Below are 144179 nucleotides of genomic sequence, written 5' to 3'. Positions count from 1 at the left end.
GGCTGCCTGAGTGACCTGAGTGCTTGATCGGCTAATCTGAGATCATAAGTGCTAGTGATGGGCAAATGAAGCCTCATGAAGCAATGAAGCTTTCCAACCCTTTGCTTTGGAAAAAAGTTCATTACTCGATGCTTCATTCATCACTCACTAGTGACATTTGCTGGTGAAACTGTAACAGCCTTGTCACTCAGTTGGATAACACTTCCAAAAATTAGTCAATGCAATATTGTCACAAAGTTTTCATCAAACTCATGTTTAGTAACAGGAGAGTCAATGACATCATATTTAATTGTCATATGTTTTAATTATTAAAATGATTTGTAGCCAGTCTAATCCTGGTATATGTTGAAAGTCAGTGGTTGTGTTGGGTTTTCTTTTATGTCATATACTGATTGACAATAAAGACATTTGATGTTTTAGTGTCTTAGTGCAGTGCTTGTTGGGGAATTCGCTTTTTCTTGGATTTTTAATTGGCTCTGATCCCTTATATTTGGCTACATGCAGAATTTTAGTCTTGCAACAGCATTAAATCTGTTTCTGCTGTGCAAGACTGATATATCTTTGCTGATCAGACTACAAATAATAGTGGAAATTCCCAGAAGGTGAGAAATTGGGAGGCTGAGGGGTTAATTATTTTTATTTAAGAAGAATTTTATTGTGAAAGTATTCCTAGATGTCAAAGATTTTCCTATTGCTGGCTCCATTTCAAACAATCAATCGAGTTTATTTGTATGGCTAATGTCAGCAACAATGTAGTTCAAGGAGCTTTACATCATAAAATGGCAAAAATATAGTCATTAAAAAACACCATAATCGACAATTGAGAAAACCTGTAACAAACATTACATTTTGATGAATGCCATCATCGATACACATCCAATATGTTGGTCAATGTTCCTTGTAATTTGGCCTCTGAAGACAAATATTCTCCTCTGATGCGCGACCAAATGACCTACAACAACTCACGGCTTATCATGCTTTTATTTTGAAAACCGACACGCAACATGAAGGAGTCACGTGTCCCAGGTAATGCGAGGCATCATTTGTTGCCAGTCACGTGGTTTTCAGCAAGGCGACATAAGCATCGAAGCGGGGCTTCATTGACACGCCCCCTTCCTACTCGAAGCCTGGCTTCAGATGGCCCATCACTAGGAAGTGCCATTTGTACCATCTGTGGCTGGGATTTGGTTGGGTTTTGGTTGCTGTTTCTGCAGCGTTGCTCCGCTGGCCTTAGTGGCTGCAGCTGGAGGTTGTTGTGGCGTGGGCTTCCATCTAGTCCTCGCCTGCTGATCCGAAATTGGACAACGACAATTTGTTCCATTGCTTGAAGTGTTTTTCTTTTACAGTTTATATTTGTGTATTGAAATTACTAATGTGTTTGCTTTCTTTTGTTTTGATTTACTAATTTGCTTTCTTTTGCATTGCATGTTTTACTTATTTTTTGGAATAATTGAAACTGTCCTTACTTGACATGATCCCTTTTCTTTCCAGGGACCAAGTAGTAGGCCTGAAGCCATGTTTTTAAAAGAGAAATGTTTTAAGGAAATTGTTTAATAAAATATTGTGTACTATTCAGTCTGTGTTCCGGTGCATCTTGTAAATAACTTTTAAAAAAGATCTCCCCCTGCTGGTCACATTCAGATTCTCACTTCTGATGGCACTTAGAATTATTAAGTGACAAAGGGTCAATACTTGGGTATCCCCTTTGTCATAAATGCTGTCTTAACCAAAATAATGTATGGTAATATATTATCTGGAAGTAATCTGGGTAATGGCTCAAGATTTAGCGCTGACGTCTAAGCGTCAAGTAAACACAAATCGGTCTGAATAAAATAACAATACTAATGCGCGTGTGTTCATAACTATAGAGAAAAAAGATCTGTCTTAGCATCTTCACTAAAATGCTTAGCTCCCCCTTAGCACATGCAGAAAAAAAATTCTGGAGCCGTCACTGCCCATCACTAAGTTTTACATCAAACCATAGACCTAGGTACCTTGTGATATTTTTAGGTCTGGACTTGGACTGGGCCATTCTAACACATGAATATATATTATTTTAAACCATTCCATTGTAGCCCTGGCTTTGTGTTTAGGGTTGTTGTCCTGCTGGAAGGTGAACCTCCACCCTAGTCTCCAACAGGTTGTCTTCTAAGATTGTCCTGTATTTGGCTCCATCTATCTTCTCATCAACTCTGACCATCTTCCCTGTCCATGCTGAAGAGAAGCACCCCCAGAGCATGATTCTGTCACCCCTATATTCGATCAAATATCTGACCAAAGCATATTGTTCCACATTTGATGTGGCTTTTGACAAACTGCAAACAGGACTTTTGGTTTTCTTTTAACAATGGCCACTCTTCCATAAAGACCACATTTGTGAAGTACATGACTAATAATTGTCCTATGGACAGAATCCCCCACCTGAGCTGTGGATCTCTGCAATTCGTCCATGGGCCCCTAGGCTACAGCTCTGATCAGTGCTCTCCTTTTTCAACCTGTATGTTTAGGTAGATTGATTTGGCTTGATGTTTACAATAGTGTCATACTCTTCCATTTCCTAATGATGAATTGAACAGTGCTTGTGAGATGTTCAAAGTTTGGGAAATCTTTTTATAGCTTAAGCCTGCTTTAAAATGCACAACTTAATTCTAGACCTGTCTGATGTGTTCCTTTGACTTCATGATGCTGTTTGTGCCTCATTTTTCAATTAGCCAACTTCTAAAGCAGGGGTCTCAAACTCCAGTCCTCGAGGGCCGCAGTCCTGCAACTTTTAGATGTGCCTCTGCTGCACCACACCTGAATAGAATAATTAGGTCATTAGCAAGGCTGGGAGAACTGATCTACACAAGCAGGAGGTAATTAAGCCATTTCATTCCAGCGTTTTGTACCTGTGGCACATCTAAAAACTGCAGGACTGCAGCCCCCGAGGACTGGAGTTTGAGACCCCTGGTCTAAAGCCATCACAGAGCAGCTGTGTTTGTACTGTGATTAAACTACACACAAGTGAGCAGTCATCAGGCAACTTCTGAAGGCAATTAGTTGCATTCAGAGAAAGGGGGGTGAATACTTTTATACAGCACACTGTTCAGTTTTTTATTTGTCAAAAAATGTTCTGAATCATATATAATTTTCTTTCTACTTCACAGTTGTATACCACTTTGTGTTGGTCTTTCACATTAAATTCCAATGAAATGTATACAAGTGTATGGTTGTATTGTGACAAAAATAGAAAAGTTCAATAGATATGAATCTGTATCTTACAATTTATATAAAATGTCTCAAATGGTTGGCAGAAAGCAACTTATTGTACAACTGTAATTATGTTTTTTTTGTTTGTTTTTTTCTTTTACAGTTGTAATCTGGAGTCTAGTGAAAGAAACCAACATGCAAGGGTGTGGTTATCTACAAACATGGCTTTTGATGGCCTTTTGTGTGGTCATATTCATGTTCAGACAGGCCATTTAAAAAGAAAAAGTAAAGCCAATTACCCTTTCAGTCAGTTTGTCATAAGCACTTTCTCTTCCTCATTATATAAATATGTTGTTTTAGTTCCATGTTTCTTTTCTTAGTAATGTAGTGGTATTGAACTGTATCTATTTCCTCCCACAGAGAAGATAAGATTTCAGGCTGAAAGTGAGCTACAAGAAGTTGCTGAAGCACAAAGTAACACAGTTTATCACTACATTTTCATGCTGGAGGACACACATAGTTGTTTTGCATACAGTTAGAGCTCTGAAAGACCAAGGATGCAGAGTCGAGTCAACGTTCTCTTGGAGACATTGTAGGAAATGCTAACAATAAAAAGCAACTCCTGTAACTGGACAATCCCAAATTTATTATTAAAACATTTTGAGTAGTACACATGTTATCATATTTATATTTATCATGAAATATTTCTATTCTTCCAACATTTAATTCACAAAAAATATAAGACTGGGTAACAATGGGTATTTCTTATACAGTAATAGATGTTATTTTTATTTTTCTAACTTCTTATTCTCTAATAGACTTTATTTTGGTTTACATTTACTGTACTTTATGTAATATTTACAGTATTTCAGCTTTCAGCCACAGTTTGAAATACCATGGAATAATTAGAATTTGCATCAAAGCATTTCTGATTCTGGATCTATTTTTTTGCAATGAAGAAAATCTGACACATCCTATGTAGAAAGATCACAAATGACACTGGCATGAAAGCAATACAAAAGGGGCAATGTCAAGCTAAGCTGTATTTTGTTGTCCATTATTTATTGGACAACAAAATACTATGTAATGATTGGAAGAGCTCATACACTTGGTTACAAATTGTTTTCTTTGAAGGCGATATTTACTTTAGTTTCATATTTGAAATGTTTCGGGTTTACAGTCTTTTGGAAACAAAATGTGTCACTTTGAATGTCACTGTATAGGCCGGTCTGTTAACCGTTTTGAAAATGTGGAGTTGCAGCTGACTACAATCAAGAAAAAACATAACAAATGTACATTTTATTTAACTAGCGCTTTTCTTAACACTCAAAGATGCTTTGCAGAAACAAAGTTGGTGACTTTACAATGTCACCATTGTAAAGTCCCATTTCAGAAAGCAGTGCTAACAAGCCCTGAGTAAACTTACCCAGATCTGTGATACTCAGGATTTTCAGTTTCTGAACAGGACATATCAATTTGGTCACTGAATCACCAGTTGTAACAGCTGTAACTGTGTCGTGTCTCTTTAAGACAGCCTAAGTTATTGCTGTCACACATATGTGCCACTACTCCCCTGTTAACAATTCGGGAGACTCGTGCTGCCGATGGATGGATGGACTGAGATGGACCTTTATACTCCCTAACTCTTAGTAACATTATGGGTTATTTGGACTCTGCTTTTTTGATATTTGATTATGAGCAGCCTTAATTATCTTTGGACTTATAGAGGAACAACCTAGAGTCAGCAAACAGCTTAAGTAATTACAGCTAGGAACTAGGAAAAGGAAAAGTCTTACAATCTAAAAAAAAACGTTCTCCTTCCACATGTCGATGTTCTCCTGGCAAGACACTGAAGCCCCAAGTTGGCCATCGACCTGAGTCTCACTGTACGAATGTGTGTGCTTGTGAGTTGACTATGTGAATGTGGCTCTAGCCTAAAGCTCTTTGAGTGGTAAACTCAGTCCATTTAGAATTCTCATATGAATATGAAGAGTATTTCCATGAAGTCATTCATTCCTGGATATGTATTCTTGTTAATAGAAATTGATTGTTCACAATCAATCTGTGCACCTGTTTTAGTTGAACAGGTGCACAGCATCTGACAGTAATCTAAATTACTGTCAGGCCCTTTCTTGAGTCTCCTCAAGTGATCAAATGATAATTGTAAAAAAGGTCCACCTCCTCTCCCTGTTAGCCACTTATAATACATATTGTGGAGGAATATCCACTAGACAATTACCATGAGAAAAATCTGATTTACCTGTCAGTTAAGATTGTGGCTTCACTGTATTTGCTCCTGTTACTTAGACCATGCCCTTCCTCTGAGACCAGGGCTTAGTCCAGAACTTCAATTTGCATGTCAAAAGCTACTTGAATGAGAAGCTCCCCGGATACTCAGTACCTGACATGCAAATCCATTGGGGGACCGGTTAAAATGGCGGATATGCACAGTCATCACAGGTGTATGACTTTCTACACAGAAAGTCTCCTGCAACAGCCTCCCACACCCACCACTGCCATTCTCTCTCCACCATTCTGTCCGGAGAGAATGCAAATTTTTCCTGTGATTTTACTGGGATGTTTCACTTGCAGATTGTCTAGGAATAAAACTGTAGTTGTGAAGGGGGATATATATGTTAGTGAGTAACAGATCTCATCAGCTATTTCAATTTTCAACATCAGAGTGTACATTTTAAGAACAAACAAAAGAAAGAAATGCCAAGATCTTTTCTTGTGAAGAAAAAGCGCAGTGCCTGCGGTGCATGGCAATGGAAAGAACCAGAACAGCATCAATGGAAAGAGGACAATACTATACGTAAGATGCATATATTTTTGTTCTGATTTTATTGCAGTATGGATTTAACCTGGCTCAGCTGTTAAATTCTAAACAAATGTTTTCTTAAATCTTATTTTTCAGTGACAGAAAATACTATGGACAAGATAATATTCAATCATGACATCCAACAGCCCCGCACAGGGAATCACTTAGAACAGATTGCAGGAAGTGGGACAACAGTGGAAATTAGAGTCCCAGTATCTTCCACAGAATCAGGGGACCAAGGATCAGAAATCAGAAGCTGGTCAAAAATGGGGCCTTTCGGTTTTCCAGCCACATTAGCTTCCATCAGCAGAGCAAAGGTATTGTCAGTTTTATTGTTTAAACCAACTTTTCTTTTTACCTTCACTTTGTTAAGAATGTTGTCCTAATTAGCAACAAATTGAATAAAAACTTTTTGTTATTGGAAAACATGAATGCACATTAAGAGAGAAAGAAATTTGAATATATCAAAAAAGTTTTTTGACATCCAAGTCAAATTTAAATGTGACAAAGGAACCAATCCCCAATTTAGCACTCTTGTAGGTAAGGACAAACTACAACATTTATCAAGTTGTTATCAAGATTCAACTGAAATGTGTCAGATTCAGATTCATTTACAAGCTCAGTTACATCAACTAAATCACCAGTTCAATGTGATGCTTTATACAAAAAAAACTAACTTTATTTTAGCACATTAACTGATCAAACCTCGGTTCATGTAAATTAAAAAGCCTGTGCTGTTATTTACATATAAGATGGTCAGAGGAAAACAGGCTCATGCCAGCAAGCTGGAGAATTCTCATTTACATGCAAAACCAGCAGAGTAAGGTTTTGGCTTTGAGCGTTAGGAGTTCCGTTTTTTATTCTTACAAAACTTGAAAGTGTGTAAGAAAGAGATCCAATTCATTATGACAGTGTATAACTTTTAACACTATGTAGCAGCCAGCAGCACTACAACACTTTTTAGATTTAATTCAGTGCAACTAGGAAGAAGAAAACACTCAAAACCAACATGCTGCATCTACTAAGTGCTTTTAATTTACAGCACAAAATTGACATGGTCAGAAAAAGTTGATGATACAGTGACTTGACTAGTAATTAAGTTGTCAGTAAATCTGGAAACCACTGGCATTTACATACCGAGCTCATACTTACTTAGAAGCTTAATGACTCTCCCAGAGAATGTACCATGCAGATAAATAAAGTGTTAAATAAACTCCACAGCTGTTTAACATCATGCTAAACAGAGACAAATACAAGGTAATGCTAAGAGAAGGTTGGGAGAGACTGCAAAAGACCTAAGACTGTGGCAGAATTTTATAACTCAGTAGAACTGCCACCTTTTGCCATGCAGCCAGCACTACAGGGGAGATCAAAGAATTCTCTGTTCATGTTGTATAATGAACAACATTATACAAAGTCCAGACATACAGTACATCCAAGTGAGAATCTTTGGAAAGACTTGAAACATTACTGGTGGTCACAGTTGCTCTCTCACAAATATGGATGTGAACATGTATGGCTTTTTTTCCTACTTAACAATGTATTGGCCTATCACAAAATTAGCATAGATACAACCTGTAATCTGACTAAATTCAAATTTGTCAGGTTACTAAAACATTGCAGGGTTTCCCCCAGAAAACTTGCTAAGCCCAGTGGTCGGGGCATGGAGGCGGTCCACCGTGGTTTTGTATTTAAAAGATGTTATGTTGACAGGAAATGTAAAAATATTACTCGGTAATTATATGTTACGGGAAAACATCGCCAGTGAAATGCTATTTAAACCCACAACTATAGAGTCTTGAAAACAACAAATAAAAAAAATACAATTAAAATGAATATCAATTATTTGCACTTCTGTTTAATCCAAATTAGGTCAGCAACTCCATGAGGCCCCCAGGGCTTCAGGGGCCCATAAATGCTAATATTTTAACACAGATCACAGATATATAAATGTAACATTTGTTTATTGAGATTATCAATGCTGCTAAATTTGATATGAACATAAACTAAAAGATTTTAAATCGTTTAACATTTAAATGCAAGATTTTAAGGAGCTTGCAAGTTTACTTTGTAAAAGTTCATAGAACAATATTCATAGTTAGATTATTTTGTTATGACAGCTACAATCTGATGCTATGAGTTTAATCTTTGAGTTTGAGGTCTGTTTGTTCACAAATACAAATTAGTAAACTGCAATTATAACTTATTGCTTTTTAGGTTGGCCAATTAAACTACTGCCCCTCTCATAGATTTCACTAAATCTAACAAAGAAGCTGTTAGAGATGTTGATGTTTTTAGAAGCAAGAAGGGCCCCTAAGTTAAATTTTGCTCAAGATCTCAAACAGCCTTGGACAGGTGTTCTTTCTAAATACATCAACTATAAACCTATCTTCTATAAATCCATCTTTAATGAATAAATCTGCTCCGCCAGTGAAACGCTCAGAGAACAGAGACCCTTGCAATCACTGTACAGTAAAGCTCAATGGAATATAGTTCCAATTCTTCATAATAACAGGAAACGAATCCTGTAAAATTCTGTAATCAACTTTCTTAAATTAGTGTTTCTCTTGCAGGCCCGCCCTCGCAGTACGCCTGTTTCGGGTGATTTTGGGTGCTCACTGTGCCACAAAATCTTTCCCCTGCAGCGCATGTTGACACGCCATCTCAAATGCCACAGTCTTGTAAAGAGACACCCCTGTCGATTCTGTGGCAAAGGATTCAATGACACCTTTGACCTCAAGAGGCACATGCGAACTCACACAGGTTAGAGATGTCAATTGCTTATATAAAAATAATTTATATTCTCTTCACACAGAATGAGAAAATATGTAGGAAAGTAATAGAACATATGGTTCATTGTCTGGAGTTCACAGCTTCAAATAACGATGGAACAGAAGACCAATTAAAGAAAAATGTTATATTAAAACATCCAGATTTTGTAACATTTGTTGTATTGGTCAATTTTCCTTTTTGTGATGAAGTGAAAGGGATGAAGCTTGAACAAATGCTGATAATTTAATCCTTGCTCAATGCAGTTTTAGTTTTTTAACTTCAGCCTTTGCTCACCTCTCCTCATCAAAGGGAGGAGTTTGTGTGTAACATAAAATTCTTGGGCATGCACATCACCTCTGACCTGTCTTGGTCACACAACATGTCTTTTCTGGAGAAGAAGGACCAACAAAGACTCTTCTTCTTCAGGAAAGTGCTGAACTCTACCCCCAGCTGCTTAGAAACTTTTACAGAGTTGTAATTGAGAACACCCTCACAAAAAAATCCCATGAAAATCACATGTGAAAATGTGATGTGAAAATCACATGAAAACCACACATGTGGTTCATTCAAATTTTTACATGTGAATGGTGTGAATCACATGTGATTCACACATTTCCACATGTGATTCACATGTGAGCACATGTGATTTAAAAAAAATCACAAATGTTTATACATGTGATTCTCATTATTTCAATGCATCTTTCACATGAAGTCATTTCATTTTGTTTACAAAACAATTACAAAAAACTTGCTATGAATAAAGACATGTGAGACAAATATATTTGACCAAAAAAAAAATTTAATTTATTTATTCCTCTTTAAAGCTATTCACAATCAGAATGTTGCGTATCTAAATGAGCAACATTCTGTGGAAGATCAAAGAATAAAGAAAAGCAAACAATTTCAACACACAAATTGCAGCAATGTGATCAGCCAGCCACAGGATGACTTGACTATTGGTTTACAGTACATCGTTTTGCCCTGGCTGCCTGTGTAAAGACAAATTCAAAGATTACTTGAGCAGAAGGTATCAAATAATCTAATTACATTACATTTAACTTAATGTAATGTCACCTCTCAGCGCGTCTCCTGGTGTCCTTCAATTTTTGTGCCATGCAAACTTTGATGTCAAGAGACATCAACATCCTTGAACACTTTCTTGATTTGGTCTGTATAAATCAATGCAAAAAAGTATTTATCAGTTGATCAATATGTATTTGTGGATTTCACATGAATTTACTGCAAACTGAAAAATGCACATGTGGTTCACACAAATTTTCACATATGAAGGGTTTTTAAAAAAGCACATGCAAAATATGTGTGATTTGAGAATGTTGTGTGTTGAAATCCTATGTGATTCCCTTGTGATGACATGTGTATTACATGTTCATCACTAGTAATTCACATATTTTCTACACGTGTGATTCACATCTGTAACCACAAAATCACCCACATACATGTGCTTTTATCATTTAATTTACATGAGATTCACATAATGGTGAAATTTATTGTGTTTCACACCCCAGGAAAACTACATAATTTAAAAATGCAGGCGTAACTTTTTGGCTGAAGACATAACTCAAATGCTTGTGTTGATATATGAGGCTTTCTAGAATGAGGGATAGAGGGTTGTGGTGGTTAGTAATCAAGTTACTTTTTAGGTATACTCACCAATGACAAGGTTTACTTTATCCTGGTCAAAGCTTCTCTTTCTATTTCCAAGAATTCCTTTCTTTCCAGTCACTGAACATGTTGACATTTCTTCAAGAGTGAAGATGGAGTCCATCACGTTTCTAGTCATTTTTTTGAAACCGCTGTACCGCTGAGTGTAGTCAAGTCCCATAGAGTTTGCTGTATGATTTTTCAAAGACACTCTGCAAAAATAAAAAAATAATTTTATATAAACTCCAAAATATATCATGTCTTTTATCTGAAACTATTCACATGACTTCTAACACCAGCTCATAGACATACCTCTCCTTCTTTAATTGGTTGGAAGAACTGGATGACTGCTGGACAGCCTTGACTGCTTCCTTGACACTTTTATATATTGTGTCTGACAGTCCTGAATCACAATATAAGACATCAGACATAAGAAGTTATTTGGCAACCATTTTGTAAGAGATTTGTGAACTTACCGTCTTGTAGTAGTAAATTTGCCTTTCGAAGTCTCTTTATTTCCTTATCCTTCTTTCCAATTATTTCCTCTAACTTTTTAATGTGATCCTCCAACTCTGTAATCTGAGATTTGTCGTCTGTCTGATGTTGTGAACAAAAACTATTAGTATGACTCAACTATCAAACAAGGGGAACAATTTATATATATATAAAGCTCCTTATTTGTATATGTGTATGCGTGCACTATGTATAATATATATGGCATATACAAAAAAGAATGTATGTGTGTTGCGTATGTGTGTTGCCTGCATCTTACATGATCCGAAGGATCACAGGTTGTCTCTGCGTCGTCGTCTTCTTCTGAATTATTGGAGGCCTGAGGCTGATTAGCCTGATTAGAAAACAGAAAAAACGTAAGGTTTACCTTTAAAAGTAATTAAAAAATATTAATAATAATTTCCACAGAACCAAAATGTTTTTCTTAGTGAACTGAGTGAACCAATCCCGCAAGTGAACCGTTGACACACACACACACACAAACACACAAGCAGCTCAGAAGTGCGCGGTGCTTGGTTTATTTCATTTGTGAAATCAGGCAGATTTCAACTTCGATCGAAGAGTAAGGATGGGTGGGGCTCCCCCCCTGCCCCCCCGCTCCCTTTAGAGAAAAAAAACCGAGCTCGCGCTGTTGCTGAGTTAACGGTCGCTCAACAGCAGCGCGAGCACCTGTTTCAGCTAAGCTAGCGTTAAGTCGTCTCTACTAAGAGCTGAGGGAACTAACCAGTCAGTCTGTTAACAATGATCTTCGAACATAAAACACACACACACACACACACACACATATATATATATATATATATATATATATATATATATATATATATATATATATATATACCTTTGAATTTTGTGGACGGATTTTTTTGTTTTCTATCCAGCGTTTCTCAGCGTCCCGAATGACCTGGGGACTTTCTGTTATATGTATACATAAAAGCAAAAGAACAGTACAAGTATTGAATAAGAATCAAGAAAAGTGATATATTTCATTCATTTGTGTTTAGTGAGAAAAAGGACACATTACTAAAAATATGTTCTTACCATTTACTTTGAGAATCTGAGCCGGAAAGGCTTTCCAACCATCCTTCGGTGGTTTCTTCCCAATGACCCCATGATCCACCCAGACGATCCTCTTCAGGTCGAAAAGCATTTTTTTGTTTTTCACAAATGTGTCACTGCCCACACTGACCTTATTTTCTTTAACCCACCTAATTAAAACATAAATATTTTCTTTTTAGTTCTGCTACCACAAAAAAGCTGCAGCCTCAGGTACGATTTCTTTTCTACGTAAACTTGCGCGAGATTTACGTAATGAGGAATTTGAGACGTCAGTAAAATGATTAATTGTATGCACATAAGTATAAGCTAAATACCATTGGAAGCGGTACTGACCATATTACATTGGTTAACAGCAAAACTCACAACAAACACATTTTCACTTGATTTATTTAAAAAATAATAATTGAATTGCATTACAGATGGGTGTGAGTGTTAACGTATCAGATTTATTCCATTGTTGACATATAACATTTAAAAATATTAAATGTGAATATATATGTTGTACATTCATTAAATATATCTTAAATGTATAACTATAATACATTCAAGTACTTAAAAATATTGAGAAATGTGGGTATGACAGGCAATTAAATGATATTGACATGTTAAAAAAATTATGTGATCACAAGATACAAGGAACATTGAAAACATGAACAAAATACTTGACCACATGTGGAAAATATGACCCACATGTGGGAAATGGGAATCACATGTGATTTTTTTTTGTGGATTATGTGATCACATGAAAATCACATGTGATCACATGTGATTTTCATGGAATTTTTTTGTAAGGGCTCTGCCTCAGTATGACTTTGTGATATTGCAGCTTGCAATATGGAGCTGACGCTGCGGAGTCTGCTACATTCGGTAAATGTTAGCAGACTGCAAAGGAAGGCCAGTCATATTGGTGCTGATTCCACACTAGACACAAAATCTTTATACAGCTGCCATCTAGGAAATGAAGAAGGCATATAAAGACCACAACCAGCCAGCTGAGGGAGAGGTTTTGAGCGAATTCAGGTGTGCTGGACAGGGGATGGAGGAAAAGTTGCAAGCCTGGAACTCGTTAAATCTGGACACTGTTCTAAGTTAACTAAGATGTAACTTTTTTTCCCCTGTGGTTGACAAGATAAAATCACATTATTGGAATTCTATATTCTATATTAATATGTCTATCTGACCTTTTGGGGGACAAATTCACAAGTTAATTTTGTGAAAAGGTTATGCACAAACTACATTTGAATATCAAGGTCAAGAAAGTACTTTTTCAAATTATTACAGCCTTTTTTTCTGGATTATATGCTGTAGTCCTCTATGATATGGAATCTGTTCATTGATGGTTATGTTTCTAGGAATCATTGTACTATCTTCTATAGTCCACAGTGTTCACTGATAAACCTCAGATTCAGGAGAAATATTTTATGACCTAATGTAACACTCACAATGTATTTACAGTTAATAGAACAGACAATAAGACCAGTGCTAGGTTCGGCTACGGGAGTAGAGAAATGTATAGGTGTATTAATGACCACAGACTAGAAAATAAGTTTAAACTGCCGGCTTATTATTGGTTGAAAAAGAAAGGAAACAACAATATTACAAACAGTTGACATACATTTAAAACAAAATTCATTCAAAAATAGTTTCAATGTTTCTTAAAGAATATTTGATTTAATCCCTGTTTGAAATTAAACCTAATGTTAGGTATTATAGGATACTATTTATTTAAACCTAGGTTATAGTTTTATTTAAGTTCAAGTTGATACTATTAATCTTTTTAATTTGAAGTTTGTTTGTTTTTAATCTTTTAAAATCTAATTTAGTTATTTAGTGTTCTTTTTAAGAAGTTAAGGTTTTTGAATTTCCTGTTTTAACCAATTCTTGTTTCTATTATAACCCAACAGACAATTTTACATTCCACACACTAACAATGGATAATGAATGTGGTTCGAGAAAAGAAAAACAATAAAATACAACAGAAAACAATCCAGCAAAAGACCGAATAACTTGTGCTTCAAATCAATGTCTTTTCTCTCTGATGATCCTGAAGCGTTAATCCCGTTTCTCTGACTCCACTCTTCAGCTGCAAACATGGGCAGGTCATACCAGTTTGGATGATACACAATGTCCAGCAGAGGGAGTAGCTCCTGCTAGACAGCGGTTAAAGGCGCCTTGGGTTACGGCTCGCCATCTTGTTTCTCACTCAGAGAATCCAAGTCAGCAATTGACTCGGAATTTCCCGGTTCAATTTTCCAGCAGAACCTTAAAGGCCTGGTTTAGTAACCAACAAAGCATAAGAATAAAGTAATATGCTCGCCGATTTGGCGGCTGAACATCGTGTGTGTGTGTGTGTGCGTGTGTGTGTGTGTGTGTGTGTGTGCGCGCTTCACCCACACCAGCTCATCCGTTACTTCCACGGTTTTTAACATAAAACAACATAAATGCGCTACTTTAGCTTTCTGTTTCAATGAAATAAAATTATCTTACAAATAACATCCTTCACAGAAAATAAAATACACTTTTTAATTCACCAAGTGTGTGAACGCAGTCAGTTTAAAAAATGCGGAAAGCTCCTCCTCCAAAAATGGAAAAAGGTTTCCAGACAGCAGGTAGACTTTTTAATCGTCGATTTTCTCTTATCTCTCTCTCTTTCACAGCACAACTCTTCTAGCTTCTTCGCTCTCTCTGCTTCTTCTTCAAGCGCCAGAGAACGTAGCAACCCGGTTGGCTGGAGCTAGTCACATGGGCTACACATCAATGTGATCCTTCAGAATAAGAGATTTTTCTCACACTTTTAGCTGCAGAACGGAAAATAAATCTCTGTTTTATACGGTTTTAAATAAAATATAATAACATAAAATACAGCATTTATGTCTGTAATTATTATTAAAAAAATATTTGTAACTATTTTAAGACCTATTTATTTATTTACTATTTATGCATTTTTAAACTATTTTTATGAAAGGTCTTATATTTATTGAGGGCTATGTTAACCTGGGTTACACTAACTTACTGCCAAAATGTAACTGGTTGAGAAAAGATTAAAGAACAACCACAGGTGATAGTACTACTACTTTTTATTCTTTATTCTCCTCCCTTCTGCAGGTATCCGTCCCTACAAATGTGAGCTGTGTGAGAAAGCTTTCACACAACGTTGCTCTCTGGAGTCCCATATGAGAAAGATTCACGGTGTTCACCAGCACTATGCCTACCGGCAAAGACGCTCTAAGATCTTTGTATGTGAGGACTGTGGCTATACCTCAAGTCGGCCTGATGAGTACTTCCTTCATGTGAGGCAACATCATCCAACCAGTCCTGCGCTCCGTCGCTACTATCGCCGACACGCCCATGAAAACAGCTCACTTTCATCAGCAAATTCTAAACTCAACCCTTATCTCTTGTACTCAGCCCAAGCATACTATATGTAGAGTTCATTGTATTTCTTGACTTATGTGAAAACCAATACTTAAGCTGTATTTATTACAAGGTATTTCACTGCCATTCATTAAGAAATACTGGATTGGATTGAATGTTTCACTGTGCAGCATTTAGAAAATCTATTTCCTCTAATATTGAACAATCTTTGGTGTTAACAATCATGCTATGCTTTGAGTCGATATTTTCTGTAAAGAATTTTTAAAAAAAGATGTCCTACAAATACCAATTATTTTACTCAGTTATATTTCTTTTCTTTCTTCAACAAATAGTTTTAAGGTATTTGAGGATAAACTGAACCTTATCTTCCCCTGCTGATAATCTAAACACTAAAGTAAAAAATCACGAGCAAAGTCAATTAAGTACTAGATAACTATTGATATACACAGGTAAGGTATAGATTAGTGGTGTGTAGTAACACATGTGTTTTATGTACTTAAATTGGTAACAAATATGGTAAATACATTTTGTAACAACATTGTACTAATTGTCCTTTATTGCTGTTCTGATGTTCTGCAAATAATTTACTGTTATTAAATTTATGGACAAGTTATTTTACTTATAGTGCTAAAATTTATTGTTTTCAATACTAATTGTTAAAACGTAAGTTTTACACAGTTCATATTATTGATGAAGTATAACTTAAAGATCTCAGAAATTTATGTTAAATATCACCTGAAGTGATATTAGTAATTTGATATTAGTAGGGTTCTATCACTGAGAACCCTCATTTGGGATCCCAGTGATAGAGCTGGCCATATTGAAAGGCTATCAATTCTCAAAGCAGCTTCCTGAGTTCAGCTCCCGGCTCTGGGTCATGGACCTTACCAAGCTCCGCCCACAACCGACCCATGTCACCGCAAGTCTCACAAACAAAACCTCGCTGCGCGTTGTTTCTATGTAAACATGACTCGATTAGTGCATCATTTCTACCGGATTTTCACAACATATCAGCTACTACAATGGACAGAGGAACTAACAAGTTCATGTCATCATCTGGGAGGAGGTTACTGGTTTCTTAGTCACAAGCTGGTTGCAAACCTGAGGCCAGCAGGTGTCAGTCAGTTATGGATCTGAACTTTGGTTTGATGACCTCAATATGAGAAGCTACAGACTGACAGGAGGAACCAAAGAGCTCTGTAAAGGTAAAGGCAAATCTTCTGAAGTTGGATATAATTAATTTAATTTCACATAATTACCACGGTAGAAGCCATTTGTTTGTTAAAATTTTATGAAATATATTTGTTCTATTTGATTTTTGTTGTGAATGATGTATACTCACAAACAAACGAGGAAATTAGTCCAACGTTTAGAAACTACAGCGGCTGTAACGCGCCACAGCAAAGGAAAACAAAGGTAAAATATAGTGATGGGATTTTCGGCTCCTTTTCGAGATGCGGCTCTAATGGCTCTTCTTACTGTGGAGAGCCGGCTCTTTCGGCTCCCAAACGGCTCCCCATATATATATTTGACATTATTAATTAATTAATAGCTTAAATCTAATTTTATAATATTTTGTTTCATTATTGACATTGTTAAGCACTTATGATGAGTAAAAATGCCGCATAACAATGCTATAGCAATACCGATGCGTGTGATGTCCACATGTGCAGGTTGTTTGTCGAGCCTGCACGATAGGAAATGCTGACTTTGCACAGTCTGCACTCTGCCCTGGAGCTTGATGTAGCATTAAAATGAGTCCAAAACTTGCTCCGTTTTCTGTCACTCATTTATTTTCACCTACTCAGTTCTCACACTGACTCCCCTTCTTTCTGTGCTTCTTGACCGCTGAGTGAGTGTCTGTACATAAACACCTGCCGACGAACGCTATACAGCTTGGCCAATTGCCTGCCGTTTCCACAAAAAAGTGGAGATAAACTTTTTTTTCAGTGTTTTCCCGCCACATTATTAATTTAAACTATGTGTGCTTGGTCAGATGTGTGGAGCACACGCTTGACATGAGGGCAGTGGACCGACCGAGGGAAAAAAACTCTCAGCTCTAGCAGAAGAGCAAAACGCGCAAGGAGAGGGAGAAGGGGGGGAGACCGCGAGGCACCGCAGGACAAAAAAAAAAACGATGTGGGGAAAAACTATCGGCTCTGGCACTTGCAGAGCACAAGCACAACGACAGGGAGGCGGAGAGACAGCGATATACTGTAGAAAAAAACCCGGCTCCCATTGTGGAGCCGGTTCCAATCGTTCACTTCAAAGAGCCGGCTCTTAGAGCCGGATCGTTAGCGACCGACACATCACTAGTTTCCCCTACTACATGTCGGCTGCCCAAGTGGCTGGTGTGCTTGATCCGCTCATCTGAATCGTAAGTGCCGTTTAGATTCTAATTTACTTTACCTGAATCCACGGTTTTCTAATGAGTTTTTTTGGTTTAGGATTGTTTTGGAGTTGCAGCGCTTGGACGCTCTGCTGTCTTGTCTCGCCGGTGTTTGTTTGGGCCGCTCTCAACGAAACCTGTTGCTGATTGGACCGGCTGAGCGAGCGGGACCGACTCCTCTGGCCCCATTCGAAAGGCATTGAAATTGGACAACGACAATTTGTTCCACCGTTTGAAGTGCTTGTGTTTTTTTCCTTTTACAGTTTGTTTGCTTATTATTGAATTTACTAATTAGTTTGCTTTCTTTTGTTTTGATTTACTAATTTGTTTTCTCTACATTGCATGTTTTGTTTGTTCATTTATTTTTTTGGAATAATTCAAATTGTCTTTTTTTTCCACATGATCCCTTTTCCGTTCCAGGGACAGAGTAGAGGCCTGAAGCCATGTTTTTAAGAAGAGAAATGTTTTAATTAAATTGTTTAATAAAATATTGTGGACTGTTCTGGTGCATCTTGTTTAAAAAGACCCCCCTGTGGGTCACATGATGTTAGTAGAGTGAGGAGAAGATGGCATGGTCGGGTTTTTTCTACTTCCTTTAGCTCACACTCGAGGGGCGTAATCACACTAATCCACAGCTCGGTGCCATTCCAGCTCATCAATGTAACTGAGGATCGATATGGCAGATATCGATCCTCTGTCACAATTGTGTGACAATCACACAATTGTACAATGTGTGATTCTGTCTGTGAAACTAAATTTGGTCAATATTTACGGGGCAAACAATGATAACCCTGCTTTTTTAGACACCTGTTTCTGTCTGTAGCGTCGCTTCCTGGAGGGTACATCATAGGAGGTGATTTTAACTGTACGCTCATTCCAACGTTAGATAGATCTACAGGCAAAGACATCTCTCATGCTCAAACAAGGAAAGAATTACTTCATGAAAGATCTAAATTTGGTTGACATATGGAGAAATATGCATTCTAATCAGTCTTTCTCATGCTCTTCTAGTACTTGCTAAACATTACTATTTAATCTCAGCTGATCTAGTCCCACACATTACAAATAGTTAACCGTATAGTAATATCTGATCACACTCCAGTGTCATTCTACCTTAAGGTTGCTAATCTTTCCTTTTCATCAAAGTAGCATCTGCAATCTATTTGCCTTAGGGACCCAGAATTCATACAATTTATTGGAACAAAAATAGATATGTATTTTGAATTAAACACTCACCAAACCTTTGCAACTGTGAGATAGGAGGCCTTTAAGGCATTTTTAAGAGGCCAAATGATCAGTTTTACCAGCTTCAAGCATAAAATTAATAAAGAATTGGAACAACTTGAAAAATCTATTAAAAAGAAACACAACTATTTCATAATTCTTCAACCTAACTAAACACAGAACTTCTTAGGTTAAGAGCTAAATACAGCATGCTGTCTACAAATAAAGCAATTAAAAGTTTAATGAGACTGAAACAATCATATTTTGAACAAGGTGAGAAGGCTAGTAAGTTGTTGGCTTGGCGTATCAAACAGGAACAAACAGATAAAGCAATAAACTCAATTCAAACAGCTGAAGGGGTGTCAACATCTGACCCAAAAGAAATTAACACGTTTAATTTTTTTTTTACTACAAATTGTATAGCTCAGACTACTCAGACCTTGCTCCCCAGGCACAAACTGATTTCTTGGATTAATTAGAATTTACTCCCCTAGATAACGAATCCCTAAAATCACTTGATTTTGAGCTCAATGCACAATTATTATCTGAGGCTTTATCCAGTATGAAAGGTGGTAAGAGCCCGGGGCCTGATGAAATTCCTATTGAAATATATTAAATATTTCAATCCAAACTGATACCCCTAATACTTGACATGTATCAAGAACCCTTTAAAAAATGGTCTCTCCCTCCCTCACTTAATACTATAATTTCCCTACTCCTGAAGCCAGGTAAACCTGCAACTCAATGTGGCTCACATAGGCCAATTTCTATTATTAATGATGTTAAAATTTTGTGTAAAGTGTTAGCTAGGAAGTTAGAGCCACTTTTACCCATGATAGTCCGCCCTGATCAAAATGGTTTGTACAGGGAAGATAGGGTTTTCACAACATTAGAAGGGTGTTTAATGTAATTTTTGAGAAATATGAAGTCCCAGACAATGCTATCCTGTCACTGGACACACAAAAGGCATTTGACAGGATAGAATGGCAGTATATGTTTGCTGTTATTGAAAGCTTTGGTATAGGAGGGAATTTTTTTAGCAGGGTAAAGCTAATTTACTCAATCCCACAAGCTGAAATCTTAATCAATGATCTAACTTCACCTCCCTACAAACTGAAACGTGGAACAAGGCAGGGCTGCCCCCTTTCTCCTCTGTTGTTCACATTGGCCATCGAACCTTTAGCTCTGGCAATTCTCAAACACGATAATATAACCGGTATAAGAATAGGGAGCTTGGAATATTGTGTAGCCCTGTATGCAGACGACATAATCCTGTTTTGCTCTAATTTGGGGAACAAGATACCCACAATAACTGATTTAATTAAGTCTTTTGGAGTTTATTCAGGATATGAGATAAATAATGCTAAATCTGAAATAATGTACTTATCAGAAAAAGAACATCTCAATCCCAAAGTTTCAACTCCATATGTAGCATCAAAATAAGGATTTACCTTTCTAGATGTTGTTAAGAAAAATGATTATTTTTTTGGTGCTTAATACAGTTAATCGACGACATGTGTAACAGTTATATACAATACTTTTATTTGGAACAGGTTTCGTCTGAGATGCGGTAAGCAGACAAAGCAGGGCCCTTTTGCCTCCCCCACACACAAAGCAATAAAATTTACATTCCAATGGGAGAGGGGACTTCGGAGGTGTCTGTGAAATCTCATCTTAGGACGTTTGGCGTCAGGGATCTGCCCGTACCAGACGGAGATGACCACGGAGGGGTCCGCCCTTTTACTTAGATAAAAACCAGACACCTTTGCCATAAATGAGGGGAGTTTCCAGTTGGTCAAAGAACGGAACGCCTTCTTTGCATATATTAAATAGGGAAACACCTCTTTCATTTAAAAGTACAGGTCAGCAAACGGAAGAAGAGTTTTTTCCATCTTTTCTCCACGTGGGCGCCTTTGTCTGTCTTATGTGTTTCGTGTGTGTCTGTTTCCCCTTGTGTGTGTTTTTTATTTTTATGAGAAAATGCATATCTCTGTTCCTCTGCAGCTTTGTTGTCGATTGCTTTGTCTGAGATTAAACTCTGTGATCTGTGACGTCAACACGCTTTGTTGTTGTTTCGTTTTAGCAGCACGCCGTCGCTGCACGTCGCCCACGGAGAACGTCACTCGCCGATCCCGGGCAAAATTAAAAGAGGAAGAAGGAGCCAAACGTTTTGTCCAAAGCTAGCATTAAATGATCCTCTTTTTTAATAATGTCAAAATCACTCCTACAATAAACGACATCATTCGTTTATTGTACTTACTGATTCTGTAAGTTATGCAATTAATAGAAAAATGGTCCACGCTATCCATTTCCTTAATTGGTCGCGTCAATATTATGAAAATGACAACATTGCAAAAACATTTATACGTTTTCCAATCAGTTCCACTTCCCCCATCTCCATCCTTCTTTAAGGAGATAAATAAAACTTTTTCCAACTTCATTTGGAACGGTAAGAGTCCTAGAATAAATTTTCTTCTTCTTGTATCTACCTTATGACAGAGGAGATTTACAATTGCCAAATCTATTCTGGTATTTCTGGGCAGCCCGGATCAGGGCAGCTATGTTTTATTTTATTACCAGACAGCCCCCAGTGTGGGTTACAATTGAGTCCCGGCTGATTTCTATTCCTATAAACTTGTACTTGGATTCATCAGACAGTAAAAAACTTAACAAACACAAAACCCTTTTCTGAAAAATACAATGCTTGTCTGGCAAAAAGCACTTGATTATTTGGGAGAAAAGCAACAGCTATCCCAGTTCTCACCCATTTTTGGAAACAGTGATTTTGGTCCAGGTAGAGCAGACCCAGAATTTAAGCTCTGGTCTACTAAGGGAATAGCTAAGATGTCTGATCTTTTTACAGGGAGGGTATTTATGTCATTTGAAGAACTTATAAACAAACATCATATTCCTACAAAATATTTCTATAAATATCTTCAAGTTCAGAGTTTCATTTTATCCAAGCAACAAAATAATCTTGATCTGCCCTCTTTGTCTTCATTAGAAGACATTATTGTAAGTTACCTATATGATAGAGGACAGGTGTCTCTTCTTTATTCCTTGTTTGTTGACAAAAGTAAAGAATCTTCAGCCAACATTCTACAAACATGGGAAATGGATCTGGGAGAAAGTGTGTCGAGTGAGGAATGGTCAGAAGCCTGCACTTTGATTCAAACACTATCTGCCAAAACAAATTCCAAATTACTATATCACTCCAGTTAAATTGCATCACTTTAACCCTAATATTCCTGACACTTGCATTAAATGTACTTCCCAAAAAGATTCTTTATTTCATTGTATGTGGGCGAGTCCTTGAGTGTTAGCTTTTTGGAAAGATGTATTGATTGTGATTAGTCAGATGATTGGTAAAACAGTTCCTTTAAATCCTAAAATGTGCATCTTGAATATTTATCCTGAAGTCTTTATCCCAAACAACTTGAGATCCTTTAATTAATGTCTCCTTTTAGGAAGTTAAACGCTGTATTGCATCCTCATGGAAGAAAGAGACATTATGTAGAATTTCACAATGGACCACACAAATGACTTTTTACTTTGCATTTGAGAAAATCAGCTATTTTACTAAGAACAAGCATGATAAATTTAGGGAAATCTGGTCTGTCTTTTACACTTGGTTGGGGCAAAAATAATATCCAACTTGATGGGTGGATAAAGGGCTTGTTTTAAGATCATGTCATGAATTACGGTGCGGTGTTGGTGAGGCAGACGGCCCAGGTATGATGAATAATGAAATTTAATGAAGAAAATCACAGTCCAAAACAACTGGCAGCACGCACATGGACACATTGACAACGAATTGACGAGGGCCCAACGAGGAACAAGGAACACAGGTGGATTTAAATACACAGCGGGTAATCACAGAACGAGACACACCTGGGAACAATCAAGGGGAGGACAGGACAACGAAGAGACTCAAGGACACAGAAAACTCGAAATTAACACCCAGAAAACACAGAACACGACAGATCATATCATAAGGCAAACTGATGTTTACGCTAGTTGGTCTATTGAAGGTCTTCTGCACACTTATTTATTTTATTTTTTGAATTTATTAATTTTTTTCTCCTCCCCTGTGTGTATGTCCTTTTGGTTTTTGTCTTGTCTGGGTTTATAAAATATAAACCTTTATTTCTGGTTTACATATACTCATACATATGAGTATATGTATGAGTATATGTATGTATAAACATACATATACTCATACATATGAGTATATGTATGTTTCTTGTACTCTTGTTCAAATCAATAAATATATGTTAAAAAAATACTCCTAAAAGTAAAGTTTTTCAAAGAAGTTACTCAAGTAAATGTAACTGGCTGATGTAAAATTAGTTGATATTTTTGGGCCTGAAATAAAAGTTTAAATGTTTAAACCCCCCCCCACACACACACACACTGTGATAGTCAAACAGAATACTAGGAAGTGTTTTGCTTGAGCAAACAAAAGAGAAACTCCTCTAATACACCAAACCGCTTTATGTGAGCCTTCACTGGTTAACGTGAGGATGTCAGTTATGTTAACCACAGAAATAGACAAAGATGTAAGAGCAGATTTATTTTGCACTCAAACTACCTATACTTTCAACTAAACACAAATCATACTCAATATAAACTGATAAAACAAAACAAAACCATGTTCTGAAAATAAAGAGCAGAACAGCATGCACCCATTGCCAGGTAAAAAAGTTAAAGGGGAAATGAGGGTTTAGAAGAAGTTCAAACAAGAACAGGAAGAGAGCCGAAAAAAATAGCCGAAGAAATGAGAATACAAAGGCAGAAGTGCAGTTAGTTGGTTTCAGTGTCAGGGGAGAATGCAACAGCGCTTCTCAGACACAAATGACAAACAGTTTTTCAGCTGACAATTAAAAGGGATTGAGATTTTTGAAAAGAAGCAATATTTTGTAAAGCAAGTCAATCACTGGATTTTCATTGCAGCTTTAAAATGAGGTAAGTTATGTTCTAATAAATGTGATATTAAAGTTCTACAAAACTCTACAAAATTGAAGTATAGACTAATTAGCTTCTGAACAGTAAAAAAACAACTTTATTATATGACTCCTTTTAGCCATGTAAATATCATAAAAGACAACTCGTTTTATTTTTTTTTATAACTTTAAAGAAAAGGAAACTAAACATTTCTTGTGTGCTGTCTACATTTCCTGCCTTCTATTGCATCTCAACCTCATGTCAGGTATTTTACTTTCACAATTAGAGAGAATGAAATGTAGCAGAGCAATAAAACGAAACTGGCTTATTTTTCTTACATCTCATAGCAGCAAACCTTGAACAGAAAAACATCCAGTCTTCCATAAAAGGAAATGGACTGATCACAGGAAGTGGTCGAAGATAAAAACCTGTGCTTTGACAGGAAGTTAAGATTTCACACAGACTTAAGTTGAGACAAAATGATGCATGTATGTGTGTGTCTATATACATATATAAACATGTTGTGATACACTAGGTCAAATAAAATAATATTGAAGCAGATAACTGGAAGTAGCACATGGCAACGTTTATTTTCGAACGGGGAACTTCTTCTTTACAGGGCCAGCTCACATATCTTGTGCACAGCAAGAGCGCCACCAATGGCGAATTGTTATATGTCCTTTTTCTTCAGATTTACAACCAAACAGCGTCCAACACATAGGAGCATAATCAGACCAAAAGTGTCTAACAATCTTAAATCTAGAGGTTCAATTATTTCTGTGTCTGGAACACCAAAGCTCCTCCCCTGTAAAATTAATACTTAATCAGTTAAACAGTTTTCAGTATTTTTTTATGAATATAAACTGAAATCTAGAAACACTTTCTTTTCTTTTTTCAAAACCATCATTTAGAGTTGCAATTTCAAGTTCAGTCTATCAGGAGGTCGCCGGTTCCTCACTGGACAAATGTTCCTTTCAACGGTAGATGATGGCAAGTCTATTGGTTGATTCCCAACAGTTTTTTCTTCCATCTGTTGATCCACACCTTTGGTTGTATTGAGATCATCGTCATTCCAAAAGTTTCCAGCACAAGAGTCTGTTTGTGTAAAATGAGCTGAATTTCCATTTACACCCAGAATCTGATTTACATGTTTTTTTAACACACTTCCCATTCACTTCCACACTGTAAGTTACAGGACCCAAGATTCCTTGTACAACTCCATTCAACCACTTCTCCCCTCCCCTGTAATTTTTAACCAATACAGGTTGACCTACTGTGAAAACTCTCACACGTGGAAGAGTTGGTTCTGTTTTGTTTTGCATTCTCTGAGAGAACTGGAGTCTGATCAGTGACAGTCTTGTTCGAACCTGTCTTTTTAGAAATAACTCAGCAGGAGTTTTTCCTGTAGTTGTATGGTGTGTGTTTCGGTACCCTAAAAGAAAATTTGCAACACAGTGCTCAAGTGTCATACCCCCTACGGCTCGATTCTTTGCTAGCGACTTTTTAAGATTTTGGACTAAGAGCTTTGCTAATCCATTGTTGGCAGGTGACTTGATGTGCTGCACTCCATTTCTTTTTAGAAATAACTCAAAACTCTTGTGAAACAAACTCAGGACCGTTATCTGTTACAACTCCTTTCGGTAACCCGTAAGCAGCATATAAATTTGTCAGTGTTTCAATGGTTTTAACTGAAGTAGTAGTATGCATAAGAATAATCTCTGGCCATGTAGCATTGGCATCCATAACTACCAGAAACATCTGCTTGTGGTCCTCTGCAAAGTCCAGATGGATTCTCTCCCAGGGGCTGGCAGCCCATTTCCATTTGTGCACTGATGCAGTACAAGGCATACTACGCTGCTTTTGACAAATGGTACATTCACTGACTTCCTGTTCAATACACTCATCTACTGCTGACCACCAGAATAAACTTCTGGTGAGGGATTTCATCTTTACTATTCCCCAGTGATGCAGTTCAGAAATCAACTGATCCCTTAATTTCTTAGGAACCACCACTCGTAACCCCCACAGCAGACAATCATCTTCAACAGTCAGCTCAAAAGTCTCTGAAAATATTGCTTCAGCACCTCATCCTGTACATGTTTAGGCCAGCCAGTTAACACCAAGTGCTTCACCACCTTTTACACTGGATCTTTGTCTGTTTCTTTTGCTATCTCCCTTGCAGTGATAGGTAACTCATCAAGGTAAATAGGGTTTGACACCACATTGGTTTCATCGGTAACCTTGATAAAGCATCTGCGTTACTGTGTTGCTCAGATCTTTTGTACTGAATCTCGTACTTGTATGCAGCTAGGATTAGAGCCTACCATTGCAATCTAGCAGCAGCTAGCGTAGGCACACCTGTTTTTGGTCCCAAGATTTTTAGCAATGGTTTGTGGTGCGTCACCAAAATGAATTTCCTTCAATAAATATAGTCATGAAACTTCATAACACCAAACAATAAACCAAGTGCTTCTTTTTCAATCTGTGAGTAGTTTTGTTCCGTCTTAGTTAGCATTCGGGATGCAAATGCAATCGGTATTTCACTTCCATCTTTCATTTGGTGACTGATTACAGCACTAACTGTAATCAGTCCTACCGATTTTAAGTGGAATGTCCATTTATTGCATTTTTCTTAAATGCCCGTAAAAATTATTTCTATTCCCATGGCTTTTTTGTTCTCTGGGAAATTATTTTTTATGATAAATACAGAAACAACCATAAAAATCAAAACATCAACAATAGTGATAGTAATATTAATAATACAATACTATTCAGTGCAAAGTAGCCTACACATTTTTTGATGGGGGTAGTGAGGGACCTGGAAAATGGACAGGGGGGGCGCTGACCCAAAAAAGGTTGAGAAACACTGTTCTAGACACTTCAAACCTGGACTAAATTATTCTCAACTAATAGCATAATATTTAGAACCATGTTTGTGATGTGTGAAACCTTTTTCTGATTTGTGAAACTTCAATAAAGGTTGATTTCACCACTTTTTTGGATCTGGATCACACTAGAACTGCTCCAGCTCCAAGACTACAATACCTAGAGACTTCAAACTTGAACTGGATTATTCTCTACTAATATCAGAATATTTAAAAGTATGTTTGGGATTCGTGAAACCTTTTTCTGATTTGTGAAACTTCACTTCACTTAAACAGACTGCTGCAGAAGATCTTTCCTGCCAACAGCCATCACCATCTATAATTACTTTTTGAAGAGTTACAGCAAATTTCATTTCCCATTGGGATTAATAAAGTGGTTTTGAATTAGAATTGAATTTGAAAAAAAAAACTGCATGGAACAAGTGTGAATAGCAATCTAAATTTTAGTGAAGTTTCACAAATCCCAAACATGGTTCTAAATATTCTGCTATTAGTTGAGAATAATTTAGTCCAAGTTTGAAGAGTCTGAGTTGTATTTTAGGAACTGGAGCAGTTCTAGTGTGATCCAGATGCAAAAAAGTGGTAAAATCAACCTTTATATAGGTTTCACAAATCAGAAAAAGATTGCACGAATCCCAAACATGGTTTTAACCCTCCTGTTATGTTCGTTTCTAGGGTACAGCAAAAATGTTTGTGGGTCAATTTGACCCGGGGAGTGTTTAATCATGCTATAGTGTCAGAAACCAAGAAATTCCCCCAAAACATTTTTGTATCTGATTATTAACTCCAATACTAATCATTTCAATCAATATTTGTGCAATGATGTTTTTGTATTTCTCAGAAATTAAGGATCAATGACGACAACCTACTCATTTACTCATTTGGGCATAAAAAATTGAATTTACATTTTTTATGTCCACTGAAAAAAACCTAGACACAAAAAAACTATAATTTCCTTAAAATTGATCTTTGGTAATTTTTTTTATATTACACTTTTTTTTTGGTTAAATATACTGCTATTAGTTGAGAATAATTTAGTGTAGGTTTGAAAAGTCAAGGTGTTGTAGTTTTGGAATTGCAGCAGTTATACTAAGATAGAGATCCAAAAAAAGTGGTGTAATCAATCTTTATTGAAGTTTCACAAATCAGATAAAAGTTTCATAAATCCCAAACATGGTTTTAAATATTCCACTCTTAGAGCAGAATAATCCAGTCCAGGTTTGAAGAGTCTAGGTCAGGGGTGCCCAATGTCGGTCCTAGAGGGCCGACATCCTGCAGGGAGTGTCTTTCCCTGGTTTAACTCACCTGGATCAAATGATGGCTCATTAGAAGGCCTAAGAAGAACATTGACATGCTGAAAAGATTGTTGGTACCACCAGGGAGAAAACTAAAACGTGCAGGATGCCGGCCCTCGAGGATTGACTTTGGGCACCCCTGGTCTAGGTGTTGTAGTTTTTAAACTAGAGTCGATTAAAGATACAGAAGGTAGTGAAAAATTAGGTGGAATTGCCCTTTAGCCATTTCCCGAATCGGAAGCTGGAATTGGAAACCAACTTCAGCTTCGTACAGACTGGCGACATGTCCAGGATGACCCCGCATCTCACCCAGAATGTTAGCTGGAGATAGGCACCAGCACCCCTCCTGACCCCTCTAAGGGACAAGGGTGTTAGAAAATGGATGGATATATACATCTATATCTAGATATAGATATATTAATATCTATATCTCCATTTATATATAAAAAAAAAATTCCCTTCTCACCCACCGCGGGTGGTTCTTATCCTCTGAGCTCGGGTCCTCTACCAGAGGCCTGGGAGCTTGAGGGTTCTGCGCAGTATCTTGGCTGTGCCAAGGACGGCACATTTCTGGACTGAGATGTCTGATGTTGTTCCTGGGATCTGTTGTAGCCATTGGTCCAGTTTGGGGGTGACTGCCCCGAGGGCCCCGATGACCACAGGCACCACTGTGGTCTTCACCTTCCAGGTCCTCTCCAGTTCCTCCCTGAGGCCCTGGTATTTCTCTAGTTTCTCGTGCTCCTTTTTCCTGATGTTGCAGTCGCTTGGTATTGCTACATCTATCACAACGGCTTTCCTCTGTTGTTTATCCACTACGACAATGTCTGGTTGGTTCGCCATTACCATTTTGTCTGTCTGGATCTGGAAGTCCCACAGGATCTTAGCTCTGGCGTTCTCCGCCACCTTTGGGGGTGTTTCCCACTTTGATCTCGGGGTTTCCAGTCCATATTCTGCACAGATGTTTCTGTACACTATGCCTGCAACTTGGTTATGTCGTTCCATGTACGCTTTCCCTGCCAGTATCTTGCACCCTGCTGTTATGTGCTGGACTGTCTCAGGGGCCTCCTTGCACAACCTACACCTTGGGTCTTGTCTGGTGTGGTATATCTGGGCCTCTATTGCTCTGGTGTTTAGGGCCTGTTCCTGGGCGGCCAGGATGAGGGCCTCTGTGCTGTCCTTGAGTCCAGCTTTTTCCAGCCATTGGTAGGATTTACTGATATCAGCCACTTGGGTTATTTGCTGGTGGTACATCCCATGTAGGGGCTTGTCCTGCCATGATGGTATCTCTGGCACCTCAACCTCCGTTCCCTGTTGTCTGAGATATTCACTGAGCACATTGTCTGTTGAGGCTTTGTCCCTGATGTATTTATGGATCTTAGTTGTTTCGTCCTGGACTGTGGTTCTCACACTCACTAGTCCTCTGCCTCCTTCCTTGCGGCTCGTGTACAGTCTCAGGGTGCTGGATTTGGGATGGAATCCTCCATGCATTGTTAGTAGTTTTCTAGTCTTAATATCAGTGGCTTTTATCTCCTCCTTTGGCCAGCTAATTATTCCAGCAGGGTATCTGATTACTGGCAGGGCATAGCTGTTTATTGCGCGGATTTTGTTCTTGCCATTGAGCTGGCTTCTCAGGACTTGCCTTATTCGTTGGAGGTATTTAGCTGTGGCTCCTTTCCTTGTGACCTCATCGAGGTTGCCATTTGCTTGTGGTATACCTAGGTACTTGTAACTGTCCTCTATGTCTGCTATTGTTCCTTCTGGGAGTGAGACCCCTTCTGTGCGGATGACCTTCCCCCTCTTTGTGATCAGCCGACCACACTTCTCTAGTCCGAATGACATCCCAATGTCCGTGCTGTAGATCCTGGTGGTGTGGATCAGTGAGTCGATGGCTGGCTGGATAGCTCAATATATATATATATATATATATATATATATATATATATATATATATATATATATATATATATATACATATATATATATATGAGGACAGTTACAAGTACCTAGGTATACCACAAGCAAATGGCAACCTCGATGAGGTCACAAGGAAAGGAGCCACAGCTAAATACCTCCAACGAATAAGGCAAGTCCTGAGAAGCCAGCTCAATGGCAAGAACAAAATCCGCGCAATAAACAGCTATGCCCTGCCAGTAATCAGATACCCTGCTGGAATAATTAGCTGGCCAAAGGAGGAGATAAAAGCCACTGATATTAAGACTAGAAAACTACTAACAATGCATGGAGGATTCCATCCCAAATCCAGCACCCTGAGACTGTACACGAGCCGCAAGGAAGGAGGCAGAGGACTAGTGAGTGTGAGAACCACAGTCCAGGACGAAACAACTAAGATCCATAAATACATCAGGGACAAAGCCTCAACAGACAATGTGCTCAGTGAATATCTCAGACAACAGGGAACGGAGGTTGAGGTGCCAGAGATACCATCATGGCAGGACAAGCCCCTACATGGGATGTACCACCAGCAAATAACCCAAGTGGCTGATATCAGTAAATCCTACCAATGGCTGGAAAAAGCTGGACTCAAGGACAGCACAGAGGCCCTCATCCTGGCCGCCCAGGAACAGGCCCTAAACACCAGAGCAATAGAGGCCCAGATATACCACACCAGACAAGACCCAAGGTGTAGGTTGTGCAAGGAGGCCCCTGAGACAGTCCAGCACATAACAGCAGGGTGCAAGATACTGGCAGGGAAAGCGTACATGGAACGACATAACCAAGTTGCAGGCATAGTGTACAGAAACATCTGTGCAGAATATGGACTGGAAACCCCGAGATCAAAGTGGGAAACACCCCCAAAGGTGGCGGAGAACGCCAGAGCTAAGATCCTGTGGGACTTCCAGATCCAGACAGACAAAATGGTAATGGCGAACCAACCAGACATTGTCGTAGTGGATAAACAACAGAGGAAAGCCGTTGTGATAGATGTAGCAATACCAAGCGACTGCAACATCAGGAAAAAGGAGCACGAGAAACTAGAGAAATACCAGGGCCTCAGGGAGGAACTGGAGAGGACCTGGAAGGTGAAGACCACAGTGGTGCCTGTGGTCATCGGGGCCCTCGGGGCAGTCACCCCCAAACTGGACCAATGGCTACAACAGATCCCAGGAACAACATCAGACATCTCAGTCCAGAAATGTGCCGTCCTTGGCACAGCCAAGATACTGCGCAGAACCCTCAAGCTCCCAGGCCTCTGGTAGAGGACCCGAGCTCAGAGGATAAGAACCACCCGCGGTGGGTGAGAAGGGAATTTTTTATATATATATACTGCTCAAAAAAATAAAGGGAACACTTTAAGTGTTAAACACCTGTTTAAGTGTTCCCTTTATTTTTTTGAGCAGTGTATATAGATATATATACTGTATATATATATTCTTTTTACTCCTTGTTTTTCCCATCTGCTTCTCTCTTCTGTAGTGAGTCCAGCTTGTGTGCTGTAAGAGCGACAGTCTTGCTTTACGATGACAGCAGTAAGCGCTGGGTACCGGCAGGGTCAGATGCGACCCATGTCAGCCGTGTCCAGATCTATCACAACGCTACAACAAACACCTTCAGAGTGGTGGGCCGCAAACTGCAGGCTGACCAGCAGGTATGGGACAAGAAAACACACGTCCTCCAATATAATATGCAATTTCTCAGTTGTTTTGAAAAACGCTGAACTAAAAGATATTCACTTTAGAGAACACAGAATGTTATTTTAATATTTAAATGCAACTTTAGTCATAAGACATAATGCACTTTCCTCCATGCTCCATTAATATCATGACCATCTCAGTACAACTGAAATTTCTCTTTGACACTGTTATGTTTTTGTCATTTATTTTCTGACATAAATCTTACCAATTCTCTCTTCTTTTACTTTTTTGTTGTTTGTTGGACTTAAGGATTTCCTTAATTTGTTTATCCTCCTACAAATTAATCAACATAATTTTTAACTTATTTTCTTTTAACACCGCAGTACGGAAGCTCTTGTCAGATTTTGACAATGATAGTACCTTTGAAAAAGGAGGATGAACTCCAATTAATATGAATCTGTGCATGTAATCACGGTCAATCTGTACTGTTTAGTCATACTTGATGTGAAAAAAATTAAGAAAATGTAAACAATAACTTGAAATATTCATAATTCATTTAAACTAAAACAAAATGAAGTAATACTGTATTAACTACCAGGAAGAAAAAAACCTGAGCTTGAAAATTCAAACCCTTTGTCGAGTTTATGGAAATCATGTTGGATTGTATAGATTTGCTGTAAGATTCTGGAAGAGACAAACAAAACCATATCAACCCCTAATTTGTCAAGTTCTATTCTTGCATCCTTGCTATAACCTATGTACCTGTTAAGCTAATGTGTTGAATTCAGGCCAACATTTCATTGCCAGCTTGTGTCAATAAGATACTGCCTTGAGTCTTCGGTCCGTGTTATTCAATCATTTTGCAACACAAAAAGATAAAAATTCTCAACATTTGTCATGAGCTTTCATACTGCAGAATTATATGAGCATATAAACCAACTCAACATGACGAATTTACAGCTTTTAACATTTGGGCTCTGGCTCTAGCATGAATGACAGAAATAATAAAACAAACTAACTAAAATGGAAATAATGATAATAATAATAATGATAATAATAACAACAACAGCAATAATAATGATGTAAGAAATGTAATACTTCATCTGTGGTTCTTTTATGTCAGGTAGTGCTCAACTGCCCCATTGTCAAAGGGATGAAGTATAATCAAGCAACAGCAACCTTTCATCAGTGGCGAGATCCTAAACAGGTGTGGGGATTAAACTTTGGCAATAAAGAGGATGCAGCTCTGTTTGCCAACTCCATGACTCACGCATTAGAGGTTCTCAGTGGATCTGGAAGTGCAGGTACCCAAAGCTGAGCAAGGCACATATATATATCTGACTTTGAGTCAAATGAGACAGATGAGTGGGTCTACATATGTATGTATATGTTGAGTTGATGTAATAACTGTCTCACAGGTTCTGCTAACAATGGACCATCTCCACAGCAACTTGAAGAGCAGAAAAGGTACAACTGTCCAGAAGAGTCATGTGTTTGATTTTTTTCATTAAACTTTGTGATTATAGAGCAAAATTTAAGCTTTTGTTTTTGTTCAGACTTGAGCGACAAAAGCAGGAGCAGCTAGAGAGAGAGCAGAAGCGGCCAGATACCCCCGCCTCTTCTCCAGCTGCTCCTCCAGCTCCACCACCGCCTCCTCCAGCTCCAACCCCACCAGCACCTCCACCCCCTCCCTGTGGTGGTGCAGTTCCACCTGCACCACCTCCACCCCCTGAAGGAGGAAGTGGAAAAGTTGGAGGACAAGGGGGCGGTAGTGATCTTGCATCTGCCCTTGCAGGAGCTAAATTACGGAAAACAGTAAAGGTAAAGGCATCATGCAGGATGTATAAAGTCTGTGTAAAAAAAAAGTCAGAGTTTTCTGACTCGGATGGAGGAATCCATAAAAAAGTGCAATCTCCTTTATTTTTGGTACATTTTTCTACGTATTATCCACTTTATTTCCACAACAGATCCATGACAGATTGAACAAACCCTGACGCATGCAAACCAAACACACCCAAGCAGCTGCAAACAGATTGCAGCTGTTTGGAAGCCACATTGGAGCTGTGCTGTGTTGACTCACAAACACAGTGCAGTGCTCCTTTGACCACACAATATCACATCGTTGAGCTTGTAGGCACCACCAGAGGGGCCACAGAGGCTTTTCTTAACTAGCTAACTGTTGGTCATGTGATCAAAGGAGCCTAAAATTCACGCAGCTAATTGAGCAGGATAAGAATTCAGCGTTATAAATTCAATGTATAAAAAATGTCGGATTCTACTGGGATAATTTCCTCCATAAGTATCTTACGTATTTGCAAATTTAATCAAGGAGTAATTGTTAAATGACATCCATTAAACTTTGTGAATAAGATTTAGTGGTTGTGATCCCTTACCATTTTTTCTCACCATAAACATGAAGCTATTTTGGCATCGGAAGACAAAAAAAACAAAAAACTAATTAGAGTGCTTTGATTTCTGAAGGATGAGGGCGCGGCATCAGCCCCAGCTCCCAAAGCATCATCCTCATCATCATCTGGTGGGGGCGGAGGAGGTGGCCTAATGGGAGAAATGAGTGCAATTTTGGCAAGGAGGTGAGTTAAAACCCTAACAGTTTGTTTTTCTCAGCATTTCTGATCCACCAAAGCAAATGAACAGAATGAAGTATGACTATAAGTTCAACCTCCAGAACATTTAATGCATCATAGAAGTAGTTTCTCATTCCTCCCAACAAACTTACCTACTAATGCTTAATAGTCAAAAACAAAAACTAACAATTCTCATTTCAGTGCTTGAGTTTTTAAAACACAAAAATGTTTAATTAGTTCTCAATTTCTGTAGAAGACGTAACAGACTTTTGCAGGCTATCAACTAAGTTTTTTGTTTTTTTACTATTTTTTGGAGAAATGCATTGATCTGAGAAATGTACCAAACTGTAATTTCTGTCAGCAAAATAAAATAACCACTCTAACTTCACAAGAGACTTGAACTTAATTTTGATTCATATTTTCATTGATATTTTTGTATATAGAACAAAGGTGTTTATATATTCCAGAGTGCAAAAGTGTTGACCTTAAACAAATTGTTTACACCACTGACTGTTAAGATGCATGTTTGCAGAAACAAAGAACACATGCAGAACACCTCCAAAAGTAAAACACAGTGAAAGAAAATCAATAGTGAAAAAACACATACACATGTACATATGCATACATACACTTACACACATACACATTCACAACCATATGCATACATATACTGTATGTACACATACCAAAATAAAGTGAGGCTAGAGGGTGTTTACATTGAAGCAACAAACTCAATAAATGGTTGCCATTTAGTGTTTTGTATCTAATTTTCTCCACTTTCAAAAAGGACATGACCTCATTTATCCACTTTGTACTGGATGGAGCAATAGTTGATTTCCAGTTACAGAGAAGGTGGTGCCTAGCGATCACAGAGGTAAAAACTATTACTTCCAACTCTGAGCTAAAGTGTCAATAGTTCTTGAGAGTATAACAGACATGGTGTGAAAGTAAATTTGCCAGAAATTTATGAGGGCAGAGAAGGCGAAAAACATATGTGAAAGATTTCAGGGTGAGCTTCCACATCTGTCACAAACATCTACTATATTTGGGAAGAGCTGTGCCAGCCTAGTTTTTGAGTAATGACATCTGAATACCATTTTGAACTGTATCAAGCTCAGATGGGCACATATAGAAGTTTTGTGAATGGCTTTCAGTGCTGATTCCCACTGATGTTCATCAAAACCAGCCCCAGTTTACACTCCCAAGGTTTCTTAGTGTTTGTAGTTAAGAAGACATCATATGACTGAATCGAGTTATAAATCTTTGAAATTAAAGATCTTTGAAGGGGGTTAAGTTGTACAAGTTCATCCCATAGCTGCTCAGGTGGAAGGTAAGGGAGTTGGGAAATAAAAATTTTGCACAGGAAATATCTAAACAAATGAGAGTGGAAGATTGTTAGGTCTAAATTACCTAAACACAGACACAAAGAAGAGACAAGAATCAGAACTTAGTTTTTTACCTGCAAGGAGAACACAGCTGAAACCCAGTTACAGATTTCGGCCTATGCTCTGAAGCTTCAACTGAGTCTTACCCTGCTTTTATTAGAATTGGGAATACCCTAGTTACATTCAGTGTGCAGCTCTGAAAGAAGGGGAAGCAGAAACAGCTGCACACTCACATGAATACAACTCATTCATACAATCTTCAAAAGCATATTTCATAAGATAAGACTATAGGTTTGCAGTTCCTCTGGACAATCAACGCTGTTCATGGTATCCTCCATTTTCACTCCTCAGCAGGCCGCTTCCAGAGTTTCTGCAAACACTTCAAAACACTCAAAGCACTTCAAGACACTCAAAGCACATTATTAAAATGTAAATGCAAAGGTATTTACATTTTAATACCTTAAAAATAATAATAATAAATGGATGATATTATAAAATAAAGGTAAAGCAAATAAATGATAATTAACTATAAAATCCTTCCAACAAAGATTGAGTTCAGAAGCCAGATCTAGGAAAGAGCAAAACAAACCTTCTCTTGAAAAATCCTTGAAACATTTTAGTCCATAAGGAAAGTGGGATTCAGTAAGAGTGGGTGTAAATACCATTTTTTGTTTTTTTTTTAAAGTGGGGTTAAGACCATGAGACCTGTAAATTTAAACTGTTTCCTAAACTGGAACCATATTCTGAGAGTATTAGTATTAAACATTACTCAACCACTATGAGGTTGTTAGTTAGGCCAGGGGGATTTACAGAGGTTGAACTTGTTAGTAAAGCCAAAAGTGAGGTTGAGGGACATGAATGTGCTTCTAGTTGACACCAGGGTATCAACTGCAATAGACCAGAAAACAATTTTAGTTATGTTAGCTGCCCAGTAATAAAATTGAAAATTGGGTAGGCAGAGGCCACCATAGAGTCCACCGTATGTTTTGTTTTAGTCTGGGTGTTTTGCCACTCCTCAAAATATGACAAATAGCTGAATCTAATGATTTCAAAACTTCTTGGTAAAAATACAGGTAGACATTTAAACAGAAACAGAAATTTGGCAAGATGTTCATCTCAATGGTACTTATTCTCTCAGTCAAAGAAAGTGAGAGAGGTTTTCAAAAAAATACTCAAAGGCTCTAACATCATTTTCGTCAAGATGGCAGCTGGCTGCTTGCAGACGCAGCTCCCGTCGTGTGTGTTAATCTGTGTATATTTGCTGTAACCGATTAAGGACCCTTGCTTAAAGAACCCATAGATCATTAGTTAAGCTTTCCACAATGGCTGGATGTGGTTCTGTCGCTGTTCTCCACGTTCTTCTGCTACTTTTTATACTCTTTGTTACGGAGAACCTCGCCGAACAGAGTAGCGGCATTGTTTACGCACGTGAACAGCTGATTGCGCTGTGTAATCCTCTGCTGCTGCCCGGAGACAGGCCTGTGGTCCCAGAGGAGTTACGGAGGAGACACCGGGGCTGCAGGTCTGGAGTTAAACAGAGGAGAGGAGATGGCGCAGGCCAGCGGTACCGGCGATTATTGTGGGGAACGTGAGGTCTTTGGGGAATAAGGCGGACGAACTCACGGCGCTGGTGAGGACCCAGAAGGAGTACATGGAGTGCAGTATCTTCTGCTTCACGGAAACCTGGCTGCACTCGCTTATTCCGGACTACAGCGTGGAGGTCCCTGGATTTTCCTTGGTGCGGGGGGACAGGGACTTTTCCAAGAGTCGGAAGAAGAAGGGCGGCGGGATTGCACTTTATGTGAGTGAGAGGTGGTGTAATCCCGGCCATGTTAACGTGAAGGAACAGATTTGTAGCCCGGACATTGAACTTCTGGCTGTGGGAATCCGCCATTTTGATCGCTGTTTACATTCCCCCATCAGCTGATGCAGTGGTGGCCTGTGATGTCATCAGCTCGGACACAGACAAACTCCAGACTCAGCACCCGGACGTTGTTATTGTGTCTTGTCTCTTGTCTTGTCTTGTCTTTTCGCTATGCTGTAACTGCGAAGTAATTTCCCTGCTGGGATGAATAAAGTACTTCTATTCTATTCTATTCTATTGCAAGTGCAAACAAGAGTGGCGACAGAGGGCAGCCCTGCCTACAACCTGTACTTAAAAAGAAATATTTGGATCGGTTGTTATTGGTAATAATACTGGCAAAGCACAGTGTATTTAGAAGGCATATCCATGATAGTTTTTTTACCAAATCCAAATTTAGTTAAAACAGCAAACAGGTAACTCCATTCAACCCGATCAAACGTCTTTTCACTGTCTGTTGATATGACAGCCTCAGGTGCAACTGTAGTCTCCCTCGAATAAACAATATTTAACAAGGTGCAAACATTGTAATAAAGTTGACGCCCCTTTATGAAGCCAGTCTGCTCCTCTGAGATAATTGTTAGGAGAACCCTGATCAAGTTTCTGGGCCAGTATTAGAGATAGATGTCAGGATCATTGTCCTTCTTTAAGAGAACACTAATAGAGGTCGACTTGAACTTAATTTTGACCAACATCATTGCTTTTTATGCTTTATCAAAACAATTACCTTACTTTATACACAAGGATAAGCTAATTAAGTTGAACTTAAATAATAATAATAATAATAATAATAATAGCCCAGTAACATGAAAATAACTAAAGTAAAAGATTACACATAGATATTTAGGTAGCTAGGAAGATATTTTAAAATATGCATATGAATGGCTCAGTATGTATTTTTTACATTTATTTCTGTCTCTCTTATCAGGAAGAAAGCTGCTGATAAGCCTGTGGAAAAAGTGAAAGAACCTTGTGATGTAAATGTTCCTCTTGTCATGATTTTATTATTTGTTGAGTGCACAGGTGACTATCTTGCTTGACACTACATGTGGTTTATTTGTGTGCCACCATAGGAAGAATGTGCTCCTGCAAATGCAAAGTCCTCTGGATCAGGAGGTGAGTAAATTCCTCCATTGTTGTATAACACAACAAAAGGCTCACTTCTTCCCACATAATAGGCCTTCCCTCTTCCAACTTTATAGAAACATACATTTATGTGTTTATGAATAAAATTTCACATATCTAAATAACAATAACATCACATTGTAAAAATAAATTTCAGCAGAAATCAACGAGCCGAAATATAAATCTGCTTCAACACCAAGGTAAGAGAAGGGTTCAGTACATAGGGTACTGAAAGCTGGCGTTATATAATGTGCATTAAAACACTTTCATTCCTCTGTAAATGTTCAGCAAGCCTTTGTTAAACAAATACTGTTTTGTAACAGGCCAAAAACTGCCACCCAGAAAGACATCAGCTGCAGCACATCTGCCCAGAGTCCTGGGTCCAGGTACAGCTGGTCGTTTCTCATTTTGTATGTGTACTTACTGTATGTGGTGCCTACAGTCTTAAGCAACACTATAGCAAAATGACATTTTTGAGCTATATACAGTATATATTTAGCAGCTACATTTCATAAACCATTTGGGTGACACAAATCTTTTCTATTTTTACAGCTTAAAATGTTAGCTTTCAGAGGCAAGTTTAAATGTTAGTGAAAATGTTTTAATACGTGTAGATTATTTTCTTTTGTTCTGGAAAAAATGACATACTTGAGCATATGCACACCACTTAGGTAGATTTAAAGAAGAGTCCTTGTCAAACATGTTCGATCCGACATAGTGACAGAAAACAGAGAAATCAGTTGAAATAAAAATATTATTTTTATTTAAAGTATTTTTTCCCCCCACCTGTTCCTCTAAAATGGATTTAAGCACATTGACAGACTGTGTGAGAATTCCAGTTCATATACAATTATATGGAATCCTATTTGATAGATTCAATAAATCAAATTCAATCCAATCATAGTTGAAACAAGATTCAATTATATGCACATTTCGATTTAGTCAGGATTGAAATATAACATGGTCAAAGTGAGTAAATCATAAAATGCCAATTGGTTAAAGGTTACAAGAGTATTCAAAGGAATACTTGGTCATTGCATTCGGTAATTGACTTTGCTGAATCCCTCATCCTGGGAATCACATGTGGAAGAGAACCACTCCTCATTAACAGGAAACAAACTTTAACAGAACCAAGCATAACATGAAGGATCATCTAATTTGACCAGCTTGGGTTTGAGACACAGACAAAAGGGAATCCCTGGTTCAGAAGTACTTTTTATTGGAAACAAGAGCAGACAGCTTTAACTGAACTAGACAAGCCTACAGTGAGCATGCAACCTTCATGACTTTTATTGGCTGCAGATAGTACATAAATGGCAAGAAGCCAGAAACAGAAATAGTTGGAATGTGTGGGTGATGTTTTTGTGTACCCTATAAACATCTACTTTCTGGGTTCACATGAGCTTTTTCTGTTTGTCTTTCCTCTACGAGACAAAATGAGTAATTTTTGGAACTGTCTAAAACGAGCTCTGCTACGTCTATTTTTGGGCATTTGCTTTAAAATAAGCTTCATCTGAAAGTAAATGTGTTCTTTTGCCTCAACAGGCTGAAAGTGGTAAAGAAAAAGTCAGATGGTGAAGAAGGAGACGATGATATGGAGCGTGTCAAACAGGTTAGATCCTCAGTTTGTTACAGCAATCACAGCAAGAGAACAATGTTTGCTTTTCTTTTTTGCAATAATTTAGAAATCAAGTTAATTTGTTTCAAAACACAGAATAATGCTTTTGCAAAAACTACACAGATCTTACTATGCCATTTTATGTCTTAAGGAGATTATAGAAGAGGTGAAAAAAGAGCTTAACAAGATGAAGGACGAGATTATCAAAGGTAAGGTTTTAAACTATTTTGGTTGAGAAGTTGTTTTCAAATTGTCTTCAAGAAACATAAAAAATCCAGTTGCTATTTAAAGTCATGTCCAACATTAGGTTGTAATTGTGTGCTGTGCATTTACTACAAAATACTAGAAATGTTATGACTGACGTTGATTTTTGTCTCTTCAAGCTTTGATCGAGGAACTCCAAAGATAAATGATGGACGTTACAGACAGCAGAAAGGCCTAACAATATGATGAAGAGATGGGATTTTTCCTCATGCAAATCGCTGGCAAAATACTTACTGCAATGTTGACTGAATTAAATGTCTAAACATCATTGATCTCTTTTTCAATGCCATTTAGATTTTAATGCTAATATAAACTATTATAAATAAACTGATGCAAATCTATATTTACTTTTTTCGGTGGCTTTATGAGATGAGCAGCAACTGCTTTTTTTGCAGTTGTCACAAACTTCTTATTACACAATCTAATGTTTTAAGTGGATTTTTTAAAATGTCATCTTAAGTTTTATGCTAGCAGGAAAGCATTAGTTACCATCTTGATATAATCATTCAGATACACCAGGTAAATACTTAGACATCATCACACATCCAAATGACAACATTAAGCACCATAACAATTAGGAGAATGTCACAATGCGAGGTTTCTAGGACTCTAAGGCAAGCAACAACTACGGACACCCAAACAGTTTTAACAGATTTATTTAGCAATAGAATGTGCTGGAGAGCGTGTGGAGGGGCGTCGATCTGCGACAGCAGGGAGGAACTGCAAAGGGCGAGAGGTTAAAGAGGGAAGTAATGAAGGGAATGACAGAGTAACCTGATGGTGACTTACGGTCTGCGGGTACAGGTATGCAGAGGAGAGTACATGGGGGTCCAACAGTTGGTGTGATGTGATGGTTTTCCAGATGGGGAAGTTCCAGCAGGTGATTGAGGGCAGACAGGCAGCAGCTGAGTGCGTGACGCACCCAGGTGCAAGGCCCAACGGAGCAGCTAGGATCAGATACTTCAGGTGAGTCCTGGTTCAGAGAGTGTTCAGCTCGGGTTTACTGTAGAGGAAGGAACAGATGAAAAGGAGTCAGAACAAGGAGGACACTGGGAATACAGCACTGACAGCTAGAGAGTACCACTGTAGAAGCGGAACCATCTGGCATCTGGGACGCCGCTCCTCTTTAAGGACCTTGCAGATTGGTGGTGATGAATAACAGCTGGATCCCATCAGCCTGCCACCCTGTGAAGGAGAAGAAAACCACTCCCCTGCAAAGCCCAACAGAGAATGTGCCAAGAGGTTGCAAATTAACGTACCAATAGCAGAATAGATTTATTTGACTCCAATTAAACCTACATACAGTTTCCTGTGTTTTTAATACACTGTTTATGAGGAAATGCACTCTCAATTTTGAGCTGAAGCTTTGTGTCATGGAATGACATGTTTCTTAATGTTTATTTCAGAATATAAATACTAATAAATACCAATGCTCTAAATACACAATATCATTTATTATCATATTGCAATGATACATTATGATCCAGGATTATTGTATTATATTATTATGGTGACTTACATTTCATCAAATGATTTGAAATACATACATTAGGCCAACCTTTCCCAATTCTGGTCCTCAAGACGCACTGCCCTGGATGTTTTAGATGTTTCTTTGCTTTAATACTCGTGGTCCAAACCTGTTAATCAGACATCAACTGAAATCAGCTTGGTTGAAGCAAAGAAAAACCTAAAATATGCAGAGCAGTGTGCCTAGACCACCAGGGTTGGGAAACATTGAATTAGACAGGAACATTTCAGAACAAATGAGTGCAGTGACTTGGTGGAAGAACTTTGTTGGACAACTTTAAAGCACATTTATTAAACATAGACATGTACTGTATGTCTCCCATGATCCAACACCGACATTGCATTAAAAACAATCCAGAGCAAACAATAATTTGTCTAAGACAATTCAAGCACCAGCCCCCATGACCCTGTTAAGGAGTCATGGGGGTACATATTTTGTTACTGGATAATTTCAGAGGCTTGGAATTGTCAGGACTAACATTAATTTGAATTTAGCCTTTTTTTACTGATGTGCTATAACTTATTATGATTCTGGTATCTACTTTGAGGACATTTTTTTCTGTAATTTCAGACAAGCAGTATAAGTGTCATGATTTGTGATTTTGGTGGTGAGGTAAACACAGTTAAACCCAGGAGGAGGTGCAATAATGATGGTTTACTGACAAAGGGTACAAAATCCAGGCAGCAGAGGTGAGCAAAAGGCTAGGAGCTCAATCTCTGGTAGCAACTGCTAACGAAGCAAATACAATGCAATATGACTGCAAGAAATCGGACAAGGACAGGGAAACACAGACACAGGTGGGTATAAATACACAGGGAAGGTAATGAGGGGAAACAGGACACAGCTGGGATCAATGAAGGGGTGGACAAGATGACACAGGAACTAAACACACAGAAAACGCAAATCCTCACAATAAGGCTGATATTTCAGTCTTACTGTCTCTGCAAACTGTGCTGCATTGACTGTTTAAAATGGAACAAAGCAACATTTACCTAAATTACATATTATATTGGTTACTCTTCACACTGTTACTTTTACTTAAATAAAATGTCACCATAGTACCATATTTACCTTATTACATTATGCTTGTGCCTTTTCCACACATGGTTAAAACTTACCTTCCTCACCAGCTGTGGCTCAAACCCCAAAGTCAGAGATCAAGAAGCTATTCAAGCATTTTATCCAGAAGGGAAGAAAAGGACTGAGATGCAGTTATCCTCCCATTCAAGAGCTCGGGTATGTGTGGACAACAAAGGCAGAAGGAAAAATTGAACAAAGGATACAGAGTAATATCTCACCACTTTTATGACTATTATGGAGGTATACATCACAGAATGCAATAGCTCTTATCATACACCGTGTTCCAAATTATTATGCAAGTGATATTTTCTCAGATTTTCCTAAATGATCAATGCAAATGATGGTCAATATAATTTTCAAGTCATGAACTATTACAGTATAAATCAAATTTTACTGAACAAAGCTCCCCATGAGAACAGTATTTTATTCAAAAATCAAAATCAAAATGCACTGTTCCAAATTATTATGCACAGCAGATTTTCTAAACATTTTATGGATTATAAAGAACTGCAAAAGGTCATTTTTTGAATGTGCAGCATTAAGTGGTCACATGTACTAAAATCAAAAGCTATTTCAATCAAAAACATCTTACAGACCGAGTTCCATGTTAACATAGGACCTTCTTTGATATCACAGCACAATTCTTGATCCATTGAACTTGTGAGTTTGTGGAAAGTTTCTGCTGAATTTCTTTACAGGATGTCAGAAAACCTTCCCAGAGCTGCTGGTTTGATACGAACTGCGTTCCACCCTCAGATCTTCTGCTTGAGGAAACTCCAAAGGTTCTCAATAGTGTTGAGGTCAGAGGAGGATGATGACCACACCATGAGTTTCTCCCCTTTTATGCCCATAGTAGCCAATGACACAGGGGTATTCCTTGCAGCATGAGATGGTGCATTGTCATGATGAAGATGATTTTGCTACTGAAGGTCTGACTCTTTTTTTTAAACATGAAAGAAAGTGATCAGTCAGAAAGTCCATATACTTTGCTGAGGTCATTTTCAGACCTTCATGTTAATGGAGACTGAGAATCCATTTTATTTTGGTTTTTGGTTGTTTTGTTTATTTTGTTTATCAGCTCCAGTGTTAAGTGTTCTTTTGAAAATAAAGTGTATCTATCTTTGGCAGGAAATTGCATGCATTATTACGTCATTTCCATTAAATCAAGGTAAAAAGGTCTTCAAAACAATATTATCGTTTATCGCAATAATTTTTGAGACAATTAATTGTTCAGCAAAATTTGATATCGTGACAGGCCTAGCCACTACACTATCTGATGATTTTCGTCAGCAGAGATTCTTTCTCTTTCCCATATTGCTTGAAACCTGTGGCTTGCTTAATAATGTGGAACATCCTTCTTAAGTAGATTTCCTTTAATTGAGCTCATCAGACAAACTAATCAACCAGCTCTCTGAAATTAATTATAGTGATTCAAAGAGCCCTGACACACAATACCATCTATAAATTTCATAGCACAACAAAAAATGAATCTTTATGACACTTAAATCCAAATTGCATAATAATTTGGAACATGGTGTATATTGTGACTATATAACTCATAGAAAAACATTAGAAATTGGCATTGTACCTTACAATATCTTATATTTCTGACATATACTGTATTTACAATCCCCTTATCAACATGGATTCATTAAAAACTCACTAAATACTTAAGTATTTAATGTTTTATACAATATCTTATATTTCTGCCAAACCTGAGGCCTCAACCAGGCTTATGTAATGCATCTGTTGTGGCAGAGAATGTATTGAGATAAATGCTCATATAAATACCAGGGCTTAACCTTGAGTGCTCAAACTCTTGACTTCTGTTTGGAATTATACAAAAGAGAGATGCATCTGAAGCCTCAACATCTTTTCTGCAGCAGGGTAAAATGCAGATTTTTGTCACTGAGAATGAATACAGTAACTTTGTTCTATGGACCAAGAAGGACTTTGCTGTTGTACGTTTTGCTCCAGACCTGGCAGCTATCTTTGAGAAGGCAAAACAATTTGTTGGATGTGTGAGTCTCCCTAAGCTGCAATTTCACAAAGATACAGGCCTGCACGAAATGGGATTCCGCTTTCTGCCTATAACGACAGAACATCCCCAAAAATCTGACGCGGTAACTCCAGAAAAAGCATAAGCAAAATACAGTGTCCTGAGAGCAGAATTGACATAGTTGCCTATGACAGTGAAAACTGTAAAATTGTTTGGTTTCATTTAAGTTCTGTGGGTCTGCAGCTTAGGTTTGTTAATCATGCACCAGTAAAATGTGATGTACATATTTGTTGTAATAAAGGTGGCTTTAACCAATTAATAACTTTTGTTTGGTCTGATTTGTTTCTCTATGCAACAAATATTGAATATAAGCCATGTTTTCTTAAACCTGGGTCTATTGTCAATACCAGTTTATAGTGAAAGACCAACAAAAACTAAATGAAATTTAGATGTGTTTATTTAAGTGTGACACAACTGTTCAACCATTTGTTCAACCATTTGCCTGACTGTTGAACACACTCAGGCAAAGCTCTGTAAAATAGCAACATATTGTAACTGCTTTATTTGAAAGGGTAACATCCTCACCCTCACATGGCAGTGTCAGAGAAATTGGCATTGTACCTTACAATATCTTATATTTCTGACATATACTGTATTTACAATCCCCTTATCAACATGGATTCATTAAAAACTCACTATTTCAATTCAAATGTGCATATTGTAAAGAAGCTTAAACTTTATTAGACCTTAAGCTGGGTGTTGTATTTCTTATTTTAGTTTTCCGAGCCTAAGTTAGGTCAGTGAATGCAACGCAGCTCGAGAGAAAAGGCTAGCATCACGAGATCCGTTGTTAATGTTGTTGATGGTTATGGTTTTCACAGCTCACTGCCCGGACATAGCTAAGCGCTGTCTGTGCCAGAGCTAGAGGCCAGAAACCACACAGTTCTTATGTGAGAACAACTTAGTTATTGTTGTAACTCATCTGTGCTGGAAGAAGTAAAGTTCATGCAAGAGACCCCTCTTTCTTGTCGTGTATCTTCACCTACCCACATGCCTCTATCACACCGGAAACCAAAAGCACAACAATATAATCTTTCCTTAAATATGAAAATCAAATAATTAAGCAATTTTTTTGGTTATTGCAAGTTATGAATGATTAACTTCAAAGTTTATTTCTAATATATAGGAACCAAATGACAAACAAACTGCTGCATGAAGCCATGAAGATTAACTAGGCTAAACTTGTTCTGTGTAAATATTCTCCATCATACATTAAATGTATTAAGTGTTAAAAATTAGATTCAAAACAAACAGCAAACAGACTTTACTGACAGAAGAATTTGGTACACTATCATTTCTTTAATGAAAAGAATATATAGGAAACTCAACAATGACATTGCACTACATTTCTAGCCTTAAAGCACAATGCATACTGTTATTGTGCAATAGCCACCCCCGCCCTAAACCTCACAACTCCCAAGGACTGACTACTGATCAACTCTCCATCTAACAGGTCCGGAAAATCTCTAAACCTTCGAGTCTTACCCTGAAGCAGGTCTAGGAGAGATAATCAGTCTAAGCTGGCATTGAGAGAGATTCATCTAGCCTTTAACTACCTACAGTCCAGGAAGCTATGACCCTTTTCAGTTAAGAAGCAATCAGTTGAGTAGCCCTCACAACTGCATAACTTCAATAACCACTCTTGTTAATGGTAGCTCTCCCTCTATCAACAGTGTGCACTTGTTACAGGCTAGGTAGTTTTTAGTGGCTCAACATAAGCCCCAAGGTCATTATTTTACCAACACTAAAGGAATTTCTGAAGCCACCACACTTCTAGAATCATATTCATAGATTTTACACTACTTAGGAGAACCAAAAATAATAGATGACTCAATTAATTTCACTGTCCACAAATCTTATTAGAATTTTAATGCATCTTTATTAAGCAAGCGTTTAGCAAGGATAAGTGACAGACAGATTAATTATCAATGATTACAGATTAAGAATAAACCTATTTCTCTAAACTGTGTCCCTAATTTACTGAGCGAGGCTTTGGGGTACAGTTCAACTCATACCCAGATGATGAATGATCTCGGCAACAGGAAACTTCAAATGTCCTTGGTCAGAGTCTTTGGTTTTGTATGGCAAAATCCTCTTCAGAATAGAAGCAAAGCAGAACTGGTTGTTGTCTTCCGAACACTCAAATCTTCATCACTCAGTGACCTTTGTCTTTTCTCCAAGTCTGTTGCAGTAGCCTTGAGATCTTTCAGGAACCAGGGCTGAGGGTTGATGGATCTTGTCCCTTCTAGCAGCGCGGAGTCTTCACTTCCCTGTGGTTCCAGGGTGTGGTCCTCTGCTAATCTTCTGTCTGCATCCTCTTGTTGGCTTGACTTCAGCACTGCAGTCTAAGAACACTTTGATCCTCTTTTCATGGATTTTGATATTCTTTCATCCCATGGTTATGTATGGGGTGATGGCCTACGTGACTTCTCGAACGTTAGATGGTTCTGTAGAAAGCACCAACCCTTCTTACAGCAGCCAACGCCTGGCTTACGCACAGCAGTCAACGCCTTGCTTACTTCCTTTTTTCTGCTGCCTGTCCACCGACTAAAATACTTCCCCATTTTAGTTTTGAAGAAAACATCTTACTTCCTCTTTGGAACTCCCCTGCCTCCCCGCTCAGCTCAGTTTTGACATCTACTTTAGTTGCAACACAGTCTGAGAAAAACATGTCATTTCGCTTCACAATGTGTCATTACTTCAGTTACAATTCTGTAGATTATCATAAATCATTAAACATAATCAACTTTCTGTTTTAATTCAAACATAACTTTTTATAATAATCATCTGAGATTAATTCTATTCATCATTCTTTCATTGTGTTATTTATTTCTTGATCTACTTTTTTATATCAACTCTTTGTATAGTCATCAGTAAATCAAAGTACAAAAATCCTCATTGTTATAATCATTAACAAATCAAAATACAAGAATACATTTCTTATAATCAATCAGTAATAAAATGCAGGAATACTGTATATATATTATTTAATCATCATTAAATCAAAATGCAAGATCACTTATGTCCCTCAGGCCTTAATGCTCTGTTTTCTGCATTAACCTGAAAGATCCCCTCTATACCAGTTTTCACCAGACAATACTTAAACTCAAGATTTTCAAAACAAAATTGACACTATGATGTAGTTCAGGGGTGCTCAAAGTCGGTCCTCGAGTGCCGGCATCCTGCACGTTTTAGTTCTCTTCCTAGTGGTAGTATTAAGGAAGAAACATTTAAAATGAACTTTGGACAAAACGTTTGGCTCTCTCTTTCTTAATCTTCCAGGTCCTCAGCGGGCGGCGTGCAGCCAGAGTAAAAACAACAACACTGCGCGTTGACGTCACAGAATCACAGAGTTTAATCCCATACAAAGCAACGCATGAATCAACAACAAAGCTGCAGAGGAACAGAGATATGCATTCTTTACCTTATACAGACAAAGACAGACAAGACAAAGACAAACAAAAAACAAAACAAAGACGCGTCTTTGGGGAGAGCGATGCAAAAAAGCAAAAATAGTGGCAGCTCTCTGAATTTGTTACTCCTGACACGAAGTCTTATACTAAAGGTGTGTCTTTGTTTTTTAATATATGCACTTAAGGCGTTCCTCTAGTTGACCAACTGGAAGTTACCTTGGACAATCAGAAAAACTTAGGAACTCCCCCTAATTTACGGCAAAGATCAAAGACCATTTGCTCTCTTGGTAAAACAAAAGAGCGAACAGCTGCGCGCCGACCCCCCGCGGCTCCACGGCCCTCCCGGGCGCCGAGAAGCATGAGACAAGATTTCACACCATCCCAGATGTTGGTTTCTGGAAGACTTTTTTGATCTTGTGTGAACAAAACAGGCTTCTCTCCCCCAAGCTCAATTTATTGCCCTGCAGGAAATGCTAATTTTATGGCTTCGTGTGCTCTGGCCGCACAGCGGGAGGCCCCATTGAGAGATCTGCATTTGGCCCCTGTTTGTCTGAATGCCTGCTCATCTGGCCCAATCCCGAATGCTCAACACAAACCTGTTCAGAATAAAGAAATTTGTTCAAAATAAGAGTGTTGAATATACCTTTTACACATGCCGTAAAATTAACTGTATTAAGCACTAAAAATAATCATTTTTCCTCAACAGTAGTAACAACCTTTTCAGCATGTCAGTGTTCTTCTTTGGCCTTCTAACAAGCCATCATTTGATCCAGGTGCGTTAAACCAGGGAGAAAACTAAAACATGCAGGATGCGGGCCCTCAAGGACCCACTTTGGGCACCCCTGATGAAGCTCTTACAACATTCTGAAGATGTCTTGCTAATGACAATTTTATTTAACATTTTCATTTACTAAGAGTAAAATTACCAGCAGAAATACTTGGCTTACACACACACGCGCACCCCCACATACAGACACATGCACACATTTATATACTTTAGGCATTCATGATTCCATTTTTCTTTGGGCACACATGCTTTCGACAGGTACAACAATGACAGCAGCAGCGACAGCAGTAATGTTGCAGCAAACAGAAGAGTCTGCTTGACGTCACTGCTTCATTTTCTCTCCCTCTTGCTTCGTCCTGCTCTTGCATTTCTTGCACTTTTGCTGGGATTATTTCCTTCTGAAAAGTTTGATTATCTTTTTCATAAGAAACAAGTGACTCACTTGTGTTCTCTTTCAGTTGAAGTTTTTCAATCTGACTCAGCATGTGAAACTTAAGTTGTTGAAGCTCAACATATTTTATATTGGCAGATTTGGTAGAACTGTCAAAGTTACCCTGAGTTGATGTGTGTGTTCCGTTTCCTGGTAATGAATTGTCCATAAGTGTTTCTTTTAGTGTTATTTTACCAAAATGAATTATTTCTTTTAGCCTTTTATCCAAATTATTTCTAATCTCCTGATCTCTGTGCTTCATCAGATTAATCTCCTTAAATTCCATTCTGGTGTCCTTCCAGGACCTTTGTAAGGAATTACTTATCCGATGTTTAGTATAGTCCTCTGTCCTAGTTGAAACCCTGGGAGAAGTCCGAATCTCCTTTCTGTTCTCTACATCACTATTATCTTTGAGTGCTGGTTCTGGCCATTCCCTGTCAAAAGTTATATATTTACTCAGAGATTTCAAATCATCATCCTCCTTAGAAATAAGGTAGTACTCAGTTCCAACAGGTTTAAGATTCTGAAACTTCATTTCAGGTGTACCTATTTTAAATGGACTCACATTCTGTTTATATGTCTTCAATCTCTGATGACTCAGACTCACAGTTTGTGTTGATTTATCACATACGGTTTGGTTCAAGTGTTGTCTTTGTAGTTTTATCCAGTTTAAATGACGACGAATCCTGTCTCTAATCAAATGAACATCTCTAATGGTTTTCAATGAAGAAAAAAAGTGGGTGAGATCCTGACATTTTCCTTCCAAACAGTCTATACTGTTTTGGAAGAGCTCAACTGTCATAAGATTAAGATGTCCTAATCTTTCTAAGAAGGCAGAAAAAATCTGAATCTTCATCGGTGCTTCTTCTGCCTTCTGGTCTAGTTCAGCCTCTGTGATGTTTATTCTCTCTCTTTCTTCTTGAATATCTTGTTTTTCTTGTTGCAGTATTGCGCGCTCCGTCTGGATGTTGGACATCATCACTTCCAAGGCCTCTTTTTCTTTGTCAACTTTGTCAGCCACTCTTTGCAGATTCTGTGTTTCCCGTTTCAGTTCTTCCTTCTTTTTGTTTAGATCTTTTTTATCCATGTCCACCATTTGCTTCCATTGATGTTCCATCGCTTCTTTCTGATTCCTCATGGAAGACATGATGGCTGTTAGATTGATCTTTTCTCTTTCAACTACCTCTTTGTAAGGAGTTAGTGTTTTCATCTGGTCACCAATAGTTGAAACATTCTTCTCCAGTGAAATACATAATAACTGTGCATCTTTATGACCTTTGTGTAATCTTCTCATTTTAACATTGGTCAAGTCACACACTTTGTCTTTTACTCCTTGTAGTGTTAGTCTTAGGTTTGCTGTTGACTTCATTACATCCAAGAGTTCCTCTTGTCTCATTTTGCACTCTGACAATTCTCTTTCCAGGCGCTTCTTCTCACTTGACAGTTTCTCTCTGTCTTTTCCAATGTTCTTCTTCATGGAGATCATTTGTTCTATGTCTTTATGGACACTGCTCATGGAATCTTTAACCTTTTCCTTCATGCTGTTAGCATTCTTCATCAAAACCTCCAGCTCTTGTCTTTTCTCCTGTATTTTTTTCCTACAGAGATCCAGATTTTGTGTTTGTGTGAGAATTCCTGGGCCTTTTCCTTCTTGTTCTTGTGGTTTTGAACTGATTGCGTTCATGAGAACCTTCAGTTGATCGCCTTGTGTTTTCAGACAAAGGTTAAGATCTTTGAGTTTAGATTTCTCTTTTTTGATTCCATCAAAGAGATTCTTGGTTTCTTCTGTCTTCTTGTGCAGTTCCACCATTGTGCTTTCCAACTCTTGCTCATGTTGTTGAATGTCTTGTTGTAATATTTCACTTTGTTTCTGGATGCCATTCCTAATCAGCTCCAAGACCAGCTCATCTTTCGACATCTTTTGTTTCTCTAGTTCCAGGTCCTGCTTTTCTTTTTTCAGGGTTGCTTCAAGAGAAGTAACTTTTTCTTTTTCCCGATTCATTGTTTGCTTCCAACGGTTTTCCATATCTTCTCTTAGTTTTAGTGTATCACAAAGGAGACTATTCGGAATTCTCTTTTCTCTTTCAAATACCTCTTTATAACCAGCCACATTTTCCTTCTGTTCCACAAGACAAAGAAGCTTCTGTCCCAAACCAACAGAGAGGTTTTCTACACCTGCAATCCTTTGTTGTAGCTGGACCATTTTCACTTTGATGTTTTCCCTTAGTTTCTCTTTGATGTATTGGATCTGTCCTTGCTGACGTTCTGTTATTTGACTTTCATCCAAGCCACTGTCCTCTCTTGGTGTCAACCCAGACCTCTCTCTCTCAAGTTCTAGATTCTGGATTGAAAGCATTTCTTCTTCTGGCTTGTGCATCCTCCAATAATCCACTTGTTGCTTTTCCTTTTGGGTGGTGATCATCGCAGCTTTAGTCCACTCTCTCATCTTACTAACAGTTGTCATCAAAAGCTGCATCTCTTCCCTTTCTTTCTGTAGTTGATGCCTTTTAGATTGTAGTTCCTGTGTTTGTGTTTGGAACAGATGATCTTTCCTCTCTCTGCCTTGTTGTTTTATGGCAATCGTGTACATGATGTCTTGAAGTCTTTCATGATTTCTTTGGACTGAAACTGACAAATGTTTTAGTTTGATTTTCTCTTTGTTGATCTCTGCCAAGCAACTGCTGGCTTCTTCTGCCTTCTGGTCTAGTTCAGCCTCTGTGATGTTTATTCTCTCTCTTTCTTCTTGAATATCTTGTTTTTCTTGTTGCAGTATTGCGCGCTCCGTCTGGATGTTGGACATCATCACTTCCAAGGCCTCTTTTTCTTTGTCAACTTTGTCAGCCACTCTTTGCAGATTCTGTGTTTCCCGTTTCAGTTCTTCCTTCTTTTTGTTTAGATCTTTTTTATCCATGTCCACCATTTGCTTCCATTGATGTTCCATCGCTTCTTTCTGATTCCTCATGGAAGACATGATGGCTGTTAGATTGATCTTTTCTCTTTCAACTACCTCTTTGTAAGGAGTTAGTGTTTTCATCTGGTCACCAATAGTTGAAACATTCTTCTCCAGTGAAATACATAATAACTGTGCATCTTTATGACCTTTGTGTAATCTTCTCATTTTAACATTGGTCAAGTCACACACTTTGTCTTTTACTCCTTGTAGTGTTAGTCTTAGGTTTGCTGTTGACTTCATTACATCCAAGAGTTCCTCTTGTCTCATTTTGCACTCTGACAATTCTCTTTCCAGGCGCTTCTTCTCACTTGACAGTTTCTCTCTGTCTTTTCCAATGTTCTTCTTCATGGAGATCATTTGTTCTATGTCTTTATGGACACTGCTCATGGAATCTTTAACCTTTTCCTTCATGCTGTTAGCATTCTTCATCAAAACCTCCAGCTCTTGTCTTTTCTCCTGTATTTTTTTCCTACAGAGATCCAGATTTTGTGTTTGTGTGAGAATTCCTGGGCCTTTTCCTTCTTGTTCTTGTGGTTTTGAACTGATTGCGTTCATGAGAACCTTCAGTTGATCGCCTTGTGTTTTCAGACAAAGGTTAAGATCTTTGAGTTTAGATTTCTCTTTTTTGATTCCATCAAAGAGATTCTTGGTTTCTTCTGTCTTCTTGTGCAGTTCCACCATTGTGCTTTCCAACTCTTGCTCATGTTGTTGACTGTCTTGTTGTAATATTTCACTTTGTTTCTGGATGCCATTCCTAATCAGCTCCAAGACCAGCTCATCTTTCGACATCTTTTGTTTCTCTAGTTCCAGGTCCTGCTTTTCTTTTTTCAGGGTTGCTTCAAGAGAAGTAACTTTTTCTTTTTCCCGATTCATTGTTTGCTTCCAACGGTTTTCCATATCTTCTCTTAGTTTTAGTGTATCACAAAGGAGACTATTCAGAATTCTCTTTTCTCTTTCAAATACCTCTTTATAACCAGCCACATTTTCCTTCTGTTCCACAAGACAAAGAAGCTTCTGTCCCAAACCAACAGAGAGGTTTTCTACACCTGCAATCCTTTGTTGTAGCTGGACCATTTTCACTTTGATGTTTTCCCTTAGTTTCTCTTTGATGTATTGGATCTGTCCTTGCTGACGTTCTGTTATTTGACTTTCATCCAAGCCACTGTCCTCTCTTGGTGTCAACCCAGACCTCTCTCTCTCAAGTTCTAGATTCTGGATTGAAAGCATTTCTTCTTCTGGCTTGTGCATCCTCCAATAATCCACTTGTTGCTTTTCCTTTTGGGTGGTGATCATCGCAGCTTTAGTCCACTCTCTCATCTTACTAACAGTTGTCATCAAAAGCTGCATCTCTTCCCTTTCTTTCTGTAGTTGATGCCTTTTAGATTGTAGTTCCTGTGTTTGTGTTTGGAACAGATGATCTTTCCTCTCTCTGCCTTGTTGTTTTATGGCAATCGTGTACATGATGTCTTGAAGTCTTTCATGATTTCTTTGGACTGAAACTGACAAATGTTTTAGTTTGATTTTCTCTTTGTTGATCTCTGCCAAGCAACTGCTGGCTTCTTCTGCCTTCTGGTCTAGTTCAGCCTCTGTGATGTTTATTCTCTCTCTTTCTTCTTGAATATCTTGTTTTTCTTGTTGCAGTATTGCGCGCTCCGTCTGGATGTTGGACATCATCACTTCCAAGGCCTCTTTTTCTTTGTCAACTTTGTCAGCCACTCTTTGCAGATTCTGTGTTTCCCGTTTCAGTTCTTCCTTCTTTTTGTTTAGATCTTTTTTATCCATGTCCACCATTTGCTTCCATTGATGTTCCATCGCTTCTTTCTGATTCCTCATGGAAGACATGATGGCTGTTAGATTGATCTTTTCTCTTTCAACTACCTCTTTGTAAGGAGTTAGTGTTTTCATCTGGTCACCAATAGTTGAAACATTCTTCTCCAGTGAAATACATAATAACTGTGCATCTTTATGACCTTTGTGTAATCTTCTCATTTTAACATTGGTCAAGTCACACACTTTGTCTTTTACTCCTTGTAGTGTTAGTCTTAGGTTTGCTGTTGACTTCATTACATCCAAGAGTTCCTCTTGTCTCATTTTGCACTCTGACAATTCTCTTTCCAGGCGCTTCTTCTCACTTGACAGTTTCTCTCTGTCTTTTCCAATGTTCTTCTTCATGGAGATCATTTGTTCTATGTCTTTATGGACACTGCTCATGGAATCTTTAACCTTTTCCTTCATGCTGTTAGCATTCTTCATCAAAACCTCCAGCTCTTGTCTTTTCTCCTGTATTTTTTTCCTACAGAGATCCAGATTTTGTGTTTGTGTGAGAATTCCTGGGCCTTTTCCTTCTTGTTCTTGTGGTTTTGAACTGATTGCGTTCATGAGAACCTTCAGTTGATCGCCTTGTGTTTTCAGACAAAGGTTAAGATCTTTGAGTTTAGATTTCTCTTTTTTGATTCCATCAAAGAGATTCTTGGTTTCTTCTGTCTTCTTGTGCAGTTCCACCATTGTGCTTTCCAACTCTTGCTCATGTTGTTGAATGTCTTGTTGTAATATTTCACTTTGTTTCTGGATGCCATTCCTAATCAGCTCCAAGACCAGCTCATCTTTCGACATCTTTTGTTTCTCTAGTTCCAGGTCCTGCTTTTCTTTTTTCAGGGTTGCTTCAAGAGAAGTAACTTTTTCTTTTTCCCGATTCATTGTTTGCTTCCAACGGTTTTCCATATCTTCTCTTAGTTTTAGTGTATCACAAAGGAGACTATTCAGAATTCTCTTTTCTCTTTCAAATACCTCTTTATAACCAGCCACATTTTCCTTCTGTTCCACAAGACAAAGAAGCTTCTGTCCCAAACCAACAGAGAGGTTTTCTACACCTGCAATCCTTTGTTGTAGCTGGACCATTTTCACTTTGATGTTTTCCCTTAGTTTCTCTTTGATGTATTGGATCTGTCCTTGCTGACGTTCTGTTATTTGACTTTCATCCAAGCCACTGTCCTCTCTTGGTGTCAACCCAGACCTCTCTCTCTCAAGTTCTAGATTCTGGATTGAAAGCATTTCTTCTTCTGGCTTGTGCATCCTCCAATAATCCACTTGTTGCTTTTCCTTTTGGGTGGTGATCATCGCAGCTTTAGTCCACTCTCTCATCTTACTAACAGTTGTCATCAAAAGCTGCATCTCTTCCCTTTCTTTCTGTAGTTGATGCCTTTTAGATTGTAGTTCCTGTGTTTGTGTTTGGAACAGATGATCTTTCCTCTCTCTGCCTTGTTGTTTTATGGCAATCGTGTACATGATGTCTTGAAGTCTTTCATGATTTCTTTGGACTGAAACTGACAAATGTTTTAGTTTGATTTTCTCTTTGTTGATCTCTGCCAAGCAACTGCTGGCTTCTTCTGCCTTCTGGTCTAGTTCAGCCTCTGTGATGTTTATTCTCTCTCTTTCTTCTTGAATATCTTGTTTTTCTTGTTGCAGTATTGCGCGCTCCGTCTGGATGTTGGACATCATCACTTCCAAGGCCTCTTTTTCTTTGTCAACTTTGTCAGCCACTCTTTGCAGATTCTGTGTTTCCCGTTTCAGTTCTTCCTTCTTTTTGTTTAGATCTTTTTTATCCATGTCCACCATTTGCTTCCATTGATGTTCCATCGCTTCTTTCTGATTCCTCATGGAAGACATGATGGCTGTTAGATTGATCTTTTCTCTTTCAACTACCTCTTTGTAAGGAGTTAGTGTTTTCATCTGGTCACCAATAGTTGAAACATTCTTCTCCAGTGAAATACATAATAACTGTGCATCTTTATGACCTTTGTGTAATCTTCTCATTTTAACATTGGTCAAGTCACACACTTTGTCTTTTACTCCTTGTAGTGTTAGTCTTAGGTTTGCTGTTGACTTCATTACATCCAAGAGTTCCTCTTGTCTCATTTTGCACTCTGACAATTCTCTTTCCAGGCGCTTCTTCTCACTTGACAGTTTCTCTCTGTCTTTTCCAATGTTCTTCTTCATGGAGATCATTTGTTCTATGTCTTTATGGACACTGCTCATGGAATCTTTAACCTTTTCCTTCATGCTGTTAGCATTCTTCATCAAAACCTCCAGCTCTTGTCTTTTCTCCTGTATTTTTTTCCTACAGAGATCCAGATTTTGTGTTTGTGTGAGAATTCCTGGGCCTTTTCCTTCTTGTTCTTGTGGTTTTGAACTGATTGCGTTCATGAGAACCTTCAGTTGATCGCCTTGTGTTTTCAGACAAAGGTTAAGATCTTTGAGTTTAGATTTCTCTTTTTTGATTCCATCAAAGAGATTCTTGGTTTCTTCTGTCTTCTTGTGCAGTTCCACCATTGTGCTTTCCAACTCTTGCTCATGTTGTTGAATGTCTTGTTGTAATATTTCACTTTGTTTCTGGATGCCATTCCTAATCAGCTCCAAGACCAGCTCATCTTTCGACATCTTTTGTTTCTCTAGTTCCAGGTCCTGCTTTTCTTTTTTCAGGGTTGCTTCAAGAGAAGTAACTTTTTCTTTTTCCCGATTCATTGTTTGCTTCCAACGGTTTTCCATATCTTCTCTTAGTTTTAGTGTATCACAAAGGAGACTATTCAGAATTCTCTTTTCTCTTTCAAATACCTCTTTATAACCAGCCACATTTTCCTTCTGTTCCACAAGACAAAGAAGCTTCTGTCCCAAACCAACAGAGAGGTTTTCTACACCTGCAATCCTTTGTTGTAGCTGGACCATTTTCACTTTGATGTTTTCCCTTAGTTTCTCTTTGATGTATTGGATCTGTCCTTGCTGACGTTCTGTTATTTGACTTTCATCCAAGCCACTGTCCTCTCTTGGTGTCAACCCAGACCTCTCTCTCTCAAGTTCTAGATTCTGGATTGAAAGCATTTCTTCTTCTGGCTTGTGCATCCTCCAATAATCCACTTGTTGCTTTTCCTTTTGGGTGGTGATCATCGCAGCTTTAGTCCACTCTCTCATCTTACTAACAGTTGTCATCAAAAGCTGCATCTCTTCCCTTTCTTTCTGTAGTTGATGCCTTTTAGATTGTAGTTCCTGTGTTTGTGTTTGGAACAGATGATCTTTCCTCTCTCTGCCTTGTTGTTTTATGGCAATCGTGTACATGATGTCTTGAAGTCTTTCATGATTTCTTTGGACTGAAACTGACAAATGTTTTAGTTTGATTTTCTCTTTGTTGATCTCTGCCAAGCAACTGCTGGCTTCTTCTGCCTTCTGGTCTAGTTCAGCCTCTGTGATGTTTATTCTCTCTCTTTCTTCTTGAATATCTTGTTTTTCTTGTTGCAGTATTGCGCGCTCCGTCTGGATGTTGGACATCATCACTTCCAAGGCCTCTTTTTCTTTGTCAACTTTGTCAGCCACTCTTTGCAGATTCTGTGTTTCCCGTTTCAGTTCTTCCTTCTTTTTGTTTAGATCTTTTTTATCCATGTCCACCATTTGCTTCCATTGATGTTCCATCGCTTCTTTCTGATTCCTCATGGAAGACATGATGGCTGTTAGATTGATCTTTTCTCTTTCAACTACCTCTTTGTAAGGAGTTAGTGTTTTCATCTGGTCACCAATAGTTGAAACATTCTTCTCCAGTGAAATACATAATAACTGTGCATCTTTATGACCTTTGTGTAATCTTCTCATTTTAACATTGGTCAAGTCACACACTTTGTCTTTTACTCCTTGTAGTGTTAGTCTTAGGTTTGCTGTTGACTTCATTACATCCAAGAGTTCCTCTTGTCTCATTTTGCACTCTGACAATTCTCTTTCCAGGCGCTTCTTCTCACTTGACAGTTTCTCTCTGTCTTTTCCAATGTTCTTCTTCATGGAGATCATTTGTTCTATGTCTTTATGGACACTGCTCATGGAATCTTTAACCTTTTCCTTCATGCTGTTAGCATTCTTCATCAAAACCTCCAGCTCTTGTCTTTTCTCCTGTATTTTTTTCCTACAGAGATCCAGATTTTGTGTTTGTGTGAGAATTCCTGGGCCTTTTCCTTCTTGTTCTTGTGGTTTTGAACTGATTGCGTTCATGAGAACCTTCAGTTGATCGCCTTGTGTTTTCAGACAAAGGTTAAGATCTTTGAGTTTAGATTTCTCTTTTTTGATTCCATCAAAGAGATTCTTGGTTTCTTCTGTCTTCTTGTGCAGTTCCACCATTGTGCTTTCCAACTCTTGCTCATGTTGTTGAATGTCTTGTTGTAATATTTCACTTTGTTTCTGGATGCCATTCCTAATCAGCTCCAAGACCAGCTCATCTTTCGACATCTTTTGTTTCTCTAGTTCCAGGTCCTGCTTTTCTTTTTTCAGGGTTGCTTCAAGAGAAGTAACTTTTTCTTTTTCCCGATTCATTGTTTGCTTCCAACGGTTTTCCATATCTTCTCTTAGTTTTAGTGTATCACAAAGGAGACTATTCAGAATTCTCTTTTCTCTTTCAAATACCTCTTTATAACCAGCCACATTTTCCTTCTGTTCCACAAGACAAAGAAGCTTCTGTCCCAAACCAACAGAGAGGTTTTCTACACCTGCAATCCTTTGTTGTAGCTGGACCATTTTCACTTTGATGTTTTCCCTTAGTTTCTCTTTGATGTATTGGATCTGTCCTTGCTGACGTTCTGTTATTTGACTTTCATCCAAGCCACTGTCCTCTCTTGGTGTCAACCCAGACCTCTCTCTCTCAAGTTCTAGATTCTGGATTGAAAGCATTTCTTCTTCTGGCTTGTGCATCCTCCAATAATCCACTTGTTGCTTTTCCTTTTGGGTGGTGATCATCGCAGCTTTAGTCCACTCTCTCATCTTACTAACAGTTGTCATCAAAAGCTGCATCTCTTCCCTTTCTTTCTGTAGTTGATGCCTTTTAGATTGTAGTTCCTGTGTTTGTGTTTGGAACAGATGATCTTTCCTCTCTCTGCCTTGTTGTTTTATGGCAATCGTGTACATGATGTCTTGAAGTCTTTCATGATTTCTTTGGACTGAAACTGACAAATGTTTTAGTTTGATTTTCTCTTTGTTGATCTCTGCCAAGCAACTGCTGGCTTCTTCTGCCTTCTGGTCTAGTTCAGCCTCTGTGATGTTTATTCTCTCTCTTTCTTCTTGAATATCTTGTTTTTCTTGTTGCAGTATTGCGCGCTCCGTCTGGATGTTGGACATCATCACTTCCAAGGCCTCTTTTTCTTTGTCAACTTTGTCAGCCACTCTTTGCAGATTCTGTGTTTCCCGTTTCAGTTCTTCCTTCTTTTTGTTTAGATCTTTTTTATCCATGTCCACCATTTGCTTCCATTGATGTTCCATCGCTTCTTTCTGATTCCTCATGGAAGACATGATGGCTGTTAGATTGATCTTTTCTCTTTCAACTACCTCTTTGTAAGGAGTTAGTGTTTTCATCTGGTCACCAATAGTTGAAACATTCTTCTCCAGTGAAATACATAATAACTGTGCATCTTTATGACCTTTGTGTAATCTTCTCATTTTAACATTGGTCAAGTCACACACTTTGTCTTTTACTCCTTGTAGTGTTAGTCTTAGGTTTGCTGTTGACTTCATTACATCCAAGAGTTCCTCTTGTCTCATTTTGCACTCTGACAATTCTCTTTCCAGGCGCTTCTTCTCACTTGACAGTTTCTCTCTGTCTTTTCCAATGTTCTTCTTCATGGAGATCATTTGTTCTATGTCTTTATGGACACTGCTCATGGAATCTTTAACCTTTTCCTTCATGCTGTTAGCATTCTTCATCAAAACCTCCAGCTCTTGTCTTTTCTCCTGTATTTTTTTCCTACAGAGATCCAGATTTTGTGTTTGTGTGAGAATTCCTGGGCCTTTTCCTTCTTGTTCTTGTGGTTTTGAACTGATTGCGTTCATGAGAACCTTCAGTTGATCGCCTTGTGTTTTCAGACAAAGGTTAAGATCTTTGAGTTTAGATTTCTCTTTTTTGATTCCATCAAAGAGATTCTTGGTTTCTTCTGTCTTCTTGTGCAGTTCCACCATTGTGCTTTCCAACTCTTGCTCATGTTGTTGAATGTCTTGTTGTAATATTTCACTTTGTTTCTGGATGCCATTCCTAATCAGCTCCAAGACCAGCTCATCTTTCGACATCTTTTGTTTCTCTAGTTCCAGGTCCTGCTTTTCTTTTTTCAGGGTTGCTTCAAGAGAAGTAACTTTTTCTTTTTCCCGATTCATTGTTTGCTTCCAACGGTTTTCCATATCTTCTCTTAGTTTTAGTGTATCACAAAGGAGACTATTCAGAATTCTCTTTTCTCTTTCAAATACCTCTTTATAACCAGCCACATTTTCCTTCTGTTCCACAAGACAAAGAAGCTTCTGTCCCAAACCAACAGAGAGGTTTTCTACACCTGCAATCCTTTGTTGTAGCTGGACCATTTTCACTTTGATGTTTTCCCTTAGTTTCTCTTTGATGTATTGGATCTGTCCTTGCTGGCGTTCTGTTATTTGACTTTCATCCAAGCCACTGTCCTCTCTTGGTGTCAACCCAGACCTCTCTCTCTCAAGTTCTAGATTCTGGATTGAAAGCATTTCTTCTTCTGGCTTGTGCATCCTCCAATAATCCACTTGTTGCTTTTCCTTTTGGGTGGTGATCATCGCAGCTTTAGTCCACTCTCTCATCTTACTAACAGTTGTCATCAAAAGCTGCATCTCTTCCCTTTCTTTCTGTAGTTGATGCCTTTTAGATTGTAGTTCCTGTGTTTGTGTTTGGAACAGATGATCTTTCCTCTCTCTGCCTTGTTGTTTTATGGCAATCGTGTACATGATGTCTTGAAGTCTTTCATGATTTCTTTGGACTGAAACTGACAAATGTTTTAGTTTGATTTTCTCTTTGTTGATCTCTGCCAAGCAACTGCTGGCTTCTTCTGCCTTCTGGTCTAGTTCAGCCTCTGTGATGTTTATTCTCTCTCTTTCTTCTTGAATATCTTGTTTTTCTTGTTGCAGTATTGCGCGCTCCGTCTGGATGTTGGACATCATCACTTCCAAGGCCTCTTTTTCTTTGTCAACTTTGTCAGCCACTCTTTGCAGATTCTGTGTTTCCCGTTTCAGTTCTTCCTTCTTTTTGTTTAGATCTTTTTTATCCATGTCCACCATTTGCTTCCATTGATGTTCCATCGCTTCTTTCTGATTCCTCATGGAAGACATGATGGCTGTTAGATTGATCTTTTCTCTTTCAACTACCTCTTTGTAAGGAGTTAGTGTTTTCATCTGGTCACCAATAGTTGAAACATTCTTCTCCAGTGAAATACATAATAACTGTGCATCTTTATGACCTTTGTGTAATCTTCTCATTTTAACATTGGTCAAGTCACACACTTTGTCTTTTACTCCTTGTAGTGTTAGTCTTAGGTTTGCTGTTGACTTCATTACATCCAAGAGTTCCTCTTGTCTCATTTTGCACTCTGACAATTCTCTTTCCAGGCGCTTCTTCTCACTTGACAGTTTCTCTCTGTCTTTTCCAATGTTCTTCTTCATGGAGATCATTTGTTCTATGTCTTTATGGACACTGCTCATGGAATCTTTAACCTTTTCCTTCATGCTGTTAGCATTCTTCATCAAAACCTCCAGCTCTTGTCTTTTCTCCTGTATTTTTTTCCTACAGAGATCCAGATTTTGTGTTTGTGTGAGAATTCCTGGGCCTTTTCCTTCTTGTTCTTGTGGTTTTGAACTGATTGCGTTCATGAGAACCTTCAGTTGATCGCCTTGTGTTTTCAGACAAAGGTTAAGATCTTTGAGTTTAGATTTCTCTTTTTTGATTCCATCAAAGAGATTCTTGGTTTCTTCTGTCTTCTTGTGCAGTTCCACCATTGTGCTTTCCAACTCTTGCTCATGTTGTTGAATGTCTTGTTGTAATATTTCACTTTGTTTCTGGATGCCATTCCTAATCAGCTCCAAGACCAGCTCATCTTTCGACATCTTTTGTTTCTCTAGTTCCAGGTCCTGCTTTTCTTTTTTCAGGGTTGCTTCAAGAGAAGTAACTTTTTCTTTTTCCCGATTCATTGTTTGCTTCCAACGGTTTTCCATATCTTCTCTTAGTTTTAGTGTATCACAAAGGAGACTATTCAGAATTCTCTTTTCTCTTTCAAATACCTCTTTATAACCAGCCACATTTTCCTTCTGTTCCACAAGACAAAGAAGCTTCTGTCCCAAACCAACAGAGAGGTTTTCTACACCTGCAAACCTTTGTTGTAGCTGGACCATTTTCACTTTGATGTTTTCCCTTAGTTTCTCTTTGATGTATTGGATCTGTCCTTGCTGACGTTCTGTTATTTGACTTTCATCCAAGCCACTGTCCTCTCTTGGTGTCAACCCAGACCTCTCTCTCTCAAGTTCTAGATTCTGGATTGAAAGCATTTCTTCTTCTGGCTTGTGCATCCTCCAATAATCCACTTGTTGCTTTTCCTTTTGGGTGGTGATCATCGCAGCTTTAGTCCACTCTCTCATCTTACTAACAGTTGTCATCAAAAGCTGCATCTCTTCCCTTTCTTTCTGTAGTTGATGCCTTTTAGATTGTAGTTCCTGTGTTTGTGTTTGGAACAGATGATCTTTCCTCTCTCTGCCTTGTTGTTTTATGGCAATCGTGTACATGATGTCTTGAAGTCTTTCATGATTTCTTTGGACTGAAACTGACAAATGTTTTAGTTTGATTTTCTCTTTGTTGATCTCTGCCAAGCAACTGCTGGCTTCTTCTGCCTTCTGGTCTAGTTCAGCCTCTGTGATGTTTATTCTCTCTCTTTCTTCTTGAATATCTTGTTTTTCTTGTTGCAGTATTGCGCGCTCCGTCTGGATGTTGGACATCATCACTTCCAAGGCCTCTTTTTCTTTGTCAACTTTGTCAGCCACTCTTTGCAGATTCTGTGTTTCCCGTTTCAGTTCTTCCTTCTTTTTGTTTAGATCTTTTTTATCCATGTCCACCATTTGCTTCCATTGATGTTCCATCGCTTCTTTCTGATTCCTCATGGAAGACATGATGGCTGTTAGATTGATCTTTTCTCTTTCAACTACCTCTTTGTAAGGAGTTAGTGTTTTCATCTGGTCACCAATAGTTGAAACATTCTTCTCCAGTGAAATACATAATAACTGTGCATCTTTATGACCTTTGTGTAATCTTCTCATTTTAACATTGGTCAAGTCACACACTTTGTCTTTTACTCCTTGTAGTGTTAGTCTTAGGTTTGCTGTTGACTTCATTACATCCAAGAGTTCCTCTTGTCTCATTTTGCACTCTGACAATTCTCTTTCCAGGCGCTTCTTCTCACTTGACAGTTTCTCTCTGTCTTTTCCAATGTTCTTCTTCATGGAGATCATTTGTTCTATGTCTTTATGGACACTGCTCATGGAATCTTTAACCTTTTCCTTCATGCTGTTAGCATTCTTCATCAAAACCTCCAGCTCTTGTCTTTTCTCCTGTATTTTTTTCCTACAGAGATCCAGATTTTGTGTTTGTGTGAGAATTCCTGGGCCTTTTCCTTCTTGTTCTTGTGGTTTTGAACTGATTGCGTTCATGAGAACCTTCAGTTGATCGCCTTGTGTTTTCAGACAAAGGTTAAGATCTTTGAGTTTAGATTTCTCTTTTTTGATTCCATCAAAGAGATTCTTGGTTTCTTCTGTCTTCTTGTGCAGTTCCACCATTGTGCTTTCCAACTCTTGCTCATGTTGTTGAATGTCTTGTTGTAATATTTCACTTTGTTTCTGGATGCCATTCCTAATCAGCTCCAAGACCAGCTCATCTTTCGACATCTTTTGTTTCTCTAGTTCCAGGTCCTGCTTTTCTTTTTTCAGGGTTGCTTCAAGAGAAGTAACTTTTTCTTTTTCCCGATTCATTGTTTGCTTCCAACGGTTTTCCATATCTTCTCTTAGTTTTAGTGTATCACAAAGGAGACTATTCAGAATTCTCTTTTCTCTTTCAAATACCTCTTTATAACCAGCCACATTTTCCTTCTGTTCCACAAGACAAAGAAGCTTCTGTCCCAAACCAACAGAGAGGTTTTCTACACCTGCAATCCTTTGTTGTAGCTGGACCATTTTCACTTTGATGTTTTCCCTTAGTTTCTCTTTGATGTATTGGATCTGTCCTTGCTGACGTTCTGTTATTTGACTTTCATCCAAGCCACTGTCCTCTCTTGGTGTCAACCCAGACCTCTCTCTCTCAAGTTCTAGATTCTGGATTGAAAGCATTTCTTCTTCTGGCTTGTGCATCCTCCAATAATCCACTTGTTGCTTTTCCTTTTGGGTGGTGATCATCGCAGCTTTAGTCCACTCTCTCATCTTACTAACAGTTGTCATCAAAAGCTGCATCTCTTCCCTTTCTTTCTGTAGTTGATGCCTTTTAGATTGTAGTTCCTGTGTTTGTGTTTGGAACAGATGATCTTTCCTCTCTCTGCCTTGTTGTTTTATGGCAATCGTGTACATGATGTCTTGAAGTCTTTCATGATTTCTTTGGACTGAAACTGACAAATGTTTTAGTTTGATTTTCTCTTTGTTGATCTCTGCCAAGCAACTGCTGGCTTCTTCTGCCTTCTGGTCTAGTTCAGCCTCTGTGATGTTTATTCTCTCTCTTTCTTCTTGAATATCTTGTTTTTCTTGTTGCAGTATTGCGCGCTCCGTCTGGATGTTGGACATCATCACTTCCAAGGCCTCTTTTTCTTTGTCAACTTTGTCAGCCACTCTTTGCAGATTCTGTGTTTCCCGTTTCAGTTCTTCCTTCTTTTTGTTTAGATCTTTTTTATCCATGTCCACCATTTGCTTCCATTGATGTTCCATCGCTTCTTTCTGATTCCTCATGGAAGACATGATGGCTGTTAGATTGATCTTTTCTCTTTCAACTACCTCTTTGTAAGGAGTTAGTGTTTTCATCTGGTCACCAATAGTTGAAACATTCTTCTCCAGTGAAATACATAATAACTGTGCATCTTTATGACCTTTGTGTAATCTTCTCATTTTAACATTGGTCAAGTCACACACTTTGTCTTTTACTCCTTGTAGTGTTAGTCTTAGGTTTGCTGTTGACTTCATTACATCCAAGAGTTCCTCTTGTCTCATTTTGCACTCTGACAATTCTCTTTCCAGGCGCTTCTTCTCACTTGACAGTTTCTCTCTGTCTTTTCCAATGTTCTTCTTCATGGAGATCATTTGTTCTATGTCTTTATGGACACTGCTCATGGAATCTTTAACCTTTTCCTTCATGCTGTTAGCATTCTTCATCAAAACCTCCAGCTCTTGTCTTTTCTCCTGTATTTTTTTCCTACAGAGATCCAGATTTTGTGTTTGTGTGAGAATTCCTGGGCCTTTTCCTTCTTGTTCTTGTGGTTTTGAACTGATTGCGTTCATGAGAACCTTCAGTTGATCGCCTTGTGTTTTCAGACAAAGGTTAAGATCTTTGAGTTTAGATTTCTCTTTTTTGATTCCATCAAAGAGATTCTTGGTTTCTTCTGTCTTCTTGTGCAGTTCCACCATTGTGCTTTCCAACTCTTGCTCATGTTGTTGAATGTCTTGTTGTAATATTTCACTTTGTTTCTGGATGCCATTCCTAATCAGCTCCAAGACCAGCTCATCTTTCGACATCTTTTGTTTCTCTAGTTCCAGGTCCTGCTTTTCTTTTTTCAGGGTTGCTTCAAGAGAAGTAACTTTTTCTTTTTCCCGATTCATTGTTTGCTTCCAACGGTTTTCCATATCTTCTCTTAGTTTTAGTGTATCACAAAGGAGACTATTCAGAATTCTCTTTTCTCTTTCAAATACCTCTTTATAACCAGCCACATTTTCCTTCTGTTCCACAAGACAAAGAAGCTTCTGTCCCAAACCAACAGAGAGGTTTTCTACACCTGCAATCCTTTGTTGTAGCTGGACCATTTTCACTTTGATGTTTTCCCTTAGTTTCTCTTTGATGTATTGGATCTGTCCTTGCTGACGTTCTGTTATTTGACTTTCATCCAAGCCACTGTCCTCTCTTGGTGTCAACCCAGACCTCTCTCTCTCAAGTTCTAGATTCTGGATTGAAAGCATTTCTTCTTCTGGCTTGTGCATCCTCCAATAATCCACTTGTTGCTTTTCCTTTTGGGTGGTGATCATCGCAGCTTTAGTCCACTCTCTCATCTTACTAACAGTTGTCATCAAAAGCTGCATCTCTTCCCTTTCTTTCTGTAGTTGATGCCTTTTAGATTGTAGTTCCTGTGTTTGTGTTTGGAACAGATGATCTTTCCTCTCTCTGCCTTGTTGTTTTATGGCAATCGTGTACATGATGTCTTGAAGTCTTTCATGATTTCTTTGGACTGAAACTGACAAATGTTTTAGTTTGATTTTCTCTTTGTTGATCTCTGCCAAGCAACTGCTGGCTTCTTCTGCCTTCTGGTCTAGTTCAGCCTCTGTGATGTTTATTCTCTCTCTTTCTTCTTGAATATCTTGTTTTTCTTGTTGCAGTATTGCGCGCTCTGTCTCGACATCGAGCTTGATTTTTTCTTTGTTGGTCTCTGCCAATGAGCTGTTGGCTTTTTCTAATTTCTTATTTATTTTGGTCTTTGGTATTTCTGCCTTTTCTTTCCGTGTTGCAGGGACATGGTTTTCATGTTGTAATATCCTTTCTTTTATATTTTTTATAATATCTATCAGTTTCACCAATTTCACGCTATTGACTTCTAATTCCATACACATGTTTGAAAGAGATTTATGAGTTGCTTGAATTTTATGTAACTCTGTTCCTTTTTTTCTGTTCTTCACAGTTATCTCTTTCATCAGTACTTGAAGAGTTTCCATGTGTGTTTTCACATGTTTTTCCAGATTGTCAGTTTTTATCTTTTTATTAATCTCTCCAAATGGGTCTTTAGCATCCTTTCTTTTTTTCTGTTTCTGTTGTTTTGTTTCGTCAGTCATCATTTCAGTCATTAATGCTTTTCGCTTTTGTGCTTTTTGTGTAGTTGTCAACGATTTGATCCTACACTCCTGCTTATGCGTACCCTTCCTGAGTTTCCATGTTTCATCCACATCCCTTGTAGCTTGTTTGGTCATTTTATAAATTCCTATCAAGGATTTGATTCTGATTATGTTTTCTTTTACTGTGTTGTTCCCAGCTGTTAATGCTGTGAGTTCTTCTCTCTTTTTGTCTAAATCAACATTTTGATGTTTGAGAAATTGACATATTTCACTTTTAAGTGTTTCTAAATAGCCATACATCTTTACTCCTAGGTCTCGAATATTATTGATTGTACTTTTAAGTCCTGGTGATATGGGTAACGTTTCATATTGGGTGTTTGTGATTTTCCACCCATTCTTTTCCAAATCCTTTGGTTCATTTTCACTCGAAACATAGACAACTGTCCTCTGCTCTTGTGCATTTTGGTTGTCATGGAACATTGCTGCCTTTGGCTGTCTCAGTTTTAATTTCAACATCTCTAATTCATCCTTCTCTTTTCTGATTTTCTCCAGTGTTTGGTCTAGTTCTCTCCTCCTTCTTTGTACCTCCCTCTTAAATGATATCTTTGCTTCTTTTATTTCATTCATCATTCTTTCATTCTTTTCCCCTTCTCTCACCATTTGTTTTAAAATGGCATTATTTTCTTTTCTTTTGATTTCCAGCTCGGTATTCAGCACCTCCATTTCTCCTATTTCTCTAGTCTTAATGCTGTGCTGCCCTTCAGTCATCTGCTGTTTTTGTCTTTCATTTGTTTCACTTAACAAAGCCTTTTTATTATGTTCAGTTCCAGTCTCTTGTGCCAACATCTCACTTACTTTTCTTAATATCTCTTGTATCACTCTTTCACTTAGTTCTAGGTTTTGCTCCTCTCTATTACATTTTCTATGATTAAATTGATTTATTATCAGTTTTATTTCCTCAGTCAGTCTTTCTTGATGTGGTGTGAGTACTAATAATTCTTCAAATGTTTCTTCAGCTTGTGTTGCTTTTTTACTTGTGAATGATTGGTCCCTTGCAAATTTTTCAGATCTCTTTCTGTTTTCTCTTTCAAATAGAGATTCTCTTTCATGTTCATGTCCAAGTTCAGTCTTTAGTTTTTCAGTTAAAGCTTTATGCTGAGAGGTTGAAAGGTACATTTCGTTCCAGCGTTGTTTTGAAGCTTCAATCTTCTTGTTTAGGTCTTCAATCATTCTTACTTTAGCATCACTCTTTTTCATATTACACATTATTAGTTTGCTTCTCTCCTTGGCCTTACCAGCTATTTTTTCAATGTCATTTTGACATTTTAGAATCTTTTCCAACTGCTGCTGAGTCCCTTCAGATTTTCTTTGTATTTGTGTTTTTAGCATTTCTAATTCATCCCTCTCTCGTAAAATATTCTCCAATTTAAAATCCAGTTCTCTTCTCTTTTTCTTCATTGTACTTTTCTGAATGCATGTATCTACATTGAGATTCAGTCTCTTCTGCCCCACTTCCATTTCCAAAAGCTTCCGAAACTGTCTGAGATCTTGCAGTAGTCCCTTGATTTCATTATCAACAAGGTCTTTGGTCTCATTACCTGTTCCATCTTGGCACCCAATTTCTGGTTTGATCAATTTTATGACTTGCTGTGTTCGATATATCTCAGCCCAGAGTCTTTGTAAATCAGTGAGTCGAAGATACTTTCCATCAGAGCATACTTGTGTCTCTTTATCAAGTGCCTGAGGATCTTCTTTCCACTTTTCCACTTTATCAGGTTTTTGCTCAACATTAGTAGTTTTTGTCTGATCTTCCAGGTCAGTCTGCATTATTTGTTTCCTAAAAACATTTGTTCTCTCCGTCAGATAACCCCTCTGTTGTACTTCCTGCACCAGTTTACTTTCTCCAGTCCCCATTTCCCTGATTATAACTTCAGCGTCTTCCTTCTGACACTGTATTTCATCTAATTCTGTGACAATACTTTTCATCTTTTGAGTTTTATCTTGCAATTTTCTAATATTTGTTTTAATTTGTACCTTTAAGACTTCCTCTTGCTCATTTAGTTTATATAGCTGCTTTTCCAATGTCGGTATTTCTTGTGGAAATGATTCTCTCTGACTAATATGTTTTAAAAATTTCTCATGGATTTCTGTCTTTTCTTCGATTACATAACCTTCTGATGTTCTAATGTTCTCCAAAGGATTTTTTTCTGCATCTGATTTTTTTGCTGTGTCAGTCAAAATTTCTGATCTTACTTCTCTATGGATGCCTTCAAGTTTTTCTTTCAGAAGTCCGGAAGTAACTGGAAGCTGTGTCAATTTCCATTCGTTGATCTGGTTCTTTATGCATGCCAACTTGTCCTAAACATAGCAACACAGATGTATTAGCATGTTTTAAACTTCAAAAACTTTCAAGTAAAAAGAGGCATAGTGTCTGTCAGAAATGGCCTCAAAATGTGGGAGTTTAGAGGATAGAAGTGTAAAATTGTCCAAGTATTATCTTCTAAGTTAGAACTAATAATTATCTACAACCCTCAATTGCTTTTCACTTTCAGTTGAAGACAAAATACAGAGCTTATCCACTTCAAGTTGTTTTTAAAAAAAGTTTGCAATGACCAAAATTACTATGCAGACATTTCTTTTGCACTTTCTTGGCCCTGGAAAGCATTTTCTTACAACTAGGCATTTGCTGGCTTGATTTCCAAAATTTAATTTCCAAATGTTCTCCTAGTTGTAGGTAGTATGCTGTGTGTTCTGTCTCTAAGCTCTGTTTCATTAGTACATCTTATCTGTTTGCAATCTGAATTCCAAAGTTAGAGCCTGTTCACACAACAAAGCTAAAATAGCCAGTAACTCGAGACTAGAATATGTGTAATTGGTCATATAAAGATTTTCCCTGTTGTTCTGTAAAAGAAAATGTTCTTAAATAAATGTACATTGGAGAAAAAGCAAAGATCTCATGTTATCAGAATATTTCAATAAAGGCAGTAATTGTATTTAAAGACTGAAGAAGTTGCAACCCTGTTCTCCAAAATTAAACTTGAAAAGCACAGATACTAAAAAAAACTTTTTCTTAAAATGCCTTTACACTTCTGTATTTTTTTAAATAACCTTTAAAATGTTTGGCTTAATGCTGATAAAGCAAAATTAAAAAAAGACTTACCATGTATGTTTTTATTTCAGTGCTCTTTTTGATCTTCTGTTGGGTTTTGAGCATTTCCTCGTTTGTGCTTCTAATTTCCTCAGTAGACTTTTCTAAATTATTTTTTATTTTTTCTGAAATCAAAAGTAAAGTCAATATTTTTCTCCATTTTTTTTCAGTCTCTTGTCTTTGCTGGTCCATTTTTTTCTTCAGAATGTCTAACTGATCACTTTCTTGAATTATTCTCTCCAACGTCTGGTCAAGCTTTTTTCTCCTTTTCTCAGCCTGAAAATTCATCCATTTCATTTGGGTCTTTTCTTCAAAAAAGTGTTTCTTGCAAAGTTTTGTGTCTTCTCTAATCATATGCAACATTTCTCTGATTTCATCTGGTTCAAAAATTACTCTCTGCATGTCAGGCCTCGCTTTTTTCTTCAAATATTTGATTCTACCTTTCTCTCTTCTCATATTTTCCCAAAGATGCTTAACATCTTCAGCTACTTGGCTCACGAGTTGCTTTTGTCCTTCCATTTTGTCTCTTTTGCATTCTATATTTGTTTTTTTGTTATGTATCTGCAGTCAGTTTTCCATTTTCTTCATATTGTTTTGGTGTTAAAAACATTCTGTTAAAAAGAAATTAGAAAGAGATTAGGAAAAACTAAAACACTGATGAGAAACTAGTACATTGCTGCAGTGTAATTTCTCATCAGATTTACAGACTGTATCTTGTGGTGCACATAAACATAATAATTGCAGTTATTATGTTATTACAGGGAACACTCTGATTACATTAAGCTCTTCTTTACCCTTGGGGTAACACTTTATTTGACTGGGTGTGCATAAGACTGACATGACACTGTCATAAACATGACATAACACCTGTCATGAATATTTATGACAACAGTCATAAATATTTATATTTATGATTTTATTTATATTTGTGATTTATATTTATGAAGACAAAGTCTTCATAAATATTTATGACTGTTGTCATAAAGTGTTATTTGGTAAATCGTGACACTTTTAATACAAAGTTGACATTATTCAAAATGTCTTTGTTATGAGAACTTGACATTAACCAAGAAATCATGATCTGACATAAATTTGTTATAAAAGTATTAGTGATTAAATTTAAAAAAATATGTAGCTTTATGTGGTAATAATATATTGCTCTGCCATTTTGTTTAGTCTTAAATTTCTTAATTCAATTGATCCTACTCCTCCTTGGGCTGCCACCTTATCGTGGTGGAGGGGTTTGAGTGTCCCAATGATCCTAGGAGCTATGCTGTCTGGGGCTTCATGCCCCTGGTAGGGTCACCCAAGGCAGACAGGTCCTAGGTGAGGGACCAGACAAAGCGCAGCCCGAAGACCCCAATGACGAAAGAAAACCTTGGACTTGGTGTTCCCTCGCCCGGACGCGGGTCACCGGGGCCCCACTCTGGAGCCAGGCCTGGAGGGGGGGCACGATGGCGAGCGTCTGGTGGCCGGGCTTTTACCCATGGAGCCCGGCCGGGCTCAGCCCGAAAGGGAAACATGGGCCCCCCCTCCCATGGGCCCACCAACCGTGGGAGGGGCCAAAGGGGTCGGGTGCACTGTGTGATGGGTGGCGGCCAAGGGAGGGGACCCTGGCGGTCCGATCCTCGGTTGCAGAAGCTGGCTCTTGGGACGTGGAATGTCACCTCTCTGGTGGGGAAGGAGCCCGAGCTAGTGTGTGAGGTCGAGAGGTTCCGGCTAGAAATAGTCGGTCTCACCTCGACGCATGGCTCTGGTTCTGGAACCAGTCTCCTTGAGAGGGGCTGGATGTACTTCCACTCTGGAGTTGCCCAGGGTGAGAGACGTCGGGCAGGAGTGGGCATACTTGTTGCTCCCCATCTCGGCACCTGTACGTTGGGGTTTACCCCGGTGAACTAGAGGGTAGCCTCCCTCCGCCTACGGGTGGGGGGACGGGTTCTGACTGTCGTTTGTGCTTACGGGCCGAACGACAGTTCAGATTACCCACCCTTTTTGGAGTCCTTAGAGGGGGTACTGGAGAGTGCTCCTCCTGGGGACTCCCTTGTTCTGCTGGGGGACTTCAACGCTCACGTGAGCAGCGACAGTGAGACCTGGAGGGGCGTGGTTGGGAGGAACGGCCCGCCCGACCTGAACTCGAGCGGTGTTCTGTTGCTGGACTTCTGTGCTCGCCATGGATTGTCCATAACGAACACCATGTTCAAGCATAAGGGTGTCCATATGTGCACTTGGCACCAGGACACCCTAGGCCGCAGTTCGATGATCGACTTTGTCATCGTTTCATCGGATCTGCGGCCGAATGTCTTGGACACTCGGGTGAAAAGAGGTGCGGAGCTGTCCACTGACCACTACCTGGTGGTGAGTTGGCTCCGGTGGTGGGGGCGAAAGCCGGTCAGACCTGGCAGGCCCAAACGTGTTGTGAGGGTCTGCTGGGAACGTCTGGCGGAATCCCCTGTGAGACGGAGCTTTAACTCCCATCTCCGGCAAAACTTCGAAGACGTCCCGGGGGAGGTGGGGGACATGGAGTCTGAGTGGACTGTGTTCCGTGCCTCCATTGTCGAGGCGGCCGGTCGGAGCTGTGGCCGCAAGGTTGTCGGTGCCTGTCGCGGCGGCAACCCTCGAACCCGTTGGTGGACACCTTCGGTGAGGGATGCCGTCAGGCTGAAGAAGGAGTCCTATCGGGCCTTTTTGGCCTGTGGGACTCTGGAAGCAGCGGATGGGTACCGGCGGGCGAAGCGGCATGCGGCTCGGGTGATTGCTGAGGCAAAAACTCGGGCGTGGGAGGAGTTTGGAGAGGCCATGGAGAAAGACTTCCGTACGGCTTCGAGGCGATTCTGGTCCACCATCCGGCGTCTCAGGGGGGGGAAGCAGTACGGCACCAACACTGTTTATAGTGGGGATGGCGTGCTGCTGACTTCTACTCAGGACGTTGTGGGCCGGTGGGCAGAGTACTTCGAAGACCTCCTCAATCCCACCAACATGCCTTCCACTGAGGAAGCTGAGCCTGGGGACTCTGGGTTGGGCTCTCCAATCTCTGGGGACGAGGTCGCCGAGGTGGTTAAAAAGCTCCTCGGTGGCAGGGCCCCGGGGGTGGATGAGATCCGCCCGGAGTTCCTTAAGGCTCTGGATGTTGTAGGGTTGTGTTGGTTGACGCGACTCTGCAATATCGCATGGACATCGGGGGCAGTTCCCCTGGATTGGCAGACTGGGGTGGTGGTCCCCCTGTTCAAAAAAAGGGACCGGAGGGTGTGCTCCAATTATAGAGGGGTCACACTCTTAAGCCTCCCTGGCAAGGTCTATTCCGGGGTACTGGAGAGGAGGGTCCGTCGGATAGTCGAACCTCGGATTCAGGAAGAGCAGTGTGGTTTTCGTCCTGGTCGTGGAACACTGGACCAGCTCTACACCCTTGGCAGGGTCCTGGAGGGTGCATGGGAGTTTGCCCAACCAGTCTACATGTGTTTTGTGGACTTGGAGAAGGCGTTCGACCGTGTCCCTTGGGGAGCCCTGTGGGGGGTTCTCCGGGAGTATGGGGTACCGGGCCCTTTGATACGGGCTGTCAGGTCCCTGTATGACCGGTGTCAGAGTCTGGTCCGCATTGCCGGCAGTAAGTCGGGCTCGTTTCCGGTGAGAGTTGGACTCCGCCAGGGCTGCCCTTTGTCACCGATTCTGTTCATCACTTTCATGGACAGAATTTCTAGGCGCAGCCAAGGTGTTGAGGGGATCCGATTTGGTGGCCTTAGGATCTCATCTCTGCTTTTTGCAGACGATGTGGTCCTTTTGGCTTCATCAGATCGTGATCTGCAGCTCTCGCTGGAGCGGTTCGCAGCTGAGTGTGAAGCGGCCGGGATGAGGATCAGTGCCTCCAAATCCGAGGCCATGGTCTTGAGCCTGAAAAGGGTAGAGTGCCTTCTCCAGGTCAGGAGGGGTGTCCTGCCCCAAGTGGAGGAGTTTAAGTATCTCGGGATCTTGTTCACGAATGGGGGAAGAAGGGAGCAGGAGGTCGACAGGCGGATTGGTGCAGCGTCTGCCGTTAAGCGGGCGTTGTACCGGTCCGTCGTGTTGAAGAAAGAGCTGAGCCAAAAAGCGAAGCTCTCGATTTACCGGTCGATCTACGTTCCCACCCTCATCTATGGTCATGAGCTTTGGGTCATGACCGAAAGAACGAGATCGCGGATACAAGCGGCCGAAATGGGTTTCCTCCGTAGGGTGGCTGGGCTCTCCCTTAGAGATAGGGTGAGAAGCTCAGTCATCCGGGAGGGACTCAGAGTAGAGCCGCTGCTCCTTCACATCGAGAGGAGCCAGTTGAGGTGGCTCGGGCATCTGGTCAGGATGCCTCCTGGACGCCTCCCTGGTGAGGTGTTCCGGGCATGTCCCACCGGGAGGAGGCCCCGGGGAAGACCCAGGACCCGCTGGAGGGACTATGTCTCTCGGCTGGCCTTGGAACGCCTCGGGATTCCCCCGGAAGAGCTAGAAGAAGTGGCTGGGGAGAGGGAAGTCTGGGCCTCCCTTCTGAAGCTGCTACCCCCGCGACCCGACCTCGGATAAGCGGAAGAAGATGGATGGATGGATGGATGGATGGATAATTGATCCTAAAGTTTTACATCAAGATGTCTACAAAGCACTGTTTGAAAAGCTTTGCTTTGCTTTTGAAACATTATTTAAGGCTGTTTTAAGTAGTGTAGTACACCATCTCCACCAGAGAGAGGCAGCAGTGCACAAACAGGCGTGCAAGTGTGTTGATGAAAAAGAAATCTTGTCTTTGTCGTTGTGAGTTGTACTTGTCTTGTGGGGCCAACCTAATACAAGTTATAACAGCCAAATTTCCTGTTTAAAAAGATGCTGAAGTTTGTCACCTAATATATATGAGGTATGTGTCTTATTAACTTTACATTTTCTTTGCGAAAATAACATTGACTATGTTCTCTTTCTTTGTAATGTTAGCTATGAGCAAATCAATCCAATCCTACCTTTCTGTAAGCTAATGTCAGCTAAAGTTATTACACTCCATAACTGTAAGATTATCCCTTAACCTTAAACATATTTTAAAGGCAGGCAAATTGATTTTTCTCTCCAATTTTAATCTAGCAAATTAAAAGCTAATATGTTAGTCAAAGTTATCATTTATGTGCATTATTTAGCAACTTGACTGATGTAACATGGTCCTTGTGTTCTTTGCTTTGCCGACTTTATCCACATGAAGACCAATTTTATCCTAAGGACACATGATGGGGGGACAAATGTGGCTAATGAAGACATGCTACGCTGTGGAGGGTGATAATGAGGACCAGGCACCAGAGGAAGAAGTCTCTGTTTGACCAAAGAGAAAGAAGCAGATGAAATATTCCCCAATAAAATTATTTAAGTCATTTTTGTGTTACTATTTTCTCCAGGTGAAGGAGGATGAAAGGTAAGTGGGGAATAAGGAGCAGTACGGTAATCAACATTCACCAGCTGAGTTATTAAGTTACGTTTAGACAACTATTGTTGTCAAATGTAAAACTGGTGTTTAATCTAATTATTTATTAATAAACCCCTTGAAAACATCGACAAGCCAGAGTATCTGGTTGGAAATAATTTTGAATGCTCATTAAGTGAAAAGATACACTCATGTGCCTAAAACTATACATTAAATGATGCATTTTGAACAACAGTGGCAGTCTGTATGAACGTCTGCCAAACTTGAACAGAATCATTTTGTTCAGCTCTAGTCATTATGCTTCTTGTATTAAAAAAATCATTATATTACACTTTATAACAACCAGTCATGTCAACTTGACATTTGTCTGCCAGTCTACTATTCTTACAGTGTGCAGCAAGGGAGATTCTTGGAATGGTACTTAAATAAATGCTGAATTAAGATAACATTGTTTTTTATTTGTTTTTGTTTCTTTTTTTAAGTGACCACAGTGGATTGAGTCATCACCCACTATGAGAATGTCCAGAAGAGATTGACCAAGTTTGAAGTCATGAAGAGGCTTTCACCATGATTAACATTGACCACAACCATTGCAAGAACAGCTATAATTTCTGAGCATTTCCGGACACTTTCAAAGAACTGTTTCCAGGAAAGAAGATCTCCCTGTTTTCAGAGCATTACAGGAAGGCTATAACAAAGGAGATGGCTGATGCAATCAAAGTAAAAAAAGAGATGTTAGGACTGTTGAAAGAACCCTTTTTCATAAGTTAAAGAATAAGTAATTCTGTTTTAGTTTTTTAATCAGTATTTCAGAGTTACAATATGCTGACCAGAAGTTGAACTCTCTGTTTGAAGAACAGGTAATATTTTGTTTTATTCCAATATACAAAGGGTTTGTTCTACAGCTATGTTGGTAGTTATAAGTGGCTCAGTGTGCTCCACTTCACTTCATTAATGTTAAGACTTAACATTAATGACTGTTAGCATAGCATTTGACACTGTAATAACACTGAATGACATCTTTATAATTGTTGCTACTAGTTTCACCTTACTTGAGGCAAGTGTTAATAGTAATGACTCTGTAATGACACTTAATGACATCTTCATAACGTGTGCTACTTGCTCCACTTGATGTAAAAGGAATTATTAATGACTCTTATTAAATCATTTGACATTGTAATAAAGCTTAATGCAATCTTTAATGTTGGTCCTACTTGTTTCTCTTTATTTCAGGTAGGGGAAATATTAATTACTGTTTTGTTAAAGATTTTGACAGTGTAATAACACTTAAGGACATTATTATGACTACTATGACATATGGTGATTCTTGGTTAATGTCAAATTGTCATAACAAAGACATTTTTGTCTAGATTAATGACAAGTCATAAAGACATTTTGAATAATATCAACTTTGTATTAAAAGTGTCATGATTTACCAAATGACACTTTATGACAACAGTCATAAATATTCATGTTCATGACAGCTGTTATGTTTATGACAGTGTCATGACAGTCTTATTCACACCCCATCAAATAAAGTGTTACCTTGCTGGGTGTTTCTATAACTAGATTGTATTATTAACCATTTGCAAAAACATGCTCCACAGTAGAGGAAAGTCTAATGACTTCTGGGTAATTGACTTGGTATGTTTGACCAAATCGTTCCAAAAATATTTCACAAGGACGACCTAAGGAAGTCATGCCAATTTTGTATCTTTTATTTCAGCGCATCAGAGGCACAATTGGTGGCAAGTTGTAAAAGTGGGATGATTTTATTTTCATATTAAAATTTTCAAAAGTGTATAAGTTAGTATTGAAATCACTAAAGTGGCAGTGTCCAAAACTGCTAGTGTGCAATTTTTACTGATCCATGGTCTTTTAAAGTAGGAACAGACAAATTAAAATCTCCTGAAAATGGAAAATATACAGTGCAAAGCAAATTGTTTATCTTTTATCAGCCATGTTTTGACTTTAAACTCAATAGTAAAAAGGTTCACAAACATTCACACTTATTAGACGCATCCATTTATTACTGAATTGAAAAAAGTAAGTCTTTGTAATTTGGAAAAAAAAAAAAAAAGAATACAAAATATTGTGAATCCCTAAGTACTTTCAACTTGACATTTTGGGCTCCCATGGCAAAACATTTGGACATCACTACTGTAAAGTAAGAGAGGATTTTCTGTGAGGAGTTTGCTTGTTTGCTCTTCCGTTTTAATCTGGGTGGAATTCAGGCTCACACTCAATAACATGCATCTTATTGTATTGGCTACATTTTCAGCCCATCCCTTCTCTCCCAAGTTCATAAAGCAAAAAACTCAAAATAATATACTATGCTCAAATACTCCAAATACCTGGTTCCCTCTCTAGAGTCCAACATTTATTATGACTGGGCAAGATTAATGTCATGAAGAGGACCATAGCCTGATCCCAGGAAGTCCTTCACATTTAACTGTTAATTGTTTTTAGGCATTATATATGACTGGTAGTTGGACACGCATATTTAGAGATGTGTAAACTATTTTATGTGTGTTGGAGATGGACTCAACACATACACAATAAAAGAATTCGGTCTGTTAGGAATGATCTGACGTTAAAACTAATATTGGGAATAATATTTCAATCAGGTCTGCTTATGCGATAGTTCATTGTGAATCATATTTAAATTTTACAGCAGTTGTTATTTCGTAAGAACAAAATAACGTATATTATTTGTTCAAATATTGACACCACTTTTACAATGTTTTATCACATTTTGAGCGATTACTGTCTCATTTCCAATCAAAAACAAATTTCTACTTTGGATGAAATTAGCAATATGAATAATTTTGGACTTAACTGTCTTGTATTTCAACAGAAAAACATGTATGTATATGGAGAAATGTACAATTGCTGTATAAAAAGTGCAAAAAGCTAGCTTCATAATTGTACTCACTTAACCAGCTTTTGAATGGCAGTTTTTGTTTAAAAGCAGTTTGCCAGATTGTTACATGTTGACTTGGCAGTATGTGCCCTCTCCATGTTGCTCCAGATCTATCAGATTATGAAAACTCACCATTTTCTCCAAAGATAGCCATGCTCCAAAGTTACAAATTCAAAGGTGATGCCATCACAATACAGACCTGAGTAGAAATTATAAAAAAATAAATCCGAAAATTATCCAAAAGTATTATTTTTTGTACCTCAGTTGTTGTTCCATTTCCATTTTATAAACTTACCAAAATGATGCTGCATTTCATCTGTCAATAGAGTACTGGTATGCGTGTTAGGCTGCTCATACGTCTGCTCTAAAACTTGTACATTTGGAGGTGTGTCCTTAGTACTGAGAAGGTGCCTGAATGATTGGAACCTGGTGGCTGTTTCTAAACTGAAACGTCATGCTCACCAAGTCTGGATTCTGCTGATAACCGAGGGACATGACTGGCATAAACATACACACACACATACACACACACGCCCGCACGCGATCCCCCTGCCCCCACCCTCCACCCACCCACACACACACATGCACCCACATATATATGTATATATACTCAAATGTGCTATACTGAAATACACTCCTGCACTTATTTATTATTTTATTTGATTTACCTTTGAGAATTGCTATATTTTCATTTTGTTGTGCTTTCTTTCTTGCACAATGACAATAAAAACAATTCTGATTCTTCTAGAAGGCTGAAGGCTGCACTATAAAAATATATATACTTTAGTATATTTCAAATATACAGTACTTACATCTGTGAAAGTAAATTTTAAGCATACTAAGTATTAAGTGTACTACCTATAAATATATACAAGGTATACTAAAAGCATGCTTGTACCAATTTTGACATTATAACTTTAAACACATTTAAACATAATTGTATAAAAATACACTTTTAGAAATATATTAAATAAAAGTATACTTTAGGTCAGGGGTCACCAACACGGTGACCTTGTCAGTCGCCGCAGAGCAAGTTCTAAAAATAGCCATTGTCATTTACTGTCAACGAAATTAATTTAATATTTTTACATTGAATTAATAACATTTGTTTATATTTAGATTTTGTTTTAAAGTAAATTACAAAAAACGTTTAAGATAAATTGCTTTATGCATAAAACTCTTTTCTATGGTTAAAGTTCAGAACTATGCACGGACGCCTGCAGGATATTATCGGAGGGCAGCAGCGCCTGCAGTTGTACGGCTGCACCCACTCTGCCTACCTTAAGCTTTTCCTTGAAGTAAAAAAAGAAAAGAATAGTTTCTGAAATTTTTATTATCGAACCCTCTTTACAATTAATAAAATTGTGGAGAGAAAAAAAGATCTTATGTGTCAAAACATCTTGCACGTAGCGCACGTCTGAGTCTGTGGGGGGAGGGGAAGGACACGCAAAAGCTTAAATCTTATTGGTCAGTTTACTTTTGTTTAGTTGGCCGCTTGGCGCCTTTTCTGTAAGCTAAAAATGAATGACAGGAGTTTGAACCTTCCGTAGTTCTAAGAGTGGTTTGGATGCCGGTTGAGCTTTACCGTGTGCAGTTCTGGCAGGTCGCCTGTTTATGAGCTTCTTTGATGTTTCCCGAACTGGAGAGCTGATGGGTCTCCCATTAGCTGACATCTGACGCTCTTCCTGAGCGTCGTGCTAAGACTGTGGTTTAAACAATTTAATCTAGTCGAAACGTTCCCCAAAATAGTAAAAATTAAACAATCATTGTTGCTTCACCTTCTCCTCCTTTGGATGTCTGACGCCACCTGAACCTGGGAATCAACATCCTCCTCTTTCCGTGGATCTCACGGGTCGGCTTCGCTTCCATGTCTTTAATATTTAGCATCGTTTGTGTTTATAAAAAAAACGGGGAAAAAAAAGGCTGCGCTGTTTTAGTGGTTTAGGTTTGTGCGGCTTTTGTGAGACCCGCACATGATGATCGTTGGAGAGCTGCAGGTGCACCAATCCAGACTCGCAGTGACTTGTGGGCAATTTAGAATCACACAGAAAAGTTCCAAAAGGGAATCAAACTTAAAACTCTGAACTAAGAACTTCTGATCACATAATAGCAATTAACCATAGCTGCCATGGTAAATTATTACTGATAACTATTGTCAGTAGTCCCTAACATTAATATGATCAGGCAACATGCAATCATATATACATACATGTATTATTGCTATAAAGCCTAAGCCAAAAACATTTGCAAATCTAAAGGTTTCAGGACAGCGGCCCTCCAGGACTGGAGTTTGACACCTGTGGTCTATATTGTCTGTAACAGAGTTGACATATCATACCGCAACACATGCGTTTTTTTCTGCAAAAAAAAGTATAAAATTATGTACTGTAGCTGTTTGGCAATTACTGATTTGTTAAAGTTTAATGCAATAAGTACCTAAAACACTTTTTAAGAATTTTTTTTTTGTCATTTCTTGAAGTGCCAAATGTATCTCCAATTTTAGAATCACCCATTTGTCCAATTGTAGCATTTCTTTTTTTTTTTTTTGCTTTGTATGACCCCACCCTTATTTCTTGTGTCCAGGCTGAGAGGTGAAGGTGGTGGAGGAATTCCAGGGTGACTGGTGTTGGGGTTTCTTCACGATTGAGTGTATGTCCACAAGTGCTTGAGGTGATTTATTTGGATTTATTTATTTTTTTGTTGTTGTTAATGAACCAGTTCCTCACACTTCAACTGCCCTCCCCCTGCTGGTAGGCCTCAGTGCTGCTCACTTTCCTTTCTCTTCCCATTGTAGTTTATTCTTTAAATTTTTAAGGTCTCTTAAAAACAAAACATGGAACAATAAAATGTAACTTTTTGTGGAACCACGTCTTGTTCTCATTGGTTCTCAAACCTAAGAGTCTTACTGGTGCTGTACCTACTTCCTTGGGTACAATTACCAAGGTGGAGTTGTTGAAATCTTTTGGTTACCCTGCTCTGAGAGGTACATTTAAGGGTCAGAGAATCAAACTATTTCATACCCTTATGTTGCCACATTTTGACATAGATGCATATATATGTAGCCTATAATCTGTCTGTATAATACAATACCTGTCATGGTTTGACTTTTCTGTGTGTTTATTTTTGAGTTTCTTTGTCTCTTGAGTCTCCGTGTTGTCCTGTCACCCCTGGATTATTCCCAGGTGTGTCTCATTCCCTGATTACCTCTTGTGCATTTAGTGTCACCTGTGTCCCTGCGTCTTTGTCGGGTCCTCGTCGTGTTCGTCTAGTCCTCCTGTCGTCACCAGTTATGCGCTCCTTCGTGCTGCTTGGACTTTTGGATTTGTATTTTCTGGATTATTCTCATCATTAAATCATTATCAGTCATCCTACCTGGGTCTCAGCGTCTGCCTCACCACCGCAACTCATGACAGTAGGACCCGACCAGAAGTAACTACGGTGAGGACGCGTATTAAGAGTAAAACCAACATGGACCTACAGTAGCTCATTGGAATGATTTATTATTTAATGTTAGAGACTTTGTAGAGATTGTTGCAAAGCCATATTTCGCCCCCAGATGCCTCGGGGTAGCCATCAGGCTACTCCTGGTACTGGAAGGATGGTCAGACCAACTCCAGTTCCTGGGGTTGGTGAGGCTACAGCAGAAGGCAGAGTGGGAACGCCAGGCAGCTCTAGCCTTAATGGCTGGCGACCCTCTGCCTCCAGAGCTGGACTTCCGCTCCACCAGCCCACCTCCAGCGTCTCCGGGACCAGCATCTCCTCTCGCTCCAGAGACAGCTGCTGCTCCTGCAGCTCCCGCGTCTCCGGAGCCGGTGCTTCCTGCAGCTCCTGCAGCTCCCGCGTCCCCGGAGCCCACAGTAGCCACCGCTGCAGCCTCCATTCCTGCCGCTGTTCCAGTCTCAGTCCCTGTGACTATGGGCTTCCAGGTGGCCAGGCTGGCACCTGGCCGGTGGCATGGCCGACCCCAGTTAGAGGGTCTTTGCTTCCTAGTGCTTCTTTCCAGTCCCCGCCTCCTAATGCTTCCAGTGACTCCCCGTCTCCCCGTAGTGGTTCCAGTGCCCTCTTCGAGTTTCCACCCCCTAGTGGTCCCCGTGTTCCTTTTGTCGCCCCCTAGTGGTCCCTGTGTTCCTTCGTCGTCCCCTGGTGGCCCTTCATAGGTGTGTCTCATTCCTTGATTACCTCTTGTGTATTTAGTGTCACCTGTGTCTCTGTGTCTTTGTCGGGTCCTCGTCATGTTCGTCCAGTTACCTGTGGTCTAGTTTGAGAGCTTTTGCATCCGCTCTTTTGTGCTGTCTGGACTTTGTGCTTTGGATTCTCTGGATTACTTTTTCATTATTAAGTTCATCATCATTCATCCTACCTGGGTCTCAGCGTCTGCCTCCACTCACCGCACTTCATGACAATAACATCTCCTAAGAACATTACAGTCTTAGACAGGGCAGGTTCTAGGGCAGTACATGAAGGGGCAGGCAAAAATGTGAAGGGAGCGTCATCATATGTACGCATTATGCTTTATGATATTTATGTTGACTAGTGTTTTCTTCATGAGAAGGCCTAATGGGATTGGGGTAAATTGTGTCCAACACAGTCATTTATTGAACGTTCAGAGACTACAGAGGCTGCAAATAGAAAGTAAAGTAGGAAAACCGATTAAGAACTGAAAACCTCTCCATTTCTTCTTTTGATGTGTCTGCTTTAAGCTACACACAGATCCTTTGCCATAATAACAGAATGACAATAGGTTCCACACCACTACCTGACAGCAGAGATTACGTTCAAGTATCAGGATTCAACACCAAAAACATGCAAACATTTCCCACACAAAGAACAAAACCTTCAATCCTTTACAGTTTTATGTTTTCAGGCATGATGGTTATTTTGTGATCACTAGGTGATAGCCTGAACACAGCTGTGGCACCTGCTCTAATGATGATCTGTCAAAGTTGAGTGTGTGGGTCGCCGTTTTATAACTGAACCAAAACTGAACAGAACATCTACATGTTAAGGTTCTCACAGTCAAGCTAGATTAACTAATCGGCTACTTTGTTTCCTTCCCTATTTTTTTATATTAAAATCTTACTGATTATTGAAATGTGATAATCACAGACCTTGTTTTCTCATGGTCATAGTTAGCAAAACACAGCGTTCCTTTTTCTTTTATATATGAAGCGTGTAATTAAGATTAGACAATTTGACCTCTAAAACCAGTGGTAGTCATAGATGGTGAGCAGGGTTTTTTTGCCCTCTAGCAGTGAGCTGAGGAGCGGGCTCTTGCTCACGTGACGTCGCATTTCAAGGCTACTTGTCGGCTCATTTGTATACTGAATGTTGATTGGGTGTTTACTAGTGGTAGAGGGGTATGAGCTCTACGCTGACTGAAGACAGACTACTATCAGAGACCCACAGGAAATCCCCAATTCTCCAGAACTCTATCAGGTATACTTCTGCTGAAAACGTCAACAAAGATAAAACATGTTTCTGGTTAATACACCAGAATAGCTCAAAAAGTTAGAGAAATTTCACATTTGTAAGAAATTTCTGAAAAACGTAAACAATTCCATACAACAATAATACATTGATATTCAATTAATTACAATATGTGTGCCTATGAGTTTTATTTGTTGGATAAAATATATCTTCTGAAAATAACCTTTAAACATATTTTGCATTAATTCCACATTTTTTATTTTAAATAGCTTTTTATTGGCCTGATGTAAAACTCTACTTTAAAATTGTTTTCATTACCTGTAAGTCAAAAATCATCATAATTAACAGGAATAAAGGGTTTCAAACAATCTCTGTCTATAATCAACATAATGTTTCACTTAGTGATGTTTCTGAAATAAATGGGCTCTTCAATTATATTCCAATTTTTGTCATTTGCAAATATAAGTAGACAAGGTAATGGTAACTGTTTTTCACCTCAATTTATTGAAACAGAAGTTAATAGCAGTTAGATCTAGCAGCATAACATGTCAGTGTGTCAGTGCTTGTAGGGAACATCTATTCCAGCTTGATGACAACGTCTCATGTTACTGACAAGTGGATTTATTGCCTGCTGATGAATGATACTCCTCTCCCTTGTTAAAGGAGTTAATCTTGCTCATGCAGGAGAACAATAAATGGATTCAAGTTGTTATTCAGATCAAATCATTTCATCACAGGTTACATGGTGCAGCAGAGCGACATCTTGTTTCTGCAAGCATGTGTGGTTCCTCCCGTGCTGAGGCGCCGGTATCAAAAGGGCGCCTGAGCCTGTTGATACGGGCTGAGGCCGTATCAACAGCCTGTTTCTTTCATCAGTGATACCAAAAAGCAAGTTATCAACTTGGTAGGCCGCACCCTGTTTTGCAAATGTGAATACATGTGAGATCTCTTAAAATGATCTGGGGAAGTTTGCATCAGATGAAAATCCCAATTAACAAGCAAACTGCACAAAAATGTCAGGCAAAGGCTGTTTCAATATATCAGAAAGCTTTTGCCTACCAGTCTGACTTAGCTTGTAATATACCACTTGTAAAGCTTGAATGTTCTCTATAGAAACAATGATACAGAATGCCTGTTTCTTCAAATTAAATAAAAAGTAAAATACTGAGTGATTCTGCCTAAATTATATTTATGTTGAAATAATTTTTTTCTGAAGAAACCTTTCTAGAGTTTTATTCACTCCAACAAAACTTCAGTAGTACTAAGTGTTGCTGATAAAAAAAAAACTAAATTTAAAAAAAAATCCCTTCTTGAGGGAAATGTAACAAGAAAACAAAAGTAAAACTGAAAGTATTTCAACAGTCTCATTCATGAACTAACTCCTTTTATTGCCACTATTTCCTATAATCTTGTGTTTCTTTTCCTCTGATGGTGCTTTGAAAATGCTGGCTCTGTAGTACTGCAGCTCCTTAATACTCTCCTTTATGTCATCTAAGGCTCTGGAAAAACAGAAAATGGGAGAGTGTAAGAGAGTTTTAAAGTGACCATTGTTTGGTAAAGTATAACTGTTACTTATACAGCTGAGAAAAACAATGATGTGGTTACCTAACTTTCTGCTTAATCTTCATTCATTGTAGTGCATCACATTCCAACCCCATGCCTCATATTTCACCCCTTATAGCACAGGTGTCAAACTCCAGTCCTCGAGGGCCGCTGTCCTGCAGTTCTTAGATGTGCCACAGGTACAAAATGGCTTAATTACCTCCTCTTTGTGTAGATCAGTTCTCCAGAGTCTTGCTAATGACCTAATTATTCTATTCAGGTGTGGTGCAGCAGAGGCACATCTAAAAGTTGCAGGACACTGGCCCTTGAGGACTGGAGTTTGACACCCCTGCCTTATAGTGAAGTCAGTGCGCCACTGACTGCCGTCGCTATTACTGGGCGTTCATTTTATCAGCTTCCTTCCTGTTATGATCTTGTGACAATACTGTCAGCACCTATTGCTGAATAATGTTAAAATTGATCCATAAACAGCAGAATCCATTATTAGTGCCATAAACAGAGTGCTACCGTGTGATGTCAGCATTCTTCTTTTATGCATGTGGGTTGCTTTTTCCCATCGCTAAGATTTTCAGCAGTGAGAGTTTCTTCATTTCCCTCGGCATTTGACATGTAGATGAATACAACTAATACTACACATGCAGTTAAAGAGAAAAAGGTATAAAATACATTAAATATGTCCTTAATCCTCCCGTGACCTTAAGAGACAGGGTCATTTAGGCCCCATAAGTTCTTTATTCTGTTCGCAGTCTGGCAGGATCAAATTGATCCTGTGTGCGCTTTTTTTACAAGGGTTTTTTTGTGTGTGCGTGTGTGTGTATGTGCACGGGGTTTTGGAAACCATGCGATGGTCTGACGGGACAACTCCCAACTTCCCCACTGTCTGACTGTGGTATTTGCTGCACTCCTCCTGAGCATTATGCTAACACCATGGGAGAGACAAAGAATTTATTCTAGCTTTTAACTTAAGTTTTGTTAGTGAGAGTAGCCATAATAATTGCACCTAAATCACCACTCAGAAGACTATTCATCTATTTAATCTAAGCACACAGTAATACCTACTGAACTACAGCTCTATTGCATTTTATGTCACATTGATTTAATGATTGATAAAGTTGTAATTTCATGTATTTTATTTTTATTAACCTGTGGGTTGCGCTCTTATGAGGTGCCATCTTAAATGCTTCTGGGAACCACCGTCTGTAAACATTCAGAGCAGAAACAAATCACAGCATTCATTTTTTGAAATATATCAAAACAAAATAAATAATTCAAACGCAGATATTTTAATACCATAACCAGTTATGTTTTCATTCTTAGTAGTATTAGCAGAAAATATTAACATAACAGAAGTCAATTGAAAAATGTTTAAAAGAAAAACAGAATATAAATTAAGTGTTTTAAACTCAGGATTTTGCCAAAAAATGAGGTTTTTGATCAGCGCTTAAAAGACAAAGCAAAACATCAAAACCCCACCCTGAAAAAAAATAGAAGCTACCAATATTTGTGTTGTGGACATCTCATAACATGAAAACCAGGGTTTCATGATGATTGGTTGGTTTTAATAAACACTTACACAAGTGATAAATTCTGAAGTAGTGGTGCTTTAAGTGCTTCCTCCCCCAGTAAAAGGTAAGCACAGCTACCAAAGTAGATAGTGAGACTGACCAGGTCTCAGCTGCTTTTCTCTTGCACTGTAAAAGTCACTGCAAGTAAAGAGCTCTAAGGGTTCATGTCCAAGTGAACCAAGACCAACCCCTTCCACGCAGATCAGGAAACACATCACTGTTCAAATTAACTTTCTCACCATGCCAAACACATTGTGGTCAGTTAAGATGGACTGAACACTAATGTGGTGTGAAAGCAAACTAAAGCTGCTGAAACCTGAATGACTTCAACTACAGACCACATTTCAGTATGGGCCTTTGAATATGTTTATGTTGTACTTCTTACATTTTAACTGTTTTTTTTATACTGCAAATTCAAGTGTTGACACCTGCTGGCCTCAGGTTTGCAACCAGCTTGTGACTGAGAAACCAGTAACCTCCTCCCAGATGATGACATGAACTTGTTAGTTCCTCTGTCCATTGTAGTAGCTGATATGTTGTGAAAATCCGGTAGAAATGATGCACTAATCGAGTCATGTTTACATAGAAACAACGCGCCGCGAGGCTTTGTTTGTGAGACTTGCGGTCATGTGGGTTGGTTGTGGGCGGAGCTTGGTAAGGTCCATAGGCCTGTCACCATAACAAATTTTGCTGAGCAATTAATTGTCTCAAAAATTATTGCGATAAAAGATAATATTGTTTGAAGACCTTTTTACACTGATTTAATGGAAATGACATAATAATGCATGTGATTTCCTGCCAAAGATAGATACACTTTATTTTCAAAAGAATATTTAACACTGGAGCTGATAAACAAAATAAACAAAACAACCAAAAACAAAAATAAAATGGATTCTCAGTCTCCATTAATAAAAAATGTACTTGAATAAAACCTAAACAACATAAAGCCAAAGTGGAAATAAATACTGCATTCAACCCAAAGAGTGCAGATTATGAAGTCTGTATATTATGTTGCCCTTCAGTAATAATTAGATCTAAATAGAGAAGATGGGCACATCGACTACGTGATGCAATAGTTCACACTACATGATTTTTTGCCCCGATTTTCCCCTTACGACAATCTTAGAGTGTTAGGCGTTCTAAGATTGTTGCTTACGATTTCGTAGCGCTCATCCTGTAGTGTGTGGTGTGTTACGGTAGATGTTGTGGCCGCTCCGATCTAAATCGGGTTTTGGACTGGGAGCTTAACACAGCCTGTTGAATGTGACAGGTAGCCAATCAGAAAGCTCAGATTCTCCTCCAGCTTTCTAAGGGGAAATTACAGAGGGGAATCCTAAACAGCTGACACGGCGCAATCCGAAGTCCAGCGGACATTGGAGATGATATGTGGAAACAACATTAATGTTTATTCAACATGCAAAGAATATAGAAATGACAAGAGGAGGAGTTGGAGCGAAATTGCTACCGCAGTTGATAAACCCGTAACTTTTCAGCTGTTCTTCGTTAACGTGACGTAAATAGGTTATAATGATTTTCATTCAGTCAGGACTTTACGCTGACACTAGCCACATGCATTGCAGGTAGATTGTAGTAAAGCATTGATTGATGCCTGGTTTTAAAATTAGTTCACTGAACTTGTAGTCATTATTTTGTGCCCATTGTTGGACACCACACGGCAGGACCGAACCCGATGGAACCGTTATACCTAGGATTTCTGTCGGCTAATGTGTGGTCTGTCAGGTTTTGAAAATGGGCCGACAATCGGCCGACAGCTCTAAGATCGTGTCGTCTGCGCTGGGCTTTACACTAAGGAAATGAGGAAGGGAGGGTCAGTGGAGAGCACCGGAGTTGAGCCTTTTTTAATTCAGTGTCATCAACAGAAAGAGAAAAAGGCCGGAAGAGACCATAAAGCCGATAATTGAAATGAGGCTGATAGTTTTAATTTATCATACGATTAATTGATTTATTGTTTATCGCGACAGGCCTAGGAGGAAATGCAACTTTTGATGTGTGTGAACAAGACTGAGTTCTGGAAGCTTCACAACTCATTGGATGATCAAATCCTTACCTGCAGAGCTCTTTGATGGTGCTGACATCAATGATTCTGTAGTGAAGATGGTACATGAATTGTGGCATGTACTTGTCCAGGAACCTTTTGTCTGCATGCACAGAGTTGCCTGGAGAAGAAATAATAAAACATGAATATTAAGGCCTTGATGCAACAACATGATAGCAAGACAAATTCTCCCTTTCATGAGGGTAAAGGGTAACACACAACAAGAGGACATTTAGCTGTGAGCTAAAGTGGTGATCTGTTTTTTAAAAGAGTTATTATTAGATGTACCCATTATTAATTTGGTCACTGGTCAGACAATTTGTGTTAAACACATTTACCATACTGAGTATGATGCTGAAATAGTTCAGTAGAATCATACTCTGTGTAGTTCTCATGCATTCTGACAAATACAGTCAGAGCTGCAAAGTTGTTCCACACCACAACACAGCACACTTGTGTATGAGTCACTTAACACGAGTGTGTTTCTATAGCTTTTCTAGACAACCTACTGTAATATTTACATGAATCTATGAATAGTTACAGTTAAAGAAAAAGTTAAACTTACCGGCAAGGGGGCATTGTCCAGGTGGAGTGTGCTGCCTGACAAAGGACAGAAATTCATACTCTGCTTGTTCCAGGGTCATTTTACTGTTTTGGACAGCCTGGATCAGCCCTGACTGATACAAACAGATAAAGTAGTAGAACAAAGCAGCAAGTATGACACCATTCATAGAAATGCCTGAATGAATGGATGGATGAACGGATGGACTAGTTCATTAGAAAAAACACAAACCAAATGCTAACAGACACAGTTTGTGGCAGTTTTCATGGGTGTCTACCTTTCCATGATGCTCTTTACACCAGTCTGACATTCCATCCAGAAGCTCGTCTGGTTGGTTGATGATCATGGATGGTCCCTAGCAAGCAACAACAAATGAGCTTCATTTCCAAGACAAACGGAAGTCATCACACACTGAAGCACTTATTGTTTGTATTACCTCTGCTATAATGTTCAGATCAGAGTCTGTGATGATGCAGGCCATTTCAATGATTTGGTCCTTCTCAACATCTAAACCTGTCATCTTTAAAGAATAAAAATAGAACACAATAACAAGAAAAACTCAAATGTGTCATAATTTAGTCTCCGACTTTATTAAAGTTTTTAACAGAACAAATATCTTTTGAGCAGAAGTTAATGAGGGATTTTCCATGGCTTATATTAATATATAACCCATGCATGTTTGAAAGCGTCCTTTTCTGAAATGCTCTGTTTTACTTGAGATGTAACAGAACATAAACCTTCCAAAAAGCTTGCTTCTATCTCCCCAGGCTACACAACATTTTCCAGAAGTATTGGGGATCATCAAAGTGTGATGGGGCTTTATGTTCTCTTTGCTCAGTAGTTGTTATGGTCTTTCAACTCTACCATGGATCCCATCTTTGCCAACATTTTTATTGCTGAATCATAAACTCTGACCTAAAACTGGTCAGGTGAGGCCTGTAGAGCTTTAGGTCTGGTCCCAATACTTGCACTACACTCTACCCCTCTCTGTGAAGTGTGCACTCAGTCAAAGTGAACATAAGTGTTCAGGTATGCAGGTTACAAGCATGCAATAATTTGAGAATTGGGACAGTACACCTCTGTGTCCCAACTTGGACTTTCAAAATGGTGGAAGCGGTCACCATTTTGGCACTTGTGCTGCTAAAACGTATACCTACAACAACAACAAGAAACTATTTTTTTAATGTACAGTATAGGTATTTTTGCTTTCGAAAGTCATTGCAGGAGATATTTGGCTATTCAAATGTGTTTTGTTATGACTTGTTGAATACGGAGCAAAATTTGATACTATTCAGTAGAATATAGTACAGTAGAGTGAAACAAAAATGATTTCAATACTTTTGTTGATTATATTTTTGTTTCAAACACAAAATCAATTGTTTAAAAACTGATTTTTCAACAAACAGCTTGCACAGTGAACAGTGCCATATTTCCGACGGCAACTTTTTATTGTATGATGATTTTGTCAAAAAAAATTGCCTTTAATAGAGACTTAAAGGAAATTCCTCCAGCTATGATTGAGCTAATTAATGGTATGATTACACATTCGGCTGTTACTCCAAAAGAACTCTGATTATAAATGGCGGTGAATCTATAAACAAAACATTTTATAATAAATTCATAAGGAACACACTGATGTCAATTTTCTCCCCATATTCCTTGAGAAGAAAACGTTTGATTAAAAAATAGATCTCTTAAGAAAATGAATCCACTTTTTCCTACTTCCACAAAAAATAAAGAAATTCATTTCAAAATTATGTAAGTTGAACTTGTAATGACTTTCTGCAAGAGAAATTTAATATAAATACCAATTCTTGTGCGCTATGTGACTCAGATATCAAGACAGTAGAACCAATTTTTTCAATTGCAACTTCAATAATGTTTTTGGAAAGATTTTCAAAATTGAATATTGTTTAAGAGATCTATTCCTCTTTCACGTTTTGATATAATAAAAGTTGGTCTAACAGGGGATGAAGAGTCAAATTATGACATTAACGATTTAATCCTCTGGCTAAGATTTTATTCATAAATGCCACTTTCTACTTTCTCTTCGTTTTTAATTTTTTTAAAAGCGAAATATATTTAAGGACGTTTTATTTAAGGAAGTGCATAAAAGCCCAATATTCATTTGGCTTTTTAATATTTAGCTTAATTGAACATTTGAAATTCCTCTTGCACTTGTAACATTTTCTGCCTCACTTTCCTCATGTTGTTAGTTTGTGTGACTCATTTTTTTATTTATTCTTTTTTCTGCTCAGCTTATGTCATACTTTTCTGTTACTGGTGTGTGCCTTGTCATATTATTTTCTTAAAATTTTCAATATACCAAAAGTAACCATTCCCACATTTCCACCTTTAAATTGAAAACGTCACATGCAGTGATGAATTGTGGTGAAATACTTTACCGAAGTCTTAATGGACACGTGTAAACAGGACGCAAAGTGGGCGGGGTTAAAGACCCATAGACCGCTCAGGTAACTACCCAGTGGTGCCCAAACACGGTCAGCTCTCAAGAACAGGTGTTCTGTTTATCTGTGCTACCCATAAATCCGTCCTACCTTGTGGTAATGCGCATGCCCACATCGATGCTACATCACATACTCCTTACTCAGCAATTTTTTTAGACATACGTCCTACCTGTTGAAGTTTCGTTGCATGCGTTTCATTTAATCGCAGATCACAGTAAGTTTTATTTGTTTTATGCCTAGCTTTCATGAAACTGCTTTATTACTTCATGTTTTTAGTTTACATGACAGCAGCTTATAAATGGCTTTAGTTTACCGTCTGCAATGTCGTTACTACTGTAAACAAGTCATTGTTTGGCGGTTAATCAGGACACAATATGTTGTTTTGTGGGCTATTTTGTCCCTATACTTTAAAATATTTTAGTTTAATTACACTCGGGTTTTGGGTTTTTTTTTTACTAAACCTTGCTAAATAGATGTTGGTAAAGATACTATGTGACATTGAAGCTGTGTAATAGCGGTGTAATATTAGTGTATATTAAGCCTATCCCATCATTTCAGGAGCACAGTGACCTGCGCAGTTCGGTGACACATTGTGGCTGCGCTGCATCTGATAACAGACATACAACGTATTAATGCGCAAAAAAGAGTTGCGGTGATCTGGATTTGTCTGCGTTTAATTTAAATCCAATATTCAGATGAAGGAAGTGATCTTGTGGTTTCGTCATGTATATAAATTGTTCCAATGCTAAGCTAAGCATAACTCCTAAGCTTCCACTTCAATCCTGTCACTCAAATAATGTTATCCAATATATTTAACTTCACCACAACGCGCTATAGTTTTCAGCTTGTAAACATGACAGTAGCAGTTTTGGACGCGTAGCACTGACAGACAGACTTAGCCATCTATCCGTGCTACAGTAAGAAAATCTGACAAGGTAGCACTGATAGTCAGAACACCGGTCATGTCCGAAATTCTGTTCCCGTGTCGGGAGCGCGCACTGCAGCCAGAGAGGCGGATCTGACCATTTTCACGGCGCTTCTGATCAATTTCTCAGTAAAACAACTCATATGATCATGTCAAGGTTGCAACATTCAGTTTAATCAGCAGCTGTTGTTTCAAAAAGAAGCAATAACAAAATTGTAAAATAAATAAACCAGGTATTTTACGCTGTTTTGTGTTATTATTCTAAATGCCAAGACAATCGGTCTCTTTTCAACTTTTGTCACTTAAGCCTGACAAATAAAAGTAAGTAGCCAAACACAGTTTTCCAACACGTAGTGTGTATTTATAATTTTTCATTGCTGATATAAGACGTTGGAAACTGGCTGATAGCAGGGCACAAAAATGAAAACTTTGTGAAAAGATGAGAGTGTAGACTTTCTGGTAAATCCCGTTCTAATATAAAATATGACAGATTACTGGATTAAGGAAATTTGTAGTATACTATATGCTATCACACATAACAATTTTTGAGAATTTGGAAACAGTTGCTGTTTATTTCCCAAAGTTATGGGGGGAGGAGAGAAGAGAATGGATATTTCAGCTGCCTGAAATAATCTGTTTCCGCTTCATAAAATGGGAACAAATTAATTTACCAACAAGTCTTTAACTGTGTTTATTCCTCTCTTCATCAACAACAAATCCTGTGGATTTGGTGACATTTCATCATTATTATTTATTATTATCTTTTCATTCCTGCTACTCCCTCTAGTGGCGTGAGGGTGGTAACACAACTAATGTAATTGGATTACAAAGTTTTTATTATTTATTAATTTTCTTAAGGATGTAGAGCTAATTAAATGACCTAAACAAGACCTCAAGGTGGTTCCAGTTTCTCTCAATGGCCAATTTGTTGAAATTGTGACAAATTGTAAATACCTTGGGTCATTCCTGGACAGTCAGCTCAACTTTGCTGAAAACACTGACTATATTTCTAAGAACTGTTCTCAGAGACTATATATCTATATTTTAAGAAGACCTAGTGATCTTGGGGTTACCCAACTAGAGGTTGTGTACAAGACAATGTTGAGTGTTTTAACTTTTCATCTTCTCGGCAGGTTTGGTCACATGAGCTGCAGAATGACAGACAAACTTTTAAGAATACTTTCAATGGCAACTAAAATAGCAGGAAAATAGCAGTGAAACCCAAAACAACTCTGTCTCAACTGTTTGCTGAAAGAACATTTCAGCAGATAGCATCCATCCTCTTTATTAATCAGTTTGAATCTCTGAGCTCCAGTTTCCCTTGGGTACCTAAGAACATTGATTAGAAGTCATTTATTGACAGTGCAATAATCATGTTTAACCAAACTGAATGATAACATTTAACTATGGCATCCAAAGGTTTTTACTCGATGCATAAATTGTTGATATTGTGGTTCTATGAATGTGTTTTATTTTATCATTTTAGAGAATTTCCATCTTGATAGACTAAATAGTTTCATCTTATTTGTTCTTATATGTAAGACTCTACCAACTAAAATATCTCAGAATAATATACGTGGCACCATACAAGCAAAAACGTGAATTTTTGCTTGTATCTGTTTAACAACACTGTAAACATAATTCATTTGTTCCTTATTGACTTTTGCTCAATTAAGTTTCTTATGTATACGTTGTAACTGGAATTTTTATCATAGTTGGTCATGTTGCTTTTAATGTCGCCTTATTTTTTTTATTTCTCCTATAATTGATGGAGATATATAGATATTATTTATAATATATAAAGGTCTTGTGTCATTTAATTAGCTCTACATCCTTAAGAAAATGAAAAAATATTTTGTTTTATAAGATAATTTATCTTGTACGGTGCCAGTAATGCCGGAATTAATAGCAAATAAATATTTAGTAATATAATTATATTAGTTGTGTTACCACCCCCACGCCACTAGAGGCAATAGTAGACCCGAAAAGATGCAACGAAAGAGCAGATTCAGAAGTACAAACTCTGAGCTGCGCTGAAGTAAATAAAGGAGAGAAGTTCAAATACATACTGAGAGTGAAACTCCTTCCTAAAGATGAAGATCACAGATTTAAAAAGAAAATAAAAACGGAAGACCGCGGATAACAGGAAATAGCGACCCTTTCTGTTTGCTGCAGCGAGGTGCACAAGTACGAAATACAAGTTTGTATTTTCTATAGAATCTACTGAAATCCACCTCCATATTTGAGCTTTTAAGTCTACATGTCATTTTATGTGAGCCTTTTAACATAAGCAGTTTCTAAAGCCTGACCACATAAATGCCATGAGCAACAGACTTGCCTCCAGGTCCACCCACACCATCCTGTGCGACATTGACTTGGAACACATCCTGTCCAACTGAACAGCTGAAACGCAGCCAAGTGATGAAAACCGGCTGAGAGCTTCTGGATAAACAAAGGCCTTTAGGACAGCTCCAGCGCGCTGCTGCGATCCTTTACTGCGGTGTGAACAACAGTGTCTGGAAAAGAACGAAGACAAAAACGGTTTCTTCCCGCATCCCAGTTTGAACCTAGCTAAAGTCCACGCGATGTTCTGTGACAGAGTGGTCATGCTAGAAAGTTCTTCTTCTTTCCGGTTAAGACAGACGGAAAGCGCACCGCTGGAGTACTGCTGCCACCCTCTGTCCCGACAGAGGGTGGCAGCAGAGGCATTCTTCATAGAGGCTGTCTATTTCTGCAATCAAGTTTGAATATTACCTCTGATTTTTCTTAAGCTCTCCGCTGATTTCATATAATATGTCGTGTACGTTGAATCAGAAAAGTTTAGGAGCTAAAGCTTTGACTATTTTCCTTATATGAGGGTACAAACTTGAAAACAAAGTTTGTACCCTACTTTTAATATAAAATACCTGCTTAGTACAAACTACCAAGTCAGCCCAGTAGTTGGCAGTAGAGCATCTGCTGGATACAGTGGTGGAATAACTATAACTATAAATTCATAATTCATCATGTCACTGTTATTCTATGTAAGCAAACACATGTACTATCAAGGTACCAGCTAAAACTTTTAGCCTGTTCAGTAAAACGTTATGACCAGTGGTGTTCTATTTCATGTGTGTCAGCATGACCATTGGTATGTTTTGATTCTCATCTTAACAGCACCTTATGAATCATCTTTTTAAAAAAGATTACGCAATTAGGCCCTCGTGGAAAAAAGAGGAGAAACGTTTTAGCTTCTCTAATCCAACCTCAAGGAACGTTTGAAATTCCAGCTTCAAACATTTCAAAAACTTGTCTCTTTGAATGTATAAATCCTGCCAGAAGTGCAATTGTTTTATTTTTGTGACTTTACATACTGTATATTTGTATATGTTGTAACGGAGGTTGTTTGTATGATGTCATTTTTGACCAAGACTGTTGCAAAAGAAATCTTCTAATGGGATAAAGCTGGTTAAAATAAGCTTATTATTATTACCAATTGCTGCACTAAGATCAAATAACATTATAGTGGGTGATTAATTTCCTGCATCAGAAGCCTTTAAAAGATGATCAGAAACTTTCCAATGATCTATCTCGGTGGCATGCTGATTTTGAAAGCCACACTGAAAGAGCACAAAATATGTAACTTACATTGTAATATGTTTTGACTTTTACAACTTTTTCTAAGAATCTAAAGAAATTGTGGTTCTGAAGCGGCCTGAAAATTATTAGCAAAGCTGCAATCAAGGTTGGGCTTCTTTAGTAAAAGAGTTACCAGAAAATAGGCTGGAATCTTAGTGAGTTCTTAATCACTGACAACAATAAAGAAATAATGAGGGTGAGACTCACAAGAGTCACAAGGAGACAAATGACGACGACTAAGGTTTCATTTCGCCAAGTTCTTTAGATCATTAAATATTTCTGAAAAACAAGTAAACAACACCTGGCACTGAAGAGCATCTATATAATTACACCAAAAGGTAAATTGTATTGCCTTTCAGAAAGAACCTTAAGGAGTTATTTGATTAATAATTAGCTTGTACTGAGGGAATTGACATTCGGTTATGGTCTTTCAATCAGTTACAGAGAGTAATCTGGAAAAAAAAACAAAAAAACAACGGAGTTGTGTAATAAATGCAAGTCTCAAGAATTGGTTTTGAAGTCTGGAGCTATCTTACTGTTATACTGTTGTATTTCTGGCCAGTCTGTCCTTCTTTACTCATGTCCAGTTGGTGGCGGTATATTTAGGTAAAAGTTGATTAAGTCAACCGCAATATGTTACTGAGAGAAACAGAAGGGAAGAAATAATAATGATCAGATTAAGAGTAGGTCATACCTATTTAAATGACATTTTATATTTAATAGGGAGGAAAATAATGATAAATGTGAAGATTGTGGAGAGAAAGGAAATGTAGAACACGTATTGATGAACTGTAAAACATATGAACCTGATAGGGAGAGTCTGAGAAGAATGGTTGGAAGGACAGGTCAAGAATGGAGTCTTACAGGAATATTGGGAAATGAAGGAAACATAATGGATATTTACAGATTAAGGAAAACATTATTTATTTATCTTTAGAATACAAAATTAAAAAATAGAATTTATTAGATGTAAAGTAGTGTTGCAACACACTCATAAAGAGTAGGTGGCGGTATGCACCTTAAAATTGTTTGCGATCCCCATAATAGAAAAGAAGAAGATTTTTAACAAAACATTTATTGTACAATAATTTAACAACTAACTGTTGCATAACCAGGTCAAAAAACTATAAAAACAATATTTACATTAGCAGTTTGTTATATTTTAGTTCTTCCTGATCAGAAATGGTGCACAAAACACTCTTAAAACCCCACTAGATAGATAGATAGATAGATAGATAGATAGATAGATAGATAGATAGATAGATAGATAGATAGATAGATAGATAGATAGATAGATAGATAGATAGATAGATAGATAGATAGATAGATAGATAGATAGATAGATAGATAGATAGATAGATAGATAGATAGATAGATAGATAGATAGATAGATAGATAGATAGATAGATAGATAGATAGATAGATAGATAGATAGATCATCACGAACCATACTCCTTACCAGTAAGTGGCGGTAATGCTACTAACAGTTTGTTGCCAACCGCCAGTAAAACCAACAAGAAGAAGAAGACGTCACCTTCTAATCAACACTAGAAGAAGAGAGTAGGCGGACTCCGCTTCGCTTCCTTTCAAGGTTATGGTGATAGAACTCTGTTTCTGTGGGCTTAGAGACAGTAGATTTGGATTGATATCATTGCAGGGAATCAATATGACAGCAAAACTTAATAGAAAAGCGGCGCATGGTGGATAAAATGTTAATAACTCTGTGCTATGTCTATATGTGGGTCCGTTTTCACAAGTGTTACTCGGTGCTGATCCGCAACAGTCTGTCCAGGCTGAGGAGCAGGAAGAACAGCCTCTGTCTCAGCTTCTGTTCCGGCTCCAGCTCGGTCTCTGCGCCCCCCACAGCTCCGCCCCCAGGACTCCACACAGCCGCTCCACATTTCCAGCAGCCGTTTCCTCCCGAGGACAATGTTTTCCTCCAGCTCGGAGACAAGGCCGTCTATGTCACGGAGGCTCAGGTTAGACATGTGAGCTTAGCTGGAGCACAGGTCGCTTTCTGCCTACTTCATGTTCTTGCGAGGAGGAGGGAACGCGCAATAATCTTCTGCTTTCATGGAGAACACAGCAGGTGGAGAAAGTAAAGTGTGTTTTCCAGAAGAGTATGGGTCACAAGATTAGCCCAGAAACATTCAGTACTTCAAAATTTAAACCTATAAGTTGACCAAACTTTTTACAGAGCAAATCAATGTCTTCTTAATGCTCAGGTTATTTGGTAATCGTCAGTTAAAGGCTTACAGATTGTGCTGAAATTTGCTCCGAAAAATCCAAGCGCATTATTTGCATTGATTATTGGTATTTGTTTTTATATTTCTGTGAACACTGATGGCTCAGTGACCATGAAAAACCCCGAGTCACTTCAGACATATTTGTTGCTTTATATACATAAAAAACTGCTGGAATGTTTGTTTTCAGAGTTTTCTGCTTTGTATCTGTAATTAGATGTTCACATACACCACATTCAGATCTGTCTTCTACACGTTTCATATAGATATTAATGTCTTGATTATTTGCTTAAACCCCTGTCACTCTGCATGCTCGCTCAGAGGCCATGAATTTGATTGTGAGGTTAATTAGTCACAAGTCTAAGTGGTAGTGTGTGTGTGTGTGTGTGTGTGTGTGTGTGTGTGTGTGTGTGTGTGTGTGTGTGTGTGTGTGTGTGTGTGTGTGTGTGTGTGTGTGTGTGTGTGCGTGCGTGCGTGTGTGTGTGTGTGTGTGTGTGTGTGTGTGTGTGGGCTTGCATGTTTGTTTGTTCTGGGCCCACACTTGCATGTTGTTACAAAAACCTATTGTGGAAATGACTAGAGAAAAGTAGAAGTAATTATGGTGAATTTTGCTTTATTTTGTTAGAAGCAGAGAATAGGACAATATCACAGGCACCTTTTCTTCACTGTTTTAATACTATTTTAGGCTTTTGGCTTCAGTTAAATCCTAAACATTGATGGAGTGGTTATTGTTTCATCTTTACAAAAAAAGATCACTTATGAAGAATAATTGTTCCATCGTAGCATGCATTCATAATCCAATTTTTATCATTTGGACTTAACTTTAAAAACTTTTCCATTTTTGTAATCTGATTCAAAGGCTATTAGACTGTTACATATACCTTAAGAAGACTTAAACCAGTCCACTATAAAATAAGCCTCTCTACACAGCTAGCTGGATGGACAAGTTGATACAGCTGCCATGTAAAACACATTAATACTCCACTTGAAATTTAGTTGACATTTATAAATGTAGTAAATGTATTTGTTTTTAACACCTGATTGTCACAAGCTACAGTGTCTTTACAAAGCTATTCACATTTGAGGGTTTTTTTTCAAAACCCCGATTCATTTTTATTCCTCTTCTGTTGGGAGCCACTTTGTTGTTAGTGTGTAAACATTAATACATTGTAGGTTGTACTTGTAACATCACAAACTCTGATGATTTAACGGATGTGAGCCAAAATTCTGGAATAATCCTCTTTATTCCTTCCTGTGATGTTCCCCCAGGCGTGTGATGACCTCAGCCAATGGACTGTTCTTGGATCCTGTTTAATTGATGCTCAACGAATAGATAATATTTCATTCATAATAGAAGCTGCAGAGAACCAAGTGGGATATCCTCCTGCAACAAATAAGCAAGTAAGCGCCACATCTTTCAAATTTAAGAGTTACATGACAAGAACATGTGGATAAGTAGGTTACCTGAAAAATGAATTCAAAGGGTTAAGAAACAAAGTCAAAATGATGAGGGAAAAAAAAGAAAAAAAATCATCTACTACCAAAAGAACAATAAAATGCAAAGATAATGAGATTTTATTAAATAAGAAAGGATGCTACTCTGCCCGGCTTTCTAACCAATATGGCCAAACAGATTTGCAAAAGCAAAGGAGGTGGATTAGCAGTGCTTGCCAATAACTGATGATGGCCCCCAGGACAGGTTATTGTGGAATATTCTCTCTGCTTTCCCAAAATTCAGCTGTTAACATGTTATGACAGTTGTGAGACTGTTGTAGTCTTCAGTCAGAGGCCTCTTCAGATTTGCTGCAAGATTGACTGCTACTAGAGATCTTTCCAGTCTACAGCATCACCAACTGCTTGAAGATTCTTTGATGATATGAGTTATAACATTTAATTTCCCCTTTGGGATAAATAAAGTATTTATGATTTGATTTAAATTGTAGATTTTTGTGTTGGAAAACAATTCAATTAGATGTTATTGTGTATGAAGGAGTAATAGGAGTAATTCATGTTTTTTTTCTTTTTTTTTTTATGCAGGTGCTGAAGTGGTCTGACTACTGTTTCCCCCTGGCCTTCAGCCCAGGCCAGCCATTCAGGGCAGTGGCACAGACTAGTCTAGATAACTTCAGCCGTCTTGGGGTCGCTTTTATTGAAGATCGCCTTCAACTGGACAGTGGACTGGTGCCTTCAAAGATAGTCCGTATGTTGCCCTTCACTGCATATTGTCATTAGCCACTAGTTGCAGAAGAGAATTACCACATGAAAAAATAAGCTGTTATGAGTGTTGTCTGTGCAACATGTGCAATACGTGATTGGCTTACTGGTGGGATTGTTCAAGGTAGGTCAGTAACCATAGTTTTTATCAGGTGTATTGGGGATATTAATTGTTAACATGGTGTGAAAAATAACTAGTTTTCACTTACTGAGCTTGTCAGCCCCAACTTACCTTTATGAGTATGAAGATATTTATTCTATAAAATCTAACTTGGCTGTTTTTGACCTGCAAATTTTGGTTGTTTTATGACCAGTAAAAATGTCACATGTCAAAGTGTTTCCCATTAGTCTGGCAGAAGGAAACTGAACTTATGCTTTAATGTTTGGTTCAGAATGTTACAGCTTTGGGACAACCATAATGCTGCTTAGACTAGCACACTAAACCCAAGTTCGATTAAAGATTGAGGCGCAACTAAACTCCTTACTGAAAATTCACATTAAAGTGAGAGTTGGGATGTTTTAAAGTAAGATTTTCTTGAACGCTTATGACCTGCCAGTAACTTAGTAACCAGCAGTACTAAGTTACTGCAGTAACAGTCAATATACAGATTGATTGACTCAACCAGAGAAAGTATTGTTTAATCCCCTTTTTTAACAATAACATTCTAGTTAATAAATCCTTGTCAGTCAAACACTTTTATTAGGCATATGCCAATGAGGGTATCGTGTATTGATTGTTTTAGACTGTACCCTCTGGGGTCAGCATATCACATCAGGGTTGTGTGTTGGATGTTGCTCAACTTTATATAAACTGGGTAAGGTTGTGCTCGGCTTGTCTATTCAGTCGTAGTTGTACCTTCATTATATCACAAGATGTCGCTGGTCTTTGACCCAGTTGCTACAAATGTAAACAGCAACACTGCATTTTTAGGACTCTGTGAGAAATATTTTACTATTTAAAGCCTTTGTGTACACAGAATGAAAGCTTTATGTAGTAGTGGGTTCATCTTTTAAAATCATTTAAGTGGTTTTATCATGTCAGTGGCATTTTAATGGGTTCTGCAGTGGGTTCAGATTTTTATCGGTAATGACACTAACTCACATTAATTTTGTTTGTAAATGACCACAGAGTTTTGTGTCAGTAGCGTTCTCATTTTATCCTGATCTTGGCTTAAAGAATCGTCTGCCTGAAGGGCTGTTATTTTACTGACTTGTTCTACATCTTGTTGGCTGGAAAGCTAATTTCTGTTTGCTGATCCTTAGGCGGTTAAAAAGAAAACAAGTGAAAAAGACTTTCACACATTTTTTTACTCACTTTTTTTGTATTTCTGCTGAAAGAACCTAAATATTGTTTTAGGAAGCATCCATGTTTGAAATCTAACCTGATGATAAAAAGAAAATATATTTTCTGTCATACCTTTAAATGTCCCCATGTTAATTTATTCTATTGAATATCAATATGTCATATGACTGACTATGATTGATGCATTTTGGCTTTTTTTATGTAGCTGTTTTGCTCCAAGACAGCACTTTCAGTAAGGTGTTGGAACTGCAGTGTCTTGAGAGGCCACAGCCTGTGGGGGCGCTCTTACTTTCGTCCACTACTCCTGAGGAGGGTCTTTGTGAGTCAATCTCTCAGCTGTTGCCTGCTGACCAGCAGAACCTGCACTTCCGTAAAGGTAGTCTCCTGTTACCCCCTGAGGCAAAGAAGAGGCTGCAGGAACGGCGGGGATCAGAGCCTCTGCCCAACTCTCAAACTGTTCATTTGGAATCCCATCATCACCACATGGAGGGCTATGGACACCACCTTCATCTCTCCAGCTGCCATGAATGTTTAGAGCTGGAGAACAGCACCATCCTTTCTGTCAAATATGCCTCGGCTGAGAACATTCCAGATCTACCTGATGACACCTCTGTGGGGGTGGATAGTGTGGATGGGTGTCTGGCTGAACTAGAACATGATTCTTCAGGGTTTTTTGGAAAAGCACCAAACATTCTTGTGTACACAGGTGGATGTGAGGAACGTTTCCAAGCAATTTATCAGCTTTTGTTAGACTGCATAAATGTGGAAAACAACACTATTTATCCCCTCCTGCAAGAACAAGCACTAAGTGACCCATGGCTGGACAACACCAGGCTTCTGGTTTTGGCAGAAGAGGAATCATTGACTGCTGAGCTTCAGACCCGCTTTCTTACTTACTTAAGTAAGGGTGGGAAGGTGCTAGGGCTGGGCTCCGCTTTGTGCCCAGCAGGTCTCCATCTGGAAGTTAAGGAAGAACAATGCCTCCAGTGTAGGAAGTTGATCTTCACCAGAGAAGACAGCACAGAGCTGGAAGCAACCATTCTGGCAAGTGGAAAGGTCTACATTCGGGATCCTCAGGGAGGAGGGGAAGTGGAGCTCTGGGGGGAGCTGAGAAGTGACGTCGCCAACCAGAGAGAAATGGTTATTGTCAGGCTAACCCATGGAGCTGACGGTGGGGAAGCTGTCTTCTGTCAGGTAAAGATATTATACATAAGGAGTGCAAATGTTAATGGTACAAATTTTAACATCAGGACAACAGTTACATGTTTTCAGGTTTTATGCTGCTGGGTTGGAACCAGGTTGGAAGTGGACCTTCAAAATGCAAAATGTTTCAAAATGTAAAAGACAAGCTCCCAAAGCTCCTGTTCACAATCCCCGTCCGACACTTTTAGGAGAATCACATTCATTCTAAAGGTGTTTAAGATGGATGGGAGTGGATATTTACGAGCCAGGCAGGGATTGTGAAGTGCAGCGTTGTTCTGTTAAACAACCCACTCTTTGCTAAATAGGAGACAATCCTCAGTCTAGAATGATATTGCTGCTAGGTGTCCATGTCCTCAGCAGAATTAAATTAAAATAATGGTCTTGCTGTATCCAATTTAGCTTTGCTTTGCACCTCAAAAACAGAAAACAGTTTTACATTTTGCATTTGCATTTGATTTTGACTTTTTAAAACTACAGAGTTAAACTTTTGATCAGATGTTTGCTCCTGTGTTTTTTTTTTGTTTTTTGTCATTTTACATTTTGAAGTTTAAGTTACAAGCAAGCTGGTTATGATTCACCAGTGAACCTGATTCGGTAACTTCTCTGGTGCTAAGGTTTTGATCAGGAGAGTTTTTGATTTGCTAAGATGCATGTAATTGTAAAGGTTTGTTAGGTGTTGTATCTCAGATCATCTGCTCTTATTTTTGCTACCCTTCAGATGCTGTAGCAGTAGGTAAAGAATTCTAGTAATAACTGGTACAATGATCATAGAGCCACACAAATCAGACCAAAAAACACAAATATCAGACAGTAGGGAAGTTACTTTAAATGTATGCTCCATACCATAAGCACATCTTCAGAAAGCCTTCCCTTTATTCCTACAAAAGTGTGACATAGAGCTGTTAGTACAAATTTAGTGAAACATTCCTGCTTTACTTTGACTGGTTTTGTTTGCATCTGATAAACTAGGAGAAAATTCATTGTGCATTTGCGAGTTTATTGCATTTTATTGAAATACAACTTGAATGCTCTTTTCAATTGTCAAGACATTGACAATTTTACCCATTATGTAGCCATAATTTCCAGCAAATATGACCAGAAATTTATTTATTTTTACTTTATTATTCAGTCTGGATCATGTGGCAAGGGTTCACATACAGGAAATCAGCCCTGGCTGGAGTTTGGTGCATTTATGGTGTTCAAGATAATAATGTATATTTTAAGCAAATAAAATAAATCACATAAAATGAAATAATTAAAGCAGACTAAGGAGGCAATCATCCTGGAAGGAAGGGTTCTAAACCCAGATGGAGGAAAAGAATATCACACCAGCTGTTTCAGTGTCACTAAGACATCAAGGGAACTAAATGTGTCAATTTTTCCAAACTCTCAATATTAACTCTCTTCTGAATTTTTTGATTTTGCAGCCCTATTTTCTACTTGATCTGTTGGACTGTCTGTTAAAAGATCATTTTAATCGTGATATGTGTATGTATGTTTCTTTAGGTTCATTTTGACATTGCATCCTACTCAAAGAAAATGGATTCAAAAGATTTCGATGAGCTGAAGGTCAGCAATGCACTGCGATATGAAATTTTGACAGAAGTCCTTAATTCCTTGGGAGTCAGCTGTGAACCAAGCCAGACTCCTGCCCCAAGTCCTGTCTACCTGCTGGCCACCTCCCAGGTATGTGACAAGTGAAAATTTTCCTCACTGTGAAAAAGTGTCCCACATCATTATACTATGGTATAATGAATTTTTGCCAGCAAAGGAACTAAGCTTGGGATTCAGAGTTTTTCTGGCTTCTATGTTCGAGTCCATGTGCATTCAGAATGTGAGCAGTTATGTTTATGGACACTGTGAACAGGAGTGTTTCAAATGCAGATCACACTGTAATTGGAAGATTGTTAAAAAATCTAAAAGAATTAAAAAATCAGAGAAGATAATTACTTTTGCTACTTTTTATTACATTACTATATTTTTGTTCTCCATTCCCATCTTCAAGTACAACTAGTGGTTAATTTATTCTTCTGATATTTTTCATAGTACACAGATGGAAACAATCTGACTCACTAAGTCCATGCAAAAATCTGAGCAAATCTGCAGAGGAGTGACAGCAGGCCTGTCTACAGAAGGCTTGTATAAACATGAGAGGGCAGTGAGCTAAAGTGTCATCAGCCATTTTAAACATACATTTCCTTCCTGTTCAGTTTAGATAATTGGTCTTAGCTCCTTCTAGTTTTTTTTCCTTTTTTTAACCTTTAAACTGAATATTGTGCATATCATTGAATACAAATGATTTATGGGCAATACCCTGAAGTTTTTTCTCTATTAAAATTATTCCTCTAAATAATTTATCTCCACAAACTCTGCTTATATTGCTCCTTCCTACTTAACCGCCACTATCTAACTAAACCTAGACACATTCACATTCCACTCAGGATGCCAAGGAAAGTTTTCTGAAGTTCCTGGACACATGGGCGGATGAAGATGCTATTGTTCGATTCTCCAAAGCCTCCTTCAGGGTAGGCCCTGAACCACATGAAGGTCCCTCGGACTTTCTGTCCTTGGTCACAGAATCTCAAGAGATGACCCAATTTGTTATGGAGACTTACTGCAAAAATCTGAAGACCAACCATCTGGGAAACACCCTGCTCTACACTGAGGTTACCACTTCTACCATGAACCTGCTGGAAGGGTAACGTCAATTTTACAATGCTTTTTAACACCTGAAATGTCTGTTCAGACCAGGATCTGTTGTTTCATAAAGGCAGTGATTTTAATTTATTGAGTAAAATTCTTTCAAAGCTACGGTTTATTAACTGATCAGAGCCAGACTGCAGCAAACCATTGAGTCTGAAAAGAAGATCATTAAGGCTCAGCTTTCCCTTCATTGGGACTTGTGCAGTTCTGGGGTCAGGGAAAGCACACTTAACCTCTCTGCAGACCCCAGAGCATGGTATGACTCGAGCCGGTGCAGCTTTTAATGATAAATATGAATACATTTTCTAACAGTTTGCTGTGAGTGAGGGCCCAAACAAAGCTGTCAGCTGATCTCCTGGTAATCATTACTGACTTGAAATTGAGAATTTAATTTTATTTTATTTCATTTCAGACAATGAGAGAAAAAAATATTTTTATATATAAATAAATCTAAATGTCTGTTTTCAGATGTGCTTCAGCATTTGATACACAAAGCAAATACATTTAATAATATGGCAGCACCACCTTACTCCATAAGTTCAGCAGGTGTGAGCAGTTTGCATGTTTTTTTCCTATCATATCGCAGATGTTTTTACTACATGGTCTTATTATGACTTCAGGTATCAAATATTTTACAAATTAAGTACTATTTTAAATAATCCATCGATTTATTTATTTTTTCTTCTTGATTATTCAGTCATAGGTGTTTGAGGAAAAATACAAAGATGACATCAACACGCTCAATTGCACAGATTAATATTAGGGATGTACAATATTAGGAAAATAAGCAACATGTGACAGTGAGGGTATAGTTTCTTAATGCCCTTGTAAAACATTTTTAATGCATTAAAAGATCTGAAAACATGATGTCATATTCAATAAAACAGTATACTATTAAACTGTTAATCTATTTCAGTAACTCAGTTCACCAAGTCATTATATAGATTAATTACACACAGACTGATATTTTAAAGTCTTTATTTCTGTTAACTATAATTATTTTCTATTTACATATAATGCAACCCAATATATAAGCTTATAATAATTTGTCAAACCAATTTAAAAGCACATTTTTTAAAACAAAAATGTGGTTTTAATAAAATATATGTTTCATACTTTCTTAAAGGATTTTATTTCAAGAAGGTACTTTTAATCTGATAAGAGAAACTTATTGGATGGTACATTCTAATTCATTGAATTTCAATATTACTGCAGTCCAGAATGTTGATTATGTTGATAAACTTGTGTTTAGAAATCAGGGCTACACAGTTCATTGTGTAGCCCTGATTCACAGACAGTTGATGTTTGAAAGTAGGCCTGTCACGATAAACGATAAATCGATTAATCGTACGATAAATTAAAACTATCGACGTCATTTCAAATATCGGCATTATCGTCTCTTCCAGCCTTTTTCTCTGTTTGTTGATGACACTGAATGAAAAAAAGCTCAACTCCGGTGCTCTCCACTGACCCTCCCTTCCTCATTTCCTTAGTGTAAAGCCCAGCGCACACGATCGTCGATTGTCGGCCCATTTTCAAAACCTGACAGACCACACATTAGCCGACAGAAATCCTAGGTATAACGGTTCGATCGGTTCGGTCCTGCCTTGTGGTGTCCAACAATGGGCACAAAATAATGGCTGCAAGTTCAGTGAACTAAATTTAAAACCAGGCATCAATCAATGCTTTACTACAATCTACCTGCAATGCATGTTGCTAGTGTCAGAGTAAAGTCCTGACTGAATGAAAATCATTAGAACCTATTTACGTCACGTTAACGAAGAACAGCTGAAAAGTTACCGGGTTTATCAACTGCGGTAGCAATTTCGCTCCAACTCCTCCTCTTGTCATTTCTATATTCTTTGCATGTTGAATAAACATTAATGTTGTTTCCACATATCATCTCCAATGTCAGCTGGACTTCGGGTTGCGCCGTGTCAGCTGTTTAGGATTCCCCGATGTAATTTCCCCTCAGAAAACACGGAGGAGAATCCTCGCTTTCTGATTGGCTACCTGTCACATTCAACAGGCTGCGTTAAGCTCCCAGTCGGGGAAAAACCCTGATTTAGATCAGAGTGGCAACGACGATCTACCATAACACACCACACAATCTTAGAAAGACCAACGTTTTAAGATTATTGTAAGGGGAAAAATAGGAGCAAAAATCATGTAGTGTGAACTATTGCATCAGGTAGTCGATGTGCCCATCTTCTCTATTTAAATCTAATTATTACTGAAGGGCAACATAATATACAGACTTCATAATCTGCACTCTTTTGGTTGAATGCAGTATTTATTTCCACTTTGGCTTTATGTTGTTTAGTTTTTATCAAGTACATTTTTTGTTAATGGAGACTGAGAAACCATTTTGTTTTTGGTTGTTTTGTTTATTTTGTTTATCAGCTCCAGTGTTAAATATTCTTTTGAAAATAAAGTGCATCTATCTTTGGCAGGAAATCACATGCATTATTACGTCATTTCCATTAAATCAGTGTAAAAAGGTCTTCAGACAATATTATCGTTTATCGCAATAATTTTTTGAGACAATTAATCGCTCAGCAAAATTTGCTATCGTGACAGGCCTATTTGAAAGGGACCTTTATGTTTTTAGAATGGTGCTGATGTTTTTCACTTTACCAGACTTACTGATCATGTATAATGACACACCCTTTCCTCCCTCTGTTGTTTTTCCCTTTAACTGTGTATGTTCTTTCATACACTGCTAAAAGGATAGGCAGGCTGGAACTAATTTATTGCCTCAGTGACCTTTCCACAGCAAATGGACGTTGCTTCTAGCCTCCTTTGTTTGCATCCACACATGTGGGTAGGGGTGGTGTCTTGAGTGGGTCAGTCGGGCTGCAGGTGGCATCAATTAAAACTGTCAGAAAGTTTGAAAAATGGGCTCTGGAGCGGCATTGAGTTGATTGGAACAGACATAGTTGTCATTAAGGTTATAGGGAAACTAAAGCTGGGTGAATGAGTACAGCAAATAACCCCAGATCTGCTGCTGCAGTTTGATTTCACTGACAGGGCTACAGATTCCAGATGCCCCTCTCAAGCAACCCTTGATTAATGTTATTATTAAGAATCTCTGTTTCATGTCTTCCAGTATTTGCATTGATGTATTGATAATACTGGATATTTTCAGGCAAGCCCTCTTTTTTGGCACATATACAGTTTTGAAAAGAGCTAAGCTGGACTCGCAATGTCAAATTGAGCTAAATGTAGCATTTAGCCAGTAGTGTTGTTCGAATAAATATTTAGGTAAAGACTAAATTAACAACCTGTGAAAAATCTGCCATCCTGTAGAAAACCTTTTAAAAATGAAACTCCTTATATAGAGGCTGGCAATTTTTCAGATGGCTGTAAAATATATTGCATGACTGTGTTGTCCAACAAGAAATATAAAGTTTTGAGTGGTGACTTCTGCATTATAGGAAATTATTAAACCTTCAGATAAAAATACTCCTGCTCTCATGGTGCATTGTGTCTTTGTTTAAGGAGAGGAGTAAACCACGAGACATTTAATAAAGATTAAATTAAAAATCCTCCAGCTGCAGCTGATCCAGAATGCTGCTGCTGGCGTTCTCACTAAAACCAGGAAGATAGAGCACATAACACCAGTTTTAAAGTCCCTCCACTGGCTCCCTGTAGCTCAAAGAATAGACTTTAAAATACTGTTGTTATAGTTTACAAATCACTGAGCGGCTTAGCACCACAATACATTAAAGATCTGCTGTTGTTGTATCAACCTTCCAGACCTCTCAGGTCTTCCGGTTCTGGTTCTGCTCTGCATCCCCAGAACCAGAACCAAACGAGGAGAAGCAGCTTTCAGCATCTATGCACCACAAATTTGGAACAAACTTCCAGAAAACTGTAAAACAGCTGAAACACTGACTTCTTTTAAATCCCAACTAAAAACCCACCTGTTTAGAATTGTATTTGAAATGTGATCAATTACAAATTTATTGATGGAACTTGATTGCATTGTGTTTCTGTGTTTGTAATGATGTAAAGCACTTTGAAATGCCTTGCTGCTGAAATGTGCTATACAAATAAAATTTGATTGAGTGATTGATTGATTAATTGACACCATGTATCTGGGAAAAAAACAGTACCGGCTTTATCATCTAGAATTGGTTAAGACTTTAGAGAGATGATGCATGCAGCTACAAAATATCTCTTAACTCTTGACCACAACATCTATTGCACAACATTACTTTGCTATCTAAAAGGCTCTTCACTGTTACATGAAGAATGTTTAAGCCAATGATGTCATTGGACCAAAAATTCAGTTTATTTTCTTTGAAAAGGTGAGACTTGTTAAAAAAAAATGGAGATAGTACAACTTCAACAGCAAACATTTTAGCCAAAGCTGTATAACCTTAATGTCCACACAGTAGTTTTATTTTTCTAGTTGAGTTTAGTGTCACAAACATCAGGTAGAACATAAGTGTTTTTCATAGCAACGACTTGACTTTGGTAAATGTGTCTCACTAGTAAACTGAAAGTTCACAGTAACATGAGTGTTTAATTCATCTGTCATATAAAACCTTTGAACCATCATTCTTGATTAGGGCTGCAAACAATTAATCGACTTATTATTAGTTGCCTAGTAATTGTTTATTAGATTAAAATAGCTTCTAATGGATTAACTAATAACATCCGCTTAGACCTTCTATCATCATTGTAGATTGGTTGCCATCCAGCAGACACTCTTTAGGGAAGGTTTTCTCTAGTGGGGTTCTCACTTATGTTTGTTGACGTCCCAAAGTCTTAGGAATGCCTTGTAACCCTTTCCAAACGGATAGATGTCTATTACTATTACTAATTTTATCTATTACTAATTTTTCTTTCAATTTTGACATTTTTTAGATGATATGTGACTTTTTAAATTCTGTCATCAGATAGCTTTTTTTGAGAAGCCTTGTTATATCTGCAGATGAGATGATTGTATTGTGATAGAATGAGTTGTACTGATTTGACTCCATTTTAGACGAAATATAAAACATGCAGGACCCGTATTCTCAAAGAATCCTAAGACTAAATCCAGCTCCTAATCATGTCATTATAGAAAAAATCTTAAGAATTTATGGAATTCTACAAGAATTTTACATAAATAAGATAAGTTATGTGTATTGTTTAGGGCCTTCAAGAAAAAGCTTTAACGTGCATCTCTTAGATTACAGATGTAATGGTATTTGTATGAGTTACCAACAAAAGTTGATGCTTTTATAGAATTAGCATGTTTAATGTCTTTCTGCACTGACATTTCTGGTGCACTTCATTGAGCTCAACCTCTGCCCCAATGGTCTCTGCACAATAAAGATTACATTAGTAATAAGTACATAGTGGTAATGTGTTGGTTGATTTGGCCTATTTATCTCATTAAGGTTCTGTGACGATGGACACCTTTTAGACAATGAACAGGTTATTTCTACAATGCTCACAAATTGACATGAGCATCTTTAGGCCGTTATCGAGACAAAAATACTGTTCAAATAAGTGTAATAAGTAAGTATTACACTTCAACAGACCATCTGATTGGTCAATTAGCACCAGAGCTCCTTGGTTTTTTAGCATTTTTTTAACATTAAGAAGCTTGACATGCCAGCCAGCTAGTTGTAGCTTCAGCATGTCTCTAATTGGCAGCTTACTTTATATACTTTATAACAAATATGTGGTTTTATGGCGATTATGCCTTGTCTTTATAAAGTGTTTCTATTAATATGCTTTGTTTTTTTATTTGTGATATGGATTGAAAACTAAAGTTATGTAGTTGTTGAAAAAATGTAAAATATTTTCTGCAATAAATAGATGCTGCTGGTCCTGAGTTGAAGTAGAAATATTTATTTAGCAGAGAGCGCACTTGGCACATCCACAAAGTATAATGATTCTTTTCCTGCTCTGCTAAATTTGATCCTTATGCCTGGAGCAACACTTGCACTGCTGACTTCTACTCAAACTGCTAAGAAATCAATGAGGCCCCTTTTACAAATCTGTTTTGTATGTGATCTACGCAAAAACTGACCGACATTTTTTAGGCAGGATTGCTTATTTTGAGAACACATCTTGTGTTTAAAAGCTATGTTTTCTGTCAACATGGCTTTTAAACAGTTTAATCGTGAAACAGAAAGGTTTTGTTGTAACACAAAATGTTTGTTTTTTTCTTTGTTTGTGTTGTTTTCTTAAAGGTTTCCATAAAGAATTTTGATTCCTTAACTGTAGCATCTTGTGTAGCATCTTTGGTCAATCAGCTCTGGCCATCTTGGAGCTTTGCTTAAAGGGGCCTTGCTTTTTATGGAAGGTCACCTCTAGGCTGTCTAGTGGTCTCTACTGGCATTGGCCTTCGATTGAATGTCTTTGGTGATCCCCTCACTTGGACTCCTGAACTAAATTGTAAGCAATTAAACAAAATTCTAGAAGATTAAAGATTGGCCAGTAGGAGAATCTCATGGTAAAAAGCCACAGTTTCACAATATTAACCCCAAGATAACGTAATTAACTTGTTTTTATTGAACACAAAAAGACCAAATATTTCCATTGTTCCTGCTAAAATAATTTTATTACAGAGACAGTATTATTGTTAATTAAAAGCACCTAGATTAGACTTTTTGCAATCAGCTGTTTCATTTAACCATAAGAATAGATTACCATTAAGTGTTTTTCTTTTAAAAATTCTTAGAAAAAGCAGGAGTTTGGGGGCAAAATTTGGGTACAATTTGAGCTGAGTCGTTGCTGTTTATGCATAAAAAGTGGGCCAAAATAATTTCAACAACAAAAATCTTTCAATCTGCACAATACCCAGAATCAGAATGAAAATATTTTTTTAAAAGGAGTTTTCTTTTCAGAAGATGTTTTATGCAATACCTTTATGCAGCTTTTTTTGTTTTTTTGCGGCGCTAGTGGCTCGTATTTTTTTTTGACAGTAGGCAGACAGGAAGGAGGGTGAGGAGAGGGGGGAAGGCATGCAGCAAAGGTCGTCGGGACCGGGAGTCGAACCCGCGATGTCCGCGTCGAGGACTAAGGCCTCCAAACGTGGGGCGTGCTAACCTTAATTATGTTACACTGATCAGCAACTTCCGGGTCTAGACTGGATGCTGAAGCACGTGAAGCGGGAGCGGCCGCGGAAATTGCGCATGTACCGCATGCAAATAATGACAAATAGAAAATGCAAATAGGCCCGGCCGATGTCCCGCCCCCGAGAGCAATATACTCCACCGTGATTGGTAAGTTCGTTCAGCTCTGCACACAACACTGAAAAGTGCCAATTATATCAAACTCGCGGGCCGCACTAACATTAAACTTTCATATTAAGGCGGGGGCCACAAACTATCGTCCCGAGAGCCGCAGTTGGCCTGCGGGCCGCGAGTTTGAGACCCCTGCTGTACACAGACTGATCACATTTATGTCTACATGTGACAAAAACAGAGGAAATGTACTGTTTACATCCAATGGCAATTTCCCCCTCATTTTAGTTTTGTTATATTTATTTATTTTGTGTGTTACTTTATTGTATGGGAATAAATGTGGTTCAATTTCATTGTTGAAGTTTAAACAGTAAGATTAAAATCATGAAAAACATTGAGCTTAATGCTCAAATTAAACAACACTGCACAGAGTCAAATGTTAGTGTACTATGGTGAGTTCTGGTGCTGTGTAATTTCTTATTTTCCACAGAGAAAATTTGAGTGGCTGCCACACATTTTCACAGCAGGTAAAAAGCTGCATAGGGGCGTGCTGTGGTGGCACAGTTGTTTAGGCGCTGTAACGCTTGGGTTGTGTTTAAGGGAGGAGAGGAGGCGGCAGATTCGTCAGGACGGTCAAAAACTCACAACCACACTGGTACTGGGAATTCCACAGTGTTGTCCTTTAATAAATACGCTCTTCACCAACCTTACAAAACCGGTTGAACGGCTGCTATATTCATTTCATTTCATGTATTATCAGACATGAAAATTGAGCAGCGTCCAAACAACCTGTAACATTACTAAAAAGTTAGGGAGCTAACATGTCCGTCTAGCACGTTTCTCCCACGCTCTCTACAGAGAAGCCGTGGCGCATACTTCTGACATCATTAGCAATACTAGAGTATCTTAAAGAGACACTACACAATTACGGCTGTTACAGCGCCTGACTACGGCCAAATATGGTAATAGGCAATCAGAAAGGTTCGGCTGAGGAGACCGTGTGTGTGAATGCGGCCCAGCCTCACCCAGACTCTACCTCCAGCGGCCCCTGGGTAAATTGAGTTTGAGACCCCTGGTGTACAGAAAATGCATGTAAATATTCTCACTGAAAAAGAAAATGGGATGGGATCAGTAGATTAACTCTAAATAGGTCAGAATTGATTCCTAAGGTGGAGAAAACGTAGAGAATCACACATGTCCATAAATAGCTGCACAAAGGAATCCCTCAGTTATTCCAGCTTTGGGCATGTGTCTTTATGAATAGAAGGCATCTGCATTCTGTAAATGTGCAACTTATATGTGAAAAAAACTCCCGTTTAGCCAGTTAAACTATGCTTTTCAAGTTGGAGTTCCACCATTCAGTTTGAATTCTATGTATCTTTTTGTTTGGTGTGATAAAAAACTTTGAGGCACACATTGCATTTCAGTGGGTGATATTGCATTATAGTCCACTGCCATGCAAGGTGTATTCGTATATCCAAAAGAACTGAAGGCCATTTATCAGTAGTGGTAGTGGAGCAGCCATCGCCCACAGATCACTTCCATTAGAAAATTCTAATTTTAGCTGTTCCTCAGTAAACAGGATTATTTTATTTAATCACATTTGTGGATTAGATTGTTCTTTATTGATCTGAATAATCAATGTAAATGTGCTTATGAAAAGAAATCTTGTTTTAAGGTATTTTCTGATGGAAAAAGCAATCATCTTAAATTGAAAGTTAGACCTTTGGCAGTGTCCGAAATGTGGAAGCAGTTGCTAAAGAATGAACTCCTTGCTGCATTTAAACCGAGCTTAAACTCGCTAAAATCCCACAGATATCGATTCTAAAGAGGAGCTATTTTAAACCCTCAGACTAATTTCTGCTTTCACTTTTTCATCTTCCTTCCTCCTGCAGCTGTGTTCAGCTTACCACCCCACCCCCACAACCCTTGCAGGCCACGCCACCTTCAATTCAAACAACACTTCTGTGTCAAAACACTTTATTTCTTCTTGTGAATATACCATTGACGTATGCTTTTTTGCTTTCAATGGACTGTTGGCTAATCTTACTGCATATAGTATAGATAATGTCATGGCATTTTAATGAATTATTTGACCTGCAGTTAAGTATAATGATAACTTCTTACCCTCTACTCTAAATTTATTGGTCTATATATGTTCCAAATACAGACACAAAGATGAACATTTCCTGTTTTCTGAAGTTTTGTCATAGAAAGGTTATACTCTATAGGCGTCATCTGGTCTTTTGATTAGACTTATCTGCGAAGTGAGCTTTACTTGGACCAGTCTTAAACTGATCAACCAACCTAATCATCATAATGACCTAAAAGGCTATGGCTCTCTTGGTCTTTGCTCACCAATAGATTGCATTTGCCTTAATCCCATTTGGAAATGTGAGATTGTACTAACATTTTTCTTTAATTTGATAAGCTCTGCACATTAGTGAGGTTAAATCTGCAGTTCAGCATCAGCCTCTTGTGTATTTTTTTGTTGTTGGTGACAATTCTTCAGTAGCTACAAAGCAACTACTCACCTTCATTGTATGTTTATTATTATACAAATCAAAATTAAAAATAGTGTTAAGTTTTGTTATAATAGAAATTCAATTTCCAACATGTCTTCAAAATAAAGCAAAACAAAAGAAGCAGAAATAGTTAATTGAAGGTGTCATGAAGTCAGATGTCCTAATAACCACAACTATTCACTGGTTTCTCACAGGATGGTGCAGCACTTACCTAAGAACACTGGTTTGATAGCAGTAGCTGCTCGACAAACACAAGGAAGAGGTTAGTGCTAAACATGCAAAAACATCTTTTACACGTAGTGTTTTGAAATACGTTTATTTTCTTGCTTTTTCAGGCCGAGGCAGAAATGCTTGGCTCAGCCCACTAGGCTGTGCAATGTTCACAGTTGGGGTCCAAGTTGAGCTGAACTCCAAGCTTGGTCAAAGAATTCCTTTCCTGCAACATTTGGCTGCTTTAGCCATCGTGGAAGCTGTTCGCACACTTCCTGGATATCAGGTATAAGCTCAGCCCATCTCTTCTAACACTTACATTAATGGATTGCTGTACAGCGTGAAGTTCTGTTTGACTGTGATACCTCTGCAAACCACAATGAGCTAAAAAAAATGTTTTTTTTACATGAATAACATAATGCGTAGCATGGTAACAGCAATAGTCACACTTTGACTTTATTTAAAAAGGGACAATGTACACCAAATGACTTAACTATTTAACATGAGCAGACCGCTGGCACTTCAAGATGAGAATAGAAAGCTTAAGAACATTTAAGAGTCGAAATAAGTAATAATCAATAAAATACACAAAGGAAAACTTAATCCAACAATATCATCACATACAGACATATGATATTATACAAGGTATGTTCAAGCTATGTCGTAAGACAAAAAGCTGAATTGAGACAATTTTGATGGCAAAAATAACAGTGGGGCATAATTTAATGAAGTTATCAAATTAATCAAAGATTTTATAATAAATTAATCATAGTTGATCATATTTTATCTAATGTTAATATTTGACACAATAAAGTTTCCTAATTCTAATAAATTTTGCACAATGACGGAATCAGCAAATAAGCACAATTTCTAGCTCAGTTCAGTGGAAACTGTAATGTTACTTTACTTCCATGGCTTGCCTTCATCCAGCTGTACAATGGCAAATGCAGTTACATTCAAAATGTCATGGCTTGTAAGTGGACAGTTTAAAACTTCATATTGATACTAAATCATGCAACAGTGTTGGGTGAAAAACTAATGGTAAATAGTAAATTGACTGTATTTGCATAACCCTTTACATGGTTTCCCCCAGAAAACTTGCTAAGCCCAGTGGTCAGGGCGCCGAGGCGGTCCACCATGTTTTTCTATTAAAAGATGTTAAGTAGACAGGAAATGTAAAAATATTACTGGGTAATTATATGTTACGGGAAAACATCGCCAGTGAAACAATAGTTAAACCCACAACTAGTCTTAAAAACAACAAATCAAAAAAATACAATTAAAATGAATATCAATTATTTATACATTTGTTAAGTCAGAGGCTCCATCAGGCCCCCCAAGGCTTCAGGGGCCCCATAAATGCTAATATTTTTACACAGACCACAGATATATAAATGTAACGTTTATTTATTGAGATTATCAATGCTGATAAATTTGATTTAATGGTTTCAGAATACATAAACTAAAATATTTTAAATTGTTTAACATTTAAATGTAAGATTTTAAGAAGCTGGCAAGTTTACTTCGTAAAAGTTCAAAGAACAATATTCATAGTTAGATTGTTTTGTTACCATAGCTGCAGTCTGATGCTATTAGTTTAATCTTTGAGTTTGAGCTCTTATCCTAACCCATGGAATTGATCTTATCCGTATATCAACTGAATTGTTGATGTTCTCCTTCATTAAAGGAATGAAGGAATAATGTATTACTATAATACATTATTATAGTAATAGAGTAGGTTAGCCAGGAAATTGACTTAAAACATCATTTAAACTGGCAACTTGATTTTTTTTTTGTATGTTTTTGTTTTGTTGGGTACTCTTTTATTAACTTTAACCATGTTTTAATGTTCATCAGGAAATAGATGTGAGAGTGAAGTGGCCCAATGATATCTACTACAGTAACCTGATGAAGCTTGGAGGAGTTCTGGTAACATCGACTTTTGTAGGATCAACTTTTCATCTGCTTATAGGTAACAACCCAGGGCTGTTAGCAACATTGTCTATGGCTATTGTAATACACAGACATCATAACAAACTACTTCCCTCCTCTCCTTTTTTTCCCTTTTTCCTCTTTAACATTTTGCCTCTAGGATGTGGCTTTAATGTGACAAACAGCAACCCCACAGTATGCATTAATGACCTGATCCAGCAGTACAACACACAGAACGGCTGCAGCCTGGAGCCCCTCAGCTGCTCTCAGTTCATCGCTCTCACTCTGAATTGCCTCCAAACTCTCATCACCAGTTTCCAGCAAAGAGGCCCAGACGCTGTTCTGCCTACTTACTATAAAAGATGGCTTCACAGGTGTGTGCTGCAAACTACTGCCTCTACTGCTTTATTCTCAGTATTCCTTACTGAGAAAAATTAGATAGCCATCATACATGAGCTGCTTCCCAAGACTTCTTTCCGATGAACTGTACTATTTTGCCTGGAACATCTCCAAGCAAAACCCCAGCTCCTTTCAATGTTTAAAAATTTATGGAGGGGGAGAGAGGAGAGAAAGATGTGCAAGTGTGAGCATCGTTCTAGAAACTCCTCTGATGCAGATATTATCAAGCAGAACAAGATATGACCTTTTCAAACACACTCTAGACCAGGGGTGGGCACTCCTGGTCCTCGAGGGCCGGTGTCCTGCAACTTTTAGATGCATCTCTACTTCAACACACCTGAGTCAAATAATGAGGTCGTTAACAGGACTCTGGAGAACTTGACTGCACTTAGGAGGAGATTCAGCTGTTGGATTCAGGTGTGTTGGACCAGGGAGACATCTAAGAGTTGCAGGACACCGGCCCTCGAGGACCAGGAGTGCCCACCCCTGCTCTAGACCACAGGTGTCAAACTCCAGTCCTCGAGGGCCGCAGTCCTGCAACTTTTAGATGTGCCTCTGCTGCACCACACCTGAATAGAATAATTAGGTCATTAGCAAGGCTGGGAGAACTGATCTACACAAGCAGGAGGTAATTAAGCCATTTCATTCCAGCGTTTTTTGTACCTGTGGCACATCTAAAAACTGCAGGACAGTGGCCCTTGAGGACTGGAGTTTGACATCCCTGCTCTAGACGTATGTAAAAAAAATCTGATAATCTTTCTGAAGAAAAAAGAATTATGCTTGTTTGTGCCGGAAGCAATACTGTCAAACAATAACATTTATTTAAATCCACTTCACTCTACACAGGATCATTAGCAGTAGCTCATTTATTGGCAACAAAAGAACAAATATGATAGAATTCAGTGTTCCCAGTTAATAAAATAAGTATTAAACCATATCATACTTCTGAAATCTACTGGTTGCAGTAAGGTGTATCTTTTGTATTGACTCACCTTAAAACAGTTGATCAAGTGCTGTTTCCTGTGTTCTTGTTGAAATCAATCAGTGTTGAAATGTTATTGATCCTGCATTTTTAAGTAAAACTGATTACTTTGAAAACATGAAATTCAGACATAGTTTGATTAGGATTTTGGAAACTGAAAAGAACATGCTGACTTTAAACTGTCTTTGTTTTGGCCACAGTGGGACTCAGGTCCGTCTGTGGAGTGAGGAAGGACCAGAAGCGCAGGTGGTTGGTCTGGATGACAACGGCTTTCTCCAAGTGTGCAGTAAAGAGGAAGGAATGGTCTCTGTGGAGCCTGATGGAAACTCGTTTGACATGTTGAAGAACCTTGTGGTCATGAAGCAGCACTAGGAAAAGCTTCTTTTATTCCTAATAACTTTATACTCACTGAATCAACACCATCATTCAGTGTGAAAGAGGTTTGGTCGAGTAATATTTGAAAGCCAACAGGTTTTTTTAGACATCTGACAAAATCCATATATGCTCCAGTTATATAATGAATTTGCTAAACCTTATTACATTTGCTTCCTGTTTGGAAGGACTACTTTGTAAACTGTTTTTGTTTTTAAAGTGACCAAAAATAGTTGGACCATAACATGAACTTTTTATGGATAGTTGTGGTGGTTTATTTTTGTGTTTTTAGTATTTCATCAGCTGAAACCTGCAGAAAGAAATTGGCTTCAACTGACACTGAACAAAAGCATTTCAAAAAGTTGGATTTTGAGCAACCTAAAAATACTGGAAGTGTTTGAGAACCACAAACACTTCCAGGTTTTGGGGAAGGAGGATGGGTCGTCAAATTGGATGTAATTTTGTGAGAAGTAAAAATTCTGCCTGCACTTTTTGTGCAATGTAGCAACCTGTAAGAGACGCAATAAAAACAATCTCTGTTTCTGATCCAATCACATATCCCCTGAAATGAAACAGAGTGAATGGTTGCTAAAAATACTTTTATTTTACACAAAAACTGTTGCTACTCCTTAAAGTATGCTGACTTACATTTACAGGAACAAGCAGCTTTATACAGCACTCTCCACAATTACAGGCACCACTGGTAAAGTTTTGAAAGAAAGGTTAAAATGAAATGTTATTTACGGTGCCTTGTTGATCCTTGTTCTGATCTCTATTATTACTCTTTCTGTAGAAAAGAACTTCAGCTAAGCTGCTCCTCTCTTACAGTCACTGCCTGCACTATGATTATCAGCACACGTCTGTGCATGAGTTTTCCATTTCCATTTTTTTAAAACAAAAGTGAGCACTTTTCTTCCTCGTCATGGGAACACGAAGTAATGGATTACTTATTAAAACATTTTAGATATTTAGATCAACTTACAAAAAGTAAAGAATACCTACAAAACTGTCACATTTATATCTTTATAAAGAATGAAGAATGCCACTAATTGTGGGTATTTTGTTAAAATGGTTATTTCTAAATACTTTTCCCTTTGAACAAAATAAAGACAATTAAATGACATGTTTATTTGGGGTCCCAGTCATTTATTGGAACTGTGTATTGTCTGGGTCACTGTTGTGTTTCGAATTTTTTATTTTACCAGGTAAAACCAACAAATGTAGCCAGTCTGTTATTTTGCAGTAAATTCTGGAAGAAGAAGCCTCCTTCTCTGAAATGGGTTGATTTTCGTCTGTTACTGTTGCACAGTAACAATAAATAATGCAGCATGTGCTGTGATGACCAAAAGCTAAATAAAGTTTTTTTAGACAATTGTGTGTCCTAAATTTTCTTTTAGGAGAACTTCTAGACACATACCTGATCTCAGCAGTTTTCACAGCTCTCAATAGAAAACAGCATCAGATATTTAACCCCAGATGTTTTAGTCATTTGAGAAAACGGGAGATCCATTTTTGACCACTGACCCCTGATGGGCGTACTTAAAACCCAGTCTTCCAATTTAAAGCAAATCCTTTTATCACTCACCCAATCAGGTCTATGGATGTTGTGGCAGCAGTTTTTGAACAGAATTTACTGTCATCTCCTTTTTGCTTAAATGAAAAGGAAGAGCTCAGCAGAAGAAAGGGGAATATTATTAGAGTAATAGTAAAACATGCTACTTGTTGTTTTGTTAACAGTTTTGGCTTTAGTTGCAGTCATAAATTGTCCTTTGCTTCTTACACTTAAAGACCCTGAAGAATTGCACTGACATGGTGGCAGAATCAACATGAAACCTTCATGTTGATTCTTTTTTCCTCCATGTCCGGATGTGTCCGTGCTATTGACTATTGTAGAAAATAATCTCAATAAAACATTTATTCTACATATTTTTGAAGTCTATTCAGAAACTTTTATTTTGAACCCTGAACATCAAAAGGAAAACAAACCTTTAAAGACTTGGGTAAATATTTATTACACAGCAGCCAGAGAATATCATAATCAAACAACCTACTTCAATCGTGTAATATTTTGACATACAAGCATGAACATTGTGTTATATAAGTTGCCTGGCAAAATAACACTTATTCCAAAATAGGTGAAGATTCTTTTAACTTAATAAGGTGACTTTATTTTTTGGATCAACACACCCAGGTAACCTGTTTGCAAGGTGTAAAATGTGAGGTTTAAAATAATTCATGGTGTGTGTTTTTTGTTTGTTTTTTGGAATGTCAAAAAACTGACCCAAAGATGGGGACATGACAGTCTCTTCTGTGGAACTACTTTGCGACTCCACCAGGGTGTACTTTGACCTGTGTTTGTTATTCCTCACACTTAGCTTAGCCTTTTTGCTTTCAGTAACCTTTTAGTAAGTAGCGCTGTAACTCCTAGCACTTTGTTGCATTGCAGACTTAGTCAAACCTGAACATGATCCCGGTGCTTAACCAGCTGTTCAACTGAAGTATGATTCCTTTTTAGCTTTTAGGGTTTTATATTCATATTTTGCTCTTTTTAACTAAATGCCATGTAATTGTTTTTAGATTCTGTACTTTGCTTGTATTCTGTACATTTTCATCTTGCCTTTTACTTGCAGTGTATGGGACTATAAAGTAGTAATTTATTTAAAGAAAGATGATGTACTAACATGCTAAACACTAAAATATTCTCACTACCCACTTATACCAGCATGCCCTGAACTAAAACAAAGATGTCTTATTTAAGAGCTATTTATTCTTGATCAACACGTAGACAGATATGTATAGACCCTGCATTTTATTTGCCTTGAAACCCAAAAAATTAAATAAATGTAAAAATTAATTCCACAGTTTATACACACTGTTTTGAAGAATTACAAAATGACCATCCACCCTGGTGGATCATTTCTGATAATGGCAGATGAACCGATGTGTTCTTTTTCCATTGCTGGCTGTAGAGCACTTCCTTTTGTACAGAACAGTTTTTCTCCAGCACCACGGAAACTGATTCAATACAATGCTTATTTGATACCAGACTTCACGCTGAGATAAAAGCAGCTTTTGGGTCAGACCATCTCAAAGTCCACTATTCTATTTGACTCTGAGCCTTAAATTCTTTGTTTTCTTGATAAATGGAGTCAGTGGCGTAGACCAGACCCCTCCATGGACTGCAGAGGAGTCTGAAAAGACTCTTTAACTTGTCCTTCACACAGCTGAGATCAGGCTGATTACCTACTGAGGTAATCTTCTAACCTGCTGACGACCCAGGTTCTGAAAAAAAAAATTGAAAGATTAAAAAATACAGGCAGCGACTTGGTAGAGAATTATGTGTTAAGGACAATACGTGTACAGCATGTAAGTGCTCTTTTAGGATCCTTAAACATTAACAGGCTAAAAATGACAGAAGACAACACCAACACTAGCTCCAGTTATATTTCTATAGCTGTTCTTTAAGTGAAATTTTGCAAGAATTTTTTTATGATTATCATTATTTAGGACGAATTAGTTGGAAAAGATTGCCAGCAGTGTCTCTCAAACTTCCTCCAATTAACTAACTTAACTCTGTATAAATAGACTGAATTGAATTTTGGACACCAATACATTGAATTGAAGAAAGGTCAGTTTCTGTTTGGCCTGTATTAAATTATTTCTTCCTTGTTGTGTCTTGTGATAATACCAAAAGAAAATATATTGGAAGGTGGGTCTGGATTTTAAAGCCCGTAAACAAAATTATTAGTACTTCTAAGGACTCTAAATCTGTGAACATCACCTGTGTGTCTGTTGGAGGCTGCAGAGTTCTCAGTATTATACTCACTAGGCATTTTAAAGCCCAAAGAGCCTATGAGTGGATGAGGCAGTTGAGAAGAGGGAACTGAATGAGGAAGTCGGCAATGGGAATTCACATGTAGGTGTTTGTAGGAATATTGGACATTCAGACTCTATTTAGGGCTGCAGGAAACTTGATCTGCTTCATTTGTCAAAGCAGATCTTTTCTTTCTGTAGACTGTATCAATTAGATTCTTGACTCTCTCCTTCCAGAGCCTCTTCCATGGGGAGAAACTGGAGATAGCTGGCTGGAGAAGCCTAGTGACCGCCTGCTAGACATCAACAAACCCATGTTAGCAAATTATTTAGTTGGGTTTTGTAATTTCATCTTTAGCTATGTTGCTCTGATGTGAGACTTTTCTTCAACAACATAAATGTTAGCTATTTATTGAACAACAGATTTTTCTCTATTTGCTCAAATAAATATAAATGTAAGACACTGCCTTCCTACATTACTCCAGTTTTATTTCCCTAAGCTTGTCTCATAATAAAAAAAAGTTACAACCTTCTTTAACATTAGAAGCACTATTTTAAATTAGTCACAATCTTATTAGGATTTAGTCACAAAATAAATAAAAATGTAAGAGGTTCATCTGGTCACTTAAGTTGGTAAAAAAATAGGCAGAAAAACAAATGATTAAAAAAAACAGAAAAGCCACCTGGGTGTAAGGAGCTGATCTGAGTTTGGTCCTCTGCTTGACGTCTTTAGTTCTCAGCTGTTTGTGGTTGTCCTGACTCAAGACAAACTGTGAAGTAAGCTTGGCAACTTGGATCTGGTCTTCAGATAACTGCAGTTTCTTGCACTCAGTGTCTCTGTGGGGGAAAAAAATACAGACGGTTAGGCTTTAAACTGGCTTATCATTTATTCTTCATGGAGAATATCTGATAAGCTACTAAGACACAAACTCACGTGAGAACGTAGTTCACACTGACCACGCAGTGAGGTCTGGAAGAGCGGCTGTTGTGGACAATGGTTGCATAGCTTTGCACCCACACCCAGCCTCCATGTTTTACTAACATGCGGTAATACTTTGTTGTCACTTGTCCTTTAATAAGCACTAAAAGAACACAAAGACCATAATCAGACAAAAGTAGTAAAACCTTTCAGGGTCTGGGGGACCTTCCATGTTTTACTTCTGTTAACTAGCTCTAGTTAATACAGCACTTTGGTGCAACTGGGAACCAATTAGCTAAGTAAGTTCAGAAACTTGGATCAGGTCCTCAGATAACTATCATTGGTATACTAGTGGAAACTGACTGCTGCTATGTTACTATAAACCTAGAAGTCAGTTTCAAAAATCACCTTGTTGATGAGCAAGAGTGGCTGGGTTTGAACTTTAATGTTCAAAAATACTAATCACTTGTACAATATGCAATGTAAAGGATTTTAAACTGAGAGACAACCACAAAATAAAAGTTAGACTATTCAACCTGTTTTGGTACCAGGTTGTCTTAAAGGCTGTGAAACTTAGGCATTCTGTGGGGTAAAGGAAACTGTTTGCAGTGGAATCACCACTTGTTGTCCATTTTATTTTTAGAGTTCCAATATTTGTCTTTTCATATTCCTTAGTTATTCCTTAATTGCAAATCAACTGAAAATATTCCCAGAGATTTAGAAAACTCACATAAATGGTGTGCATAGCGTAGGTGTAGAACGTCACATGTGTGAACATGGTGGTAGAGGGTTTTCTCAATCAGATCTTGAGGCTCAAAGCCTGTCAGCTCAGCAACACTGGCTCCAGCACAGCACAGGACACAAGTTAGACACTTATCTCAAAAGCAAAGGGCTGCGGTAAAGTGGTTAGCAACAGACTAGTTCAAAGCCAATATTTGAAAACAGCTATATAAAGAACATACTTTTTTTTTTACCAACATATTTTTATTGAGTTTTTACACTTTGGAAATACAAGCATGTAGTTATTTGAACAGGTTCTCTTTGTAGTTGTTACATGACAGTAATTATTTTACTCAACCCAGAGAAATAAAATAAAACAAAAAATAATAATAATTATAATAAATAATAATAATAATAAAAAGTAAAAAAACAAAACAAAGAACACAGCTTCTCAAAAACTGGGGTATCCTCACAGATTACAAATTGGTCAGATATAATTATACACATCTACACAACATGGCACACCACAGGTTCTGGCAAATCAGAGCTCAAACAAACCCTCTGTCAAGTCTAAGTCCTTAATAAAATTAATGAAAGGCCCCCAAATCCTCTCAAAAAGATACCATTTGGATTTCCTAATATATGTTATTCTTTCTAGTGGCAAATTAGACGACATCTGTTTTAACCATTGCGTGACACTAGGTCTATTGATATTTTTCCAAGTCAAAGCAATACATTTTTTTGCAGCCAATGAGCTTATATCTATGAAAGTGCGTTCTGATTTACTAAAGTTATGTTCCCCAGGGAATAAAGCTAGCAGGAACAATTTAGGATCCAGTGGAACTTGCTTTAAGATAATTTTTTCAATTATATCTTTCACCTCTGTCCAAAATGCTTTGATTTGTCTGCATTCCCACATGCAATGTATTAGAGTCCCTTTAGAATTACATTTTACACAAAGATCTGGGATGTTATTATTGTATTTATTTAAATGCACAGGTGTAACATAGATACGCATTAGCCATTTAAATTGTAGAATTCTAAGACGACTGTTTATGGACATTGTGTGAATTTTAATGCAAGCCTTTTCCCAATCCTGTTCACTGATATTTGATGATAGGTCCAAATTCCAGTTTATAAGCTTATTATTTGAGTCCTCTAATGAGTTAGAGATCAGCACATTATAAAAATCTGAAATGATGCCCTTCCTTGATTTATTCCGAGTCATTAATTTTTCAAGTAATGTAAGAGGGGGCTTGTTAAGATTGTTGTAATTTGCTTTAACAAAGCTTCTTATCTGAAGAAATTTGAAGTAATGTTTTTTATCCAGATTGAATTTGGTTTGTAGCTCTGCAAATGACAAAAATATATCAGAATTTGATGGGTAAAGGTCACCGACAGTTTTTAAACCTTGCAGGGCCCAAAGCCTAAAGGTTCCATCTGCTCTACCTGGAGCAAACAGCTGATTACCCCATATTGGGCTAAATTGGGATATGTCGTTTGGCTCCGCAAGGTAATTTCTAACATCCTGCCAAATTTTTATCATGTTTTTCAGAATGGGATTCGTAATATGTTTCTGTAACTTCTTTGACGTGTCAGAGTATATGAACAATGGAAGAGCTAAACTTAAATTGTGGGACTCCATTTCTACCCAGTGAGGATTATCTTTATCTGTAAAATAGAACATAATAGTCCTTAACTGAGTGGCCCAATAATAAAGTTTAAAGTTGGGACACTTTAACCCCCCTCTATCAAATGGTAAATAAAGCAACGAGAGGCGTAGCCTAGGCCTTCCATTATTCCACACAAAAGCCAAAATGCTTTTTTTTAACCAATTGAATAATTCAGGAGGAGGCGGCAGTGGAATGCTTTGAAAGAGGTATAATAGCTTTGGAAGTATATTCATTTTAAGGACATTAACTCTTCCCAATATGGATATAGGCAGAGATGTCCAGTTGTCAATTGAGGTAGCTATTGTTTTCATTAAGAGTTCGTAATTGGATTTGACCACCTGTTGTAGTTCAGGGAAAATCTGAACACCCAAATATGTGAAATGTTCCACTACTTTAAATTGCTTAATCTCACTGATAGGGTTAATCCTTTCACCTAGATTTAATACCAGAATAGAGGATTTTGTATTATTTACTTTGTAGCCAGAGACTCTCCCAAATTCCTGGATCACTTCCATCACCGCTGGAATTGAGTTTTTTAGATCTGTTAGAAATAAAATAACATCATCAGCAAATAGAGATATTTTGTGCTCTGTGGGACCCACGGTGATCCCAGAGATTTGTGGATGGAGACGAATAGCTAATGCCAAAGGCTCGATTGCTAGTGTGAACAGTAAGGGAGAGAGAGGGCATCCCTGACGACAACCCTTCCTGATTTGAATCGCCCTTGAAAATATTTTATTAGATACTATTTCCGCAGTTGGATTATTATATAATATTTTAACCCATTTAATAAAGTTACTACCACAATTCAATCTTTCCAATATGTTAAAAAGATAGGGCCATTCAACCCTATCAAAAGCCTTCTCTGCGTCCACTGAAAGAAGAGCTGTGTCTTTAGCGTTCTTTTTGAACCAAATAATATTCAGGACCCTTCTAATATTGTGGTATCCTTGCCTCCCAACCACAAATCCATTTTGATCTTTATTGATAATATCTGGTAAGATTTTTTGCAGTCGAAATGCCAATAGTTTACAAATGATTTTGAGATCAGAGTTAAGTAGGCTGATGGGTCTCAGGTTTTCACATTTATTGGGAGGTTTACCAGGTTTTGGCAGGAGAACAATTAGAGCCTGATTTAAAGAAGGAGGCAAGGTGCCATTTTTAAATGACTCCATGAACATGTCTAGAAGGGGACAGAGCAATTTGTCCCTAAATTTTTTGTAAAAGTCAATGGGGACACCATCAGGTCCTGGTTGCTTACCAGATTTCATTCCATTAATGGCCTGTGCTAATTCCTCTTTATTTATTTCCATATTTAAGTCTACTCTACAATCTTCTGCAATGACAGGAATATATAGTCTACCCAAAAACTTGTCTAATTCCACTTGGTCTAACTGTCCTTTAGAGTCATATAATTTCTGATAATAATCTTTAAAAGCATTATTAATATCCCTTGGATCTATTAGAGTTTTATCCTGTGTTTCAATTGATGTAATCGAGGTTGTTGTTTCAAGCTGTTTAATCTGCCAAGCTAGAAGTTTTCCAGCCTTGTCCCCCTGTTCGTAAAAATTTTGCTTCAATCTTAAGAGACTGGATGCAGCTCTAAGACTGGACATTTTGTCATATTCTGCTCTGAGAATCATCAGCTGTTTTTTCAATTCAGTATCATTTGTTTGAAAGACCCTCTCCTGAATGTTTTTTATTTTATTTTCTAGGTGGTGCCTTTTAGTTTTGGCCTCCTTGGACTTATTGCCTGTAAAGCTAATAATATGACCTCTAATAAATGCTTTAAAGGCCTCCCATCTGATGCATGCTGTTGTTTGATTTGTGTTAAACTCAAAGAACTCATCAATTTGTTGTCCTATATATTTAACAAAATCCTCATCCTGCAACCATTTATGCTGAAAAAAAAGAACATATTTTTACATGATTGGGTGAGATTCTTCAGGAAGCAGCAAATGTGTCTCCTACCTCATGTCCAAAAAGATGAGTTTTAAGTCCAGGTTTGCCCGAAACATAAACATGTTGCTGTGAAGTTTGATTTCAGTGATCCCACTCGGGGGCAGGGAATGGCCGACTCCCACCAAACCCACAATCTGATAACAGCATTCGTACAATGTCATCTCAGTCCTGTGTAGACTGAGTTTTAGGTAGCCACTGCAATGGATCACCTAGAAAACAGCATGACAGTTTTCCCATGGTACTTCATATACAGTACACACAAGGACAAAGTTGTTGGAAAGTCTCTTAACAACTAAAAAGCCCACAATGATCTTCAACCTCTTGGAAGACCATTGTGGTCTACCAGACCTGTGACTGGAACCGAGCTTTCTGACATTAACAGTAGTACATTTCTCTCCAGAATGCCTTGATAGTCTTGCAATTTCATCATACTCTGCACAGATTCGAGGCACCCTGTACAAGATGCAGTAAAGCAGCCTCAGAATCAAACTGAGCGTCCTCCATTTTTCACAGTGGAAACGGTGTTCTTTTCTCGATAACTCCTGGCCACATAGTGCTGATGTGCCTTGTCAGAATGCTCTAGTTTTGTCTCATGACTTTATGTTAATAGTGGATAAAAAAATAAATGCAGAAATGTATATTTAATTAAAAGCATATTTAATACCTTTCAATTGTTATGCATTCTGGGATTAACATTTACTATATGAGTCTTTGTGTCTCCTACACAGGACCCTAACCCTAAGTCCGTCATGACTGGGTTCCAAAGGTAAACTGGTGCTATCAGGTCTGTCTGATAATTTTATGGTTGCCGATGGACGGAATCTAAAGGAGTAATAGTGAAACGATGAGTATCTGGCTGGAGAACTTCAAGATATTTGCTTTTTGCAAATGAAGCAACTGGAGTGAGATTGGGGCTATAGCACTCAAACAAACAGAATCTGTTAACAGAACCTCCAGATTGTGGGTAAGTATCAGCTTCAGGCAGAAGAGTCTTAACTTCTCCACAGGTGTGGCATGGCTGATAGGTTTTTTCCCAGTCATCCCCAGCCAGATTTGTCTCCATGTACAGACAAATCTCCCGTTTTTCTTTTTTCTTTTTTGGCTGATACAAGCCATACATGCACAGAAGTGATTTGATTGGTAGAATCTGCTACAAAACCATATTAGTAGCAAATCCATAATTCCGTTGTCAAATCTTAAGATCCAAACCTTTTTATCAATTATGGCAGAAGAGCGCATACAGTGTCAACGGGGCAGCCTGCATCAAACCACTATGCCAAGAGATTTCAGAGAAACTGGACACCTAAAGTACATCATCAAATGACATCATCGCAGTGTCAACAGACACACTCACAGCCCACCCATGGACTGGGGAGTGTAGTACATGCTCATGGTGGACTTTTGGCATAAGACTTTTGGCATATGTTTGGCATAACATATAGGCAACAATTTGAATTCACTACGAACGTTTACACGATCCACATTCACATTGATCCTTGGCATCTTGTGGCACAGTTGTGGGAGCCGCAGGCATCCTGTCGCACTCTGTCACCATTGTGGCCAGGGATACAGTGCTAGCGTATTTATCAATACATTAAAATTAATTAATTTCAATAATTTATGCTCAGTTCATTCAATGGCTCTTCCTCAACCTCTCTGCACCTTATACATACACATAGTGCAATGTAAGACATTGTTTCCATGTGAAGTAAATGCAGTCACATTGTATTCCAGATCTTATAGTGTTTATTACATAACAACCAATAAAATCACAATTTGAAAGTAATTATTGATTAACAGGCAATAGTTATTAACTAGTTTAATTATTATATCAACCTCTTGGTAACTGAATTGTGCTCGTGAGGAGTGTAAGACATTTTTGTGGTGGACTATTGGCATAAATTTGATGCCATTGGACTTAACCTGTAGATGGAAGTAATTTAGATACTCACTTTAGGATTCTACGGTGGCCCTGAGGTGCAAACCACTTCAGCAAATTGAAAGCACAATTACAAATTACAAAAGCACTACAACCTTAACAGAAGGACTGCAACATTAATGGAAGAACTACAACATTAACGGAAGAACTACAACATTAACGGAAGAACTACAACATTAACGAAATGGAAAGGGTATGTCCCAGTTGGAGATCGCTGATTGGACGACAGTGCTTTTGAACCCAAAGTTATCGCTTGAGCGGGTCGGCCCGTTGTTGCAATACGTTATAGCGTCCGCCATATTGAAAGTGTCTTATCTACCAGCAAGCTAATACAGGTAAATGGACTGAACTTTGTAAAGTGCTGTTCTGCAAAATATTTCAAGTTAATGAATGCCACAGACACAAACGCTCACACATTATTATATATAGGAATGAAAAAAAAAAACAAAGGACAACGTTTCGAACTTTTTGATGTGATTATTTAAATGTTTTCTGGCACAAGAATTACATGTGGTACAGCTGATTCTGATAAATCGTTTTTATTGATGAACACATACAGTACATGTGTGGATACATCACCTTTACAGTGATGTATTCATGAACATATTAACACAATTCCATAATTCAATGTGAATTTGCTATTTCAAGATATGAATTAAAAAATTTAACGTAAAGGCATTGGCTCCACTTTGTACAGTAAAACCGTTGAAGTCCACGCAGCACGTTTTCTCCACTGCCACTGTCAAGATGGCGGTGACGTAAGTAGGACTCAGCATATAAGTATTCATACTTATTGTCCAATCAGCGATTTCTTAGGTCTCCAACTGGGACATACCCTTTCTGTTTCGTTAATGTTGTAGTGCTTTCGTTAATGTTGTAGTGCTTTTGTAATTTGTAATTGTGCTTTCAATTTGCTGAAGTGGTTTGCACCTCAGAGCCACCGTAGGATTGACTTTTCCCAGGCTGCCTGAACTTGGTTACTTATAGAATCCCTCTTTACTTTGACCCTTTCATACCACAGACAGTGCAGCTTTTTGTTTAGTCTCTTCTGCTTTTCTGGACATACAACATTTGCATACTCAACTTTTGAAAATATGAACATAACAAACTGATTGGAGTTTTCCACACATCATTCATTTGATTTTTAAAAAATACTTTTATTGGTTGTGTTGAAACTGGTGTCTCTCCTCTTTTGCCGTGGGATTATTAGGTTCCCTGAGCTTTATGCACAGTTTACAGGTCAGAGCGCTAGATAATGTTGAAGTTATCAGTGCTGTGAGAAATCTCAAATTAGAATTAAAAAACCATGCTGCACATACCTTATAGCCCCCACATGTCAATCCTGCATTCCTTTTGGCAAGAACACATTTCATCCTCAAAAAGAAGGATCGTTCAACTTTGTATTCTGGAGCATAGAAACCAAAGCATTGAGTCACATTTTGTACAGACAATATTACCTTTATATTCTTTATTGTTTTTCAGCAACATGGTGTAGAAGGCGCTCTAGCTTAATGTAAATATAGAAAACGACAAACACACAAGGCAAACCTATTCCACCTATTAGACACAGGTCTAATAAGTGGAATAGGTTTGCCTTGTGTGTCGCCCCACACTCAGCAGATTGAAAGGATTTTCCATTTTGATTTCTTTCATCTAGTTTAAATGATCATACACATTAAAATTAGAACATTAAAAACACTTTAGAACAACCTAAATTGTGAGAGCTTGAGGTACCTGGACAGCAGTGATGGTGAGGTGGCTGTTGAAAACTTAGTACTGTCGTCATCTCGTCATGGTCTGATGGGTGGATGTATTCAAATATACTGTTTCCTGTTAGTTCAACCTGCAACGTGCACATTTGCAGCAGCTAATATTTTTTCCAGGCTATATAGTGTTCATTGTCACAACTAAACACTAACAGATCGATCCAAATCACATGCTTACAGACCCAAAAGGTAAGCTACTTATAGTAATACTTATAAATATATTAAAATATATATCAAATAGATGATATACCATAATATATAAAATATATTCATGGGGAAACTGTGTTTGAAATTGTTTGTCCCATCGATCTCAATGGGACAAACCTGGCAAAAAACAGTTATTTAAAAAAAAAAATGAATGAATTGTATCATACAAGAAAAAGCCCACAGATCTGAGCTGGAGTCGTACCTGGGACAAGCCGAGGTGGACAGATGCTGTTTCGGAGATGTACATGATTTTCCCATCAGATGCAACAACAAACAGAAAGCCATCTAGAGTCTAAAAACAAGAAGACAAGGTTGGTGCCATTTTCCATCAGCAAGAAAGATTTATAGTTTTGCTTTTGCTCAGCTCAGGTTATAGCAGGAAATAATATTAGCTACCATAACTATGCAGATGACACACAGCTCTACATTACGATGTCACCAGGTGACTCAGAGCCCATCCAATCACTGAACAGATGCTTAGAACAGATAAATGTGTGGATGTGCCAAAACTTTCTCCAGCTGAACAGAAACAAAACTGAAGTTATTATTTTTGGACCTAAAGAGGAACGATCTAGAGTCAACGCACAGCTTCAGTTATTACAACTGAAAACTAGCGATCAGGCCAGAAACCTGGGAGTAGTGATGGACTCTGACCTGAACCTCCAGAGCCACATAAAGTCAGTTACAAAGTCGGCCTTCTATCACCTGAAGAACATTTCCAGGATTAAAGGACTAATGTATCAGCCAGATCTAGAGAAACTCATCCATGCGTTCATCTTCAGTCGTATTGATTATTGCAACAGCATCTTCACAGGTCTGTCCAACAAATCAATCAAACAGCTGCAGCTGATCCAGAATGCTGCTGCTGGCGTTCTCACTAAAACCAGGAAGATAGAGCACATAACACCAGTTTTAAAGTCCCTCCACTGGCTCCCTGTAGCTCAAAGAATAGACTTTAAAATACTGTTGTTAGTTTATAAATCACTGAGCGGCTTAGCACCACAATACATTAAAGATCTGCTGTTGTTGTATCAACCTTCCAGACCTCTCAGGTCTTCCGGTTCTGGTTCTGCTCTGCATCCCCAGAACCAGAACCAAATGAGGAGAAGCAGCTTTCAGCATCTATGCACCACGAATTTGGAACAAACTTCCAGAAAACTGTAAAACAGCTGAAACACTGACTTCTTTTAAATCTCAACTGAAAACCCACCTGTTTAGAATTGTATTTGAAATGTAATCAATTACAAATTTATTGATGGAACTTGACTTAATGATTGATTCTATATTGTATTGTGTTTCTGTGTTTGTAATGATGTAAAGCACTTTGAAATGCCTTGCTGCTGAAATGTGCTATACAAATAAAATTTGATTGATTGATTGATTGATTTTGAGAAAAAGCAAAACTATAACTAATGCCAGCAAAAGGTTCTCCAGACATTTTAGAATATCTGTATGAACACAGCTTATATTACATGTGCTGTATATATATATGGAATTACATTTAAGTCAATAGTCCCACAGTGCAGTACAGTAGTCTCTACCCATGAAAGCCTACTATATCACACAGCAGTTTTCACTTCAGTGTAATCCTATTCATATTGTGAGAATGAGATGTCTGCTGTTTTTACCTTTTTCCCAAGGTTTTTGTTTGAAATCATCACACACATTTTAATTCCAGAAAAACATAGCTATGCAGATAAAATAAGCACGTTTCAAATAATTATTTCATTTTCACGGGAAGATGATTATCTGAACCAACTTGTGTGAAAAATAATTGCCTCCTAAACTTACAACAATTGTCATCTGCTGTTAGAGATAACTGTCATTGTGTGAGGGAATTTTGGTTCTCTTTTTTTGCTTTGCAGAACAGCTTTAATTCAACCACGTTGTTAGTTTTGAAGTATGCGTTACTAGTTTGCAGTTCTGCCACAGCACCTCAATCAAATTTAAGTCTGAATGCCTTCTGTTTTTTTGAGCCATTCAGAAATATGTTTGTAGGGTGTGTTGATGACCCAATGACCCAAACACATTTTTGCAGCATCTTGCTGCAAACCTTTTTCACAGTTAAAATTCCACATATAAAAATCACAGTTCTTCACAAAGATCCAATCATGATTTAGCAAAGCGTAAATTAAAGGCAAAGAGAGTGACTTGAATAAGAATGTCTTCAGCTGCTATTGAAATGAATAAAGATTCTGAAGACAAGATAAAAAACAAAGATAGCTCATTCCACAGTCTTCAGAAGTTTCCCTCAAGTTTTATACTTGATCTTTGGGATGACGAGTAGAGCAAAGGTTATATTCATTTCTTTCAAACTTGGCAGTTTGTTAGTTCAACTTAATAATAGATATTTATTTTGTTAGAAAAGATATACTGCCCTGTGGAAAGCATTAAAACTGATTGAGTACAAAGCATTACTTTAATTGAAAACACTACAACATGTCATATTCAAACAACAGCAGGAGAAAATGAAAGACAATGTACTTACTTGTAAAAGGTGGGAGCTCAACATGTTCAGACCCAAACTTGGCAAATTGCTCCATCCACCCATACCTACAATGATGTAATGATAATTCAAATTATATATTTACCTGTGTATATGAATATGTATAGTTGCATAATTAAACAAGTGTTATGAAATACATTACTAGCATTGAGAGCTTTAATATCTGATACAGCTAAATAGCTAATAGCTACTGTTGTCCAAGCAGTACATCCACTAAATATTGTGCAGGTTTATTACTAACATTTTCCACAAATAAAAACTCTCAATCTGTTAATGTAACAGCAACCCAGACTTGCATGGCCAGATTTGCTGAGCACTGACCAAATTTCTCTACTATAAACACAAAGACTATCTTAGTCTTTTTATTTTACCTTTGAAATCACACACTTTTCAACTGACCACACCTATAAACCAGTCGATGATATAAATTCAACAGTTGTTGCTAAAAGGATGATTAAAATAAAGAATGAAGGAGATTTTCTGTTTGGGGTGAAGAGCTGAATATGAGGGAGTTCTGAAAGTAAGTCCTTGACCTTGAAATAATAAAGAAGGATCCATTTATAATGTAAAGGTACAAATTAGTATACAAAGATGGACTATACAATTCCAGGCTTCAAAATTGAACAAACTTCAGAAATGAATGGGAAATCTGTATAAAAAAAAGGCAAATACAAACCTCATGATACACATTTTTAAGCCTTTACGGTTTAGAAATTTGCTTCTGTAAGCATCCTGAAAAAATATTGCATAAATCTCTTGTAAATTCTGACAAGGCAGTAGTCGTTGTCTTTGGACCAGAACTTCTAAAACAGAAACTGCTTCATCAATCATTTAATATGGATATAATTGGATGGTGCAAGTCTGGACATGTGACCATTAGGTCATGTATCTTCATTCCAAACACTGAACTGCCTGCTGTGAATATTCACCTTTATTACATCCCCACAGAGTTTATGAACGCCCATCAGCTGATTGGGTTGCTACATATGATATGATCCAAACAGGAGTTACCAGACTCCAGAATAAATATGCATAAACTTTTTTATTCTCTAGAATAGCACCAATGAGCTAAATAATGTCTTTAAGAGACTCAAACCCAAGAACTGCAGGACAAGAAGGTCCACTACCAACAGCTAAAAAACGAGTTCATTCATTTTTTACTGACCACCCAGTTCAGCCAATGATCAATCAGTTTTGTGAAATTAACTGAAGGTGCATCTCATGAGCCATCAACTGGTAAATATGTAATATATAAAACTGGAGAACAACACAATGTTACATTTCTGACAGTGAAAGGATTAAAAGAAGAGTGAGACTGTGATGGAGGAGTTAGGGAGTAAAGCAGAGGAAGAGGAGAAGAGGCCAAGGACATAATAATGCGGTCATAATGTCTCCACTGATCCAACACCATCAGGTAATAGTTTGCAACCCACAACAAGATTCTGATGGAGTTCCTCTCATCCTTCTCCTCATTCCTTAATCACATCGAAGAATTTTTCTCAGCATGTAAAGAAAGACAGGACAGTAATTCCTACAGCACATTGTCTCACATATGTCCCTATTCCTACCTTAGCTTTTTTTTCTTTGTGCTCTGCTTTCTGTGTCACAAACTGCAATAAAAGCATAAATGTGAATCTTGTCCAGTCTCTTGCCATTGATCTCCCACCATTGCAATTTACAATTTTTGTCATCAAAATTTTAGCCATAGTTTACCTCATGATATTCCTCCAGAGTACTATATTGACAACATGACTAATCTATTTGACTGTCTTATCTGTACTCAATGAAACAAGTCCTGGGCATTCTGAAGCGTTATATATTCATTGGTGCAGGTATTTTGAGAAAGAAGCTTGCTTTTGCATGTAATCCATTTTGTTTTGCTATTTGTACAAATTGTTTTGAGAAATCCCAGCACTATTTGGCAGTTGTCGAGAATAATTCAAGAAATGCACCAAAGCAACTGAGAAAAACAGCAACTTTTCTTCTTTTTGTTGACATGTTACACGACATAGAAAATAATCCTACATCACTTCATCTGTTTCCTCTTGTACATTCTGCTCTGTCTTCTCAAACTCCCAGTCACTCGTGATGGCTAAGTTTTTTCTTTCCATTGTCACTACTGTATATGTACTGTATGCTCGGTATGAAGGATTGCTGGAAAGTCAACGACTCAATACAATCTGCTATGTTTCCTTAGAGAGAAACTTTTTATGATGAACTGAGCTAAATGCTCAGTTATTGATAACTAGAATTAAATGGAATATATGTGAGATTGAATTGAAAAGACTTCTTTTTCCAAAGTGCCTCGAAAGGAAATTCATTGTTAATTGGTGCTATAAGAAATAAGCTGAATTTAAATGAATCTGTAAGATATGATCAGTTACCTTACACATCAATGGAAAGTTAATGAATTAACAATACAAATCAAACATGACACATGGCACAGTAATGCTGTAGGTACAATGAGCAGGCAAACAACGTAACTGTCATCTCCAAATCCTTACATGTCAGAAGTAGGTTCATGAAAGATTAATAAAAAAAATCGGTTTTACATATATAGAGAGAGTGAAAAAAGAGAGAAAAAGAGATGAAGACAATTTTATTTGACTGCTATGGGGAAAATTTTCTGCCATAATTCAAGAGCACACATTTTCATTTTGAAAATTCATTTTTCTCAAAACTTGTAATGTTTACTCAAACCTTTCTCACCGCTCTCTTGCAGAACTCTCTACTTGTTTACATTCTCTGCTTTCTTTTGTCTTCTGGCAACCTCTCAGCCAATAGAATCAAAGTGTTGTACAGGGTTCATTTGTTTCCTTTTAGCGGCTGTGCCTGTGTGTCTATCCATTGGATGTAGGGATGTTGGGTGAACAAACTCCTGCCTAATATCAGAAAGATGTTAGTGATCAGTAGCACACTGCTAGTGGATGTTTAGAGTAACATGGAACAGAAAGCTGAGGCTGTTGTTTCTCCTTACATATAGTGGGTGGCGCAGGTTGCTACAATCGATAGTAGCCACACAGGCACACCCGCTAGAAGGAAACAAACAAACCCAGTAAAACACTTTCATTCTATTGGCTGAGAGGTCACCAGCGCATTTTGTTCCAGAAGCAAGCAGTTTCCTACAGGAGCAGAGAGTCCGACCAGAGACTATGGCTCTACAAGTTTTGAGAACAAAAGACATGAAGTCCTGCTTTCAAAACAAAAATAGCAAAAGTATTAAAAGTTTTGAGAACAAAAGACATGAAGTCCTACTTTCAGACTGAAAATATGTGCTCTTGGAATGTGGCAGAAAAGTTCCCCTATAAAACTTTGTTTGTTTTTTTCTTGTTTGTTTAATTATTTCTCTGTTTCTGTTGTTTGACAATCGTTCAAGCAGAATCAAGGTACTGCAGCAGGTGGGTTCTATCACAGGACCGTTTGAAAATTTAGTGAAACTCTTGAGTTCTGTGGAAACATATCCTGGGTTTTCACTTTCAACTCTGTGTGTCACATTAACTCTTTGCTGTAGCAAGATTCCTATTCTTTGTTTTCTACATTTTTTCGTTGTTGTTTGTTTTGATAATGTCCTTATTCCATCACTAAATTTCTAATTACATTGACAAGAAATTTGCACTTTTTCAGGGTTCTATTTCTCTTCCGTTGCCATGGTGAAACGCATTATCTGTCTAGGGTTGATGACGTGATTAGGTTTATTCAGAGTATCTGCCTTCTACTCAGAGCTTGTTAATCCTGTTTTCTGAACGGGCCCCCAGGAGATCCACAAGAACCAGATCAAATTTCAGACTGTGAGCTTTTGGTACCAATGAACACTTCACACCAGAAGACCCAAAAGTAATCAAGACTTTAACAACTCACTTATTATTCAATCTCCGTTAACACCTTTCAAAAACTGCACTGCGATCAGAATCAATTATTCTTAAGCCCAAAGAAACAGGGAAGCATATCCAGCATTCAGGAGACATAATAATAATAATAATAATAATAATAATAATAATAATAATAATAATAATAATAATAATAATGATAATAATAATAACAATAATAATAATAACAATAATAATAATAATAATAATAATAATAATAATGATAATAATAATAATAATGATAATGATAATAATAATAATAACAATAATAATAATAACAATAACAATAATAATAACAATAACAATAATAATAACAATAACAATAATAATAATGATAATAATAATAATAATAATAATAATGATAATAATAATGATAATAATAACAATAACAATAATAATAATAATAACAATAATAATAATAATAATAATAACAATAATGATAATAATAATAACAATAATAATAATAATAACAATAATAATAATAATAATAATTTAACCCTAGCTCTTATTATTATTGTAAATATTAATATTATTAATTGTAATGCGTTTATTATTATTATTGATGTTATTATAGTTTCTATTATTATTAATATTACTAAAAAAACATACTAGAAGTAGTAAACTAGCCTAAAATGGAAGTTAAACATAATTTAATTTGCATAGAATTATAAAAGACTAATAAATATTCAATTAAAATAATTGTGCAAAAGTCATAAAACTCGAGTTTATGTTAGTATTACTACATTATGAAATACAATCGGTGATGCAGATGCATAAAAGAATTAGAGCAGTTTTTAATGATCTTCATGCATATAAAGAACCGCAAAGCGACCTTGTCTAGTTCGAGTAAAATGAACGTTTTTAGCATTTATTATTATTATCATTATTATTATTATTATTATTATTATTATTATTATTATTATTATTATTATCATAGTTCTGTTGAGATTTTTGGGGGAGAAAGAATAGATACTTCCTGCTTTGAACTGACTTTGACTGTAAAGGCCTTTCATAGTTCCTGAATTGACAGAAATCTCTTACCGTGTGTGAAGAAAGCTCTCATCCTCAGGTAGCTGCTGGTCAGCCGGATGATGGAGGCCTTGTCCAGCTGGGAGGTGATGGCCGCCGGCAGAGGAAGCAGTTTTGCCAGCTCATAAAACTCCCCATTCTCTCTTTCTCTCCGCGTCTTTGCAGCGTTTCTAGATTTTTCTTTCATTTCTAGGACGGAATTTCGCACAAAAGAGAAAAACCGCCTGCTAGCCTCTTTCACGAGCTGTTCCCAGAAAACCGCGTGCGAACAACATGCATTGGAGCATCATGATGACGGTCTCTAACCTTGAAATGATGGACGCCAAGTCATTTTCATGCAAAAAAAAAAAGAAAAAAGCCCTTTCGGGATTCCGGGTTAGTTTGCGGTTACTTCCTCTGTAACCGCAAACTAACCTGTTTAAAACTTTAACAGGTTATCAACCTTCTCTTGTTCACTTCAACGCAATGTGTGAAAAATAAAGATGCAGAATCATAACCCAACATGCTGAGCCGAGGGAGAGTCTGAGGAAGGTTCTTAACACTTCAGCTGCGTCTCTCTCTTTCTCTCTCTCTGTGTGTGTGTGTGTGGGGGGGGGGGGCGGGGTAAAGTCTGCCCTGAGTCAGAAATCTTTCTCACATTTATAAGGAAAAATGCTGCAGCATCCTTCCTCAAAAATCATTTTTTGTTTCACATAACTATGGATTAAACATGGTTCTTCTGTAAATTCCATGCTGGGCCTCCAATTTAAGAACAGTTCTTCAATCTCAACTTGGTAGTTGAGATTATAAATACCAACAGCACCTGAACCGAGCCGTGACTCAACCTCAGTCTGGAGAACTGAGCCAAGCGTCCAAATCAACTTAATGACTCAACAAGGCAAACCCAGTCACCATCTAACCCCACCAAGCCTCCGTGTCACCTCACTGAACACAGCCAGATGTTTCTGATAGACAGCAGGCGCTGTTGTTTCTGCTGCAGCATCCTTCTACCACCACATGCTGCACATAACCTGAAAAGGTCATCTTTATATGATTATCAGATTTGAAATATGAACTTCTCTTGGTAAGAATTCTAGCTAACTTGGATCTAAAAGTTGGACACATCTGAAATCTGATTGTGGAGTTTTCAAGTCCAGGAGGGGAACCTGAATCAGATTTATAGAACAGCTTCTTTTCTTCAGTGGCGTATCACCAAAATGATCCAAGTTGTTGTGATGTTTTCTCTGCTGGGCCATTCAATTCTCTGTTATCATCGGAGTTATTTCATTTGTTTTTATTTAACCTTCATGTTGTTTCATTGAGATTCAAGATCTCATTTACAAGAAAGACTTGTTTTGGTCATAATCTGAGTTCTCTGAGGAATTGTGATGTTTTTCACCAGATTTATTAACTTCCGGAATTTAAAAGTCTTCTTACATGAACAGATTCTAATCATGTATTAAGGATTTGGATTGTTCCATTGGTTGTTCTCAACAATTTGCTTTAAAGACTAAGCTTAAACGTTGCTTCTATTAAAGTTCATAGTAATATTGGTTTATGTACTGACTTTTAAGATGGCCATAAGCATTATTTGTTTATGATGTCAAAGATGAGTTACACGTCCCTCACTGACCCAGACTACTGATTTCAAACCACAGATACTAAATTCAATAGAAATGTTGTGACATTGAAAATATTTTGATTTGATTCTGTACCTTGCATTATTATTATTATTATTATTAAGAGTTTTTTCGTTTTGTTTTCCTCTGTAAATTCTTCTGTTCTGGCTGTCCGCGCTGCTTGAGCGGAGATCAGGATAACAAGTAGGCAGAGCGGCTGACCAGCATGACCAGAGCCGCTGTTGGAGCGGAGACACGGAGACACGGGGACACGGGGACACGGAGACACGGGGACACGGAGACACGGGGACACGGGGACACGGGGACACGGAGACACGGAGACACGGAGTCTTTCCGTTTCTCTGAAGCTTTATTGGCAGAAGCAGGGTCCGGAGCGGAGGGGAAACGGTGGTCCGTGTACATTCAGGCCATTTCGTTTGAAAGGAAACATGGAAAAACTCGCTACATTAGTTTTTTCTTTTTTGTTGCTATTTTCATTTAATGAGTCAAAATGAAAAATCGGCTAACGAACCAAATCCGACTTTATAAATCCAAACGAAACGATAAAACGAACGAATTTTAGATTTTATTTTGTTTCTGTTGTTTGTTTTGTTTTGAGACAAGTGACCTGAAACGTGACTGTTCCTGCACGTCAAAGAAAGAAAGAAAGAAAGATTTTTTTTTTATTTTTAACACCACATTTATTTTTCAATAAAAATACATTTTGACAGCATTTAGTTCATTCTTTCATGCAAACATAGAATTGAAAACTAGCTTTCTATCAACCACAGAACATATGACATTATTAAAACACCACAAAGAGAAAAATTCCATTAAGTTATTCATCAATGAAAAGAACATAAATTCTGCTTTTACTCTATGTTTTACCATCAGAATAAACATCCTGTCGACATTTTCCCCCAAAACACCATTTAGTTTATTTCTTCTACTAATATAAATTGAAATTTCGCCTGTCCAATAAGAAAATTTAACAAATTCCACTTACTAGATTCCTTTTTTGTATAACCTGCACTGAATATAAACGCTACTTCAGACCAATAAGACACCACATTTTTTAAAAACATCTTCTAACAAGAAAAACAATGGTGAAAGTCTTTTACACTCAAGAAACATGTGAAAAATAGTTTCTACTTCTTCACAAAAAGGACATAGTTCATTTAAATCTTTTCTAAATTTAACTATAAAACTGTTGACACTTATAGCACCGTGCAAAATCCTCCACTGAAGGTCGCTTACTCTCTTACTCAAAGGGGGCTTATAAAAAACTCTCCATATTGGTTTCTGATTATCCCCGACTTTAAACCTGTCTCTCCAAACAGTATCAGTTTTTCCACTTAATTGTTTCTTATTCAATCCTTGAACAACCAGTTTATACAAACAATTTCCAATCAACATACAAAAAATAAAATCTTTTTGAGCGATCAAGAGATGGCCCGTCAATTCTGAGAAATCAATGTTCAGTCCCATTTCTGGAAACGGATCTGTAGAACCAGAGAGTTCTTCTCCATTAAAAAAGTCCACCAGCATCTGCTTTTCATCCAAAGTCAA

The 144179-nt window shown here is 38.0% G+C and overlaps 6 protein-coding genes across 15 annotated transcripts; 3 read left to right on the top strand and 3 right to left on the bottom strand.

Annotated features, from left to right (window-relative positions):
* The first annotated feature begins 5904 nt into the window (after positions 1-5904).
* Positions 5905-15444, top strand: LOC106700140 (transcription factor Ovo-like 2). The gene is made up of 4 exons (XM_023342712.1): positions 5905-6004; positions 6107-6327; positions 8584-8773; positions 15122-15444. The coding sequence occupies exons 1-4, from the start codon at positions 5905-5907 to the stop codon at positions 15442-15444; spliced, it is 834 nt and encodes a 277-aa protein (XP_023198480.1).
* An 8352-nt stretch (positions 15445-23796) lies between these two features.
* LOC102235607 (vasodilator-stimulated phosphoprotein-like) lies at positions 23797-40902 on the top strand. Of its 2 annotated transcripts, none has more exons than XM_023342894.1 (13): positions 23797-23969; positions 31564-31735; positions 32845-33025; positions 33140-33188; positions 33278-33542; positions 34203-34312; positions 38481-38529; positions 38626-38668; positions 38838-38877; positions 39001-39063; positions 40223-40289; positions 40447-40504; positions 40679-40902. In XM_023342894.1, the coding sequence occupies exons 1-13, from the start codon at positions 23965-23967 to the stop codon at positions 40702-40704; spliced, it is 1128 nt and encodes a 375-aa protein (XP_023198662.1). In that variant the 5' UTR covers positions 23797-23964; the 3' UTR covers positions 40705-40902. The 2 variants fall into 2 exon arrangements, with proteins under 2 accessions (XP_023198662.1, XP_014329906.1); XM_014474420.2 differs by having other exon boundaries at positions 23799-23969; positions 38835-38877.
* Positions 40903-41199: 297 nt separating this feature from the next.
* LOC102219462 lies at positions 41200-79564 on the bottom strand. Of its 7 annotated transcripts, none has more exons than XR_002753524.1 (8): positions 79448-79564; positions 79285-79351; positions 70829-71427; positions 69922-70026; positions 42107-42196; positions 41641-41744; positions 41349-41562; positions 41200-41279 (listed from the first exon to the last, which is right to left on the bottom strand). XR_002753524.1 is itself a non-coding variant. In XM_023342892.1 (5 exons), the coding sequence occupies exons 3-5, from the start codon at positions 71333-71335 to the stop codon at positions 49636-49638; spliced, it is 19074 nt and encodes a 6357-aa protein (XP_023198660.1). In that variant the 5' UTR covers positions 71336-71427; positions 79285-79351; positions 79448-79538; the 3' UTR covers positions 49410-49635. The 7 variants fall into 7 exon arrangements, 2 of the variants coding, with proteins under 2 accessions (XP_023198660.1, XP_023198659.1); XR_002753522.1 differs by having other exon boundaries at positions 41641-41770; positions 79448-79563; XR_002753521.1 differs by having other exon boundaries at positions 41641-42196.
* A 5496-nt stretch (positions 79565-85060) lies between these two features.
* rexo2 (RNA exonuclease 2) lies at positions 85061-96449 on the bottom strand. 2 transcript variants are annotated; one of them, XM_005811752.3, is made up of 7 exons: positions 96057-96449; positions 90762-90845; positions 90603-90680; positions 90329-90440; positions 89776-89884; positions 87286-87339; positions 85061-86078 (listed from the first exon to the last, which is right to left on the bottom strand). In XM_005811752.3, exons 1-7 carry the CDS (start codon positions 96432-96434, stop codon positions 85955-85957), a joined length of 939 nt encoding a protein of 312 aa, XP_005811809.3. In that variant the 5' UTR covers positions 96435-96449; the 3' UTR covers positions 85061-85954. The 2 variants fall into 2 exon arrangements, with proteins under 2 accessions (XP_005811809.3, XP_023198488.1); XM_023342720.1 differs by lacking the exon at positions 90762-90845.
* A 2416-nt stretch (positions 96450-98865) lies between these two features.
* hlcs (holocarboxylase synthetase) lies at positions 98866-121984 on the top strand. Of its 2 annotated transcripts, XM_005811745.2 has the most exons (11): positions 98866-99315; positions 100849-100980; positions 101617-101779; positions 103302-104290; positions 105806-105985; positions 106741-106997; positions 116912-116979; positions 117053-117213; positions 118785-118899; positions 119020-119233; positions 120441-121984. In XM_005811745.2, exons 1-11 carry the CDS (start codon positions 99034-99036, stop codon positions 120610-120612), a joined length of 2733 nt encoding a protein of 910 aa, XP_005811802.1. In that variant the 5' UTR covers positions 98866-99033; the 3' UTR covers positions 120613-121984. The 2 variants fall into 2 exon arrangements, with proteins under 2 accessions (XP_005811802.1, XP_023197793.1); XM_023342025.1 differs by lacking the exons at positions 98866-99315; positions 100849-100980 and having other exon boundaries at positions 101761-101917.
* A 1863-nt stretch (positions 121985-123847) lies between these two features.
* Positions 123848-141199, bottom strand: LOC102229277 (single-minded homolog 2-like). Its single transcript, XM_023341807.1, has 10 exons — positions 141025-141199; positions 136100-136164; positions 133814-133903; positions 133373-133481; positions 132958-133043; positions 129709-129908; positions 126075-126181; positions 125360-125507; positions 125109-125262; positions 123848-123894 (listed from the first exon to the last, which is right to left on the bottom strand). Exons 1-10 carry the CDS (start codon positions 141197-141199, stop codon positions 123856-123858), a joined length of 1173 nt encoding a protein of 390 aa, XP_023197575.1. The 3' UTR covers positions 123848-123855.
* Between the last annotated feature and the right edge of the window lie 2980 nt (positions 141200-144179).

The sequence above is a fragment of the Xiphophorus maculatus genome, chromosome 11 (genome assembly GCF_002775205.1).
Source record: "Xiphophorus maculatus strain JP 163 A chromosome 11, X_maculatus-5.0-male, whole genome shotgun sequence".
NCBI lineage: Eukaryota > Metazoa > Chordata > Actinopteri > Cyprinodontiformes > Poeciliidae > Xiphophorus > Xiphophorus maculatus.
This window is presented reverse-complemented; position numbering and strand designations above follow the sequence as displayed.

Bases quoted from the DNA above. Each gene is read 5' to 3' on its own strand.
- LOC106700140 (XM_023342712.1), top strand. From the start codon at position 5,905: ATGCCAAGATCTTTTCTTGTGAAGAAAAAGCGCAGTGCCTGCGGTGCA. The intron at 6,328-8,583 runs GTATTGTCAGTT...TTTCTCTTGCAG, and splicing joins CTTCCATCAGCAGAGCAAAG to GCCCGCCCTCGCAGTACGCC. The intron at 8,774-15,121 runs GTTAGAGATGTC...TCCCTTCTGCAG, and splicing joins GCACATGCGAACTCACACAG to GTATCCGTCCCTACAAATGT.
- rexo2 (XM_005811752.3), bottom strand. From the start codon at position 96,434: ATGAAGAATGCCTCTGCTGCCACCCTCTGTCGGGACAGAGGGTGGCAG. The intron at 90,681-90,761 runs GTAATACAAACA...GTTGCTTGCTAG, and splicing joins ATCTGAACATTATAGCAGAG to GGACCATCCATGATCATCAA. The intron at 90,441-90,602 runs GTAGACACCCAT...TGTTTGTATCAG, and splicing joins GTAAAGAGCATCATGGAAAG to TCAGGGCTGATCCAGGCTGT.
- LOC102229277 (XM_023341807.1), bottom strand. From the start codon at position 141,199: ATGAAAGAAAAATCTAGAAACGCTGCAAAGACGCGGAGAGAAAGAGAG. The intron at 133,044-133,372 runs GTACCTCAAGCT...TCTATGCTCCAG, and splicing joins TCACCATCACTGCTGTCCAG to AATACAAAGTTGAACGATCC. The intron at 126,182-129,708 runs GTAGGAGACACA...TGCTGGAGCCAG, and splicing joins CTCATCTTTTTGGACATGAG to TGTTGCTGAGCTGACAGGCT.
- LOC102219462 (XM_023342891.1), bottom strand. From the start codon at position 71,335: ATGGAAGGACAAAAGCAACTCGTGAGCCAAGTAGCTGAAGATGTTAAG. The intron at 70,027-70,828 runs GTAAGTCTTTTT...TGCTATGTTTAG, and splicing joins CTGAAATAAAAACATACATG to GACAAGTTGGCATGCATAAA.
- hlcs (XM_005811745.2), top strand. From the start codon at position 99,034: ATGGTGGATAAAATGTTAATAACTCTGTGCTATGTCTATATGTGGGTC. The intron at 100,981-101,616 runs GTAAGCGCCACA...TTTTTTATGCAG, and splicing joins CTCCTGCAACAAATAAGCAA to GTGCTGAAGTGGTCTGACTA. The intron at 106,998-116,911 runs GTAACGTCAATT...GGTTTCTCACAG, and splicing joins ACCATGAACCTGCTGGAAGG to GATGGTGCAGCACTTACCTA.
- LOC102235607 (XM_014474420.2), top strand. The intron at 38,878-39,000 runs GTAAGAGAAGGG...GTTTTGTAACAG, and splicing joins AAATCTGCTTCAACACCAAG to GCCAAAAACTGCCACCCAGA. The intron at 39,064-40,222 runs GTACAGCTGGTC...TTGCCTCAACAG, and splicing joins GCCCAGAGTCCTGGGTCCAG to GCTGAAAGTGGTAAAGAAAA.